The sequence below is a fragment of the Macaca mulatta genome, chromosome X (genome assembly GCF_049350105.2).
Source record: "Macaca mulatta isolate MMU2019108-1 chromosome X, T2T-MMU8v2.0, whole genome shotgun sequence".
Taxonomy (NCBI): Eukaryota; Metazoa; Chordata; class Mammalia; order Primates; family Cercopithecidae; genus Macaca; species Macaca mulatta.
The window spans coordinates 136,234,377-136,359,207 of record NC_133426.1 but is presented as its reverse complement, the minus strand read 5'-3'; the positions used below and the strand labels follow the sequence as shown (position 1 = coordinate 136,359,207).

The 124,831-nt window shown below is 44.5% G+C and overlaps 3 protein-coding genes and 1 pseudogene across 4 annotated transcripts; 2 read left to right on the top strand and 2 right to left on the bottom strand.

Annotated features, from left to right (window-relative positions):
* Positions 1-27,779: 27,779 nt before the first annotated feature.
* Positions 27,780-53,720, bottom strand: LOC100423195 (sal-like protein 4; annotated as a pseudogene).
* Positions 53,721-53,844: 124 nt separating this feature from the next.
* Positions 53,845-55,952, top strand: LOC144338536 (uncharacterized). The gene is made up of 3 exons (XM_077988420.1): positions 53,845-54,188; positions 54,558-54,625; positions 55,815-55,952. The coding sequence occupies exons 1-3, from the start codon at positions 53,845-53,847 to the stop codon at positions 55,913-55,915; spliced, it is 513 nt and encodes a 170-aa protein (XP_077844546.1). The 3' UTR covers positions 55,916-55,952.
* ZDHHC9 (zinc finger DHHC-type palmitoyltransferase 9) lies at positions 55,868-92,816 on the top strand. The gene is made up of 9 exons (XM_015128169.3): positions 55,868-56,116; positions 69,054-69,214; positions 74,306-74,464; positions 83,081-83,218; positions 84,150-84,198; positions 85,065-85,167; positions 86,558-86,661; positions 87,065-87,161; positions 91,271-92,816. Exons 1-9 carry the CDS (start codon positions 55,950-55,952, stop codon positions 91,385-91,387), a joined length of 1,095 nt encoding a protein of 364 aa, XP_014983655.1. The 5' UTR covers positions 55,868-55,949; the 3' UTR covers positions 91,388-92,816.
* Positions 92,817-102,389: 9,573 nt separating this feature from the next.
* Positions 102,390-118,234, bottom strand: SASH3 (SAM and SH3 domain containing 3). 2 transcript variants are annotated; one of them, XM_077987677.1, is made up of 9 exons: positions 117,769-118,234; positions 117,390-117,682; positions 109,456-109,551; positions 108,949-109,095; positions 106,491-106,632; positions 105,102-105,250; positions 104,744-104,953; positions 104,447-104,597; positions 102,390-103,943 (listed from the first exon to the last, which is right to left on the bottom strand). In XM_077987677.1, exons 2-9 carry the CDS (start codon positions 117,444-117,446, stop codon positions 103,753-103,755), a joined length of 1,143 nt encoding a protein of 380 aa, XP_077843803.1. In that variant the 5' UTR covers positions 117,447-117,682; positions 117,769-118,234; the 3' UTR covers positions 102,390-103,752.
* Positions 118,235-124,831: the final 6,597 nt, after the last annotated feature.

Here is a 124,831-nt window from a genome sequence, read left to right as displayed (position 1 = left end):
GGATCTCAGCTCACGGCAAGCTCCGCCTCCCGGGTTTACGCCATTCTCCCGCCTCAGCCTCCGGAGTAGCTGGGACTACAGGCCCCCGCCACCTCGCCACCTCGCCCGGCTAGTTTTTTTGTATTTTTTAAGTAGAGACGGGGTTTCACGGTGTTAGCCAGGATGGTCTCGATCTCCTGACCTTGTGATCCGCCCGTCTCGGCCTCCCAAAGTGCTGGGATTACACGCTTGAGTCACCGCGCCCGACAAATGATGATGTTTCTGAGAATTCTGCTCTGAGCCCTCTTTGTTTATTACAGATACTCTTCCTAAGTGAAATTGCCTTTAACACCTGTATGAGAACAAAATTTACATCTCTAGCCCTAATCTTTTTCCTGAGCTCCAGACTAGTATATCTGATTGTCTCCTGGCTATTCCTTTTGCCCCAAAAGCACATCAAACATGAAATGACCAATAATTTCTATCTTTTCCACTAGAGTTCCTTTCCTGAATTTCCCATTTGTATGATTGGCTCATCAACTACCCAGTTACTAAAATCAGAAGTCTGAGAGTCATCTTAGATTCCCCTCCCACTTACGCTCCACAGCTGTTTGCCCACATTGGCGGTTTTACTTCCCTGAGTCTCTTTCAAATATCTCCTTACCCTTCTCCATCGTGTTTGCCATTGTATTAGTTCAGACCTTTGCAATTTCAAGCCTGTGGTATTGCAGTAATCTTATAGAAAAGGGAAGCTTTATAGCATTTTTATACTCATGAAATTAAATATGAAGAATGAACGAATAAATTCATTTCATGATGAGGAACCTGAGTTTTGAAGCTGGACTCTCTGGGTTTGAATCTTAGCTCTGTCACTTACTAGTTTTGTATATATTTTTTTAGGGGGGCAGGCAGGGGGGGATGGAGTCTCGCTCTGTCACCCAGGCTGGAGGGCAGTGGCGTGATCTTGGCTCACTGCAACCTTCACCTCCTGGGTTCAAGCAATTCTCCTGCCTCAGCCTCCTGAGTAGCTGGGAGTACAGGCATTCGCTGCCACACCCGGCTAATTTTTTGTATCTTAGTAGAGACAGGGCTTCACCATGTTGCCCAGGCTGGTCTCGAACTGCTGAGATCAGGCAATCCACTCGCCTTGGCCTCCCAAACTGCTAGGATTATAGGCGTGGGCCACTGTGCCCAGCCTAGTTTTATAATTTTTGAGTAAGTCTCTTAACTCTCTGTGCCTTTGTTTCCTCGTATTTATTTGTTTATTTAGAGATGGAGTCTTGCTTTGTTACCCACGCTGGAGTGCAATGGCCTGATCTTGGCTCACTGCAACCTCTGCCTCCCGGGTTCAAGCAGTTCTCCTGCCTCAGCCTCCTGAGGTGCTGGGATTACAGGCGCACGCCACTACTCCCGGCTAATTTTTTTTTTTTTTTTTTTTTTTTTTGTATTTTTAGTAGAGACAGGGTTTCGCCACATTGGCCAGGCTGATCTCGAACTCCTGGCCTTAATTGATCCACCTGCCTTGGCCTCCCAAAATGCTGGGATTACAGGCATGAGTCACCCCGCCCGGCCTGTTTTCTCATCTTTAAAATGCCCACCGCCGGGCATGGTGGCTTATCCTGTAATCCCAACACTTTGGGAGGCCAAAGTGGGAGGATCATTTGAGCCCAGGAGTTCAAGACTAGCCTGAGCAACAGAGTGAGACTCCATCTCTATTTTTAAAAATAAATAAAAGAAAATATTTGGGAAACGGCAACAAAGAAAAACCCAAAACAATACTAAACATGCAATAAAACAATATACTGTATAATAATTATTTACATAGCATTCAAATTGTATTGGGTATTATAAGTAATCTAGAGATGATTTAAAGTATATAATGGCCAGGCTTGGTGGGTCACGCCTGTAATCCCAGCACTTTGGGAGGCCGAGGCAGGTGGATCACCTGAGGTCAGGAGTTCAAGACCAGCCTGGCCAACAGGGCGAAACCCCATCTCTACTAAAAATACAAAAATTAGCCAGGCGTGGTGGTGGGCACCTATAATACTAGCTACTCGGGAGGCTGAGGCAGAGAGAATTGCTTAAAACCCAGGAGGTGGAGGTTGCAGTATGCTGAGATTGTGCCACTGAACTCCAGCCTGGGCGACAGAGAGAGACTCCATCTCAAAAAATAAAATAAAGTAAAGTAAAATAAAATAAAATAAAATAAAATAAAATAAAATAAAATAAAATAAAATAAAAAAGTGTGTAAGAGTATGTGCATAGGTTATAGGCAAATACTATGCCATTTTATGTCAGACTTGAGCATCTTTGGATGTTGATATCCATGAAGGTCCTGGAACTAGTCCTTCCCAGATACTGAGCGACAACGTATTGGTCACATATTAAATGCTCAATAAATGTCATAATATTAATAACAATAATGATTTTACTGACCTTTTAGTCTTTAGTCTCACTTCAGCCAATCATTTAAATTAGACCACAGCACGCCCCTACTTAAAAGATGCAAATAGACCCTTATCCGCAAGATTAAAAAAAACTTTCTAGTCCCTGTCAGCCTCTCCATCCTCTTGAAACACTTGCCACTTCCCTCAGGGTACTCCAAATTATATTTTTATGGACAGATGATGTTTTCTTAATCTTATATAAAGTATGAATAAAAGCATTTTAGAAAACATTGACATTTTTATTGGTCTATACTTAATCTAAGTAAAGACAGTGTGTTTGCTATGCAAATGCAGCTTTGAGATAGATCCCCTAAGAATTCCCCCTTCATAGTTTTAATCAGATTGCTGCCCCTTTTTCCTCTCATGTAGAATTATGGAACAGCCAATGCAATATTTTAGCTGAGATCTAAAGGATAAGAAGGAGCCAGTTTTGCGAAGAACTAGGGAAGAGTGTTCAAAGCAAAGAAAATAATGTGGGCTGGCTGGGCGCGGTTGCTCATGCCTATAATCTCAGCACTTTGGGAGGCCGAGGAGGGTGGATCACTTGAGGTCAGGAGTTTAAAATCACCCTGGCCAACATGGCAAAACCCCGTATCTACTAAAAATACCAAAATTAGCAGGGCATGGTGGTGTGCCTGTAATCCCAGCTACTAGGGAGGCTGAGGCAGGAGAATTGCTTGAACCTGGGAGGCGGAGGTTGCAGTGAGCCGAGATTGTGCCACTGCTCTCCAGCCTGGGTGACAGAGGGAGAATCTGTCTCACAAAAAAAAAAAAAGAAAAAAAAAAAAGGAAAGAAAAAGAAAATAAAAAATAATGTGGGTCCAACACAGTGGCTCATGCTTATAATACCAGCACTTTGGGAGGCTGAGGCGGGAGAACTACTTGAGTCTAGGAGTTCAAGACCAGTCTGGGCAACACAGGGAGACCCTTCTCACTACAAAAATATTAGCTGGGTGTGGTGGCGCACTTCTGTAGTCCCAGTTACTCAGAGGCTGAGGTAAGATCACTTGAGGCCAGGTGCGGTGGCTCACGCCTGCAATCCCAGCATTTTGGGAGGCCGAGGCAGGCAGATCACCTGAGGTCGGGAGTTTGAGACCAGCCTGGCCAACATGGCCAAACCCCATCTCTACTAACAATACAGAAATTAGCTGGGCATGGTGGCGGGCGCCTGTAATCCGAGCTACTTGGGAGGTTGAGGCAGGAGAATCACTTGAACCCCGGAGGCGGAGGTTGCAGTGAGCCGAGATTGCGCCACTGCACTCCAGCCTGGGTGACAGAGTGGGACTCTGTCTCAAAAAAAAAAAAGATCACTTGAGCCTCCTGGGAGGTTGAGGTTGCAGTAAACCATGATCATGCCACTGCAGACTCACCCCGGGACAGAGTAAGACCCTGTCTCAAACAAAACAAAACAAAACAAAACAAAACAAAACAAAACAAAAAGAATGTGTACACAGACCCTCAGGGTTGGGAAGAACTTGGTATACTTTAGCAACTGAAAGGCTAGTGCGGCTGGATCATGATGAATAAGAAGGTAAATGACGGAGAAGGATGGGGAGATGGCAGGGTTCAGAGCATGTAGGGCCTTGTAGGCCATGGTATAGTTTGAATTTTGTCTAAGTAAAATAGGCTACCAATAAAGGGTTATGTCGGTGGGGCGACAATCTCAGTTTTAAGAAAATCACTTTGGTTGTTGTGTGGAGAGTGGATTGGAGGGGGGCAACAGTAGAAGCAAAGAAACCAGTCAGGAAGCTATTGTGTAGCACAGCAGAAGATGTTGATAGTTTAGAATAAGGTGGTGTTATTGATGGGCCCACCAGAGGAATATGGGAGGTAAGAGAAAGAGAAAGATTATGCCTGAGTTACTGCCTTGAACAAGTGAGTGAGTGGTAGACTATTTACTGAGATGGAGAAGACTAGTTAGTGACGGAAGGAACAGATTTGGGGAGTGAGATCAAATGTTCACTGTTATACTTTTGAGGTTTTTGTTTGTTTGTGAGATGGAATCTCGCTCTGTTGCCCAGGCTGGAGAGCAGTGGCACAATCTCGGCTCATCGAAACCTCTGCCTCCCAGGTTCAAGCGATTCTCCTGCCTCATCCTCCCAAGTAGCTAGGACTACAGGCACCTACCACCACACCCGGCTAATTTTTTTTTTAATTTTACTTTTAGTAGAGACAGGGTTTCGCCATGTTGGCCTGGCTGGTCTCGAACTCCTGACCTCAGGTGATCCACCCGCCTCAGCCTCCCACAGTGCTGGGATTACAGACGTGAGTCACTGCCCCCGGCATACTTTTGAGGTTTTTTGTCAAGTTATAAAGTTGGGTATAGGAATTGTGAAAGATAATTAGTTAACAGCATTTGATCTTGATTATAGCTATCAGTGATTATCAGTAAATAAAAATGTATATCCCCCATCACAAGTATATTTATATTTCACCCAACTTATATTTCACAAAAAGGACCCAGGCTTAGCCAAAACTTGCAACATGAAAACAGTTACGATTTTACCGTAAGTTTATAACTTTGTATGCTATGCAACATCTAACCTAGTCCTTGAACATAGTAGGGACTTAAGTGCTTTTAATAAATTAATAAGTTAATAAAGTCATAATAGTTCCATGCTATGGTTATCATAAGATACATAATAATAATTTGCTCACAATTATAGAATTTAGAGTGTTTAACATCCATTATGTTATTTTTTGGTTAAACTTTTAATTTTGAGATATTTGTAGATTCACATACAACTGTAAGTGGTTGGGTGCGGTGGTTCACGCCTGTAATCCCAGCACTTTGGGAGACTGAGGCGGACGAATCACTTGAGGTCAGGAGTTCAAAAGCAGCCTGGCCAACAAGGTGAAACCCTGTCTCTACTAAAAATACAAAAAATTAGCTGGGCCTGGCGGTGCACATCTGTATCCCAGCTATTTGGGATGCTGAGAAGGGAGAATTGCTTGAACCTAGGAGGTGGAGATTGCAGTGAGCTGAGATCCCACCACTGCACTCCAGCCTGGGTGACAGAGTAAAACTCTGTCTCAAAAAAAAAAAAAAAAAAAAGGAGAAAACCCCCCCACCTCTAATACAATATTATAACCAGGGTATTGATATTGATATAGCCAAGGTACAGAAAAACTCCATCACCAGGAGCATCAGTCATGTTGCCCTTTTGTAGCACAACCACTTCTCTCCCACCCCTGCCTCCTCTTTCACTCCTGGCAATCACTCATCTGTTCCCCATTTCTATAAATTTTCATTTCAAGAATGTTATATAAATAGAATCATACAGGATGCCACTTCTCGGGATTGGGTTTTTTCACTGGAGATTTGTTCAGGTTATTGTCTGTATCAATAGTATACATATTTTTTATTTTTATTTTTGAATAGAGACAGGGTTTCACCATGTTGCCCAGGCTGGTCTCAAACTTCTGTACTCAAGCAATTCACCCACCTCAGCCTCCTAAAGTGCTAGGATTACAGGCATGAGCCACCACACCCAGCCAATCAATGGTTTATTCTTTTATTTTATTTCATTTTGAGACAGGGTCTTGCTCTGTTGCCCAGGCTGAAGTGCAAGTGGCAAGATCACAGCTCACTGTAGCCTTGACCTCCCAGGCTCAAGTGATCCTCCCACCTCAACCTCGCAAGTAGCTGGAACCACAGGCGAGTGCCACCACGCCTAGCTAATTTTTTTAAAAAAATTTGTAGACACAGGAGTCTCAGTTTGTTGCCCAGCCTGATCTCAAACTCCTGGGCTCAAGCGATCCTCCCGCTTTGGCCTCCCAAAGTGTTGGGATTTAGTCAACCACTGCATCCAGTCTTTTTTTTTTTTTTTACTTTTTAAGTGTACAATTCTATGGCTTTTTGTATATTTAGAGTTGTGCAACCACGACCACAGTAAATTTTAAGAACATTTTTCATCATCCCAACAGGAACCCTTGTATCCCCTAGCCATCACCCCCCATCATTTCCCCTCCCAGTTCTAAGCAATTGTTTAATTTATTTTCTGTCTCTATAGATTTTATTCTGGAGACTTCATATGAATGGAATCATAAAATAGTGGTATTTTGTGACTGGCTTCTTTGTGTTAGCATAATTTTTCAAGGTTCATCCATGTTATAGTATATATCAGTACTTCATTTCTTTTTTTTTTTTTTTTTTTTGAGACAGAGTCTCGCTCTGTCGTCCAGGCTGGAGTGCAGTGGCATGATCTCGGCTCACTGCAAGCTCTGCCTCCCAGGTTCATGCCATCCTCCTGCCTCAGCCTCCCGAGTAGCTGGGACTACAGGTGCCCGCCGCCACACCCGGCTAATTTTTTTGTATTTTTGGTACAGACGAGGTTTCACCGTGTTAGCCAGGATGATCTCGATCTCCTGACCTTGTGATCCACCCGCCTCGGCCTCCCAAAGTGCTGGGATCACAACCCGGCCAGTACTTCATTTCTTATTGTGGAATAGTTTCTCAATATATGGATAGACTCAAATTTATTTATCCACTCATTGGTTCATGGACATTTGGGTTGTTTCTACTTTTTGGCTGGTTTTGTGTGGACATATGTTTTCATGTGATTTAATTCTTTTCTTTTTCTTTTTCTTTTTTTTTTTTTTTTGAGACGGAGTTTCTCTCTTGTTGCCCAGGTTGGAGTGCAACTGCGTGATCTTGGCTCACTGCAACCTCTGCCTCCTGGGTTCAAGCGATTCTCCTGCCTCAGCCTCACAAGTAGCTGGGATTACAGGCATGCATCACCATACCCGGCTAATTTTGTACTTTTAGTAGAAACGGGGTTTCACCATGTTGGTCAGGCTGGTCTTGAACTCCTGACCTCAAGTGATTCACCTGCCTCGGCCTCCCAAAGTGCTGGGATTACAGGCGTGGGCCACCACGCCCGGCCGGCTTTTGTTTCTCCTTACACCTCTATCTATCACCCAAAACCTTAAGAAGATGTAAATCAAGGAGCATAGAGTCAGTGGAGTACTAGAGCTGGCTCATACCAGCTCCCAAAAGCTGATTGTCAGAATTTCAGGAACTTCATGAGCTGGTTGACTTCACATTGGTGATTTGAAATTGGCCACGGTGGGAATATTTACATAATGGAAACCAGCATGCTACAAGCCAGCATTACCTCCCGCTATCTCAGTCTGTTAAACATTTGTCAGTATATTACTGCTTAGAATAAATGATTCTGAAAGTTGAGCTGCAAAATGGTGTTTGTCTATGTAATTTGTACAAATTTGGATAAACAGATATATCCTATGCTCAATGAGAGCTATGCAAATTAATAATAGTTAACATGCAACAGTATTTAGAAATACAGGAAGAATCCAGTAAGCATAGTCAAGTTTTAAAAAAAATAAGAAGAGGGCTGGGTGTGGTGGCTCATGCCTGTAATCCCAGTGCTTTGGGAGGCCGAGGCGGGTAGATTGCTTGAGCCCAGGAGTTCGAGATTAGCTGAGGCAACATGGCAAATCCCTGTCTCTACAAAAAATACAAAATTTAGCCAGGCATGGTGGCATGTGCCTGTAGTCTCAGCTACTTGGGAGGCTGAGGTGGGAGGATCACTTGAACCCAGGAGGCAGAAGTTGCAGTGAGACAAGATTGTGCCACTGCACTCCAGCCTGGGCAACAGAATGAGACCTCGTCTAAAAATAAATAAAAAAATAAAAAAATTTAAAAGAGAAATATAGGAAGTCAATGTGTTAATAAAAACTTCTATTGCTTATTTATTTTTAATAATTAAAAAAAATTTTACTTCTTCTTGCTCTGTCACCCAGGCTGGAGTATGGTGGCACAGTCATAGCTCACCACAGCCTCAAACTCCCAGGCTCAAGTGATCCTCCCACCTCAGCCTCCTGAGTACCTGGGACCACAGGCGCATGCCACCACACTCGGCTAATTTTTAAATTTTTTGTAGAGACGGGGGTCTCCCTATGTTGCCCAGACTGGCTTCAAACTCATGGGCTCAAGCAATTCACCCTCCTTGGCCTCCCAAAGTGCTGAGATTACAGGCATGAGTCACCATGCCCAGCCTAAAATTTTTATTTTATATTGAGCCAGGGTTTTGCTATGTTGCCCAGGCTGGACTCAAACTCCCAGGATCCTCCTGTCTCATCCTCCAGAGTGGCTGGGATACCAGGTGCATGCTCAGCTTATCAAAAACTTCTGAGGGCCAGGTGTGGTGGCTCACGGCCGTGATCCTAGCACTTTGGGAGGCTGAGGTGAGAGGTTTGCTTGAGCTCAGGAGTTCAAGATCAGCCTGTGCAACGTAGTGAGACCCCTGTCTCTATTCTGAAAACAAACAAAACAAAACAAAAAAAACCCAACTTCTAAGGAGGGCTTTTGGGAATGAGCTAGTAACTGTGGACACCCAGTCCCTCTCTGTACTAGGTTTAGAGTTGCTGACTTCTACCTGATTAAATTGTTAAGATGTCAGAGATAGGGCATTTGATTATAAGCATACATCACCAAAAGCATTAACCTGAGATAAGTTTTATATGTATATATAAAGATGGGGTCTCACTCTGTCATCCAGGCAAGAGTACAGTGGTGCATTCATGGCTCACTGCATCCTTGACCTCTCAGGCTCAGGTGATCCTCTCATTACAGTCTCCTGAATAGCTGGGACTACAGGCACATACCACCATGCGTGGCTGATTTTATTTTTATGTTTTGTAGAGATAGATATCTAGCTGTGTTGCTCAGGCTGTTCCCAAACTCCAGGGCTCCAGTAATCCTCCTGCCTCGGCCTCCCAACTGAAAATGCTACTGCTCACAATAATTATCAACAATATGGTACCGTGTATAATGAGGAAATATTTGATTAACATTAATTCTTAGGCACAAAATATTTTGGCACACAGTCATTTCTAATCTAAGAACTCATACACATTTTATTCAGGTTTGCTATTTCAGTTCCTAAACTTAAAGAGAAAAGTATCTTCATATTCCCAGATTATAAAAGCAGTAGTAGGGTGGGCAAGGTTGCTCATGCCTGTAATTCTAATGCTTTGGGAGGCTGAGTAGAGGATCCCTTGAGGCTGGAGTTCAAGACCCGCCTGGGCAACACAGCAAGACCCTGTCTCTACAAAAAATTTAAAAATTATCTGGTCATCGTGGTGTGCGCCTGTAGTCCTAGCTACTTGGGAGGCTGAGGCAGGAGGATTGCTTGAGCCCAGGCGTTTTAGGCTACAGTGAGCTACAATGACATTACTGCACTCCAGCTTGGGTGACAGAGCCAGACCTTGTCTCTGGAAAAAAAAAAAAAAAAAAAAAAGAAAGAAAGAAGAGAAATAAAAGCAACAGGAAATTTTAAAGTATCTTCCTCCACCCATTCTTTATACTGTAATGCTGTGTGTGCTACAACTACATATTTGGACCCCATGAGATAATGTTACAATTTTGGCTTTAAAACATTATAGCTGGGTGCGGTGGCTCATGCCTGTAATCTCAGCACTTTGGGAGACCAAGGCAGGAGGATTGCTTGAGCCCAGGAGTTTGAGACCAGCGTGGGCAACAGAGTGAGACACCATCTCTACAATAATAATAATAATAATAATAATAATAATAATAATAAAAAACAATTAACCAAGCATGGTGGGTTTTGTCTGTGGTCCCAGCTACTACTTGGGAAGCTGAGGTGGGGGAATCATTTGAGCCTGGGAGGTTGAGGCTACAGTGAGCTGGTATTGCGCCGCTATACTCCAACCTGGGTGACAGAGCATGACCCCATCTCTGTAAACCAAAAATAAATTTAAGGTATTTTTAGTAAATTAAGCGGAAAATAGTGTTTTATATTAGATAAGATTATTATAAAAATAACCCAGTTATTATTATAAAAAATAACCCAGTTATTTTTCATTTCTGTTGTTCTTAGGATTCCTTCCTGAAGATTTGACTTTCCTTAGCATCATTTATTTTCAACCCTAAGAAACTTCTTTAGGCACTCTGTTAGTGATGAATTCTTTTGGTTTTTCTTTATCTGAAAATGTCTCTTTTTTTTTTCACCTTCATTCTTTTTTAAAAAACAGCTTGAGGCTGGGCGTGGTGGCTCATGCCTCTAATCCCAACACTTTGGGAGGCCGAGGTGGCAGATTGCTTGAAATCAGGAGTTTAAGATCAGCCTGAGCAACATGGAGAAACCCTATCTCTGCAAAAAATACAGAAATTAGCCAGGCATGGTGGTGTGTGCCTGTAATCTCAGCTACTAGGGAGGCCAAAGTGGGAGAATTGCTTGAGCCTGGGAGGCAAAGGTTGCAGCGAGCTGAGATCATGCCACTGCACTCCAGCCTAGGCAGCAGAGCAAGACTCTGTTTCAGAACAAAACAAAACAAAACAAAAAAACCCACTCCAAACAACAACAACAACAAAAACAAAAACTGGGGCACAGTGGCTCATGCCTGTGATCCCAGCACTTTGAGACATTGAGGCGAGTGGATCACCTGAGGTCAAGAGTTCGAGATCTGCCTGGCTAACATGGTGAAACCCCGTCTCTACTAAAAATACAAAAATTAGCCGGTCATGGTGACTCATGCCTGTAGTCCCAGCTACTCAGTAGGCTGAGGCATGAGAATCGCCTGAACCCAGGAGGCAGAGGTTGCGGTGAGCCGAGATCACACCACTGCACTCCAGCCTGGGCAACAGAGTGAGACTTGGTCACACACAAACAAACAAAAAACCACAGCTTGTGATATGATTTACATATCATATGATTTACTCAGTTTAAGTGTACAATTCAATGGTTTTTAGTATAATCACAGATAAGTGTGATCATCACCATAGTCAGTTTTAGAGCATTTTTATCACCTCTAAATGAAACTTTGTATTTAAGCTATTCCTCCATTTCCCCATTCCTTTATTCCCACATTCAACACAATCATAAGCAACCACTTATCTACTTTGTCTCTATAGATTTCCCTCTTTTGGACATCTCATGTGAATGGAATTATATAATATGTGGTATTTTGTGACTGGCTTCTTTCACTTAGCATAAGGTGTTCAAGGTTTATCCACATGGTAGCATGTGTTGGTACTTCATTCCTTTTTATAGCTGAATAATATTCCATTGTTTGGATATACTACAATTGGTTTCTCCATTTATCCACTGATGGAATTTTTGGGCTGTTTCCACCTTTTGGATATTACGAATAATGCTGCTGTAAGCATTCAAGTACAAGCATCTAAGTCTCTGTTTTCAATTCTTTTGAGTATTGCTGGGTCATATGGCAATTCTATGTTTGATCATTTGAGAAACTGCCAGACTGTTTTCTAAAATGGCTGTACTATTTTATATTTTCACCAGCAGTGTGTGAGAGTAATGAGTACCTTCATTCTTGAAGGATATTATCTCTAGATATAGAATTCTGGGCCAGGTGTGGTTGCTCACGCCTATAATCCCAGGACTTGGAGAGGCTGAGATGGGTGGATCACTTGAGGCTAGGAGTTCAAGACCAGCCTGGCCAACATGATGACACCATGTCTGTACTAAAAATACAAAAGTTAGCCGAGCGTGGTGGCAGGCACCTGTAATCCCTGCTATTCGGGAGGCTGAGGCACGAGAATCACTTGAACCTGGGAAGTGGAGGTTGCAGTGAGCCAAGATCACACCACCGCACTCCAGCCTGGGCAAGAGAGTGAGATTTTGTCTCAAAAAAAAAAAAAAAAAATTCTAGCCTGATTGTTGTCCTTTCTTTCTTTCAGCATTTTAAAGATGCTGTTCCACTGTCTTTTGAACTCTATAATTTCTTTTTAAAAAATTGTGGTAAAATGTACAAAACAAAATTTACCATTTTACCATTTTTGTTTTTTCCTTTTATTCTAATGCATCTTCTCAGAGTTAATTAATTAATTTTTTTTGAGATAGAGTCTTGCTCTCACCCAGGCTAGAGTGCAGTGGCATGATCTCGGCTCACTGCAACCTCTGCCTTCCTGGTTCAAGTGATTCTCCTGCCTCAGCCTCCTGAGTAGCTGGGATTACAGGTGTGTGCCACCATGCCTGGCTAATTTTTGTATTTTTAGTAGAGACGGGGTTTCACTATGTTGGTCAGGCTGGTCTCGAACTCCTGACCTTGTGATCCACCCACCTTGGCCTCCCAAAGTGCTGGGATTACAGGAGTGAGCCACCGCACCCGGTCAAGAATTAATTATTTTTAAGTGCAAAGTTCTGTGGCATTAAGAACATTCAGGTCTGGGCATGGTGGCTCACACCTGTAATTCTAGCACTTTGGGAGACCAAGGTGGGAGGATCACTTGAGGTCAGTAGTTTGAGACCAACCTGGGCAGCATAGCGAGACACCATCTCTATTTAAAAGAAAAAAAAAAAAAAGGAACATTCATATTAGTGTGAAACCCTCCCCACCATTCATCTTCAATTTTTTTTTCATCATACCTAACTGAATGACCTCTATTGTTTCTTATGAGGACTTAACAGTTTTTCAAATTACCATTCCCTGGTATGTAGTATATCATTTTTCTCACGGTATTTTAAATATTTTCTGTTAATTGTTGGTATTCAGCAGTTTGACTATAATGCACCTAGGCATTGTTTTTATCCTTCTTGAGTTCAGTTACCTCTTTTTGTTTTGTTTTTGTTTTGAGACGAAGTCAGACACTGTTGCCTGGGCTGGAGTGCAATGGCACGATCTCGGCTCACTGCAACCTCCACCTCCCGGGTTCACGCGGTTCTCTTTCCTCAGCCTCCCGAGTAGCTGGGATTATAGGCATACACCACCACACCTGGTTACTTTTTTGTATTTTTAGTAGAGTCAAGGTTTCGCCATGCTGGCCAGGCTGGTCTTAAACTCCTGGCCTCGTGATCCGCCCACCTTGGCCTCCCAAAGTGCTGGGATTATAGGCGTGAGCCACCACATCCAGCTGAGTTCAATTACTTCTTAACCCTAAACATAAATGTCTTTCACCAAATTTGGGAAATCATTTGCCATTATTTCTTCAAATTATATTTGCTCCATCCTTCCCCATTGAATTGCCTTGGCATCTTTGTTGAATATAAATTCACCACAAACATGTGGGTCTATTTACGGTGTCTCTATTCACTTTCATTGATCTATTTGTCTATTATTACACAATAACTATGCCAGCTTTTTTTTTTTTTTTTTTTTTTTTAATTGAGATGAGGCAGGCCTTGCTATGTTGCCCAGGCTGGACTCGAACTCCTGGCCTCAAGCGATCCTCTCACCTCTGCCTCTCAAGTAGTTGGGATTATAGGTGTGTGCCACCATGCCTGGTGATATTTTTCTATTCCACATAAATTGTAGAAACCAGGTTGTCAATTTTTATAAAAACAACCTACTGGGATTTTGATTAAAATTAATTGAATCTATAGATAAATTTGAGGAGGATTGACATCTTTTTTAAAATTAGTATTAATAAGACAGAGTCTTGCTCTGTCACAGGCGGGAGTTCAGTGGCCCGATCTCGGCTCACTGCAACCTCTGCCTCCTGGGTTGAAGCGATTCTCGTGCCTCACCCTCCTAAGTGGCTGGGATTACAGGCGTGCACCACTGCACCTGGCTAAGTTTTGTATTTTTAGTAGAGACGGGGCTTCACCATATTGGCCAGGCTAGTCTTGTACTCCTGGCCTCAAGTGATCTGCCCGCCTCGGCCTCCCAAAGTACTGGGATTATAGGCATGAGCCACTGCACCCAGCCTTAACTGACATCTTAATATTGAGTCTTCCGATCTATGAACATGGTATAGTTCTCTACTTACTTAAATCTTCTTTAATTTCTCTCTATATGTTTTGTATATTGCATTGTAGAAATTATACACATCTTTCTTTAATTTGTCCCTAAGAATTTCATATTTTTGATGCTATTATAAATGGTATTTTGTAAAATTTCATTTCCAAATTTTTTTTTTTGGCTAGCATATAGAAATACAATTAGTTTTTGTATATTGACTTTGTATCCTGTGATATCACTATATTCACTAGTTAGTTCTGGCATTTGGTTTTTGTAGGATCCTGAGGATTTTCCATGTATGGAAATCGATATCATCTATGAATAAAGACAGTTTTATTTCTGTTTTTGTTTGTTTGTTTGTTTTTGTTTTTTTTGAGACGGAGTCTCGCTATTTCGCACAGGCTGGAGTGCAATGGCCGGATCTCAGCTCACTGCAAGCTCCGCCTCCTGGGTTTACGCCATTCTCCTGCCTCAGCCTCCCGAGTAGCTGGGACTACAGGCGCCCGCCACCACGCCCGGCTAGTTTTTTGTATTTTTTTAGTAGAGATGGGGTTTCACTGTGTTAACCAGGATGGTCTTGATCTCCTGACCTCGTGATCCGCCCATCTCGGCCTCCCAAAGTGCTGGGATTACAGGCTTGAGCCACCGCGCCCGGCCGACAGTTTTATTTCTTCCTTTCCGATCTGGATGGCTTTGATTTCTTTTTATTGCCTTATTGCACTGGTTAGGACGTCCAAGACAATGTTGAATTGAAATGGTAAAAGCAGCCGGGTGCGGTGGCTCACGCCTGTAATCCCAGCACTTTGGGAGGCCGAGGCGGGCGGATCACAAGGTCAGGAGGTCGAGACCACGGTGAAACCCCGTCTCTACTAAAAATACAAAAAATTAGCCGGGCGCGGTTGTGGGCGCCTGTAGTCCCAGCTACTCGGGAGGCTAAGGCAGGAGAATGGCGTGAACCCGGGAGGCGGAGCTTGCAGTGAGCCGAGATCGCGCCACTGCACTCCAGCCTGGGCGACAGAGCGAGACTCCGTCTCAAAAAAAAAAAAAAAAAAAAAAAAAAAAATGAAATGGTAAAAGCAGACATCCTTTCCTTGTTCCCATTCTTTGGGGGGGAAGCCTCAATTGTTTACCACTGAATATCATGTTAGCTATAAGATTTTCATAGATTCTTTTTTATCAGATTGAGGAAATTCTTTTAAAATTCTAGTTTGTTAAAAAGTTTAAAAATATCATAAACTGGTGTGGATTTTTTCAAGTGCTTTTTCTGCATTTATTAAAATGAATATATACTTTTTAAAACTTTATTCTGTTAAAGTGGTCAATTACATTGATTGATTTCTTTAAATGTTAAACTAACTTTGCATTCTGGGATAAACCTTACTTGGTCATGATATCGTTTTTATATATTTCTGGATCTAATTTCCTAATATTATAATAATGTATTGACACATTATTATTAACCAAACTCAGTCAGATTTTCCTAGTTTTTACCTAATCTCCTTTTCTTTCTATTCCAGAATTCTATCCAGGATATCACGCTACATTTAGTCTCCTTAGGCTCGTTTTGGTTGTGATATTTTCTCAGATGTTCCTTGTTTTCAATAACATTGACAGTTTTGAAGAGTTCTGGTCAGGTATTTTGTAGGATGCCCCTTCATTGGGATTTGCCTGTTTTCTCATGCGTAGACTTGATTGTGGGTTATGGGAGGAAGTGCCATTTCATCGCATCATGTCAAAGGCACATACTGTAAAAAAAAAAAAAAAAAAAGAAAAAAAGAAAAAAAAAAAGGCTCATATTGTCGACATGACATCTCACCGTTGATGGGGTCTGTATTAGTCTGTTTTCACACTGCTATAAAGAACTTCCCTGTGACTGGGTAATTTATAAAGGAAAGAGGTTTAATTGACTCACAGTTCTGCATGACTGGGGAGGACTCAGGAAACTTAGAATCCCGGTGGAAGGTGAAGGTGAAGCAAGAACCTTCTTCACAAGGCAGCAGGAGAGAGAAGTGCATGTGAATGAGGAACTGTCAGACACTTAAACCATCAGATCTTGTGAAAACCCACCTACTATCAAGAGAACAGCATGAGGGAAACTGTCCCCATGATCCGATCACCTCCCTCTCTCAACACATGGGGGTTACAGGTCTCTCCCTTGACATGTGGGGATTACAATTTGAGATGAGATTTGGGTGGGGACACAGAGCCAAACCATAGCAGAGTCCTTCATCACCTGGCTGAGGCAGCATTCGTTAGGTTTTTCCCTGTAAAGTTATTCCTTTCCCCCTTGTTTTCCTTACTGTACTCTTCGAGTGTGTACAGCCTACACTCAAGGAGTGGAGAGTTATGGACTCCTTCCTCTAGGGCTGAATGCCTACATAAATTATTTGGAATCTTTCTGCGTGTGAAATTTATTTATTCTTCCATATCTATTAATTTATTTAGTAATTTATTTATACCAATATGCACTCATGGGCATTTATTTTATAATTTTTGCTGTAATCCAACAGTACTTAATTTCATTGCTGAAATTATAACAGCTTTGACCATTGAGCACTCTTTCTGTTGGTTCTTGTCTCTCTCTCTCCCTCTTTTCTTTCCCTGACAGAAATGCCATTCAGAATCCTGTGTCTCTTTGGAAGACCCTCATCAATGTGGTTTCGTTTTATTTTGTTTTAGCCTGCGGGACAGAGTGAGACCGTGTCTCAAAAAACAAAACAAAACAAAACAAAAACCACACAAAAAACCGCATTGCTTTTTACATTTCAATTTCTAGTTCACTGTTATTATATAGAAATGAAATTAATGTTTGTATATTGATCTCTTATCCTGTCATGTTTCTGAGGTCACTTATTAGTTCTAGTAGCTTTTTGTAGTTTCTGTCTAATTTTCTACATAAACAATCATGTCATCTGTAAAAAAAAAAAAAAAAAAAAAAAGAAAAGTTTTACTTTTTCCTTTCCAATCTTCATGGCATTCATTTTTTCCCCTTTATCTGATTGCATTGACTAGGACCTACCATACAATGTTTTAAATAGAGATGTCGGAGTGGACATCCCTGTCTTGCTCCCCATCTTAGGAGAAGCATTCAGTCTTTCACTATTAAGTATGATTTAGCCATAGATTTTTTATTTTGGTAAATGTCCTATATCAGGTTGAGGAAATTTTCTTTCTATTCCTAGTTTGCTGAGAGTTATTAGGAATACATTTGGATTGTCAAATGCTCTTTTTGTATCTGTGGAGCGATCACATGGTTTGTCTTCTTTAGTTTGTTAATATGAGAATTGAATTGATTGGGTTTCTAATGTTGAACCAAGTTTCCATTCCTGGGATAAACCCCACTTGGTCATGATATATCATCCTTTTTATGTATTGTTGAATTTGATTTGCTTAACTTTTGTTTAGAATTTGTTTTTGTTTGGAATTTTTTAACAGTTTTGTTGAAATATAATTCACATATCATACACTTCATTCATTTAAGGTGTACAATGTTTTAAAATATAGTCACATGGTTGTGCAACCATCACCAAAATCAATTTTAGAACATTTTTTTCCCACTAAAAGCAGCTCTGTACCAATTAGCTGTCTTTCCTCATCTCCCCACCTCCAGCCATAAACAACCACTAATTTATTTTTCCTCTTTACAGATTTGCCTGTTATTATAGATATTTCATATGAATGGAATCATAGTAAGTGGTATATTTGTTTTTTCTTTTTTCTTTTTTTTTTTTTTTGAGATGGAGTCTTGCTCTGTTACCCAGGCTGGAGTGCAGTGGCATGATCTCGGCTCACTGCAGCCTCTGCCTCCTGGGCTCAAGGAATTTGCCTCCCTCAGCCTCCCGAGTACCTGGGATTACAGGTGCATGCCACTATGCCCAGCTAATTTTTGTATTTTTAGTAGAGATGGGTTTTCACCATGTTGACCAGGCTGGTCTTGAACTTCTGGCCTCAAGTGATCCACCTGCCTAGGCCTCCCAAAGTGCTAGGATTACAGGTGTGGGTCACTGTGCCTAGCCTCAAAATTCTTTTTAATTTTCCATTTGATATCTTCCTTGACCCAAGGGTTGTTTAGCATACGTTATTTAATTTACAAATATTTCAAGATTTACCACAAGTCTTTCTGTTATTGACTTTTAATTTAATTCAGTTGTGGTTAGAGAAAATGCTTTTTATGACTGGAATCCTTTACAATCTATTGAGACTTGTTTTATGGCTCAAAGTATGGTGTATATTGGTAAATGGTCTGTGTGCTTTTGAAAAATATGTATATTCTGCTGTGGTTGGTTGGAGTGTTCTATAAATGTCAATTAGGTGAAGTTGGTCAATGTGTCGAGTTGGTATGACCCTCAGTCATATAGTCACAAGAAAGTAAAATCTGCCAACCATGAGCCTGAAATGAGCCTGGAAATTATTCTTTCCTAGTTGAATTTCCCCAGGAGAACAAAGCTATCAGCTAATACCTTGATTACAGCCTCTTTAGATTCTGAGCAGAGGACTTAGCTAAGCTGTTCCCAAAATTTTGATCCATGTAAACTGAGAGATAATAAATATATGTTGTTTTAAGTTGCTAAGCTTGTGACAATTTGTTATGCAGCAATAGAAAACGAACACAGATGCATAAACATTTAAGATTGTTAAGTCCTTTTGATGAATCGATCATGTTATCATTATAAAATAACCATTTTTATTTCTAGTAATATTCTTTCCTCTGAAGTCCACTTTGATATTAATATAGCTCCTAGAACTTTCTTTCGATTGGCGTTAACATGACATGTCTTTTTTTCATCCTTTTTACTTTTTACCCTATTAGTGGCTTCATGTTAAAATGTGTTTCTTTTTTTTTTTTTTGACAGGGTTTCACTTTGTCACCAAGGATAAGTGCAGTGGCATGATCATAGCTCACTGTAACCTTGAACTCCAGGGATCAAGCCATCCTCCTGCCTCTGCCTCCTCCAAGTAGCTGGGACTATAGGCGCACCCCACCATACCCAGCTAATTTTTCTTTTTTTTTTTTTTGTAGATACAGGGTTTCGCCATGTTGGCCAGGCTGGTCTTGAACTCCTGAGCTCAAGCCGTCTGCTCTCCTGAGCTCAAGCCGTCTGCTCACCTTGGCTTCCCAAATTACTGGGATTACAGGTGTGAAACATTGCACCTGACTGTGTGTTTCCATTTTTTTTTTTTTTTTTTTGAGACGGAGTCTTGCTGTGTCACCCAGGCTGGAGTGCAATGGCCAGATCTCGGCTCACTGCAAGCTCCGCCTCCCGGGTTCACGCCATTCTCCTGCCTCAGCCTCCCGAGTAGCTGGGACTACAGGCACCGGCCACCTCGCCCGGCTAGTTTTTTTTTTGTATTTTTTATTAGAGACGGGGTTTCACCGTGTTAGCCAGGATGGTCTCGATCTCCTGACCTCGTGATCCGCCCGTCTCGGCCTCCCAAAGTGCTGGGATTACAGGCTTGAGCCACCGCGCCCGGCCTTTTTTTTTTTTTTTTTTTTTTTTTTTTTGAGACAGAGTCTCGCTCTGTCGCCCAGGCTGGAGTGCAGTGGCCAGATCTCAGCTCACTGCAAGCTCCGCCTCCCAGGTTTATGCCATTCTCCTGCCTCAGCCTCCCGAGTAGCTGGGACTACAGGTGCCTGCCACCTCACCCGGCTAGTTTTTTGTATTTTTTAGTAGAGACGGGGTTTCACTGTGTTAGCCAGGATGGTCTCGATCTCCTGACCTCGTGATCCGCCCGTCTCGGCCTCCCAAAGTGCTGGGATTACAGGCTTGAGCCACCGCACCTCGCCTGTGTGTTTCTTATAGATAGTATATAGTTGGTTTTTACTTTCTTTATCCAATCTGATAATCTTTGATTTGATTGGAGTATTTAGGCCATTTTAATTTAATGTGATTATTTATATGATTAAGTTTATTTGTTTATTTATTTATTTATTTTGAGGCAGAGTCTTGCTCTATTGCTCAGGCTGGAGTGCTCAGGCTGGAGTGCAGTGTTGCAATCATAGCTCACTGCAGCCTCAAACTCCTGGGTCCCAGCGAGCCTCGCCTCAGCTTCCCAAGTAGCTTGGACTACAGGTGAGTGCCACCATGCCCAGCTAATTTTTAAATTTTTTTGTAGGGATGGAGTCTGGCTATGTTGCCTAGGCTGGTCTTGAACTCCTGGGCTCAAACAATCCTCTGCTTCGGCCTGCCAAAGTTCTGGGATTATAGGTGTGAGCCACCTTGCCCAGCCTATGATTAAGTTTAAATCTATTATTTTTGTAATTGTTTTATATTTTCCCCACTTGTTCCTTTTATTTTCTCTTTTCCTGCCTTTTTTTTTTTTTTGGATTGTGTATTTGTGTATTTTTTATTATTCTATTTTATCTCCTTTTTTTTTTTTTTTTTTTTTTTTTGAAACAGAGTCTTGCTCTGTTACCCAGGTGGAGTGCAGTGGCACTATCTCGGCTCACTGCAACCTGTTCCCCTCTGGGTTCAAGTGATTCTCGTGCCTCAGCCTCCTGAGTAGCTGGGTCTACAGGCATGCGCTACCATGCCGGAGTAATTTTTGTATTTTTAGTAGACATGGGGTTTTGACATGTTGGCCAGGCTGGTCTCAAACTCCTGACCTCAAATGATCCTCCCACCTGGGCCTTGGAAAGTGCTGGGATTACAGGCATGAGCCACCGTGCCCGGCCTATCTCCATTTTTGATGGAGATAAAATAGATTTTGCGTGCCTGTGAGACTGAGGCAGGAGGATAGCTTGACCCCAGGAGTTTGAGGCTATAATACACTATGATTGTGCCTGTGAACTGTACTCCAGCCTGGGCAACACAGTGAGACCCTGTCTCTAAAAAAATTTTTTTTTTTTTTTGGTGGAGGTAAAATAGAATCAGAAAAAATACAAAAGGATTCCACTTACATGCAGTAATTAGAGTGGCCTAATTTATAGAGACAGAAAGTAGATTGGGGGTTGCCAGGAGCTGGGAGCAGAGGGAATGGAGAGTTACTGTTTGATGGGTACAGAGTTTCAGTTTGGAAAGATGAAAAACTCTGGAGATGGATGGTGGTGATGCTTGCACAACAATGTAAATGTTCTTAATGTCCCTGAACTATACACTTATAAATAGTTAAAATGTTAGATTTTATGTTGCATATATTTCACCACAATTTTTTAAAATCCTCAACAAAATCAGAATAGAAGGTAAATTTCTCAAACTGATAAAGGTCACGAGAAAAGTCTACAGCTCACATCGTAACATCATCATAACATTGCTGGTGAAAGTGAACACTTTCTTCCTAAGACTGGAAACAAGTCAAGGATGTCTACTCTTGCCACTTGTGTTAAACACTGTCCTGGAAATTTGAAGCCAGTGCAATCAGGAAAGAAAGAAATAAAAGCCGTTCAAGTTGGAAAGAAAGAAGTAAAACCAGCATTCTTTTCAGATGACGATCTTTAATGTAAAAAGTCAGATGGAATCTACAAAAAGGCATCTAGGCTAATAAGTGAGTTTATCAAGCATATGAGATGAAAGTTAAATATAATAAATCATGTATATACTAGCAGTGAAAATGAAATTAGGGAAACAGTTCTATTTACAGCAACATCAGAAGGAATAAAATACTTAGAAATAAATTTAGCAAAAAATGTAGACATACACAAAAACTATAAAACATTGTTCAGGGAAATAAGAGATCTACGTAAATGGAGAGAAATTCCATCTTCATGAATTGTAAGACCCAATATTGCCAAGATGACAGTTTTCACCAAATTGATCTATAAATTAAACGACATCCCAGCCTGGCATGGTGGTGCATGCCTGTAGTCTCAACTACTCCAGAGGCTGAGGTGGGGGGATCGCTTGAACCCAGGAGTTTGAGGCTGCAGTGAGCCATGATAATGCCACTGCACTCTAGCCTAGATAACAGAGTGAGACTCCATCTCTAAAACCGAAAATAAAAAAATAGAAATTAAGCAAAAATCACTATAAAGATTCTAGCAAGCATTCTTTTTTTTTTTTTTTTTTTTTTTTTTTTTTTTTTTTTTTTTGCAGAAATTGGCAAACTGCTCCTAAAATATGTACAGGATATGGACATACAAAGGACTCAGAATAACCAATTTTGAAAATGAGCCAATGGGAGAATTTTCATTTCCATCTTTCAAACTTACTGTATATATAAGTCATAGTAATCAAGACAGTGAGATACTGACATGAGGATAGAAATATAATGGAGAGTCCATAAATTAATCCTTAATTATGGTCAGTTGATGGCTGATGAAGGTGCCAAGATAATTCAATGTGCAAATGACAGTCTTTTCAACAAATGGTGCTAGGATAACTGTTCCCACCAGTGATAAGTAAGTGATAAGTATGTAAGGTGACAGATATGTTAGTTACCTTGATTTAATCATTTCACAATGTATACATCTATCAAAGCATCATGTTGTATACACCATGAATATGTACCATTTTTATTTGTCAATTATATTATAATCAATTTTAAATAAATTAAAATGTTAATCTGCGTTATATCTGAAGGAATTAATTTTCCAGATATAATTTAAGTCATGAGTCAGTTAACCTTAGTATATGGAGATTATAGGACTGACCTAGTCAGGTGAACCCTTTAAATGCAGAGAATTTTCTCTGGCTAATACCAGAAGAGGTCATCAGAGATTCAAAGCACAAAAAGGATTTGATGCTCTATTGTTTAGTTGATGGTAGTGGGGACCACTGTATCAAGGAAATGGAGAGTTCCGTTTTACAGCTTCATGGAACTGCATTTCTGTCAATAACTTGAATGAACTTGGAAGCAGATTCTGTTTTATGTTTGCAGGTAGATTCTTCCCTAGAACTTCCAGATAAGAGCCCAGCATGGCCAACATCTTGATTTTGGCTTTTTGAAACCTTAAGTAGAGAACCTGCCTGGTCTTATGACCTAGAGAACTGTGAGATAATAAATGGGTATTGTTTTAAGCTACTGAATTTGTGATAATTTGTTACACAACAATAGAAAACTAATACATTGGTATAGCCGGCTCACTCATGGTTATTGCATGGTATATTATTTTCCATCCTTTCAACCTATTTATAGTATATATTGAATCTAAAGTTTCTGCTCTAGACAGCATATAGTTAGATCCTGTTTTTAAATCCAGTCTGATAATCCCTTACTTTTTTTTTTGAGACAGACTGGAGTGCAGTGGTATGAACATGGCTCACTGCAGCCTCGACCTCTCAAGCTCAAGCAATCCTCCTGCCTCAGCCACACAAGTAGCTGGAACTAAAAGCATGTGCCACCAAGCATGGTTAATTTTTTTTTTTTTTTTTTTTTTTTTGTAGAGACAGGGTTTTGCTATGTTGCGCAGCCTGGTCTCGAACTCCTGAGCTCAAGCGATCTGCCTCAGTTTCCCAAAGTGCTGGGATTACAGGCATAAGCCACCATGCCACCACACCCAGTCTATCCCTTACTTTTGAGCGCAGTACTTATTTCATTTACATTTACTATAATACTGATTGTAATATAAATGGTATAATTATTATTTTGGAGAGAAAAACATGCAAAATTGTCTTCCCAACAGACAAGACAGCATCAGCAGGTACAACTACAGGGGATTCTCCATAGATCGTACATTCACAAAGCATCATTAGTTCAACAGTGGAAAAACCACTACTGTGTTCTCTGTAACATGTCCACTTAACAGCATAAAGAAGTATTATTATTGTGTTCACTTACAATTCCAGAAGGAAAGGCACAACTGGACAAAAAACATTTTGTATCCTAAAGTCAGGTGCAGTAACTAAGATACAAAACTTTGGGTAACAGTTTTGATGCACATTTCAATAAGGGCTTTCTACTTAGAGGGGAATGATTTCTCCACTCACAAGTTAGGTTTAATTGTTAGAGCAACACTTCATTGTTTGCTCAGTATTATTACATATACAAAAGGTGATTTAAAAAAAGGAATCACGAAAACATCTTACATGTCCAGCTGTTCCCACCAATACATCAACTCTTATGAAGCAGGAGAATAGGGTCTGGAGGCAGGGAACCCAAGGCCGGTTCATGCTGACTTCCTAGAACTAAATTGAAAGGGAAGCCCCAACTTTCCACACCTAAATAACAAAAGGACCGGAGACTATTCCCTTTGCAAACCTCCACCTTTTCTGCCCAGCAGATGGGAATTTGAAAGTACCTCTGATTGGTTGCAAAAACCAATCACAGGTTTACATAAGAGTGTAATTTTGTAACTTCAAAATTGGTTGCGGACAGCAACAAATCAGAGTGATTGCGGGCCACCACTTCATTTACATGAGGTGAACACCAAGTGGCCAATGGGAAACCTCTAGGGTGTATTTGGACCCAAGAAGATTCTGTATCTGGGCCCTTGAGCCGCTGCTCATGCCTGCTCCCACACTGTGGAGTATACTTTCATTTTTAATAAATCTGCTTTCGTTGCTTCATTCTTTCCTTGCTTTTTCTGTTTTGTCCAATACAACAAGAACCTGGACACCCTCCACTAATAACACTTAGGTTTAAGGCAGAGGCCAGGCATGGTGGCTTACACCTGTAAACCCAGCATTTTGGGAGGACAAGGCCAGTGGATCACCTGAGGTCAGGAGTTCGAAACCAGCCTGGCCAACATAGTGAAACCCCATCTCTACCAAAAATACAAAAAATTAGCCAGGCGTGGTGGCACATGCCTGTAGTCCCAGCTACTTGGGAGGCTGAGGCAGGAGAATCCCTTGAACCTGGGAGGCGGAGGTTGCAGTGAGCTGAGATCGCACCACTATACTCCAGCCTGGGTAACAGAGTGAGACTCTGTCTCAAAAACAAACAAACAAACAGGGCCTGGGAATACTTCAGTGGTCATAAAATAGGAAAAGAGAGACTATGGCTACAAAAAAAGTGAAGTATTTAAATTAAAGCTTTCATACCCAGGATTTGCCTGTTCCAACTTTGTAGCCTTCATGCAATACTCAGAGCAAAAAATCTGCATAATTACTTGGCATAAGTTGCACCAACTATATTTTTTCAAAATTAGTATGTGACCCTCTGAAAGGAAACACTCCTTCCCATGAATTTCTCCTCTGGAATGAAAATCCAGATCTTCAACAGAGTAGGCACTGGTGAACTAAATTAAGTCACCTGAGATTCCTTGCTCTGTGGCCCACCTCTTCTGGTGTTCAGGAAGGCAAAGGGAAGTGTGTGGAATACATTCAAACTCTTGTGGCTGCAACTGAACTGTATTTAAATATCAAACATTGACTCCCTAACAACTAAAATAAGTCCATTTGAGGACATCCTATTTAAAGTTCTAAAGTTAAAGGAGGCCAAACACAGTGGCTCATGCCTGTAATCCAGCACTTTGGGAGGCTGAGGTGGGCAGATCACTTGAGCCCAGGAGTTTGAGACCAGCCTGGCCAACATGGCGAAACTGAAACCCCGTCTCTACTAAAAATACAAAAATTAGCTGGGTGTGGTGGCGGGTACCTGTAATCCCAGCTACTTGGGAGGCTGAGGCAGGAGAATCCCTTGAACCCCAGAGGTGGAGGTCGCAGCAAACTGAGATTGCACCATTGCACTCCAGCTTCCTGGGTGACAGCGAGACTCCATCTAGAAAACAAAAAAGTTGGAGGAATTTGTAATTCTACAATCTTTTTTTTTTTTTTTTGCTTTATTTTTGAAAGTACTTTAAAAAAACAAAACAAAACAAAAGATGGGTACAGGGTTGGGAGACATACAAAACAGGTCCCTAAATAGATTATGACCTTGTCCATTTACTTGCAGACAGTTACCATGGAAGTATACAGTACTCCTCCCCACCCCATTAAGCTAAGTAGTTGTCTTTCCCACTGTGGTTCAATAAGTTCAAACTGTTCCACCCTGAAATAGGCGACAGTCTTGGGAAATAGTTACTGTAAGTTGTACAGAATTTCTTTGTATATAGTTTGTTGGAAGTAACAAAGCTACTTTCAAGACTTGCTTCTTTCCAAAATTAGAAAATAATTATAGTCTGTATTTGCTTTGGTATAGATATTTTCTTTTTTTGATTTTAAATTTTTTGTTTTTATGTTTTGCAAAGCAGCATAACAATTGTGATTGTAGAACTGCCTGACGTTGCCGTCTGTAAACATCATGTGCATTTCAGTAAGAATAAGGAAAACGGGAGGAGGAGATGTTTTTTTTTTTAAAAAAAAAAACAAAAAACAAGTAATCCCATTAAAAAGTGGGCAAAGGACATAAATAGGCATTTCTCAAAAGAAGACAAATAGCCAACTGACATATGAAAAAATGCTCAACATTGCTAATTATCAGAGATGTGTAAATTAAAACCACAATGAGAAACCATCTTACACTAGTCAGGATGGCTACTATTAAAAAGAGAAAAACTAATTGATATTAGTGAGGATGGGGAGAAAAGGGAATGAACTCTTATACACTGTTGGTGGGAATGTAAATTAGTGCAACCTCTATGGAAAACTATGGAGATTTCTCAAATAACTAAAAATTCAACTACTTTCCATCCAGCAATCCCACTATCGGGTATCTACCCAAAGAAAAATAAATCATTATATCAAAAAGACACCTGCAATAGTATGTTTATCACAGCACTATTCACAATAGCAAAGATAAGGAATCAACCTAAGTTTCCATCAACGGAAGATTAGATAAAGAAACTGTGGCATGTCTACATAATGGAATACTATACAGTCATAAAAAGAATGCAATTATGTCTTTTGCAGCAACATGGATGGAACTGGAGGCCATTGACTTTGGTGAAACAAGCCAGGCACAGAAAGACAAATATCACATGTTCTGACTTTTAATGGGAGCTAAATAAAGTGTACACATGGAGGTAGTGTGTGGAATGTTAGATAACAGAGACTTGGAAGGGTAAGGCAAGGGGTGGATAATGAGTGATTGCTTAAGGGGTACAATGTAGGTTATTTGGGTGATCAACACCCTAAAAGCCCTGACTTCACCACTACACAGTCTACGCAAGTAACAAAATTACACTTGTACCCCATAAATTTATACAAATAAAAAATAATACAAGAATAAAAATCACAGTCTAGACTAGGGGTGTCCAAACTTTTGGCTTCCCTGGGCCACCTTGGAAGAAGAATTGTCTTGGGCCACACATAAAATACACGAACACTAACAATAGCCGATAAGCTGAAAAAAAAAAATCACAAAAAATCTCAGAATGTTTTTTTTTTTTTTTTTTTTTTTGAGACGGAGTCTCGCTCTGTCGCCCAGCCTGGAGTGCAGTGGCCGGATCTCGGCTCACTGCAAGCTCCGCCTCCTGGGTTTACGCCATTCTCCTGCCTCAGCCTCCCGAGTAGCTGGGACTACAGACGCTCGCCACCTCGCCCGGCTATTTTTTTGTATTTTTTTACTAGAGACGGGGTTTCACCGGGTTAGCCAGGATGGTCTCGATCTCCTGACCTCGTGATCCGCCCGTCTCGGCCTCCCAAAGTGCTGGGATTACAGGCTTGAGCCACCGCGCCCGGCCAAAAATCTCAGAATGTTTTAAGAAACTTAACGAATTTGTAATTTGTGTTGGGCCACATTCAAAGCCGCCCTGGGCTGCATGTGGCCTGCATGCTGAGGGTTGAACAAGCTTGGTCTAGACATTTCACTCTGTCTACATTTCTTCTTCCAGGCAAGTTCCCCTTTAGCTTAGCTGACCACAATCTTGTTTTCTTCCAGGAAGTGAGGGAACCAGTGTGTGGGAACAGTCTCAGTAGCACCTGGTTTTTCCACATTGGCATTGATACCTGACTGGGAGCCATCCATCTTGGACTCAGTAGTGTTATTCACAGCAGAGTTGGCCCCCACAGAAACTGAGAGTGTGGGAACACCACCACTCTGGGTCATAGAGATCTTGCTGGTCTTCATGACAAGATTACTGTTAAGCATGTTGGTGTATTGGTTCCACCACCTTCACTGAAGGGGCCAGGATTTCCTGGAAACATTTCTGAGATTCTTTCCATTCATACCTAATGGAGCCACAGTGTTCTCAATGGCTAGCTTCCTTCTCTGGCATGCTGAGTTATTGTTTGCTCCATGAGTCATACAGTGGACCTTCAAGTTGCCTTTGGCGGTAAAAGCTTGCCCATGTATGCTGCGCACAAAAGGCTATTCTCTAGTGTGAGTCCACTTGTGAATCTCAAGAGCACTAGTGGACGAGAAGTTCTTCTCACACTGTGTGCAGCTGGGTTGCTTGGCCTGGTCAGTGTGGCTGGGCCACTAACACCAGGGACATGATTGAGGATCCAACAAATGTGCCAGTGAAAGCGGAGAGTTCCCTGAGCCCCCTCACAGGTCGTGTGACAGGGGTGTGGCTTGTCTGTTTGGTCGACACTGCTGCTCAAACCTCTTACAGGAGGGGGAGTAAACAGACAGACAGGTGCAGGAGCCCAAGTGGGCGTGTGTTATAGTGCGCCCTTTTAGCCTTGCCATCTGCAGATAGCTTAAGTGTTAATCAGCTCAGTGGACCCTCTACCTTTCTGCAAAGGCAGAGGGCCAGTGTGACAGCTTTCTGTGTCCTGAGTTGTTGTCCAGAATCCTGGAAGAATCAGGTCACACATGGACTTGAAGGATGGATAATGCAGAGTTTTATTAGGTGGTGGTGGTGGCTCTCAGTGGGATAGATGAGGAGCTGGACAGGGGATGGAGTGGGAAGATGATCTTCCCCTGGAGTTTGGCCATCCAGTGGCTGATTCTCCAACCATTCCCAGCCAAACTCCTCCTGATGTTTCTTCTCTTCTCTCCTGTGCCGTGCCATTCTGCCATTTGTCTCCTCATCTCCTCATCTCCTGCTTCTGGAGCCTCGGGTTTGGGGTTTATATGGGTGCAGGATAGGGGGTGTGATGGGCCAAAAGGCAACATTTTTGACATGAAAACATGAACGCCTGTTCTTACTTAGGGCTGTGGGTATCCAGGCTTGAGGGTGGGACCTTTGCTGGGGAACTGCCCTCTTCTACCCAGTGTTTCCCTGTCTCCTAGCTGTATCACCAGGAACTTCAACTTTTCATTTTTATTTTTTAGAGACAGGGTCTCTCCTTTTTGCACAGACTGGAGTGCAGTGGCACAATCATAGCTTACCACAACCTTGAACTCCTGGGCTCCAGTGATCCTCCTGCCCCAGTCTCATTAGTAGCTGAGATTACAAGCACTGGTCACCAAGCCTGTCAAAACTTGAACTTTGACATAGGTTGACTGGACTTAGAAAAACGTTGATGGGAGGTGGCCCATCTCAGTGTGGCTGTTCTTGGGGTGCTCAGCTTTGCCCCCAGCATCTGGAGACTTTGACATAATGCTTTCTGCTTGGCTACTGGCCAGGGAGTGTGCTTGGAAGGATGTGGTTTCCACAGCATCTGGAGTTTGGCTAATAGTTCTGGTGTCCCATCAGTGAGAATGAGTCATTAAACTGTTGCTCTCCACTAAATTGTTTTTTCAGCTCCTCTGCCACTGCAGGCCAGAAAGAACAGGACCCACTTTCCTGGTGACTGCTAGGGAAGCCTTCATGGCAAACCCTAAGGTAGGTGATATTAAGTGGATGCTAAGAAGAGGTATGAGGACCTTTGAGTAGCTACTGGGGGCATCCTGGATGCTGACTTTGTCCACAGTGGTGTCTTCTTTCAACATCATCATGGCAGATGGCACTTGTATTACCATTCTCACTGACCATCATTGGCTCAGGACCCCTAAAATCACCAGGATTCTCTGGCGGGGGCATGCTGGGAATCTGAGTGCCCATGTTCATCCAAATATGTTGTTGCAACATGACCATGTTGGTAAATTTCTTTTGACTAATGGGGTTATGTACTTATGGATAAGTTGGTTCAGTGAACCCTGAGAAGTGTCTTTATGTTGCCTCTGGTAGAAAAAGGTTGGCCACAAATTTCACATTGGATGGGTCTCTCCCCAGTGTGGGTGTGGTAATGTATTTTTTTTCCAAGTGAGAGGAAATTTATTAAAGTAAAGGAATAAAAGAATGGCTATTTCATAGGCAGAGCAGCCTTGAAGGCTGCAGGTTGGCTATTTTTGTGGTTATTTCTTGACTACATTCTAAACAAGTGGCGGTTGATTCATGAGTTTTCCGGGAAAGGGTTGGGCAACTCCCAGAACTGAGGGTCCCTCCCCGTTTTAGACCATACATGGTAACTTCCTGACGTTGCCTTGGCATTTGTAAACTGTCATGGTGCTGGTGGGAGTGTCTTTTAGCATGCTAATGTATTATAATTGGCATATAATGAGCAGTGAGGAGGACCAGAGGTTACTTTCCTCACCATCTTGGTTTGGGTGGGATTTGGCCTGCTGCTTTACCACATGTTGTTTTTAACAGCAAGGTCTTTGTGACCTGTATCTTGTGCTGACCTCTTATCTTATCCTGTGACTTAGGATGCTTAACCTCCTGGGAATGCGGCCCAGTAGGTCTCAGCCTCATTTTACGCAGCCCCTATTCAGGATGGAGGCACTCTGGTTTGAACACCTCTGACATATTTCTCCCCTGCCTTTTACAAAGGAATCCTTAATCTATTATTATTATTATTATTACTATTATTATTTGAGATGGAGTCTTGCTCTGTCACCCAGGCTGGAGTGCAGTGGCGCGATCTCGGCCCTCTGCAACCTTTGCCTCCCGGGTTCAAGCGATTTTCCTGCCTCAGCCTCCCAAGTAGCTGGGACTACAGGTGCATGCCACCATGCCTGGCTAATTTTTGTATTTTTAGTAGAGACGGGGTTTCGCCATGTTGGCCAGGCTGGTCTTGAACTCCTGACCTCAGGTGATTCGCCAGCCTCGGCCTCCCAAAGTGCTGGGATTACAGGTGTGAGCCTCCGTGCCTGGCCGGGAACCCTTAATCTTAAGGGTTATCGAGAGACGAAGATCCATCTTCTGTAACTTCTTCAGGCTGAATTGGGCAATGATATTCCTGCCTACCTATTAGGGTCTCTTGTATTCAGGGTAGAGAGGAGCTCAGTCAGAAAGTGTAAGTATGGTGACGTCCATCCATAACTCTTGAGTTCTGACAAAAGGTGATATCTGTAATAAGTATTCAATTTAAGAAAATGTTGAGTAAGCTTATCCTGCGTTCCTACACAAAGAGTACAACAATAATATGGATATGGTGTTGCTAGCTGAATCTAATAGGTGCCCAGAATTAGAATACTGACCCAGATTTTTACATTACCTATCCCTCTTGTTTCTTCTGAGCAGCAGCCAGAGATCACTGGTTGGTTCACAGGAATAAGCACGGTTAGTCTAAATTGTGGGAAAAACTTAAAAACAACGAATGAGACTATAATTTAATAACAGGTGTATCATCGTTCTTGAAACAATTTTTCTCTCTCCAGTCTCCCATTTTTACTAAAGACAAATCATGGTAAGACTAATTTGCTTTATTATACTTGGCCTGATTATTTGTATAAAGTGCAGCAATAATAATAATAATTGTTAGTTTTTTTTTTTTTCCCGAGATGGAGTCTCACTGTGTCACCCAGGCTGGAGTGCAGTGGCATGATCTTGGCTCACTGCAACCTTCGCCTCCTGGGTTCAAGCGATTCTTGGGCCTCAGCCTTCCAAGTAGCTGGGATTACAGGCACACACTGCCACGCCCAGCTAATTTTTGTATTTTTTAGTAGAGACGGGGTCTCACCATATTGGCCTGGCTGGTCTTGAACTCCTGACCTCAAGCGATCCACCTGCCTTGGCTTCAAGAACAATTATTTTTAACTAAGCTTTTAAAACTGTCTTTGACAGAACTCTGTTCCATAAGGAATCTTAGATAAGCCTCTTTTTTTTTTTATATGGAGTCTTGCTCTGTTGCCCAGGCTGGAGTGCAGTGGTGCAATCTCAGCTCACTGCAACCTCCGCCCCCGGGTTCAAGTGATTCTCCCGCCTCAGCCTCCCGAGTAGCTGGGACTACTGGCACGTGCCACCACACCCGGCTAATTTTTGTGTTTTTTTTTTTAGTAGAGACGGGGTTTTACCATGTTAGCCAGGATGGTCTCAATCTCCTGACCTCGTGATCTGCCCGCCTTGGCCTCCCAAAGTGCTGGGATTACAGGCATGAACCACAGTTTCGGCCAGGTAAGACTTTTTTTTAAAGCCGAACCCATCCATGGGTTTGTACCATCAAATACCTATGAGTTGGGTAAATTTCCTCTTCTCTTGAGGTCCCAAGATAACTTGGGGCTCCTGGACCTGTTAGAAAGCAACATTCTTTACTTACCTATCAGAAGCCCTGTACAGGGACTGTGTAGACAAGGTATGGAGGCCAGTTTTCCCAAGGGAGGTAATGCATTGTGAAGGACCTTTGGCAGCTTAAGACTCGGTGGCAAATGAGACATTCACTGGGGTCAGAAGTGGCCTTGTTGCTGTTCTCTACCAGCTGCTGCAATTTCATGGTCTCTGACCCGGGCTTGGTGGTCCCACTCCCTTGAAAGCCGCCAACCCTTGGGGAATTATGGTTTGGCCCCACCCCAGGGAGTGTGGGTCCACTCTCACTTTCTGGAGAAGGCCCAGCAATGAGCCACCCATGTGGTCATTGGGGTTAGCGCCCGAAGAAAGATTTTGAGATAGTTCTATGGAGGGGGTCCTTGTTACAAGGACAAATTTGCTGTCTAAAGAGAGACTGGATTCATCTATGGGGACAGGTACAGAGAGTGCATGGGGTGACATTGCCTACTACCATTTAGTTCTGGAACTTGGCAAACAGCTGGGGATTTGCCTTCACCTGGGGATATTGATGAAAGTGTACCTTCAGGTTACCCTTGGTGGTGAAGCCGTGACCACACACAGAGAACATGAAGGGTCTCTCTCCAGTATGCATGTGGGAATGGATCTGCAAGGAGATACCAGTCTCCCAAACCTTGCTACAGTTCTTACAGTTGTGCTTGTAGAGGATGGCCTCGTCTTTGGGTTCGACATACATCTCAGATGTTTGGTGGCTTATCTTTCTCTTTCTTGGATGGGTATAATGCCACAGTAGAGAAAGGACTCTGGAAGAGCACAGAACCCAAGCCCGAGGTAGCAAAGCACTTGGGAGCTGAGACACAATGTTCAGGATCACACGTGTCCTATCCAGCTTCAGGGTGAAGGGTGTCAGCCATGGGGTCACAGAGCTGGCAGCAGAAGGGAAATTGGTGAGATAGCTTGGCTTGTTTAAGGTGTCCAGGGACAGACCTTGGCTTCCAGCTTTCTGGCTGAGCAAAGCCACAGCTGCAGAAACTTGCTTGGACATGTGGCTGTCTAAGGTCTTCAGGGTATTAGCTTGAGTGGAGGATGTGGGAGGCCCATGAGTTCACTTGAATGCAGATCTGCTCAGTGAGCTGGATCTGCTGTCGTTGAAAAGATGCTGTTGGCGCTGGGCAGAGGGGCCAGCAGCACATATGAGCTCAACTGATTTACCACTCCCTTGTCTCCTTGTAATGCCTGAAGAGTCACATTAATATTGGCCACTTTGCCTTTGGGTAAATAGCTTATGTTCTGGGGTGCGGATGGTAGGGCAGTCTCTGTCTTTAAGTGCAAGACAGACTCTGCACCCAGCTTCTCCTTTATGTCCCCTTAGCTGCCACCATTTTCCTTGGGACTGTCGCTGCTTGAACTGGGTGACTGGTGGCTTGGTACAGCTGTACAAAAGTCCTCTGAAGGCACTGGCTCCATGCTGTCATTCATGGGGAGGACAGGTGGATTTTTAGTGCGATTTTTCTTATGTTCCAAGAATTCAGAGATGCTAACGAATTCTGCACAGCATTTCTTAGAGATGTGAGTTTCCTACCCATGAAGCTGCTTTACCATCACTTTGTCCTCATCCACTTCATCACCATTCCCTGGGTGGTTCATTGGAGCACCTGGCTTGTTAAGATGATGGCTTGGAAAAGGGTGAAAATAGAGATGTGGAGAAACGGATATAGGTTGGGTGGTAGGGGTAAGGAGAGTTAGAGAGAAATATAGAACACTAATATATCTTCATCTTGCAAAGTAAGTTGTTAAGGAGATACTATCTATGGTTGATTAAACAGAAAATATAAGTGGATGTATGTTATTTAAAGTGAAAAAGATTCCTATTAGAGGAAATAAAAATAATGCTACAACTTTATTGGAAGGAGTGGATGGAAGGTAGGAATGGTGGAATTGAGCTTAATCCTCATCTCTGGCTGGGCATGGGGGCTCACACCTGTAATCCCAGCAATTTGGGAGGCTGAGGTGGGCAGATCCCTCGAGCCCAGGAGTTTGAGATCAGTCTGGGCAACTGATGAAACCCCATCTCTACAACAAAAACAAAATATATACAAAAAATCAGTCAGATATGATGGTGCACAACTCTGGTCCCAGCTACTCAGGAGATTGAGGCAGGAAGATCACCTGAGCCTGGGGAGGTCAAGGTGGCAGTGAGCTATGCTGGTGCCACTGCACTCCAGCCTGGGCGACAGAGTGAGACTGTTTCAAAAATAATTCCTTGTCTCTCATAGCATTAATAGATAATGTCAAAAAAGAAATATAAGCCAGGTGCAGTGGCTTATGTCTGTAATTCTAGCACTTTGGGGGGCCAACGTGGGAGGATCGCTTGAGCCCAGTTTGAGACCACCCTGGGCAACATTGGGAGATCCTGTCTCTATGAAAATTAAAAAAGTTAGTTGGGTATGGTGGCGGTGGGGTGCCCATGTGGTCCTAGCTACTAGGGAAACTGAGGTGGGAGGATGGCTTGAGTCCAGGAGGTTGAGGCTGCAGTGAACTGTGATCACTGGCATGGGTAACAGAAATATACAGGCAGGGACAAAATATATATATATCTATATTTTTTTTGAGATGGAGTCTCGCTCTGTCACCCAGGCTGGAATGTGATGGCGAGATCTCGGCTCACTGCGACCTCTGCCTCCCAGGTTCAAGTGATTCTCCTGCCTCAGCCTCCCGAGTAGCTGGGATTACAGGTGCATGCCGCCACACCAGCTAATTTTTTTGTATCTTTAGTAGAGACGGGGTTTCACTATGTTGGCCGGGCTGGTCTCAAACTCCTGACCTTGTGATCCACCTGCCTTGGCCTTCCAAAGTTCTGGGATTACAGGCGTGAGACACCACACCCAGCCAAGGCAGGGACAAATTTGAGGAATTTTTTAGAAGGTAAAATTTGCAGGACTTGGCTGGGCGCGATGGCTCACACCTGTAATCCCAGCAGTTTGGGAGGCCAAGGTGGGCGGGTCACCTGAGGTCAGGAGTTCAAGACCAGCCTGGCCAACATGGAGAAACCCCATCTCTACAAAAATACAAAAATTAGCCAGGGATGATGACGGGTGCCTGTACTTCCAGCTACTCAGGAGGCTGAGGCAGGAGAGTCTCTTGAACCCAGGAGATGGAGGTTGCAGTGAGCCAAGATTGCACCATTGCACTCCAGCCTGGGTTACAGAGTGAGACACCGTAAAAAAAATAAATAAAAAATAAAAAAAATAAAATAAAATTGTAGGACTTAGTGATTAACCTAATACAGTGAATAAGGGAGAGGGAGGAGGCAAAGGTGATTTGAAGAGTTCTATCTTGAGTGATTGGGCGGATGTGATATCACAACTGGAGTAAAGAATATGGGGTACTATCTAGTTCCAGAGGGGAGATGATGTGGTGGTTAATTTTATGTGTCAACTTGAGTGGAACAAAGGGTGCCCAGATATTTGGCTAAATATTATTCTGTGGGTGTCTGTGAGGGTGGTTGTAGATGAGATTAACACTTACATTGGTAGACTGAGTAAAACTGATTGCTTTCCTCAGTGTGGGTGAGTCTCTTCCAATCTGTTGGAGGCCTTTATGGAACAAAAGACAGGGTAGGGGAGAATTCATTTTCTCTGCCTGATTGTTTCTGAGCTGGGACACTGGTCTTCTCTTGCAGCTGAACTGGAACTTACACCTTGCTTCTCCTTGTTCTCAGGAGACTTGGACTGGAACTATACCACCAGCTCTCTTGGATCTCTGGCTTGCAGATGGCACATCATGGGACTTCTCAGTCTCCACCACTGCATGAGCCAATTCCTTATAATAAATCTCTGTCTCTCTCATTTTATATATATATATATATATCTTGGAGAACCCTCAATAACCTTGACTAATACACAAGATAAATTCAGTTTTAATTGTATGTGAGGCATTGTAGTGGAGATACATACTAGATACCCACACACAAGTGGGCAGAGGTCTGGGATCAAAATATCTATTTGGAAATCTTCAGCATATGGGTGATAGTTGAAATCATAAATGTGGTTGAACTCTTCTGGGACTCTCATATATTGTAATAGGATGAAACGTGGAAAGAATAGATACAGATACATGTAGGCTGGTTAATCTGATGGTTGGAATGTGGACTTCATATTCGAGGTACTTGGTGTGTGTGTGTGTGTGTGTGTGTGTGTGTGTGTGTATTTGGTTATAACGAAGTCAATTGTTCAGTAATGTGCATATAATAAATTCTGTAGTGTGTGTTGTTCAGTCACTCAACTAATTTTTAAAACTCTTCTGCTAAAGCTCTGAGTTGAAAGAACTCATGGTGGTGTTGTTATACATAAGTATCTTTACTTGATAGACCTCATTGATTACAGTCAGGATTCTGGTAGATAAATTGGGCAGATGAGATGAACTCCTAACGCTTCTCTGGTGCTGTCTGAATAAGGCCTGTGTTTGTCTGGCTGTGCCATACATTTTATTTTCTCTTTCATTCATTTGTAAGCCTCAGCAACAACCCCCTTCTCCAACACCTTGATGTAAATTGCCTTCATACTCTAATAGAACTTGAGAATGCTGATAAGCCCAAACTATGATATCCTGATGTTTCCATAGTAACTAATGCACACCAAGGGGGAAAAGATGGAGAATAAATGAGAATAGCATTTTAACAAAATAAGTGAGGGGCAAAGAGGCTTTAGACATGTTATTACCTCTTGTTTAGGAATATGGAAATATTCGTCTCCTTAATAATGGGGTTATAAAAGTTGCTACAATGAGACTTGTCAGTAGCCATTTATATTTCATTTTTCTCTATAATCGTCGTCATCAAAAGCAGTTAAATGCTTCTCTGCCCAACAATACTGTAGAGAGTGAGTTAAATGGACATAGTTACCATTTTCCTGTGAACCTGCAATCAGAATAGGACAGGGTAGGCCAGTGTCTGTATTCTAGTCTCCCAGGCAGAGTTTTGACCTAGTGGATATTAGGAGGAATGGCGATTCAAAGAAGACAAATCAATGTTGTGGCATTTGTTTGCTTTGATACAAGACTTTACTAGCATCTCAGCACTTCCTTGGTTAAAGGGTGCGAGAATAGGATGCTGCTGTTTCTTCTTTCCTATTTCGTAAGAAGGAGGCTTTCTGTAGGCCAGGAAGAGGGCACTCTCAAATAATCAAATTGGTTGGCACCTTGATCTGGGACTTCCAGTCTCCAGAACTCTGAGAAAATATATTTGCGTTGTTTAAGCCAGTGAGTCTGTGGTATTTGGTTATGGCAGCCTGAGCAGCCTATACAACAGTCAGTGTACATGCACAACCAATTAAGCTATTGTTAGATAGGAATAGATTTAGTAAGGGTGAAGAGATGACTTTTTATTTTATGTATTTATTTGAGACAGAGTCTCTCTGTCATCTAGGATGGAGTGCAGTGGTGTGATCATGGCTCACATCAGCCTTGACCTTCCAAGCTCAAGTGATCCTCCCACCTCAGTCTCCCAAGTAGCTAGGACCACAGGCATGTGCCACCATGTCTGGTTAATTTTTGTATTCTTTGTGGAGATGGGGTTTCACCATGTTGCCCAGGCTGGTCTTGAACTCCCTCTTGCCTCGACCTCCTAACGTGTTGGGATTATAGGTGTGAGCCACCATGCCCAGCCTGATATTTTTATTTTAGAATTAGAGAGATTAGGCCAGGCACGGCGTCTCACGCCTTTGGGAGGCCAAGGTGGGTGGATCACTTGAGGTCAGGAGTTCGAGACGAGCCTGACCAACATGATGAAACCCTGTCTCTACTAAAAATACAGAAATTAGCCGGGTGTGGTGGTGCGTGCCTGTAATCCCAGCTACTAAGGAGGCTAAGGCTTGAACCTGGAAGGTGGAGGTTGCAGTGAGCTGAGATCACGCTATTGCATTCCAGCCTGGATGACAGAGCAAGACTCTGTCTCAAAAAAAAAAAAAAAAAAAAAATAGAGAGAGATTAAATTGCCACAGATAAGTGTAATAACTGATGGGATATCTATCTAACCCAGAACAGAAACACAGAGAGTAGAGGGACAGAAAGTATACGGAATAGCTCCAGGTAAGGTAGATAGCATGACTGGGATTCTGCTTAGCCTGATACCTTCCCCATTTAGAAGAGAAAGGTTAAAAAGCACATTCTTCTTCTCCATCTTCTTCTTCTTCTTTTTTTTTTTTTCATACTCACATCACCTTTTGAAATTAGTCTTCAGTTTAGCTTTTGTGCAAATGAATTCAGAGATTAGAAGCAAGATGTGTTGGGAGGTGCCAGTAGAGTGAGGCTCATCAGTGGGAATGAAAACTAATTTCCTGGACTTGCCTGGGGAAGGTATATTAGAATGGGGGCCATTTGTTCTCAATGTTCAACTCCCACTTATGAGTGAGAACATGCGGTGTTTGGTTTTCTGTTCCTGTGTTAGTTTGCTGAGGATGATGGTTTCCATCTTCATCCATATCTCTGCCAAGGACATGATCTCATTCCTTTTTATGGCTGCATAGTATTCCATGGTGTATACGTACCACATTTTCTTTATCCTGTCTATCATTGATGGGCATTTGGGTTGGTTCCACAAACCTGCATGTTCTGCACATGTGTCCCATTTTTTTTTTTTAGAAGAAATAAAGTAAAAAGAAAAGACAAAAAAAAAAAAAAAAAAAAGAATGGGGACCATTTGTCTTGGATGGCCAGAGGTTTGGTAGACATCCTCAAGTTTAGACAGGCCTTAGAAGTCAGATGAAAAAGGAGTGTATCTTCAAGTTAGACTCTCAGTTTGGACAAGGGAAATTTCAGTGTGTGTGTATATGTGTGTGTGTGTGTGTGTGTGTGTGTGTGTGTTTAAAATTTGTGACATTTGGTCTTATAGTCACTGGGAAAAGGCAGAAATTTTGAGGAAAAGGAGTTCTCAATAAAGCATTCTTTTACCCCAAGGTATTTGGTCTCTGTCCTTATTATACCCAAATTAAAACAAGACAGGGAACTATGTATTCCTTGATAAAATGGTCTTCTTCACTTGTAATCTGTATTAGAGTACTTAAAACTCCTGATCAATCAATTATATATCGTACATTGAAATGTAATTAAAATTTTGTCACTGCAACTTTTTCAGACCTCCAATTATTCTTATTTATTTTTTGAGACAGAATCTCCCTCTGTTTCCTGGGTGCGAGTACAGTGGTGTGATTATAGCTGACAACAGCCTTGACCTCCTGGGCTCAAGCGATCCTCCCAGGCTCAAGCAATCCTCCCAGTTCAGCCTCCCAAGTAGCTGAGACTACAGGTGTGCACCACTTTGGCCAGCTAATTTTTTGACTTTTTTGTAGAGATGGGGATCTTGCCACGTTGCCCAGACTGACATTGAACTCCTTGGCTCAAGTGATCCACCTGCCTTGGCCTTCCAAAGTGCTGGAATTACAGGTGTGAACCACCACACCTGACCTAATTTCTTTTTAGTCTTTTCACAGTGTGGTATTCAGAGTCTAATAGATTGCTGAAATACATATTTAATACCTCAGTTTTAAATATAAGAAATATGATAATATTACATCCAATTGTAGCTGTGTAGAGGTTTGACTTAAGATCCAAATAGTATAGCTTGGCCGGGCACAGTGGCTCACGCCTGTAATCCCAGCACTTTGGGAGGCCGAGATGGGCGGATCACCTGGGTCAGGAGTTCAAGACCAGTCTGGCCAACATGGAGAAATTCCGTCTCTACTAAAAATATAAAAATGAGCCGGGTGTGTTGGGACATGCCTGTAATCCCAGCTACTTGGGAGGCTGAGGCAGGAGAATTGCTGGAATCCAGCAGGCGGAGGTTGCAGTGAGCTGAGATCGTGCCGCTGCACCCCAGCCTGGGCAACAAGAGCAAGACTCTGTCTCAAAAAATAAAAGTATAGCTTTGTACAATATACTGATATAAAATTAATATTTTCGTATAGCTAATATATGCACATGGAGCAAAGTTCCAAAGTTACCAAAGGGCATACACTGAATATTAGGTCTCTCTTTCTCCCTTATTTCCAAGTTCTCCAGTTCCTTCCCCTGAAGGTAACCACTATTACAAGTTTCTTATGTTTCCTTTTACAGATATTCCACAGTGCATTGATTCTGGAACAGGACATTTCCCCCTCCTTAGCAAGCTCTCAGTACCTGGCAGCAAAAAAGTGTTGCTCTTCAAGGTGAAAAACTAATGTTCCAAGTAGTAGCATGGAACAGTGACCACCCTTGTTCCTTCTCAAACTCCTCCTTAGAAATCATATTCCCAGACCAGATCAGCAGACATTTGTCTAAACCACTTCTAGCTGGGCATAACATGAACACAGACACCTTTATCATGAGTGTACAAGAACCCGAACACCTAACACATCCAGACGTTTAATATTTATTTATTGCATATGTGTATAAAAAGTAGGTGCTTTTGGTAGGTTGTTGAGCAAGGAGGGGGTTGCGGTTTTATGCAAGATGGAATCAGGGAGAAATTGTTGACTCTTTTCCAAGAAGTTGGAGAGAATTTCATCAAAGAGGTGCTGTGTAAATGACAGAAAGGAGATGTAGAGAAGGCATTACAGTATGAGTTGTGGTCTGGGAGAAATGTTGGAATTGGGGTTTGGGATAAAAGAAAGACGGTAGTGTTGAGTGTTGACTCGTGAAGAGCAAGGGGAGGCATTAGATTGGCAGGAAGAGGCAGTGAAGGGAGAGTGAGGTAATATGGGATTTGCATTTGTAGATAATGAAGGCTTGTACAGGACCTGTGGACAGAAGTCAGTAAAGAACTCTGTATTTACTATGCTTCCTATATTCCTAGCACTGCAGTCGGAACTATCACTTGGTCTAGAATTTTTCTCTAACCGAGGCGCTAAAGAATGGATTGTGGGTCTGGGTGCTGTGGCTCACGCCTGTAATCCCAGCACTTTGGGAGGTCGAGGTGGGTGGATCACTTGAGGCCAGGAGTTCCAGACGAGCCTGGCCAACATGGTGAAACCCCATCTCTACTAAAAATACAAAAATTAGCCAGGCATGGTGGTGCATACCTGTAATTCCAGCTACTCGGGAGGCTGAGGCAGGAGAATCGCTTGAACACAGGAGGCGGAGGTTGCAGTGAGCCGAGATCGTGCCATTGCACTCCAGCCTGGGCGACAGAGTAAGACTCTGTCTCAAAAAAAAAAAAAAAAAAAAAAAAGAGAGAGAGAGAAAGAAAAAAAAAAGAATGTATTGTGGGATAGTATAGTGGGTTTCCTATATCATGTTCTTCTCATAGGTTGACTCTGTTTACTAAACAGTCATACCACTCCCTAATAACTTGTTTTGCATCTATGATCCGCACATTTATGTAAAGCAGGGTTCCTTAGCCTCGCCCCTATTGACATTCTGGTTTGAATAATTCTTTGTTGTGGCAAGCTGTCCTGTGCATTATAAGATGCTTAACAGCATCCTTGATGCCAGTAACACTCTCCCAAAAATGTCTCTAGACATTGGCAAATATCCCTTGGGAAGGGAGCAAAATCACCCTCATGGAGAACCACTAGTATAAAGCCCCACAAACTTATGTTTTTTGTTCTGTAAATTCCCCCCACCTTTTTATTTATTTATTTATTTTTTCTTTTTGAGATGGAGTTTTGCTCTTGTTGCCCAGGCTGGAGTGCAATGGCACGATCTTGGCTCATTGTAACCTCTGCCTCCCAGGTTCAAGCGATTCTCCTGCCTCAGCCTCCTGAGTAGCTGGGATTACAGGCATGCGCCACCATGTCCAGCTATTTTTGTATTTTTAGTAGAGACGGGGTTTCTCCATGTTGGTCAGGCTGGTCTCAAACTCCCAACCTCAGGTGATCCGCCTGCCTCAGCCTCCCAAAAAACCCCTTTTAAAAAATTAACATCTAAGCTGGATGTGGTGGTGCCCATCTGTAGTCCCAGGTACTCCAGAGGCTGAGGTGGGAGGATCTCTTCAGCCCAGGAATTAAAGGCTATAGTGCACCATGATTGAGCCTGTGAATAGTCACTGCACTCCAGCCTGGGGAACACAGTAAGACCTTGTCTCAAAAAATCAACATTTAAAAATCTTTATCAAAATAATGCATTGGGCTGGGTAAGGTGGCTCCCACCTATAATCCCAGCACTTTGGGAGGCTGAGAAGGGTGGATTGCTTAAGCCCAGGAGTTCAAGACCAGCTTGGGCAACATAGCAAGACCCCCATCTCTACAAAAAAATTTTCAAAAATTAGCTGGGCATGGTGGTGTGCACCTATAGTCCTAGTTACTCAGGAGGCTGAGGTGGGACAATGATTTGAGCCTGGGAGGTTGAGGTTGCAGTGAGCCAAGATTGTACCACTGCACTCCAGCCTGGGTGACACAGCATGACCCATCTTGAAAATAATAATAATAATGATAATAATAATAATGCATTTATGTAAATAAAAATCACTCATAATAGAAAGCAACTATCTCCTGCCTTGCCCCTGCCTACCTGTAGTCCCATTCCCTAAGAACTGCCACTTAACTGTTTCTGGTTTGGGTTTTTCTAATGATTTCTGCCATATATATTCACCTGTTTATCCATTTACTTAAACAATATATTAGTTGAGCACTGTGCCTGTTTGCTCGGGCTGCCATCGCAAAATACCACTAGGTGACTTAAACAACAGAAATTAATTTTCTCACAGTTCTGGAGGCTGCAGGTTCAAGATCAAGGTGCTGGCAGGGCTGGTTTCCTGTGAAGGCCATCAGGGAAGGATCTGTTCCAGGCCTCTCTCCTTGGCTTTCAGATGGTTGCTGCCTTGCTGCCTCCAAACCTGGTTGTCCCTCTGTATATGTGTGTCCCTGGTGTCTCTTCCTCTTCTAAGGACACTAGTCATATTGGATCAGGGCCATACCCCAATGGCCTCAGTTTAATTTAATCACTTTAGTGAAGACCTTACCTCCAAACATAGTTTCATATTGAGGTACTGGGATTTCTGTATATGAATTTTGGGGGACACTATTCAACCCGAAGCAAGTACCTACTGTGTGCCAGTCAACGTTCTAAACACTGGGCATGGAATAGCCAACAAAACAGATGAAAATCTCTGCTCTTGGTTGGGCATGGTGGCTCACATCTGTAATCCCAGCACTTTAGGAGGCCGAGGCAGGTGGATCACTGGAGGTAGGGAGTTTGAGACCAGCCTGGCCAACATGGTGAAACCTCGTTTCTACTAAAAGTACAAAAAATAGCCTGGCATTGTGGTGGGTGCCTGTAATCCCAGCTACTTGGGAGGCTGAGGCAGGAGAATTGCTTGAACCCGGGAGGTGGAGGTTGCAGTGAGCCAAGATTGCAGCACTGCACTCCAGCCTGGGTGACAGAGTGAGACTCTGTCTGAAAAACAAAAACAAATAGAGTAGCCAGGGAAAACCTCTCTGAGAAGTGAACATTTGAGTAAGGACCTGAAGAAGGTGATAGAGAAAGCCATACAAATGTCTAGGGAAGGATAATTCTAGGCAGAAAGAACGGCTGGTGCCAAGGTCCTGAGGTGGGAACATGTCCAGTTTGCTCAAGGAACAGCAAGGAGGCTCCTGGGGCTGGTGAGGAATGAGCAAGGGGGAGTAGCAGGAGCTGCAGGGGTTGGGGGATGGTGAGGCAGATGATGGCATAAGGCCTAGTAAACCATTGTCATGGCTTTGGCCTTTGTTCTGAGTGAGATAGCAAGCCATTGGACAAGTCATGGGTGGAAGTAGGTTTCAAAAGAATCTCTCTAGCTGCTCTGTGAATAACAGACTAAAAGGCGGTTGGGGGGAAGCAGGGAGACCAGTAAGGGGAATGTTGCAATAATCCATTTTTTTCTGAATCCTTCCTTGGTTTACCAGCTCTAGACATCTTCTATTGACCTCCTGCTCTGATAGGTGGGGATTTAGCTCACTTCTGCTGCAGCGCTGCCTTTTTCTTCCTCCTAATGTATCACTAGTTTTAATTTCTCTGTTTGGGTTCCTTCCCCAGAGGCAATCATTCTAATGGTATCTTTTTGTTTGTATGCCTTTTTGGTTATCTTTGTGCCTTTTTTTTTTTTTTTTTTTTGAGACAAGGTCTCACTCTGTTGCCCAGGCTGGAGTGCAGTGATGTGATCACAGCTCACTGCAGCCTCGACTTCCTGGGCTTAAGTGATCCTCCCACCTCAGCCTTCTGAGTAGCTGGGATGACAGACTTGCACCACCAGGCCCAGCTAATTTTTTAATTTTTTTGTAGAGACAAGTGTCGCCATGTTGCCCAAATTAGTCTTGAACTCCTGGACTCCAGCAATCCACCACCTCAGGCTCCCAAAGCCCTGTGATTACAGGCATGAGCCACTGTGCCTGACCTCTTTGTGCCTTTATACAAGGTATGTAAACCTCTATTTCTTGTTCACCTATAGATAATATCTCTAATTGTACACTTTTTAAAAATTAGAGTATTAATGCCACTATACATCCTTCCACCTCCCCTAATTCTGTCTACTTTCCAACTTCTGTAAGCTATCGCTTGTACATTAAGTTTGTTAACATTTCCTTTATACTTTGTAATCATAGTTAAATTTCCTGTGATTTGTCTCTAGGTTAGATTCCAAAAGTTGAAAACCAATAAAGATAGTGTTTACATTATTATAAGTATATAAATATTTTTCAGTGTAAAGCCAAGGGATGTGCCTTGATTGCATTTTCTTCTTTATAGTTCCAATGTCACAGTTTCCATCAATTACTCTTTATCATTCCATGTTCTAGCTGCCTTTATTATTAGAAAATGGCATTCTTGCTTGCCTTTTTTTTGTAGTTAAGCTAGATATATGCCTTCTTTACCATACCTCTGCTATCTTCCAGCTTCTTCCTTATTTTGTCTATTACTCAGAATAAAGTCTATTCTTCTTAAAGCCCACTTCCTGTGTTAATTCTTTTGTTGTTGTTGTTGTTTATGGAGACAGAATCTTGCTCTGTTGCCCAGGCTGGAGTGCAGTGGTGTGATCTGGGCCCATTGCAACCTCTGCCTCCTGGGTTCAAGTGATTCTCCTGCCTCAGCCTCCTGAGTAGCTGGGATTACAGGCATGCACCACCATGCCTGGCTAATTTTTGTATTTTTAGTAGAGACAGGGTTTCACCATGTTGGCCAGGGTGGTCTCGAACTCCTGTCCCCACTTGATCTGCTCACCTCGGCCTCCCAAAGTACTGGGATTACAGGTGCAAGCCACTGTACCTGGCCTGAAAGTTATATTTTATTAATGTAAATGTTAGGCTTAATATATAGGGGACACTTGCTTGTCAGCACACAGTTAATTATTGAGAATATATATATATATATTTTTTTTTTAACAAGAGTGTTCTTTATTTGTACAAAGCATTACAATCTTCTCAGCATTCTTCACTCACAAACTTTTCACTATATTTATTTAACAAGTTAACAGTGTCAAACTACATGTTACTACCTGTCAAACCCCAAGTGCTCAACTTAGAGACAAACGAAAAGTGCTTGGAGCACTGAATGGAAACAGAAAAAGGCTAAGAAAGGCCAACAGAGATATTTTAGAAGCAGTTAAAGAGGATGGTTTGGGGCCGGGCGCGGTGGCTCACGCCTGTAATCCCAGCACTTTGGGAGGCCGAGGCGGGCGGATCACAAGGTCAGGAGATGGAGACCATCCTGGCTAACACGGTGAAACTCCGTCTCTACTAAAAATACAAAAAAAAAAAAAAAAAAAAAATTAGCCAGGTGCGGAGGCGGGCGCCTGTGGTCCCAGCTACTCAGGAGGCTGAGGCAGGAGAATGGCGTGGGCCCGGGAGGCGGAGCTTACAGTGAGCCGAGGTCGCGCCACTGCACTCCAGCCTGGGCGACAGAGCGAGACTCCGTCTCAAAAAAAAAAAAAAAAAAAAAAAAAAAAAAGAGGATGGTTTGGGGAGAGTTAGATTCCTGAGCAACATCAGATTTCCCTTAAGGTTCAGAGGGGCGTCACAAAATAATTTTTAGAAGACATGAGACAAAATTAGCTGGGCTTGGGGGCACGCATCTGTAGTCCCAGATACTCAGGAGGCTCAGGCAGGAGGATCACTGGACCCCAGGTGTTCAAGGATGCAGTGAGCTATGATCATGCCACTGCACTCCACCCTGGGCCAGAGTGAGACAGAGATCCCATCTCTTAAAAAAAAAAATATGTATATATATATTTATATATATGTATAGATGTGTGTGTGTGTATATGTATAGATATAGATAAACAAACAAAGCTGGGCATGGTGGCTCATGCCTGTAATCCCAGCACTTTGGTAGGCCAAGGCGGGAGGATCATGAGGTCAAGAGATCGAGACCATACTGGCCAACATGGTGAAACCTTGTCTCTATTAAAATACAAAAAATTAGCCAGACGTGGTGGCGTGCACCTGTAGTCCCAGCTACTTGAGATGCTGAGGTAGGGGAATCACTTGAACCCAGGAGGTGGAGGTTGCAGTGAGCCAAGATCATGCCACTGCACTCCAGCCTGGCTACAGAGCAAGGCTCCATCTCAAAAACAAACAAACAAACAAACAACAACAACAACAAACACAATGAGATTAGACCTAAGGAATCAAGAGATCAGAGGAACTCACACTTTGGAGTACTAAGCAGGTAATCAAAGCTCCTAGACTGACAGAAGTGAGAAAAGGAAGGAGAGGAGAAAATGGGATGGGGAGCAGAGGAGAGGCAGAAAAGAGAAAGGAAGTAAGAGGTGCAGAGGGAGGAAGCTGTGTTTAGAGGAAATAAAATTTGGAACTCATCATGAATTGAAGAATGAAAAGCCATAGTCACAAGTCTGGGAGATGGACTTCAAGAAGAGGAAGCCTGGGGTTTTACACTCTCCAGGAGGTGATGACAAATCCTAAAGCTGTACAGTAGCAGAGAGTAAGGTACATGTGACATTATGCCATCTGCTTTTGTAAAAGTAAGACACTGGCACCCTTGCTTGATGAATAACATTCTAAACTGCTGATTTAAGAACATTTGTGACCAGATTACCCCCACCCCAGCAGGTCGAACACCTACAGGCAATATAGAAAGGTTTTGAGCCCAGTGGGTCTATGGAAAACAAAACCCAGTTAATGCTTCTGTCAAGTGAAGAGACAGATTTTGTTATTCTCCCACAGCATTTTAGTAGTATCCTAAAGCTTACTCGTTCTGACCAATCTTAGTAAGCTACTATTGTCAAAGACTGTGCAATCAAACATAGGCTGACCATAAGCAAAGCCCCAATTTTTCCTGAGCCTTGGCTGCCTCTGTGATCTGGAACACAGCAGGCAGCATGGAAGTTATTATTACTTATTTGGGGGAATAGGAAAGACTGCGGATCAAAACCCACCTAACCATACATATAAGTAACCAAAAGTGATCAAACTGACTAATTTAGCCGGTCAGAATCCCTCTTGCCAAAAAGTCATAACCTTCAGATTGGTGAAGCAAAACAGGATTCTGCTACTCAGGTGCTTTGAGTTTAGGAAGTGCTGGTTTTGATGTCAGTTTTTATTCTGATCTTTTCAGGCACTTCTGCCTGAGACTACTCTGCCCAGCATTAAAAAGTTTCACAGAAACATGTAGCACATCTCATCCCAAGTGGTATCTTCCAAGGTGCCACAGTCTCCCACCCTATTCGGTTGTCTACTTCTTCCTCTTCATTCTGTTCTTCTTCCAGCCTTTCTTCATGTTCATCATTGTTCTCATCCCTGCTCTTATCTTGCTCCTCCGAGTCTTTTTTTTTTTGTCTTTGTCCTTCTTCTTTTGCTCTGAGGCCTCCTTCTTGCCTTTCTGTTCCTGCCTATATGCTTCCAGAGCTTCTTTTTTTTAAAAAAAATTATTTATTTATTTATTTTTTTGAGATGGAGTCTCACTCTGTCGCCAGGCTGGAGTGCAGTGGTGCGATCTCGGCTCACTGCAACCTCTGCCTCCCGGGTTCAAGTGATTCCCCTGCCTCAGCCTCCTGAGTAGCTGGTGCTACAGGTGCACACCACCACACCCGGCTGATTTTTGTATTTTTAGTAGAGACGGGGTTTCGCCATGTTGGCCAGGCTGGTCTCAAACTCCTGGCCCCAAGCAATCCACCTGCCTCAGCCTCCCAAAGTGCTGGGATTACAGGTGTGAGCCACCGTGCCCGGCCTCAAGAAAATATTTTAATGTAAAATTTCCATTGAAATATACCCACATATAGGAAGGCAGTGGTCTGCTCTTTTCTGTATGAATGTCATATACCATTATTTTTAAGAGTGGCATGGTACTGCACTATGTGGATTTCCAATAGTTAACGGCCTTTTTTGTTTGCTAATTTTTGCAATTACACATACACAATTATGCATATTCACAAACGATTGCAATGTGTGTAGTGAACATCTTTGAACATATATGTTTGAACATTTGTGCAAGTATTTCTAGATAGAAGTAGGATTATTGGGTCAGTGGTTGTGTAATGCAAAATGTTAAAAGATAAGGCCAAATAGCCCTGCTGAAAGATTTTTACCAATTTACTCCTGTACCAATAGTATTTGAGAAGCTACAACGCTTTGAGGCAAGATCTCCTTAAGAGGTTGGAGACTGTGCTATGCATAGTTGAGAATCTGACTTTGCACTGTTTTGTATTTACCTTTAACGACTTCATAGGCACAAGTCTTTTTGCCCCTAGAATATTTTAAGTTCCTTGGAGGCTGGGATCACGTCATATACTTCCTTGGTATTTCCCATATTGCCTAGTACAGGCTCAGAAAACTGTGGCTGCTTAATACATACTTCATGATTGACTGATAAACTGGTTCTATTTTTGGACTGCACAGTGATTGAGGTCAGCTCTTGGAATGAGAGAGCTGGGTGGAGTCAGAGACTAGGGTTGTGCCAGGTCAGTATCAGATGCTCTCACTTGCACATCAAGTTTAGACCGTAATCTGAGAATCTAAATGTATAAAGCACCTACTACAATCTCTGGCTCAGATGAGGTCCCCAATAAATGGTTTCTATTGCTGTTATGATTCTTTTTAATGAGAGGATTGTCTTAGGGCTGGTGTTGAGGGTTCAAGCATAGGACCTAAAGCCATCCCAGGCAGAGTCAGAAATCCACAGTCTAGAGATGAAGTCAAATTGGGAACCAGTGGGAGCAGCCATGCATCTGAGGCAGAAACAGAGACCTGGGTTTGGGCAGTTCAGGTGTATTGTGATAAACACTTTCCTGGCCATCCCAGGCTGTTTGTGTGTGTGTGTGTGTGTGTGTGTGTGTGTGTGTGTGTGTGTGGTGTGGGCGGTGGGGGGGGAGGGGGCTTTCTGCATGCTTGGCTTTCATACTAAAGTATCTTTTTTGTTTGTTTGTTTGTTTTTGAGATGGAGTCTTGCTCTGTCGCCCAGGCTGGAGTGCAGTGGCACAATCTCAGCCCACTGCAACATTTGTCTCCCGTGTTGAAGCGATTCTTGTGCCTCAGCCTCCCAAGTAGCTGGGATTATAGGCACCTGCCACCAAGCCCAGCCAATTTTTGTGTTTTTATTACAGCCAGGGTCTTGCCATGTTGGTCAGGTTGGTCTTGAACTGCTGACCTCAGGTGATCCACCCACCTCAGCCTCCCAAAGTTCTGGGATTACGGGCATGAGCCACTGTGCCTGGCCATGCAAGGACATCTTTAAGGTGCTGCTCAGTTCCCAAGAGAAGCCAACAATCTCAGCACAGGGCTGTGAACATAGGAGGTGCTCAGTGAAAGCAATCCCATTTACCTTTTGCCTGTTGAAACAGATAACGTGGCAGGAATGTCGATGATTTACTTGAGAAGATGAGGCTAAGGATCAGCCATTCTACTGGAACGAGATTACTATCCAGGCTTTCCCCAGTCCCGGGTGGAGTAGGGGACAGGGAAACCCAGTCAGATAAGGATTCAATTCAGTGATGAATTTAGAGGCTATGAAAACATAGTGGCACATGGATGACAAGGACTCTATACAGTGAAGAGTGGGTCTCATTTTTTCTACCTCTCTACCCCAGTCAGCAGGGTGGCTAAGGGAGGGAGGTGGGAGGGGGCAGTAATGGAGATGGCATTATAACATACAGCATTGACTGTGTCTCTCTTCCATGCCAGACAGTTAGCACACAATTCCCTTTATAACTCCATGAAATAGGTATTAGCTTTATTTTACAGATGAAGAAATAGTCTCAGAAAGGATAAATTACTTGCCACAGGTTATACGAGCTATTACGTAGCAGAGCCAGGATTTGAACCTAGCTCTGTCTGGCCATAAGGCTTATGTGCTTTCTGAGCTACCTACCATCCTGGCTCTTCTATGTCAGTGATAGCAGCCCAGGCCTCAGAGAAACAGATGTTGCTTAAGAATACTAGCTCATCATGCGTGGGTAGGGCATTCCATGGTTCATTCTTTTGCTCATCAATTCATTCTACACACACATATATTTATAGCCAGAAAGCAGAAAGAGATGTGCAAGTCAGAGAGGTGGGGTGGAAAGGGCCGTGTGTGGGGGGAGGAGGGCAAGGTGACATGACAAGTTTGAGGCTACAGAAAATAGAGAATAAAGGAGCTATCATGAATTCAAAAGCAGGATGGGGGCTGACGCTTTATGTCTGCTCCTGGGTGTAGTACTGAATGGGTCTCCGGATGGTTACAGAAGAGAGTCTTTGAAGCAACACTACCAGGAAAACTTCAACCCAGTAGTGGCACTCAGGATCAAACAGCACATTACACCTACACCTACACACACCTACACACACACACACGCACACACAAAGCATAAATATGGAGACAGGTATTTTTAAACAAATACTCCAGAACATATATGATAACACAAGGAGCTGTCTTATAAATTGGAAGGCTATACCTTGATTTTTTGTGTTGCTTCTAGTGCTCATCACATGACTATAACCCCTTTCCTTCCTTCCTTCCTTCCTTCCTTCCTTCCTTCCTTCCTTCCTTCCTTCCTTCCTTCCTTCCTTCTTTCCTTCCTTCCTTCCTTCCTTCCTTCCTTCCTTCCTTCTCTCTTTCTCTCTTTGACGGAATCTCGCTCTGTCTTCCAGGCTAGAGTGCAGTGGAGCGATCTAGGCTCATTGCGACCTCTGCCTCCCAGGTTCAAGTGATTCTCATGCCTCAGCCTCCTGAGTAGCTGGGATTATCAGTGCCTGCCACCATGCCCGGCTAGAGATGGGGTTTCACCATGTTGGCCAGGCTGGTCTCGAACTCCTCTCCTCAAGTGATCTGCCCACCTTGGCCTCCCATAGTGCTGGGATTACAGATGTGAGCCACTGTGCCGGGCCTATAACCTCTTTTCAAAAGAGCCAACACTGACTTGGATGTAAAAAGTGGGAAGTCTGTTGAAAAGAGAAGAGGAAAGAATAGGAAAAAGCAGTCTCATTTTATAGTCACAATTTAGTTGTGTGTGTATTAAGACTTTAAGGATTATATAAAATGATGTAATTACATAGAAGGAAGTACTATGGGATATTTGTCCACATAAATTTTCCTTATTTTTCTTTGAGTGGTGAGCATAAATAATAATAGATTGTAATAAAACAAACCTGACTCACATAGCCACTTAATCTCAGAGGGAATGTGACCCAGAGCAGGGAGGGGCAGAGCTCAGGAATGTGTCGCCATGACACATCGATTCCAGGACTCCTCAGGCTTCACCTGCACCTGAGCTATGGACAAAATATGTTTGAGTGCTACAGAGGCTTATTTTTCACTGCTCCATAGTCAGAAGGATGGCAGCTGGGGTGACCATACTATTCCTAAGGGCATCTGATATATACAGGCTTGGAAATCCAGAGAGCTGATGAGGTTTAGGGAAGTTCTTCTCCCTCCCATACCAAGTGTGTGCAATACCAGCACCCTCCAGAATTCAAAGCAGGAGAATTGGAGGCAATAATACTGATCGTACCCTTCATGAGGAATAAACTGATGATTGTAATCAGCATGAGTGCTAAGGAACAATGGAAGCTTTATAAAGACAAACTTTCCTTTGAAAATTAATTACCACACATCTCAGAATTACCTAGTGTTTTTTAAATCCTTTGAAAGTTTTGAAGGGTGCCATGAAAGTGTCAAATGTAATTATTATGTAGCTTTTTGTTTCATATCGTGTGTGACACAAATACTGTAAACGAAAAATAGTTCTTGACTATGTATGTGGTCCTTCAACTAACATACAACTGCCTTAAGAAGAGCTTTGACGGTCTCTTCTGTACTAATTCCAAATACCAAATTTCTAAAACTTTGAAATTTTTCTCATGCTTAGGAAAACCTAGGCTGGTAATGTTGGCATTCTCCTCCAATCTTCAACCTTTTCTCCTATTTCCTCTTACACTTGGAAAGGAGATGCCACCTTCAACCTTTTCTCATATTTCCTCTTATATTTGGAAGGCAAGAGCCATACTAATGAAAACAGACCTAGTGTCTTTTAAAGTCACCCTATAATACAATACTGTGGTTCTCAATTGTTTAATTGTTTCCCCACCTCAATCTCAAACCTTTTTTTCTTTTTTTTGAGACAGGGGTCTTGCTCTGTCTCCCAGGCTAGAGTGCAGTGGCATGATCTTGGCTCACTGCAACCTTCACCTCCTGGGTTCAAGCAATCCTTCTGCCTCAGCCTCCCTAGTAGCTGGGACTACAGGCAAGTCCCACTGCTCCCGGCTAACTTTTGTATTTCTAGTAGAGACGGGGTTTTGCCATGTTGGCCAGGCTGATCTTGAACTCCTGACCTCAGGTGATCCACCGGCCTCGGCCTCCCAAAGTGCTGGGATTACAGGCGTGAGCCACCGCGCCCAGCCCAATCTCAAACTTTTGATGCATGCAACTCACTCAGCTCAGTAGCAGTGGCTCATGGTGGCAGTAATGCAGAGCTGGGTGGCAGAAGGAAAGAATCAATCTGGTTGGTGGGTGGGAATTCTGCATTAGATTCTCCCCTTAGTTATCATAAACTCTCCAAACAGAATAAAAATTTACAAACTTTTTGGCAATCTTTACTTCATTACCTACCTGGAAGAATTTATGTCCTCTCAGTGGAGTTTCTTTAACTCCATTAATGTCAATTAGTTGTTTTAGGTCTGCAAAATGATAATATGTTCTTGGGACATTTATCCTTTACAACATGCTTTTTTATGCTTGTTTGTGTGTTTTGATTTGAAAGCCTTAGAGATGCAGGCTAGGGTGACTGGGACAGATATGGGGTCCCTGGCTACTGAATGAGACTTGGGAGGCAGAGGACTTGTTTTTATGCCAATAAAGAGTAAAATCTCAAGTTGTGGTTGATTTTAATGCAAGTAGGGCTGGAGAGGCCCACGACAGACCTAGTTTGGGGTGAGCACCCGGATCTGTGAGCTAGCGTTGCTTCAGCATCTCACTCTGTGTGTGTGTGTGTGTGTGTGTGTGTGTGTGTGTGTGCAGGCTGGTTCCACCCTTCACTCTCCCATCGGCACTACCCTTCACCTCCGTCTCTGCGTAACTATATTAATAGAAGGCAACACTTCACCTACTGGCGCTCAGACCCCAAAGAGAGGCTGGCAGTGGCTGGGCAGGTGGGCATGCAGCAGGGAGATGGGTGGAGGAGTGGGCGGAGGCATCGTCGAGTGGCGTTCGACATATCCAATGGCAGTTCGGGATAGGGGCGGCCGGGGCGGAGGCGCCGAGGCCGATCGGCCAATAGAGGGCGAGCAACTACTGGAGCGACCTGGTGACGTGAGGAGCGTTCCATTTGGCCAGCGGTGGGCGGTTGCCACAGCTGGTTTAGGGCCCCGACCACTGGGGCCCCTTGTCAGGAGGAGACAGCCTCCCGGCCCAGGGAGGAGAAGTCGCTGCCACCTTTGGCGGCCGACGCGATCCCCTGGGACGGTCCGCTTCCTGCCGTCAGCTGCCGGCCGAGTTGGGTCTCCGTGGTTCAGGTAACGAGGGGTGGGGGCGGGGGTCTCCGGGGCTGGTCTGCAGGGTGGGCTGCCTCCCCTTCCGCTGCGCCGGGACGCGGGGACGTAGGCACCGCCCTTCTCAACTCGGCAGCCGCCGAGCCCCTGGCCCGGGGTGACTACACGTGGCGGGGCGTGTGTGAGTGTGTACGAGCGTGTGGCTGCGTGTGCGTGTGGATGTGGCGCGCGTCCCAACCTGCCTGGGGCGGTGGTCCGCGGCGTGGCAGAGGCAGGGCGGGCCTCGCGAGGCCGCGCGCGCGGCCCGGCCCCGATCTCCGCTCTCTGGCCTCCGGCCCCCCGCTGGGGAGCCGGTCGCTGCTTCCCGACGGATTTTGATCTTTGTTCTTCCAGGCCGGCTCCCCGTTCGTGGTCTCCCTTCTCCCGCTGGGCCGGTTTATCGGGAGGAGATTATCTTCCAGGTTAGTTTTACACAAAGGACGGGTTCTCTGCACCTCTGGGCCCCCTTCCCCTTCCCCGAGCCTTCTACCTTCTCATTTCCCTGCTCCGCTCCTAGGCTGTTTTTGGACGTTTGCCCTCTCCAGCCCGGGAATGATCTCGAGTTGGCTGTTTCTCCCTCTGTCCGTCGGGCTGCAGGCTTCCGCCTCAGTCCTGCCAGCGTGGGGCATGTGGTGTCGGTAAATAGAGGCCACAGCACCACACCTGAGCGGAGGAGAAGGGTGGCAGAGGCTGAGAAAGGCTGGGCCTGGGAATTCAGGATGCTGAGTAGAGATGGTACTTAGGACATGTCCCAGAAAGCGCCCTTGTGACTTTTCTTAGCTGCTGCCATTCCCCACCCCCCAACCAGCCATCAGCAGTCACCAACCATTCCAGAATCTCTCCTGCTTAAGTCAGCCTTTCACCTACAGGTCTCTGATGTGGTTTCATTATGATTCCCACAAATGTTAGGCTAGACCAGCCAGATTGTTTCATTTCCCGGACTCAGGAAGTTGCAGAGGGTTTGATGAGGGGAAATCTGTTTTGTGTAAATACAATGCACGTATGTGCACAGAGCGTCCAGAACCTCCCGGCCCTGCCAGAGGGTGACTTGTTCCCTGCTGTGATTCATACTCGAGTGGCTAATTGAAGAAAGAAGGTGAAGTGGAGGAAGGGAGGGAGGCTTTATAAGGACAGAAACTCTACTATTATTTTTAGAGTCCTTTTAATGATGTTGAAAGAACATTGTGGCATAGTGGAACATGCCCTTGACTTGAAGTTAGCAGTATCAGCATTGCTGCTGTGTGGCCCTGGATAAGTTATTTCCTCTCTCTGGTCCTCATTTTACTCATTTACAAAACAAAGTATTAATAATTGGCACGATCACCTATAAAATCCTCTCTAGTTCCAAGGTTCTGTGATGATCAGATCACCAGCATTAGATTGGAAGCATAGAGGCTTATTTAAGAGGAAATACTAGCCCTTTTCCTTATTTGAGAACCTTTAATCATATCTTCTTGTAGAGAACAAACACGAATTGGAAATAAACTTTTCCCCACTTCCCCGTCCCCACCCCTTCAGTCAGTTTTCAACTTTCTGTCTCTGGGAAAGGAGGGTTGAACTGTATTTTTTTTATTCTTGCCTCATTTTTTTTCTTTTTCTGCTTTTTCTTAGGGCTGGCAATTGGACTTTTGATGATGTTTGACCCAGCGGCAGGAATAGCAGGCAACGCGATTTCAAAGCTGGGCTCAGCCTCTGTGTCTTCTCTTGTGTAATCGCAAAACCCATTTTGGAGCAGGAATTCCAATCATGTCTGTGATGGTGGTGAGAAAGAAGGTGACACGGAAATGGGAGAAACTCCCAGGCAGGAACACCTTTTGCTGTGATGGCCGGGTCATGATGGCCCGGCAAAAGGGCATTTTCTACCTGACCCTTTTCCTCATCCTGGGGACATGTACACTCTTCTTCGCCTTTGAGTGAGTTTTGGTTGAGTAGAGTTGCCTGATTATGGTTACTTTGGGTCTAGGGGGAGAACCCGCTTTCTGGGGAGTTTGGGGCTGGTCCTTGGATGACTTTAACATCCTCTTGAGCAATGTCTGTAGATGATGCCAGCTGAATTCATTGCTTCATGGTCATCACAGAGTATGTGCTTCCCCAAAAGACCAATACCTTTGATACCAATTTTGTAGTACTGGTTTGGGGCTATCCTTGATAGACTTGGGAAATAAGGAAGTTTGTCTTAATTACTCACCTCTCCCTTTTAGTGGTCTCCTTAGAAGCTGAATGACAGATGGCCTCCCCTGCACACAAACCTAAGGGCACCCCTCATTGTTACATCACTCAGCAATCCTCACCTATTTTGTTATTCTGGGCCCTGTTTCCGTAAGGCTCAGCTCTCAGCTAGCTGTTACGGTGAAAAGCCAACTGAATTGGGAACCTACGGATTAGTTCCAGCCTCAGCTGGACCACATACTAGTTGTGTGCGTGGCACATACGTGCTTATTAGAAGTGAGTTGCTCTTTCTTTCCCTCAAAATCACTGAATGTAAACAACTCTATATTCTGTGTATGCCTGGTACCAGCCTTGGAGTGATTTTTTTCTGTGGTGTAATACCTTGTACTCGAGCCACTGTTTGAAGTCTGTGTAGGTCTCGTCTCTAGGGGAGGTGGCCGGTTGGATTCTAGGGCACTGTGGCGTGTCTCCTGGGTGTGCTGAGAATGCTCTACACTCTAGGGATGGGAGCAGTGCTAATTGTTTTGGGATTACTGTGAGGAGGCCTTTGAGAGCCAAGAGGTGTGTGTGTGGACTGTAAGCCACACCTGACGTGAGCCTGCTATGGTGTATGTACATGGGTGACCTGGAAATGGAGGCCTCATGCTGGGGTGTGGCCATGGGAGATAGGAGGGGGCACCTTGGCCAGCCTAGTGGGGAAGTAAAGTGAGCTCTGGTCCCTTGGGGCTCATTTTTTTGTCCTTCTGTGAGGGCTTCAGGCTTTCCCAATGCACCCAGAGTGATTTTCGGGCTGCTTTGCCAGACTTTTGGATGGTTGCAGCTGGCTTGAGTAACAGCAGGGGGAGGAGGGGGACCCAGTATATAACGGGGCTGGGAAAGTAAGGTCAGAGGAACTCTTTGTTAAAGGTCTTTTTGCTGCTGCTGCCGCTACTGCTGACTTTGTGAAGTGTTTAGCGAAGTCAGGCAGGTTGCTGAAGACTTCTTACTTGCTTTCCAGTTTGAGTTTCCTGACTGAGGGTGTGTGCGTGCATGTGTGCATGCACGTGCTTGTGTGTGGTACCAGTGAGCATGTGTAGTCAGGCAGGCATAAGTTCCTAGTATTAAAAATCGTTTTTCCTTCTCCTCACCCTTCTCTCCAAGTTTTCCTTGCCTCATTCCTGCCCTGCTTCTTCTTGGAAGTGAATAGCTGACCTCTGTTCTTTATCATTCTTCCTCCCTTTTTCTCTTTTTGTCCCCACCCCCACCCCCATGGTTAAATTTTTATTATTGCAACCATTCCAAACAGAGATGAGCCTTGTTCCCAGGCTTTGAGTTAGTTGGTAGTTCTGGGCCCAGGAAACCTCTGGTTTGACTGGCCAGGGGTACTTGAAATTTGGAGCTATTGCCATTTGTCCCCTTTTGTATCTGGGAGCCAGCAGAAGAATCTTATTGGAATCTGTTCCACTGAGGCCCCTGCAGGCCTCTGAAGAAAACCGCTGGTGGGATGAAGCTTCTAATTAGCCACGTTGCTGTTTGACAGAGGCAGGTTGAGTTTTCCACCATGATGACTTCCCCCTCCCCCCAGGTTGTTTCTTGCATTTTGAAGGGTGAGGTTATTTGTAAAACTTCCTTGAGTACCAGCTGTGTGTGTGAAAGACTAAATATTTTTGAAGATAGGGCTGGAGGAGGGAGTAGTGGGAAGAAGAGGGGAGAAGGAAGTAAATGTGTTAGCAGAGGAGTAGAGTGGGGAGGTGGAAATGTGACCAAAGAGGAGAGGACCCTGGTGATGAATACTTTGTACTGAGAATGGCGGAATTTGTGTTTGTGAATGTGCGTGCTTGTGTATGTGTGTGTGTCTGTCATATATAAACACATAGACACTTTAGGTGGTGGCTGCGTTGTGCCTAGCCAGTGACAGGTGTACAAGGTACACCAGCATGCCTCTGAGGAATGAAGTCTCCTTCTGGTTGGCCTTTTTCTTTGGCGTCTATAAATTCCTGTCCACCACATAGTGGGGGCACGGTTTGGGGAGCAGAATGTGTGCTGCTTTGTTAGTATTAGAACTTAGCGCAGTGGCTCATGCCTGTAATCCCAGCACTTGGGGAGGCCGAGGCAGGCAGATCACTTGAGGTCAGGAGTTTGAGACCAGCCTGGCCAAATGGTGAAACCCCCATCTCTACTAAAAATACAAAAATTAGCCCCGTGTGGATGTTGTGCGCCTGTAGTCCCAGCTACTCAGAAGGCTGAGGCAGGAGGATCCCTTGAACCTGGGAGGTGGAGGCTGCAGTGAGCGGAGATCTTAGCCTGGGTGACAGAGTGAGACTCTGTCTCAAAAAAAAAAAAAAAAAAAGAAAAAAGAACTTAGTGAGACCTCAGGTAATCAGTTGATCTAGCCCCCTGCCTTCAGGCAGGTGAGGGTATCTGAATAGACAAATGGTAATCTATTTTCATCCTTACATTGTCTAGGAGTAGAGACTCCACATCCTCTGGCTGCTGCATTTTTGCCTTGTGGGAAGATAGTCCAACTCTTGAGGCACATCTGGAGCTGCATTTTAGTAGCAGGGTCCTGCTTGCAGCAGGTGCTTAGGAACAAGTGTGAGTTGATTTATAGCTGCCTGCAGCACAGCTCTGGGCCAGCCAGATGGCTTGAGGAGTCTGGTCAGGCATGTGGGTGCCCCTTAATGAAGAACGCACAGTGTTAGCAGTGCTGGCAGATGTCCTTTTATTTTTGGATTATGCCTTTACATATCTTCTAGAAGACTTTTCAAATGAGTGACCTGTAATTTTCAGTGGACAGATAGTAGATTGAATACATAAAACAAAAAAAGGTTGTTCCACCCTGGGGCCAGTTAGCTCTGTATTGTTAGAGTGTTTCTTTTTTCTTTCTTTCTTTCTTTTTTTTTTTTTTTAACTTATTTTTTGAGACAGAGTCTCGCTCCATCACCCAGGCTGGAGTGCAGTGGCATGATCTCAGCTCATTGCAACCTCTGCCTCCCAGGTGCAAGCAGTTCTCCTGCCTCAGCCTCCCGGGTAGCTGGGATTACAGACACCTGCCAAATACAAATAATTTTTGTATTTTCAGTAGAGACAGGGTTTCACCATGTTGGCCAGGCTTGTCTTGAAATCCTGATCTCAAGTGATCCACCTGCCTCAGCCTCCCCAAGTGCTGGGATTACAGGCATGAGCCACTGTGCCTGGCCTGTTAGAAGTGTTTCTGAAGAAGCTGGGGAGCCTCTCTCAGGGCCGCTGTCACAGAGTAGAAATTTGGCCAAATATTCACTAAGCCTCTTGCAACTCCAAGAACCTGAAATTCTGTATAACTCTGTGTTTGTCTGGAAGACTCAAATACACATGAAAGGAGATTATAGATTACCAGTAGGTTACTATATTTAAATATAATTGTATTCATGGCAAACGTATTTAAACTTAAAAGCAGAGTGAAAATGGTATAATGCTTAAAGAAAAAAGATTTTCTAATTAATTCTTAGGGTGAGGTATTTAAGAAATGTGAGTGTGTATTGCCAATTTCAGCTTTGAGCATATGAACAATTTTCACTTCTTTCTGCTCAAGCTCTATCCAGCTTGTGCGATGAACACATAGCTACCAGCTTGGCCTGAAGTGTCAGGACACTGTAACAGAATGACACTGACAACCTAGGAGCCATCCAGCTACTGAAAGGCTATTGAGGTATTCAGGCAAATTCAACTTCCTGATAAAATGTGATCCCGGAGAAAGGAACAAGTGCACTGACTCCTGGAATTGGCTTCCAGCTTTCTCTTTTAGCTTTCTGAGCAGGCCACTAGTGGGGCCAAAGTCCTCAGACTTCCCTTGTGGCAAGAATGACTGTGTGACTCTTGACCCCTGAAGCAGAAGCAGTTTACTGCTATAATCAGTGCTTATGGTCTCACTCTGTCCTCTGTATATGAAGGAAATCTTATCAAGGCACTGTCAGACCAGGTTCTGTCAGATTGGTCCCCATTAGAGCTTTTGATGTATATATTGGCAGAAGAGTCATTGAATTGGATGAACTGAAAACAGCTTTGCAACACTGTTTAGTAATCAATAGTAATCAATACAAAAAATACTTGTCTAGCGTATCCAAATTCTACCCCTCCCTCAAATTCTTTCTTGAGTCTTCATGAAAACTTTCCAGTAATTTCTGCATTCATTGGGCTAATTGTGCACACCACTCATTCAACAGATAATCACATGACATTTCTTATAGTTTGGAGCTCTATGGTGATTACACTTCTCACTGTTGTTGTCCCCTACAGCTAGTCTCTTTCAAGGACAGAGACTATGTTCAATGGCTGTGTAGCCCCCACAGTGCTCTCTACCATGCCTTACATAGAGTAGATGGCCAATAAGTGTTGCTGAATTAAAACATTCTGGATGTACTTAAAATTTAACAATCTTGACCCGCAGAATCATAGGATGGTAGAGCTGGAAAGGACTTTTGAGACTATCTCCGTTCTTGTGTGGGTGAGGAAACCAGGCCCACAGAAGTGAGGTTCCTTCATCAAGATGAGTTGGCCAGCCAATGTCTCTATACTGTCTCAGGGCTTTTTCTTCTAATTTCGACCTTTCATTGTTATCCTTTGGCTATGGAATCCTGAAGACATTCAAACCCACATGCTTTAGTAAAGTGTACATAGTACCAAATACTAGACCAGCATATTCAGGATTCTTGCGAGCTAGTGTGTGTGTTACCCAATGGCATCTAGGCTCTTGGGGTCTCCCAAGCTTATGCTCCTAGAAAGTGAAGGCATCTTTGCAGAGAATTGATGGTGTTGCAGCATGGCATTTCTGGTAGCCTTGCAGGAACAGGGAAGCCTATCAGGAGCTTTGTGAGTTAATGAGGGATCATCACTGCTGTGGCCACTCCTGGTCCCTGCTGCCGAGATGAGGATGACTTGGAGAAGAATCGAGCAATTTGTGCTCCATACATTGTTACTTAGTGAGTTATCCTGATGAAAGGGGCAGCGTGGGCCGGGTGCAGTGGCTCATGCCTGTAATCCCAGCACTTTGGGATGCTGAGGCAGGTGGATCACTTGAGGTCAGGAGTTCAAGACCAGCTGGGCCAACTCCTGGTGAAACCCTGTCTCTACTAAAAATACAAAAAATTAGCTGGGCGTGGTGGTGCACACCTGTATTCCCAGCTGCTTGGGAGGCTGAAGCAGGAGAATCACTTGAACCTGGGAGGTGGAGGTTGCAGTGAGCCAAGATTGCACTATTGCACTCCAGCTTGGGCAACAAAACAAGAGTAAAACTCCATCTAAAAAAAAAAAAAAAAAGAAAAAGAAAGGGGAGGCGTGTCTGGAAGACAGGTGAAATAGAAAAAGCAGACCTGATAATATGAACTTACTAGGTTTGAGGAGACACAAGACTATGTAGACCAAAGCCAAACTTTGACATGCCAGAATGTTAGTGCCCACAGTGACAAGGTCCAGGTTCCTGAAGAGCATCCTTATGTGAGATTGGGAAGAGGAAAAAGTGACTATATTGTGCTCACCAAGAGTACATTCTCTGGAGAATGACTCTATGGAGGTCAGTCTTGGCTTTATCTAGCTTTGGATTCTGTCTGTGACTTGGCTAACCAAATGAGTTTTAGAAAGGCATAGTTGCCTCTTTGATATCAATCTGTTACAGCACTTAGCTAAACTTAACTTCCTGATAAAGTATGTTCCTTGAGAAAGAGTTTTTCCCAAGAGTTCCTTGGGTTGTGTCTCCTGAACAGTTTGCTTTCTTTTTTCTTTTTTTCTTTTTCCTTTGAGACGGAGTTTCACTCTTGTTGCCCATGCTGGAGTGCAATGGCGTGATCTCAGTTCACTGAAACCTCCACCTCCTGGGTTCAAGCGATTCTCCTGCCTCAGTCTCCCGAGTAGCTGGGATTACAGGCATGCGCCACCACGCCCTGCTAATTTTGTACTTTTTAGTAGAGACAGGGTTTCTCCATGTTGGCCAGGCTGGTCTCGAACTCCCGACCTCAGGTGATCCACCCGCCTCGGCCTCCCAAAGTGCTGGGATTACAGGCATGAGCCACCGCACCTGGTGGCAGTTTGCTTTCTTTTAATAATTCATTTTTTTCTTTCTTTCTTTTTTTTTTTTTTTTTTGAGATAGGGTCTCCCTCTCTTGCCCAGGCTGGAGTGCAGTGGTTTGATCTTGGCTCACTGCATCCTCTGCGTTCTGGGCTCAAACAGTCCTCCCACCTCAGCCTCCCAAGTATCTGGGACTACAGGCATGAGCCACTATACCTGACTAATTTTTGTATTTTTTGTAGAGACAGGATCTCGCCATCTTGCCCAGGCTGGTCTTGAACTCCTGAGCTCAAGTGCTCCAACAGGCTTAGCCTCCCAAAGTGCTGAGATTAAAGATGTGAGCCACCACACCGGGCTCCTTTAATAATTCTTTATGGTTCTGTCATTCAGAATTTCTCTACATTTTCAGCCTCTATTACCTTTTGTGGTAATGAGTTTCACACTGTCAGTCCCCACTGAATGCCTCTCCCATCTTTTGAGGATGAGTCTTAATTAAATATAGTGATCCTCTGTTTTGGGAAAAGCAAGCCCAGAGAACAGGGATGTTTCCCAACATGTTGACATCAGTTCAGATGTTATTGAGGGAAAGAAGAGACTCCTAAATCTTTCTCCTCAGAGATGCTGGAGCTGGTATTGTGCTAAGAACAAAGGAGGTACCTTAGGCTATTTGCAGTAGCAAGAAGCTAGCTAATTCAGGGTAATTAATTAGTGGGATGTTTCTGGAATGGAGTGGGGAAGACAGGGGCCTTATGATGATGATTAGATAAGGCCAGTTAATGGAGAGCCTTGGAATACTGACCTGTGGAGTTTGGGACATAATGTAATAGGCAGCAATGAATGGTTCTAAGTTCTCGAGCAGGGGTATATTGTAATTGAAATTTGAACTTTGCTATTATAATTGAAATTTGAAAACCACTGAGCAGGTTTGCCTGGATAGAGATTTTGATGAGAGGATGGCTTCTCACTTCAGAATTGAAAATGTCCCTGTTTGTTTAATTTTCTTTATTGCTACTGGAGCAAAAGAGGGTTGTACATTTTTCTCTGACCTTCACATAGAAGTAAATCTGGAGGCTGATTGTAAATTATGTTTTTAGTGTTAAGGGAAACTTCCCCTCTCAGCAGACTCTGAGGGTCATCAGAAAAATCTGGGAACAGTCTTATGGGTGGTTCTACATGTTTATTGTGTTCTAGAGGTAGTGTCTTAGTTTGTTCTGGTTGCTGTAAGAAAATACCATCGACTGGGTGGCTTATAAACAACAGAAATTTGTGTCTCACAGTTCTGGAGGCTGGCAAGTACAAGATCAAGATGCCTACAGGTTTGGTGACTGATGAAGGCCTGCTTTCTGGTTCATAGATGGCTGTCTTCTCTCTGTGTGTTCACATGGCCAAAGGGGCAAGGGAGCTTGCCAGGATTTCTTTTATAAGGATGCTAATCCCATTCATGAGGGTGGAGCCTTAGGTGACTTAATCACCCCCCAAAGGCCCCACCTCCATAATCCATCACATTGGATGTTAAGATTTCAACATATGAATTTTGCAGGGATATAGACATTCAGTCAGTAGCAGGTAGGTAGTAAGAGGACAGATGGCCGTCTATATCAGGGAGGTATTATAGCAAAGGCTTATTTCTCTCATGTGTGACCAAAGAGTATCGTGGGGCTCTGATCCTTGGGCCTTCCTCCTTAAAGCCATATTTACCAGCTGCTACTGGAGCAGTTTCAAGCAGCCAGCAGCTCCCCCACAGAGCTCTTCCCTGACCACTTACAGCCCATAGAGGCTGAGTCACCGTTCTAACACTTGATTATCAGTCATCTTATTCTTTAGCTGTTTCATATGTCAGTTATGTTTTCCTCAACAAAATTAACTCCTATTTCCCTTGTTCTTCAGTTGTTAAACCAACAAATACTTGTTGGCTGACTGATTACATTGATAAAAGAACAAACAAACCAAAAAACATAGCAAGAAAGCTATTAGGGAGACTTAGAAGCAGTGTATTGTACAGAACACCAATCCAAGCTGCCAATCTGTAAGGCATAGCTCTCTGTCTAGATTCTTACCCATTCCACTCATGAATCTCTTCTGAGTGTTTTCATGTGAATTGAAGTCTGTGTCATTACCATCATCCCTCCAGTGAACTAGCATGCTAGGGATGGGGGATGGGACATGACACATGAGCCCAGCCTGGCACTGATGGTTACTGCTGGTCAGTACCACCGTGCCGCCTGAGGGGACATGTGGGATTCCAGTTGTCTAGTCCAGCTATGGTAGCCTGAGGACAGTCAAGAAGTCAGTAGAGGATGGCTTAAAATGATGATGTCTCTTCAGGTGGCAGAAATGAAGACTTAGTTGGGACATGGTTGCATTTATAAAATTCATAAGGGAGAAAAGGAACTCTAATCCCCAGGAAGGAGAAAGGCCTCTTGGTACTTTGAATACAGGAGAGTTCTGTTTTAAGAAGTATATGGATATTATTATTCCGAGGAGTGGTATAGGGAGTTTCAAAAACAGTTTATATTTGTGGATGACAGATCTGATCTAGTCTTTTTTTTTTTTTTTTTTTTGAGATGGAGTCTTGCTCTGTCACCAGGCTGGAGTGCAGTGGTGCAGTCTCAGCTCACTGCAACCTCTGCCTCATGGGTTCAAGCGATTCTCCTGGCTCAGCTTCCCGAGTAAGCTGGGATTACAGACGCATGCCACCATGCCCGGCTTATTTATTTATTTATTTATTTATTTAGTTTTTTTTTTTTTTTTTTTTTTTTGAGACGGAGTCTCACTCTGTAGCCCAGGCTGGAGTGCAGTGGCCGGATCTCAGCTCACTGCAAGCTCCGCCTCCCGGGTTCACGCCATTCTCCGGCCTCAGCCTCCCAAGTAGCTGGGACTACAGGCGCCCGCCACCTCGCCCGGCTAGTTTTTTGTATTTCTTAGTAGTATTTATTTATTTATTTAGTTTTGAGACGGAGTCTTGCACTGTCGCCCAGGCTGGAGTGCAGTGGCACAATCTCCACTCACTGCAAGCTCCACCTCCTGGGTTCACGCTGTTCTCCTGCCTCAGCCTCCCAAGTAGCTGGGACTACAGGTGCCCAACACCACGCCCAGCTAATTTTTTGTATTTTTAGTAGAGACGGGGTTTCACCGTGTTAGCCAGGATGGTCTTGATCTCCTAACCTTGTGATCTGCCTACCTTGGACTCCCAAAGTGCTGGGATTATAGGTGTGAGCCAACGTGCCTGGCCTTATTTTTGTATTTTTAGTGGAGATGGGGTTTTGCCGTGTTGGCCAGGATGGTCTTGAACTCCTGACCTCAGATGATCCACCTACCTTGGCCTCCCAAAGTGCTGGGATTACAGGTGTGAGCCACCGTGCTTGACTGATCTAGTCTTTATCTTAGACAAGTTAGTGATGTTTGAGGATACTCCTGACTTTGGAGGTCTGTATTGGGAATTACCACCAAACTTTCACATAGCTTATTTTTGTCAGAGACAGACTTCCAGCTTATAGCAATTATGGGATTAGCCTAGGGTGATATTTTTGAAGTATTTTTAAATTGACAAAAGTTGAATATATATATATATATATATAAAGATATATATATACACACACACACAAATATACATATATAAAGATATATATATACACACACACAAGGATATATATATATATATATCTGGTATACAATATGATGTTTCGATACATGTATACATTTGGAATAGTTAAATCAAGCTAATTAACATATGTATTACCTTACATACTTATTTTTTTAATGTTGGGAATGCTTAAAATCTACTCTCCTAGCAATTTTCTGGTATACAATATAGCGTTATTAACCATAGTCCTCATGCTGGGCAATAGATCTCAACTTATTCTTCCTTACTGAAATTTTATGTCCTTTGACAAACATCTTCCCAATCCTCCCTTCCCAAATACCCCCACCAGGGGTATTGGTGGGTTTTTTATCATAACTTTTGAAGACAAACACTATGGGTTGCAGTTCACAATAGTCGTAGTGGCTGGCGCTCGAAGTTTCCCCTTACTCAGAGTAGAAAGGCCTGCTGGTCCCACATCTGGCTTCACAGCCACACCCACTCACTAGAGATGACTGGCTGCCAATAGCCTCATCTCTGGAGGAGAACAATACAATAGGCCTGTTGTGTACTTGTTGACATACAGAGTGGATTGTTTTAGCAGGTGCAGAAGATGCTCTGTGTGGAGATTACAGAGACCTTTATCCTTGATGGCGTAGCGTAGTTCAAGTCTAAGTTGTCCTTTGTCTGGCCTACAAGCAGGTGTTGGAACTGGACTTAGTTAAGCTTGGGTCCTTCTGTGCAGCGGGGCAGCATTAATTTAGAATTTTTTGCTGCTGTTCTACTCACTCTGTATGTTTTCTCTTTAATAAAAAAATTAAACTCTCTTTGGTGGCCAATCAGATAGATCTGATTTTTTAAGGCTTTTGATTGGAGATGATACATCCAGGGCAGTTTGAGTCCTGGAGACATTACTTCTTTGTTTTCAAGAATGATCTTAGTGATGGGCAGTGGCCAGGAAGATTCCTATTTGCTGTTAGTGTGGTGATTTCACTTTGCTTGTTCATGAAATGAAGCCTCATTCTTCTCCTGCATCCTTTGGGTTCCTGATAAGTGGAGGTGATTTTCGCTTCTGAATTCCCTTTTTGGTTAATCTGTACCAGTGAAAAGGAGTAGTGGAAAATAAGGTAATCCACAAGCTAGTGATATGTAAGAACCTTAATTACCCTGAACTCAGCTGCCAGATCCTTCAATTCTCCAATTTTCCCCCCAACCCTTGGCTTTTAGGAGAAGGAAGTAAATCATTAAAGAGCAACCTAAGATGAAGGATTTTGTTAAAAATAAGCAAGCAAGCAAACAAAAAAGTCACTAAAATCATCCTCCAGGTTCAGTACATACGTTCACCTTCATCGAAAACTGCTTAGCCTAATATAAAACTTGGCTTGTGTCCCCCCATGCAGTTGTGTGTGTGGCAGGGAGCTAGGGGAGGACCTCATGGGGGTTGTTCCGAAGCTGCAGAGAATATATAACCGGGGTTAAACGTTTGCTTTGAATGGCCAGCAGCTTGCTTACTTCTCATGCTGATGAGGTAAGCGTTTTTCTTAGCTTACTTTCTCTGCTCTCCCTCTGCTCCTTGCTCCTCCACTTATAGTCTGCCTCCAAGTGAAAACTCTGTTTTCAAGGAGAAATGTGCCTCAGGAGGAGGAGGATAAAAATAGGTCAGCGATAACTCTCCTCACATATTCCTATTTATTTTGTTTGAAATTCAGTTCAGATCAACAAGTATTTATTGATAGCTTCTTTGTTCCCTTACTTATATTAGAGCTCTGGGAGATACGGAATCATGGTGATAATGTTAATAGCTAACATTTTACTTAGTGTTTAGTATTTACTGTGTGTCAAGTGCAGTTCTAAGCACTTTATACTAGTGCATTTGATCCACACAGTGACCTCATCAAGCACTGTTATTATCCTCATTTTATGGATAAGGAGACTGAAGTTAACTAAGTCACCCAGCTAGGAGCTGGTAGAGCCATAATTCAAACCCGAGCATTCCCAGTCCAATAAAACTAGGTCCTTGCTCTTAGGAAGTCCGGTTGAGGGAGATGCCATCAACATACTGAGAAATAGCTAGGAAATAATGCAAGGCTCTGGAAGTGAGGACCACAGGGAGTAGAGAAGAGAGAGATTATTGCAGCTTAGCATAAGCCTTTTGGAGGAAGTAAGAATTCTCTAAGTCCCAGATTCTTCATGTATCAGATGGGTATAGTAGAATCTATTTCATAGATTTAGTGTGAGAACTGGATGGGATAATGTAGATGAAGAGCTTAGTACAGTGCCTGGCTTATGGAGAGCCGTCAATAAATTATAGTTGCAATGATGACAATGATGATATTGATGTCTCTGGCACCTGAAAGATGAGTAGAGTTGGGATATTCAGAGAGAAGGAGAAATAGCTTGCCAGGTGCATTATGAGGAAAGGGGGGAGTGAACATGATGTTGGGGAGGGGTACTAAGGAGAAACGATTTTCTTATTTTCTTGCTGATGGTCATTAGTCACTTATTAGCTGAGCTAATTGAGGAGACCAGAGGAATGGATGTTGCAGAGTCAGTCAACAGCCCTGAAGGTTTTCATTGGTCTTGAAGCATGCGGAGATACTCTCTGACACTGTGAACCTGCTTTCTGGTTGGTTCTCATCTTTTCTCCCTCCTCATCAAGCTCAGCCTGAATGCCAGATCAGTGGATATGAAAAGCCCTGGACATTCCCAGAGTGAGATCAACCTGTGTTGCTTAGAAATCCAGGCTCAGTTGCTTCCCTATTCTTAGCAGGTGTGAACTTTCCTGAGGTAGAGGAAATGTAGCTCCCGGTGGGCTGATAGGATAGACTGGACTTGGGGGTAAGAGAGTGTCCTCAGGACTGTCTTCTGCATGTTATAGGTGGCAGCAGTCAATTATTTGTTGAGCTCTTACTATGGGTAGAGCCATATGTCAGGAGTTTTGGGTAAATCAAGAGAAAAAACATGGTCCCTGCCCTTGAGGTACTGCTGATTCTGTTGTGGGGGCCAGATTGACATACTGGTAACAATTGGAGATCAATATAGGGTAGGTATCATTAAATGTTGAATTACCTGCTTTCTTCAGGTGCCGCTACCTGGCTGTTCAGCTGTCTCCGGCCATCCCTGTGTTTGCTGCCATGCTCTTCCTTTTCTCCATGGCTACACTATTGAGGACCAGCTTCAGTGACCCTGGAGTGATTCCTCGGGCGCTACCAGATGAAGCAGCTTTCATAGAAATGGAGATAGGTGAGTCTCCCAACCAGCTGGCAAGCTGCTGTGTAGTGGGTGGCCCTAATCAGTAAAAGAATGGAATCATAATAGTAGTTGCAGATAATAATCACTTCTAGCCTTTTCTCTCTGAGATCCTGAATCTGAGATCATGACTACTCTGTGAATTTAGTAAGGCAGGTGTAGCAACAGTCTAAAGTAATAGACTTTGTCCTTCACTGCATTGGGTCACATTTGCGGAAGGATTTGTTACCAAGGTCCTGCTGTATTGTTCCCAAGAGGATGGTTTTATTACTTATCTGGGGGAGGTGGTCACCAACACATTTTTTCTGAAGCAATGAAAGCACAGATTTATTATCATTTTATTTATTTATTTATTTATTTATTTAGAGACAGAGTCTGGCTTTGTTACCAGGCTGAAGTGCAGTGGCATGATCTTGGCTCACTGCAAGCTCTGACTCCAAGGTTCAAGTGATTCTCCTGCCTCAGCCTCCCGAGTAGCTGGGATTACAGGCACGTGCCACCACACCCAGCTAATTTTTGTATTTTTAGTAGAGATGGGGTTTCACCACATTGACCAGGATGGTCTCGATCTCCTGACCTTGTGATCTGCCCGCCTTGGTCTCCCAAAGTGCTGGGATTACAGGTGTGAGCCACTACACCCGGTTAGCACAAATTTATTGAAACAAAAGTACACTCCACAGAGTGAGAGGGGGCTTGAGCAAGTGGCTCAAGAGGCACTTTTGGTGTTTTGATGAAAGCTGTAAACCTTCTCCCCATAAAAATGCTCTTATATGCATGTACATGTACATAGTTTTGGATGTAATTTCAGGGATTCATAGATCTTCTGAAGCACATACATTTATCCCCACCCCCAACCAAGAATTCCTGCTTTAGGCCGGGCGCTGTGGCTCACGCCTATAATCCCAGCACTTGGGGAGGCTGAGGTGGGTGGATCACTTGAGGTCAGGAGTTCAAGACCAGCCTGGCCAACATGGTGAAACCCTGTCTCTACTAAAAATACAAAAATTAGCCGGGCATGGTGGTGTGTGCCTGTAATCCCAGCTACTCAGGAGGCTGAGGCATGAGAATCATTTGAATCTGGGAGGTGGAGGTTGCAGTGAGTCTAGATTGTGCCACTGCACTCCAGCCTGGGCAACAGAGCGAGACTCCGTCTCAAAAAACAAACAAAAAACCCTGCTTTAGGGGAACATGCAATGTGAAAGGGGGCAGCTGTGGCGCCAGGAACCACTGAGAATTCTAGGAGGGGTAAAAGAAGCAATTGCAGGGTCAATAGAGTGCAGACCGCAGCTCAGGATAAGGATCTTTGGTACAGAGATGAAGTGCTACATTATCTAGGAGCCAGGGTGGCTTCATGAATTGAAGCAGAACTATCCCAGGGCCAGAGGAGGAGATATCCTGGGATCTCACAGTGAGAAGAAGACTATGATGCAAGTACTAGGAGGGAGTGGAAGCCCACCAGTGCCTACCTAAATGGTTCTCAGGTTTGGTACCCAGGTAGCTTGAGTTGGCATCCAAGCTAGACAGAGTAAGAAAAAGGGACCCAGGACTTGTAAGACTAAGAAGCTGTGCCAGTAGAGCACCAATCTGTGTTCTTTGAGGGTGCTTTGAAGGCTTCCATGTATTTCTTTTTTCTTTTTCTCTCTCCTTCCTTCCTTCCTTCCTTCCTTCCTTCCTTCCTTCCTTCCTTCCTTCCTTCCTTCCTTTTTTTCCTTCCTTCTTTTTTTTTCACAGTTTCACTCTGTCCACCACGCTGGCGTGCAGTGGCGTGATCTCAGCTCACTGCGACCTCCACCTCTCAGGTTCAAGTGATTCTCGTGCCTCAGTCTCCAGAGTAGCTGAGATTACGGGCGCCCACCACCACTCCCAGCTAATTTTTGTATTTTTAGTAGAGACAGTGTTTCACCATATTGGCCAAGCTAGTCTCGAACTCCCGACCTCAAGTTATCCTCTGGCCTTGGCCTCCCAAAGTTCTGGGATTATAGGTGTGAGCCACCGTGCCCGGCCCATGTATTTCTTTTGTTTATTTTAGCTGTGTTTTCCCTTAGGCTTCTTAACGGATTTCATTTTGAAAAATTCCAGCCTGTTTTAGTTGAGCTAAGGAGAAATGGGTTTGTGCACATGTGAGCTATAACTATTTGGGGGTGGGGTGAGGGTGGGGATAATGGGAAGAGAGCAGAGGTGATGTGTGTTGGCACAGCTGGAGTTCTGGGGAGACCCGAGAGAACTAGGAGTAATTAGGAGCAAGATGGTGAGGAAGAGTTGTGAGTGCTGTTTTTTCTCCATCTGGGTTATTCTTTTCCAGTTCCCTTCCCATTCACATATGGAGAAACTGAGGGTCAAGGCAGTACCTTGACTTGTCTCTTGCCTCTCACAGCAGATTGTTAACAAAGTTATCTCTTTTCTGCCCGATCACTGGGCCTGGGGCTCAGACTCAAGCTGTCACATCGCGGCCTCTGCATTTAGCATGTTTCTCTCGGTAGAAGAGTACGTTTTTCAGTTCATATGTGTGTTTATGTTAGGAAGTTTTTGTCATTTTGTATTTAGTCCTGTACTGGGTATGCTGTGGGTGGGGGATGGGGAGAGAGGAAGTCATGTGATGCCCTTGCCTGATACGGCCTCCCGGGGAAGGTGAACTATGAACCCTGTCTCCCAGGTGCCCTCATGGAAAGCATATGCATAGAATATTAAGGTGGCATGCTGGTACTTATCCTCTAATGAATAGCTGTCCTCATCCTTTTAAGACTTGTGACACACTGTTATTGTTTGATTTCACAGCATCTACCCCACTCCACAAAAAAAGGAAAAATGTTCCATATGGCAGATATTTTTAAAATCAAAGTGAATTGAAAAATATTCTGTTTTTAGAATTATACTGCATGGCGAGGGTGCAGTGAGACAGGCACTCTCATATGCTGTGGATGGGCAGGCATGCAAATTCATACGGTCTGTCTGGGAAGCAGTTTGGTAATAAGTAATATGTACTTTAAAGGGTCATACCCTTTGACCCAGTAGTTCTACTTCTCTGAGGGTTTAACTAAAGGAGATAAAGATTTTTACAAATTACTGTAGAAGGATTCTTAGTGCATCGTTTTTTCTTTTCTTTTAAATATGAGTAGCTATTTTAATGCCGGCAACTTCATGTATTACTGCTTAGACTTCAACATTCTTTTCTTTATTCTTTCTGTTTTAGAAATTAATTTTAACACATGAATATGTTCTTGGAAGGGAGGAGGGGACTAGGATTGAGGTGGTGATCGAAGGGGATTTAAGCTTTTATCTGTAATATTTTAAATTTTTACATGTAACGTCAGCTAAATAGTAAAAATCCCAACAATATGGAATATTTAAATAAATCACAGGACACATATATGATGGAATATTACCAGTAGTTATGTTTTAGAAAAAAATTAACAGTGAGAAAATGTTCACAGCATATAATATTAAGTAAATACTTCACGGTACAAAACTGCATTTATAATATTATCTCAATTTTTTAAAAAAATTATGAATGCTTACCTGTTAATAGAAGATTAGAAGGAAATACACCAAAAAATATAAATATCTCTGAGCTGAGAGACTGTCAGTGACATTTATGTTTTCTTATTTATACTTTATGTTTTTTCCAAAAAAAAAAAATTTTGAGATGGAGTCTCGCTCGCTCTGTCACCCAGGCTGCCTCCCAGGTTCAGGCAATTCTCCTGCCTCAGCCTCCAGAGTAGCTGGGATTACAGACGTGTGCCACCATGCCTGGCTAATTTTTGTATTTTTAGTAGACACGGGGTTTTGCCATGTTGGCCAGGCTGGTGTCGAACTCCTGATCTCAGGTGATCCGCCTGCCTCAGCCTCCCAAAGTGCTGGGATTACAGGCGTGAGCCACCGCGCCTGGCCCTGTTCTATTTTTTTCTAAATGTTTACAATAAGCAAGTGTTACTTTTATTTCAATAACTGTTTTTGTATTACGAGTCGTTTCTTTTCACATGCATATATTTTATGTTTGCAAGATAGTATTGTTTTCTGCATATTGCTTTTTAACATTTATTTTCATTTTGCCATATATTGTATTTTCCTGTTTTTGCCATTCTTTCATCTATATCATTTTTAATGGCTGCATAATATTCCATTCTATACACATAACATAATTTACTTAACCAACCTCCTATTGTGACATTGAAGTTATTTTTAGTTTTTCACTATTAAAAGGAACTCTGTGACAGATATTCTTATACAAACATCTTTCGTATATCTCATTATAATTTTGATAAGTTTCTAGAAGTAGACTCGGTCAGTACATGAATACACATGTTTAAAACTTTGGTAGCTGGCTGGGCATGGTGGCTCACGCCTGTAATCCCAGCACTTTGGGAGGCTGAGGCAGGTGGATCACTTGAGGTCTGGAGTTTGAGACCAGCTTGACCAACGTGATACAACCCCATCTCTACTAAAAATACAAAAATCAGCCAGGCATGGTGGTGGGCCCCTGTGATCCCAGCTACTCAGGAGGCTGAGGCAGGAGAATCACTTGAACCCAAGAGGCGGAGGTTGCAGTGAGCCAAGACTGAGACCACACCACTGCACTCCAGCCTGGGCGACAGAGCGAGACTCCATCTTAAAAGAAAAAAAAAGTTTAGTAGCAGCTGCCATATTGCTCACTGATAAGATATGAGAATGACCTTTCCCCACCCTTGTTAACATGGGGTATTTTTGTTCTTTGTATTGCTTTTTAATATGATAGGTAGAAATGGTATCTTTGTGCTTTAATTTTTATTTCTCTGATTATTAGTGAAATTGGATGTTTTCATTTAATGTATTTTTAGCAATTTTTTTTTATGAATGTTTTTGTTTGTAATCAGAAAAAAAGTCTCGAAGAAACACTTTTTCATATGTATACCACAGAACTGCATACACTTAGTGGAGTTTTATGGGCATATTCTGTGATGTTGAGTGTCTAGTCTATAAATGATTGCCTAGAGAAGACAGTAGGCTTAGGGAACCTTTGAATGCCCCCATTGGGTTTGGAGAGGTGGTGAGACTTTTGGGCTGAAATAATGGCTAGCTGTGATATTAGCTGTCTTTATTGATTTACAGAAGCTACCAATGGTGCGGTGCCCCAGGGCCAGCGACCACCCCCTCGTATCAAGAATTTCCAGATAAACAACCAGATTGTGAAACTGAAATACTGTTATACATGCAAGATCTTCCGGCCTCCCCGGGCCTCCCATTGCAGCATCTGTGACAACTGTGTGGGTGAGTAAAACTACGGGGACATTGCCTAGGGAAAAGGCTGAGTTGAACAAGAAAGTCAGGGTGGTCACCAATTCTTGGGAGAAATCAGTGGGGGAGGGAAGATAGATTTAGATGGAAAATGAGCTAGATTTAGATAGGAAATTTAGATAGGCAACAAGCTCCTGAAAAACTGCAAATCAGCTGTACTTATGTAGATCGAATCACAATTTAAATATACTCTAGCCTAAACTTTACAAAAACCTCTTTAGTAAATGAGAAAAATAAACTTTACCTATTTTTGAAATTTAGATTTTCCTGTACTGGATTTTCACGTGGGACCCACCTTATATAGTGGGAGGAGACTCCTAGTCCACTGGAGGGCAGTATTGAGGAAGGAAGGCCTAAGACACAACCCAAGAAGAGGAAAGTTGCTAGTAGCATTTATTGAGTTTCTACTACATGTTGGGCACTGTGCTAGGTGATTTACCTTTCTCTCATTTAAGACTTGTAACAGCCCCATGAGATTGGTATTATCCCCATTTTACGGATGAGGAAATAGGTGAAGCACCAGTATGTAAGTTCATATAATTAGCATAAGATGAAGCTAGAGCAGGTCTGATTCCAGACTGCTTATTTCTTCTCTCTGCTGCTGCTGCAAGAGGGTCGGGTATAAGTGTGCATAATACAGTGGTCTGTGCTTCCATCCACATATATGTGGCTTCGTTGTAATCACTGCCTACTGTGTGCTAAACCCTGGCCAAGATGAGAAACGGGCCATAAAGATTCCTGTTAATAGACCTATATGTGAAATTGCTTATATCATCAGGCATACTTCTAACGTTCTTTTTAGAATGACTTTTTCTTGAGTTCCCATGATTGGATAATGTTTTTTCTGTATACCATGTGGCATTCTGAGGGCGTTGCTTTCCTCTTACTAGTCATTTCTTTAGGCAAAGGTTGGGAGATATATCTTGCTTTATGTGGTAAAAAGCTATATGGTGCTCTCTTTGGCAGCATGTATACTAAAAAACTACTATATGTAGATAAGATTTTTATAAATCAAAACCCATTTTATTATTATTATTTTTAAAATTTTACTTTAAGTTCCAGGATACATGTGCAGAATGTGCAGGTTTGTTACATAGGTATACATGTGCCATGGTGGTTTGCTGCACCTATCAACCTGTCATCTAGGTTTTAAGCCCCAAATGCATTAGGTATTTGTCCTAATGTCCTCCCTCCTCACCCCACCCCACCGACAGGCCCCAGTATGTGTTGTTCCCCTCTCTATGGCCATGTGTTCTCATTGTTCAGCTCCCACTTATGAGTGAGAACATGCAGTGTTTGGTTTTCTGTTCCTGTGTTAGTTTGCTGAGAATGATGGCTTCCAGCTTCATCCATGTCCCTACAAAGGACATGATCTCATTCTTTTTTATGGCTGCATAGTATTCCATGGTGTATATGTGCCCCATTTTCTTTATCCAGTCTATCATTGATGGGCATTTGGGTTGGTTCCAAGTCTTTGCTATTGTAAATAGTGCTGCAATAAACACATGTGTGCATGTGTCTTTATGGTAGAATGATTTATAATGCTTTGGGTATATACCCAGTGATGGGATTGCTGGGTCAAATGGTATTTCTGGTACTAGATCCTCAAGGAATCGCCACACTGTCTTCTACAATGGTTGAACTAATTTACACTCCTACCAACAGTGTAAAAGTGTTCCTATTTCTCCACAGCCTCGTCAGCATCTATTGTTGAAGCCCATTTTATTTTTTTTTATTTTTGAGATGGAGTGTCACTCTGTCGCCCAGGCTGGAGTGCAGTGGTGTGGTCTCCACTCACTGCAACCTCCACCTCCCGGGTTCAAGTGATTCTCCTGCCTCAGCCTCCTAAGTAGCTGGTATTACAAGCGTGCACCACCACGCCTGGCTAATTTTTGTATTTTTAGTAGAGATGGAAGTTCATCATGTTGGTCAGGCTGGTCTCAAACTCCTGACCTTGTGATCTTCCCACCTAGGCCTCCCAAAATGCTGAGATTACAGGCATGAGCCACCGTGCCCGGCCCTCGAAATCCATTTTAAATGAAGCAGGAAACTTGATATTTAAGGAAGGTCTATACCCAGTAATGAGATTGCTGGGTCAAATGGTATTTCTGGTTCTAGATCTTTGAGGAGTTGCCACATCTTCCACAATGGTTGAACTAATTTACATTCCCAACAACAATAGGGTTCCTATTTCTCCGAAACCTTGCCAGCATCTGTTGTTTTTTGACTTTTTAATAATCGCCGTTCTGACTGGCATGAGATGGTATCTCAGTGTGGTTTTGATTCACATTTCTCTAATGATCAGTGATGTTGAGCATTTTTTCATATATTTGTTGGCTGCATGAATGTCTTCTTTTGAGAACAATGAGAACACATGGACACAGGGAGGGGAACAACAAACACCGGGGCCTGCTGGGGGATGGGGAGGGGAGGGAGAGCATTAGGAAAAATAGCTAATGCATGCTGGACTTAGTACCTAGGTGATGGCTTGATATGTGCCGCAAACCACCATGGCACCCATTTACCTATGTAACAAACCCGCACATCCTGCACATGTACCCCAGAACTTAAAATTAATAAAAGAAAGAAGAGCTGATGTGAGGTAGTATTTCCTTTCCTTATTAATATTCTTAACTATAAGGAACTCATACAAATCAATTTTTTTAAAAGCACTAATGTTCCGGGAGAAATATAGACAGTTCATAAAAATATAATTGGCTAGTTATCATGACTAATAGTCAAAGAAATGATTTCAGGATGCTTTTTTTTTGGAGATAGGCTATCATTCTTTTTTCCAGGCTGGAGGGCAGTAGCACAATCACACCTCACTGCAGACTCAACTTCCTGGGCTCAGGTGATCCTCCCACCTCAGCCTCCCAAGTTGCTGAGACTACAGGCATGCACCACCATGCCTGGCTATTTTTTTTTTTTTTTGCATTTTTTGTAGAGATGGGTTTTCCCCATGTTGCCCAGGCTGGTCTCAAACTCCTGAGCTCAAGCAGTCCACCCGCCGCAGTCTCCCAAAGTGTTGTTATTATAGGTGTGAGCCAATACTCCCAGCCCAATATGCTGTTTTTAAATCTAGAAAATTAGCAAGGAAAACCTGATATTTGTTCTTCCACTAGTAAGTGTAAATTGGAACAAACTTTTTGGAAGGCAACCTAATAAGAGTAATCAAAAACCTTAAAAACATCTATACTTTTTGATGCCAGTGGTTCCCTTTCTAGGGAGTCTGTCCCATGAAATCAGAGATGTGGGAAGATATTTAGGGGTAGAAATGTTTAACTCAGGATTATTATGACAATTAAAAGTTGAAAAGAACCTAATTGTGTACCAACAGACGAGTAGCCAAATAAATTATAGAGCTGGACGTGGTGGCTCACTCCTGTAATCCCAGCACTTTTGGAGGCCGAGGTGGGCAAATCACTTGAGGCCAGAAGTTTGAGACCAGCCTGACCAACATGGTGAAACCTTGTCTCTACTAAAACATACAAAAATTAGCTGGACATGTTGACATGTGCCTGTAATCCCAGCTGAGATCCCGGCTGAGGCATGAGAATCAAAAACCCATGAGGTGGAGGCTACAGTGAACCGAGATCGTGGCACTGCACTCCAGCCTGGGTGACAGAGCTAGACTCTGTCCCTAAATAAGTAAATAAATAAATAAATAAATAAATAAATAAGTAAATGGACATTCATACATTAGACTAATGGAAAGAGTTCATACCAGAAAGCTAAATGACACAAAACAGGAGAGAGGCTACATTTATCGTGTGAAGTCAGTTACCTATTTAAAAAAATATATAATGAGGTATAAAGAAATATGCAAGGAAATACAGGAAATATGCCACAATTTTTATAATTTATTATCTATAGGTTGTGGGATTATGAGTGATTTTGTTTCTTTCATTTTTTCATATGCTGTCCTCCACTGCTGTGATTTCTTCATGTTTCTTTTTATTTTTTTTTCAAGTTTTCTATAATGAGCATGTATTACTTGTATTATCAGAAAAGATGTGATTTAAAATACTGTAAAAAATATGTATCTGTATAACCATTCTTCTCTATACCTTTCTTCCCTTTCCTGAAAAGATGTAGCCTCCTCAGCAGGAGATAGACCATTTTTACAGCCTTATTTTTTGACCAGTACACAGCTCACTTTTCTTTCAAATTGATGTATTTTATTCTTTTTTTTTCTTTTCTTTTCTTTTTTTCTTTTTTCTTTTTTTTTTTTGTGATGGAGTCTCGCTCTCTCTCCCAGTCTGGAGTGCAGTGGTGCAATCTCAGCTCACTGCAAGCTCTGTCTCCTGGGTTCACGCCATTCTCCTGCCGCAGCCTCCCAAGTAGCTGGGACTACAGGCGCCCACCACCACGCCTGGCTAATTTTTTGTATTTTTAGTAGAGATGGAGTTTCACTGTGTTAGCCAGGATGGTCTCGATCTCCTGACCTTGTGATCTGCCCTCCTTGGCCTCCCAAAGTGCTGGGATTACAGGTGTGAGCCACCGCACTGGCCCAAATTGGTGTATTTTATTCTTTTGTAACCTTTTATTCATCAAAATAACACATGTTCATTGTGGAAAATATGGGAAGTACAGAAAGTATAAATAAAACTTAATCCTAAATTCACTCTCCATTTTGCTATATTTCCTTCTAGTGTTTCTGCAAAATTGGACTGTAACATGATAGTTTTTAATCCTGCTTTTGTCATTTAACATTCTATCCTATTTTTCTGCATCTTTAATAAATGTTTCTTTAATATATTATTTTAATGACTGCATAATCCATCATATGGTTCTATTCAAGTTTATTTAGGCAGTCTTCTGTCATTAGACATTATTCATTCTTCTACTTTATTCATTGTTATAACACTGCAATCGTAATTATTAAACATAAGGATATGGAACAATTGGAACCTTCATACATTTCTGGTGAGAATGTAAAATCATGCAGCTGCTGTGGAAAAGTTGGTGGTTCCTCAAAAAGTTAAACATAGAATTACCACATGACCCAGCAATTCCACTCCTGGGTGTATACCTATATTAGTCTGCTTGGGTTACCATAACAAAATACGTCAGACTGGCTGGCTCAAACAATGGGAATTATTCTCTCACAATTCTGGAGGCTGGAAGTCGAAGATAGAGGTGCGAGAAGGGATGGTTTCTGGTGAGGCCTCTCCCCCTGGCTTGCAGATGGCTGCCTTCTTGCTGTGTCCTCATGTGACCTTTTCTCTGTGCTCACACACTACTGGTGTCTCATCCTCTCCTTACAAGGACCCCAGTCCCATTGGGTTAGGGCCGCACCTGGATGACCACATTTAACTTTAGTTACCTCCTTGAAGGTTCTGCCTCCAAGTGCAGCCACATTGGGGGTTAGGGCTTCAACATATGGAACTGGGGAATGGGGGAACAGTTCATTCCATAACAATTGCCAAAAGAATTGACAACAAGGACTCAAAACCTACTTGTATGCCAGTGTTCATAGCATCATTATTCACAGTAGCCAAAAGGTGGAACCAACCCAAGTGTCTATCAACAGATGAATGGCTAAACAAAATGTGGTATATACATACAATGAAATATTATCCGGTCATAAAAAGGAATACAGTACTGATACAATGTGGATGAACCTTGAAAACATGCTACGTGGAAAAAAAAACAGACAAAAGGACAAATACTGTATGGTTCCGCTTATATGAGATATCTAGAATAGGCACATTCATAGAGACAGAATGTTAGAGATTGCTAGGGGATAGGGGAAGGGGGAAATGGAGAGTTACTGCTTAATGGGTGCAGAGTTTCTGTTTGGAGTAATGAAAGGGTTTTGGAAATAGATAATAGTGATGGTTCCACAACATTATGAATGTAATTAATACCACTGAATTGTACACTTAAAATGGTTAAAATGGCAAATTGTATGTTATGTATATTTTACCATAATAGATTTTTTTTTTTTTTAAACAAGGTCTCACTCTGTCACCCAGGCTGGAGTGCAGTGGCGTGATTTCAGCTCACTGCAACCTCTGCCTCCCGAGCTCAAGCGATTCCCCCACCTCAGCCTCCTGATTAGCTGGGATTACAGGCGTGCACCACCACGACTTGCGAATTTTTGCATTTTTTGGTAGAGATGGGGTTTCACCATGTTGGCCAGGCTGGTTTCAAACTCTTGACCTCGTGATTCCCCTGCCTGGGCCTCCCAAACAATACAAAATTTGAACTTCAGCTGGGTGCGGTGGCTCACGCCTGTAATCCCAGCACTTTGGGAGGCTGAGGCGGGCAGATCACCTGAGGTCAGGAGTTTGAGATCAGCCTGGCTAACATGGCGAAACCCCGTCTCTACTAAAAATACAAAAATTAGCAGGGCGTGGTGGCGGGCACCTGTAATCCCAGCTACTCGGGAGGCTAATGAGGCTTGAACCTGGGAGGTGGAGGTTGCAGTGAGCCGAGATCACACCATTGCACTCCCAGCCTGGATGACAAGAGTGAAACTCTGTCTCAAAAATAAGTAAATAAGAATAAAAATTTGAACTTAAAATTTCTGTGTGCATTTATATTTACTTAAGAGAAATTACTGAAAATGGATTTATTCTGCCAAAGGGGTACAAGCTTTATGAAGGCTCTTGATAAGTACTGCCAAATTGCTTTCTGGAAAGGTTCTTTCATTTTATGCTCCCACAAGCAGTATGTTAGAGTGTCCATTTTACCTTATTCTCACTAGCACTGAATTTTATTATTTATGTTCTTATTTTGATAGGCATAAAATATGTTACTGTTTTACTAGTATTACACTGAATTATTGGTGAATAGGAAAAATGTTAAATATAGGTTTTATGGTATTTATTAGTTTTTGCCCTATTTCCTTTTTGTTTGTTTTTTGTTTTTGTTTTATGTACAGTTGACCCTTGAACAATGCAGTTTTGAACTGCATGGGCCCACTTAATAATGAGGGTTTTTTTTTTTCAATAAATACAGTATCAGTGGGTTCCTCATCTGCAACCAAACGCGGATCCAAAATACAGTCGTCCCTAAGTATCCTTGGGGTATTGGTTTCAGGGATTGCCCTTGAATACCAAACCCCATGCATTCTCAAGTCCTGCAGTGGCCCTGTGGAACCCATGGATATGAAAAGTCAGCCCCCTGTATCCGTATCTGGGGGTTTCATATTTTGTGAATACTGTATTTTTGATCTGGTTTTAGTTGTGGATGCAGAACCTGTTGATACGGAGGACCAACTGTATTTATTGAAACAAATCCACGTACAAGTGGATGCACACAGTTCAAACCTGAGTTGTTCAAGGTTCAAATGTACAGTATTCACAAGATGCAAAACCTGTGTACACGAGGGGCAACTTTTCTTATCTGTGGGTTCTGCAGGGCTGCTGAGTGACTTGAGTATGGGTGGATTTTGGTATCTGCCTGTAATGCTTACCACAATCAAATGAACATATTCATCACCACACAGTTGCCATTGTGTGTGTATGTGCGTGTGTGGTGTGGACACTTAAGATTACTCTCTTAGCAAATTTCAAGTAACTTTTGACTATTATTTTCTTGACGAAGTATTTGTATTTTCCTATTGATTTCTAAGAACTTTTCACATAGTCAGGTACAACTTTACGTAGATTGCCATTGGTTTTTTTCTCTTTAATTTTCTTTATGGTAATTTTAAGACACACAAAATATTTTTAAATTTTTAATTTTTTGTTGGTATTTAGTAGGTATATATATTTATGGTGTACATGAGAAGTTTTGATACAGGCATGCAATGTGTAATAATCACATAATTGATCGCCAAGGAAATGCAAATCAAAACCACAAAATTTTTTTAAAGTTTATGGAGTCAAATCTATTTTTCCTTGTCATCTGTTTTCTTCCAGTACTTTTATGCTTAGAAAGTCCTTCTGCATATAGCGGACAAATAAACATTTATTCTTTGTAGTTATTTTATGGATTTGCTTTGTTTTTACATTTAGCTCTTTAATTCATCTGAATTTACTATGACAAGTAGTATGAAGACAAAAAAGAAATTGATCCGTATTTTGCACCAAATAGCCAATTGTCACATAATTGTTTATGGAATAATACTTCCTTTCACCTGATTTTGTGATGCTGAGTTTATTAGACAACAAAATCTTATCTGTTCTAAGATCTGTTTCTGGGCTCTTTCCATTCCATTGAACTATGCCATACCATTTTAAATATTGTAGTTTTACATTTTTCCTTGGCTATTTTCACCTATTTATTCTTCTTGAACTTAGCAGGCCCACCGATTAATATTTTATTTGGACAAGCAGTGTCTCTGCTTTTAATGAGCAAAGTGAGGCAGATCACTTAACCTCTCCATGCCTTTGTTTCTTCATCTGTAAAGTGGGGAAAAGAGTATCTCCTTTTGCTCCAGTTCCAGGGAAATTGTGAGGATCAAATGAGATGGTTATGAAAACATTTTGAAAAAGTAAAAAAATAAAACCCTGTATTTTTTACAACTGAAATAGACAATGATCCTGGAGGTCTTTGAATTAGATATTATGCGGATGGCGGGGTTGATTTTTGTTCTGGAGTCTTTTGGCATTGGACTCTCTCTTTCTTCCACAGAGCGCTTCGACCATCACTGCCCCTGGGTGGGTAATTGTGTTGGAAAGAGGAACTACCGCTACTTCTACCTCTTCATCCTTTCTCTCTCCCTCCTCACAATCTATGTCTTCGCCTTCAACATCGTCTATGTGGCCCTCAGTGAGTATGCAGGGCAGTGTCCGTTGTTGGAGTGGGGCGGGGTGGGGGAAGAGTTAAGGGCGGCTTAGAGGGTGGTTGGGTTTCCTGGTGGTACCATTGTGAAAGGTACCTTAGGACAGGTTAGAAATGAGCACTGTTATCTGCTCTTGAGCAGGGTTGCAAACCTTAGTGCACATCAATGAGTATTACTCAGTGTGTTGGCCTTTTCTCTGACCAACTGCTGGGGCCTGGGGCCATAATTACTGGTCTGTATCCAGAGTACTGGGGCATTTCTGAGGTAATCCCAAAGGTTGGGGATGTATTTTGTCTCGGAAAATCCTCTCTTCTTCTGCCTTGTAAAACTTGCCTTGTGCTAAGGGGTAGAAAAGGGTTTTGCCTGAGAAATGTCTTTTGGTAGCTCACAGTCTATTTTGGGAGATAGAAAGCACACCTACATGTGTGCATGTGCACAAACATACACACACCCACACACACACCAGTCTAAGGGCAGATGTGATGTGGAGTTAAGGGAGTGGTCTTAAGACAGCTTCCTGGAAAGAGAAGAGTTCTGAGCTGGATTTTGAGCAAGGGAAGGACACGTATTGGCAAGGAGAGAGGATTTTTCTTGGGTATTTCTGATTTCTTTTATCTGTTAATATCCCCCTCACATGTCCATAGTTGGGGGCTAGGGAAAAGGGAAGGGATCCTGCTGCTTAGCTTCTACCCACCTCTCTAGTCCAGGGCCTGGTCCTGCACTGAAAATGTGAACTCTTTAGTCATGAGACTACCAGCTAGGAGATGAAGCTCTTCACCCTTGCCCGAGTGAGAGCTTAGCTCTTGCCAGTGTGTAACATGGGAAAGGGAGGGAAGGAAGTGAGTAGGCACTAGGATAGTGTGTAGTTTTGACTGAAGTCACTAATTTTTCTCTCTACTCCTCCTCCCAATTTCACAGAATCTTTGAAAATTGGCTTCTTGGAGACGTTGAAAGAAACTCCTGGAACATATCCTCCCCTGGCAGTATGTCCCTCTAAAGCCTTCTTAAGCTACTTTCCAGCATGCTTTCTCCCCACATTTCTCCCACTATCTAGTTTTTCAGACATCAGAGAGTGCCAAGGTCTAAAATAATTAAAAAATATATATAGTCTTAGTGGTAACAACCAGAATGGAAGATGACCGGGACTAAAAGGGAGTTCTTTCCTTCACTCCCTGCTCAGAACGGTGGCTGCATTTCTGCAAAGGGGGTTCAGATGAGATTTCTATAAATCACATCCTCTTTCTTTTCCCTCACTAGTTCTTCATTTATGAATCTTTTTTTTTTTTTTTTTGAGACAGAGTCTTGCACTGTTGCCCCAGCTCGCCTCCTGGGTTCAAGCAATTCTCCTGCCTCAGCCTCCCGAGTAGCTGGGACTACAGGTGCCTGCCACCACGCCCGGCTAATTTTTTGTATTTTTAGTAGAGACGGGGTTTCACCATGTTGGCCAGGCTGTTTTTGAACTCCTGAGCTTGTGATCCGCCCACTTCGGCCTCCCAAAGTGCCAGGATTACATGAATTTTGTTTTTTGACAGAATTTCCATTGGCAGTGATGGACAACATTGTTTAGCTCTGGCCACTCCCACACATCCCCTTCCAAGAGTCAATGATGAATAAATAGACAAACCCTTAAATATCCTAGATATGCTAGAAATTCTTTCATAAGGGATCTATCCAGTAAGTTCAGAATTCATCTGTTGTTATATATATGGAAACATGACTTTTTGTGATATACGTTCCAGGAGGTAAAGATGGTGTGACTGGTGCCCTGAATATGGGTGGAGGCATCAAGTCTCCTGATGTTGAGTTCTTCAATATTCCTTAACCACACCTCACTGTTCTAGAAGTCCTCATTTGCTTCTTTACACTCTGGTCCGTCGTGGGACTGACTGGATTTCACACTTTCCTCGTGGCTCTCAACCAGACAACCAATGAAGACGTGAGTCAACTTACTCTTCTCCTCACCACATATTCTTCTTCCCAAAGCCTATCCTCTTGCTACTTGCTAGAGAACTACTTGCTAGAGTCTCCAGGGCCTGGGAGGTTGAGGCAGGCAGAAACGTGGTGTGCGAGATCGTTAAGTCAGATGTGTGGAAGAGAAAGCAGAGGGCTTTGTTTGGAGTTGAATGCTTGTGGAGCATTAGGAAGAAGAGGTTGAAAAGTTGGGTGGGTATATAGCCTTTAACTGTTCACAGGTCCTTAAAGGCTAGCTGGTGCCTCTCTTTGGCATGGAGAGGGACAGTTGCACTGGATGAATCCTTGCTATATAAAAAGTTACCAATTAGGCTGGACGTGGTGGCTGATGCCTATAATCCAAGCACTTTGGGAGGCTGAGGCGGGCAGATCACCTGAGGTCAGGAGTTCAAGACCAGCCTGGCCAACATGGTAAAACCCTGTCTCTACTAAAAATACAAAAATTAGCCGGGTGTGGTAGTGCGCACCTATAGTCCCAGCTACTCGGGAGGCTGAGGCAGGAGAATCGCTTGAACCCTGGAGGTGGAGGTTGCAGTGAGCAAAGATCATGCCAATGCACTCCAGCCTGGATGACAGAATGAGACTCTGTCTCAAAAAAAAAAAAAAGGTACCAATTAATCTACATTCACTGTAGAAAATCAGAAAATACAGATGAGCAAAAAAGAAAAAGTAAGTTCCTCTTACTTTACTTCTTAGACATCACCTTTGTTAGTAGTATGATTTATATATTCTAGACTTGTCTAGACTTGTTTCCATGTTTATTTGTGTTTATATTATGTACTTTTAAATAAAAATAATATGGGAGTTATACCTGATGTAAATGACGAGTTGATGGGTGCTGACGAGTTGATGGGTGCAGCACAGCAACATGGCACAAGTATACATATGTAACAAACCTGCACGTTATGCACATGTACCCTAGAACTTAAAGTATAATAATAATAATAATAAAAATAAATAAATAAATAAAAATAATAATATATATCATTCAGTTATCTGCTTTTTTCACTCTATTGTGAGCTTTTTTCATGGCTGTGTATTTCTTTTTTATTATGATAAAATATACATAATATAAAGTGTGCCATATTAAATGTCTTTCAACCCTGGCGATCAATGGGGAGACAGATGTTGCAGCCAGATTGCCCTCACATCCTAAATGTACAGTTCAGTGGCATCACATTGTTGTGCAACCATTGCCACCATCCATTTCCAGAACTTTTTTATTATCCCATGCTGCACGTGTTTCTTCAACATTATTATTATTTTTTCTTTTTTGTGTTTTTTAAAAATTTTATTATTATTATTTGTTCTTTTTAACATTATTTTTAATGTCAGCCTTGGCTTTTATCTTGCAGATCAAAGGATCATGGACAGGGAAGAATCGCGTCCAGAATCCCTACAGCCATGGCAATATTGTGAAGAACTGCTGTGAAGTGCTGTGTGGCCCCTTGCCCCCCAGGTACTCAGGGCACTCAAAATTCCTGGGACTTTTGGGATGAGCAGCTCAACCTGGTCCTGTTACCTGGTCTGATGTGTTTTTCTGAATGTGGCCTCTTGGTGTCAAATAGGTCTTCCCAGGGCTTGCCACTTGGTACCATGTCTATATGGTCCATAGACCATGGGCTGGTTGTTTTGGAGGGATGATCTTTCATTCTTATTTCATTTGTTTGTTCCCTGGTTAATGTGACATTTCCTGGTTTGTGAAAGAAAAAGTGAATGGGAGATAAGAGGCGTGTGCTGTGTTCAGGCTAGATCGCCAAAGGACAGGTTTATATTTTCCAGTCTATGCAGCAAAATTCAGTAGGCTGGGTGGGTGGAGGGGTGAATGCCCAGTTCTTTGTTAACTCTCTTATCTCCTTCAGTGTGCTGGATCGAAGGGGTATTTTGCCACTGGAGGAAAGTGGAAGTCGACCTCCCAGTACTCAAGAGACCAGTAGTAGCCTCTTGCCACAAAACCCAGTAAGTGTTCCTGACTTAAGGCTGGGTCAATGATAGAGAGGGCGGAGGCCAATTTACAGCTTGGAAATATAATTAGGCAATATTGTATTCTAATCACCCCAGCTTCCCTGCCTCTACAGCTGCCCTGACATTGCCTTCAGATCTTTGTGCCCTTGATGTAGATTAAGATTTAGTCATTTCTTTGGTGTATATTGAGTGACTCTGTGCCAGCCACTGTACTAGCTGCCAGGGATATACCAATGAATGAGGCAAACGACGTCCCTGCTCTCAAGGAGCTCATTGTCTAGTGGGGGCAAGAAACAAGTAAACAGGCCATTGCTCAACATTGTGAAAAGTGCCTTGATGGGGAAAGCATAAAATGCTATAGGGGCAAAGATAGAGGTCAGGGGATTGTATTAGAGTTAGTGATGTGGTTACCTTGGTAGAAGGGGGCTTCCTAACTGGAATATGCAGATGTTGTGGAAACTCTCTCAGCTGTCCTATTTAAGATATATAAGTGTATCTTTAAAGTATGTAAAGTACTTTCCAAAAAAAAAATTACTTGAGCTTTTTTTTTTTTTTTTTTTTTTGAGATGGAGTTTCACTCTGTTGCCCAGGCTGGAGTGCAGTGGTGTGATCTCGGCTCGGCTCACTGCAACCTCCGCCTCCAGGTTCAAGCAGTTCTCTGCCTCAGCCTCTGAGTAGCTGGGATTACAGGTGCCCGCCACCATGCCTGGCTAATTTTTGTATTTTCAGTAGAGACGGGCTTTCACTATCCTGGCCAGGATGGTCTCCATCTCTTGACCTCGTGATGTTCCCGCCTCAGCCTCCCAAAGTGTTGAGATTACAGGCGTGAGCTACCATGCCCGGCTGAGCTTTCTTTTTTTTAATAAGAGCTTTATTGAGATATGATTCACATACCACAGATCCCCCCCCCTTTTTTTTTTGAGACAGAGTCTCACTCTGTCGCCCAGGCTGGAGTGCAGTGGCGCGATTTCAGCTCACTGCAACCTCCGCCTCCCGGGTTCAAGCAATTCTGCCTCAGCCTCCTGAGTAGCTGGGATTACAGGCATGTGCCACCATGCCCAGCTAATTTTGTATTTTTTAGTAGAGACGGGGTTTCTCCATGTTGGTCAGGCTGGTCTCGAACTTCTGACTCAGGTGATCTGCCACCTCGGCCTCCCAAAGTACTGGGATTACAGGCATGAGCCACTGTGCCCAGCTAATCCCTATTTAAAATGTATGATTCGGTGATCTAGAATATTCACAGAGTTGTACAATCATTATAACAATCAATTTTAGAGCATTTTCGTTACCCTTCCACCCTAAGAAATCCTGTACCCATTGGTAGTTACTCTCCCTTTCCCCTCAACTTCCCCAGCCACACCCCTAGGCAACCACTAATCTACTTCCTTCTAGTATAGATTTCTCTCTTCTGGGTATTTCATGTAAATGAAATCATACAGTATGTGGTCTTTTGTGATTGGCTTCTTTTACTTAGCATGTTTTCGAGGTTTGTCCATGTTGTACTATGTAGCAGTACTTCGTTCCTTTGTATGGCCAGATGATATTCCATTATATGGATATACCACATTTCATTTATCCATTCATCAGTTGATGGACATTTGGATTGTTTCCACCTTTTGATTATTATGAGTGATGCTGCTATGAACATTTGTGTACCAATTTTTGCATGGACATATATTTTCATTTCTCTTGGCTATACACCTGGGAGTAAAATAGCTAGGTCATATGGTAGCTCTATGTTTAACCTTTAAGGTACTGCTGAACTGTTTTCCAAAGTGGCTGCACCATTTTATACCCCTACTAGCAGTGTCTGAGGGTTCCAGTTTCTCTACATCCTTGGCAACACTTACTATCTGACATTTTGATTCTAGCCATCTTAGTGAGTGTGAAGTAGTATCTCATTGTGGTTTTGATTTGCATTTCCCTGATGACTAATGATGTCGAATATCTTTTCATGTGCTTATTGGCCATTTTTATATGCTCATTGGAGAAGTGGCTGTTCAGAGCTTTTGTCTGTTTTTTAATTGGATTGTTTGTCTTTTTCGTTGAATTGTAACAGTTCTTTATGTAATCTGTGTGCAAGTCCCTTACCAGATATACAACTTGCAAATATTTTCTCCTATTCTGTGGGTTATCTTTTCATTTTCTTGATAGTGTCCTTTGGAGCACAAAATTTTTAAATTTTGATGTAGTCCAGTTTGTCTATTTTTTTCTTTTGTTGTTTGTACTTTTTGGTGTCATATCTAAGAAACTGTTATGTAATCCAAAGTCATGAAGATTTATGCCCCTGTTTTCTTGTTAGAGTTGTACAGTTTTAGCTCTCACTTTTAGGTTTTTGATCCATTTTGAGTTAATTTTTGCATATGGTGTGAGGTAGAGGGTCCACATTCTTTCTTTTGCTTGTAGCTATCCAATTGTCTCTGCACCATTTGTTGAAAAGACTGTTCTTTTCCCATAGACTTGTCTTGGCACCCTTGTTGAAAATCTAGAAATGTGAGAGTTCGTTTCTGGACTTTCAGTTCTATTGTATTGCTCAATATGTCTGTTCTTATGCTAGTACCACGCTGTCTTGGTTACTTTAGCATTGTAGTAAGTTTTGAAATCAGGAAATGTTAGTCCTCCAACTTTATACTTCTTTTTCATGATTGTTTTGGCTCTTCTGGGTGCCTTAAATTTCCATATGAATCTTAGAATCAACTTGTTATTTATGAAAAGAAGCCAGCTGGAATTTTGATGGGGATTTCATTGAATCTATAGATCAATTTGGGGAAATATTGCCATCCTAACAAGATTAAATATTCTGAGCCATTTGCATGGACTGTATTTTCATATATTTAGTTTTGATTTGATTTCTTTCAACAACATTTTGTAGTTTTCAGAGTATAAGTTTTATACTTTTGTTACATTTATTCATAAGTATTTGATTATTTTTCATGTTATTGTAAGTGAAATTGTTTTACTAATTTCATTTTTGGATTTTTCACTTGGAGTGTATAGAAATACAATTGATTTTTATATATGGATCTTATATCCTAAAACCTTGCCAGACTTGTTCACTAGTTATTTTTTGTTTGTTTGTTTTTGTTTTTATTTTATGAGATGGAGTTTCACTCTGTTGCCCAGGCTGGAGTGCGGTGGCGCCATCTTGGCACACTGCAACCTCCACCTCCTCGCTTCTAGTGATTCTCCTGCCTCAGCCTCCCAAGTAGCTGGGATTACAGGTGCCCACCACCACGCTGGCTAATTTTTGTATTTTTAGTAGAGACCGGGTTTCGCCATGTTGGCCAGGCTGGTCTCAAACTCCTGACCTCAAGTGATCTGCCCGCCTTGTCCTCCCAAAGTGCTGGGATTACAGGTGTGAGCCACCGTGCTCGGCCCTTGTTTATTAGTTCTAATAGATTTTTAGTAGTTTGAACTTTGTTTTAAAATAGAATCATACTTTTAAGTGAATGCTTTTTATAAGATACATAATTGTTCTCTACTTTGCCTTTCCTAAATTTTGAATTTCCTTTTAAACTACAGCAACCCATGTTTATATTATTGTTGTCAGTTTTAATATTATTTTTTAAATGAGTCTGGACTCAAATTGTAACAATCTAGGTTAGTTATTCTTGGTTCAAAGTGGGGAAATGTGGTATTTTAGAATCACTTGGGGACATTTTCAAACCACATATGACCAGCTGAAAATTTGGACACTTGGCCTTCTTTGGTTCAGAATCACTATTCGAGTGACCTGTGTTTGGGCAGAAACACGATTGAGGACCATTGGGTCAGGCCTTGTTAGATAAGTATGTTATGACACTTATTCTGAAGTGGGGAGGACCTGTGTAATTATTTGTGATCCCTATTATTATGACTATTAATAATAATAGAAAAATCTGTTCCCAACAGACAGTTAAGGATCGAACTCAAATAAACTTCAGTTGTGTTCTGCTGAGAAGATGATAGCCTGGTGTTGGTTCTGAGTTTGGTGTCAGTGGCTGCATATCTGTAGCATCAGTACGGTCAGGGGGCTGAGAGGAAGAGCTCAGTGTCTAAGGCTTATCTGCATTTGGATTTTGAGGGACAGCTTTGTGTTGAATCTGATATCTTTTCCTTCTCAGGCCCCCACAGAACACCTGAACTCAAATGAGATGCCGGAGGACAGCAGCACTCCTGAAGAGATGCCACCTCCAGAGCCCCCAGAGCCACCACAGGAAGCAGCTGAAGCTGAGAAGTAGCCTATCTATGGAAGAGACTTTTGTTTGTGTTTAATTAGGGCTATGAGAGATTTCAGGTGAGAAGATAAACCTGAGACAGAGAGCAAGTAAGCTGTCCCTTTTAACTGTTTTTCTTTGGTCTTTAGTCACCCAGTTGCACACTGGCATTTTACTGCTGCAAGCTTTTTTAAATTTCTGAACTCAAGGCAGTGGCAGAAGATGTCAGTCACCTCTGATAACTGGACAAATGGGTCTCCTGGGCCCTGGCACTGGTTCTCCATGGCCTCATCCACAGGGTCCCCTTGGACCCCCTCTCTTCCCTCCAGATCCCAGCCCTCCTGCTTGGGGTCACTGGTCTCATTCTGGGGCTAAAAGTTTTTGAGACTGGCTCAAATCCTCCCAAGCTGCTGCATGTCCCGAGTCCAGAGGCAGTCACAGAGACCTCTGGCCAGGGGATCCTAACTGGGTTCTTGGGGTCTTCAGGATTGAAGAGGAGGGAGAGTGGGGTCAGAGGATTCTCCTGGCCACCAAGTGCCAGCATTGCCCATGAATCCTTTTAGGAATGGGACAGGTACCTTCCACTTGTTGTATTTATTAGTGTAGCTTCTCCTTTGTCTCCCATCCACTCTGACACCTAAGCCCCACTCTTTTCCCATTAGATATATGTAAGCAGTTGTAGTAGAGATAGCAATTGACATTTCTCGTAGACTACCCAGAAACTTTTTTAATACCTGTGCCATTCTCAGTAAGAATTTATGAGATGCCAACGGCATAGCCCTTCACACTCTCTGTCTCATCTCTCCTCCTTTCTCATTAGCCCCTTTTAATTTGTTTTTCCTTTTGACTCCTGCTCCCATTAGGAGCAGGAATGGCAGTAATAAAAGTCTGCACTTTGGTCATTTGTTTTCCTCAGAGGAAGCCCGAGTGCTCACTTAAACACTACCCCCTCAGACTCCCTGTGTGAGGCCTGCAGAGGCCTTGAATGCACAAATGGGAAACCAAGGCACAGAGAGGCTCTCCTCTCCTCTCCTCTCCCCTGATGTACCCTCAAAAAAAAATGCTAACCAGTTCTTCCATTAAGCCTCGGCTGAGTGAGGGAAAGCCCAGCACTGCTGCCCTCTTGGGTAACCCACTCTAAGGCCTCGGCCCACCTCTGGCTATGGTAACCACACTGGGGGCTTCCTCCAAGCCCCACTCTTCCAGCACTTCCACCGTCAGAGTCCCAGAGCCACTTCACCCTGGGGGTGGGCTGTGGCCCCCAGTCAGCTCTGCTCAGGACCTGCTCTATTTCAGGGAAGAAGATTTATGTATTATATGTGGCTATATTTCCTAGAGCACCTGTGTTTTCCTCTTTCTAAGCCAGGGTCCTGTCTGGATGACTTACGCGGGGGGGAGTGTAAACCAGAACTTTTCATCTATTCGAAGGCGATTAAACTGTGTCTAATGCAAACTTCCTGCCTCCTCCTTCCCCCTTCCATTTCAAGAATATGTTTGTGTGTAGGGTGGGGGTGGGGGTTGGAAGGGGTTGCTTGTTACTCCCCAAACTTCCATTAACCAGGGCACCCTTGGGTTGGAGAGCTAGTTCCCAAACTCTCCATTGATCTATACTACATTCTGGGCTGAAGTTTATCTTATTCTGGACTATGAAGAAAGGACTTTCAAGGAAGTATAGTGTGAACAGGATCGGGAAGGTAGAGGGATTATATTTACTTAAGAGAACAAGCTCTATATTCGGATATTGTTTTGAAGCAGATGGATGCCGTTAATTGCTAATGAGCCTTGGTTATTAATGCAGGCTCATCAGGGCCTCCCCTTGGAAATATTTGATCAGTGGTCTTTTACAAGTGATGGTATATGTTTATTTCTAGGTGGTGTATAATCAAGACTCCTTATCAATTCCCATCTCATACTTCCCAGTTAATTGGAATTAATGAAATTTGGCTGCTCCCAGACTTTTTTCCATGTCTTCCTGTTTTCCTTGTAGCAGGATTTAAGTTGAGCATTCGAGAGAGAGAGAGGGAGAGAGAGAGAGAGAGAGATTGGAAGAGAGATGAGGAGAGACTGACTCAGATCCCTTTCCTGTCTTCTTCTTCTTCTGGTTCTCTCTGTTTTTTTTTTTTTTTCTTGAAGTTATAAAGCCAAACCTGGAGAGTTTGTAAGTTGTTAGGTTTTCCCAGGTAACCTGGCACTCATATGAACCCCATTTTAATAAGTACTCAGCCCATCTCCTCTCCCGGGCTCAGATGGATCTCTCTCCTCCCTCACCTTACCTCAAGTGTTCTCCTGAGGACCCTTAGGTCAGACAGAGAAGCTTTCTCTTTCTGATGGGGAGGGTCAAAATGGAAATCTCTTATCTCTAGTGTGAAATGATTTTTTTTAAGTTTCTGCTTTTTCATACTCCCTGCCCTCTTTCTTTTCCTTAATAAATCTTCTGTGTTTAAGATGTTGGCCTGAAGATCTGTCCCATTCATACCATGCACCAGCCGGGACTGTCCCTATCTGATCAGAGGGGAGATTAAAGAATCAATCTTCCCAGGGGAAAAGGGCCTTAAATTGTTTGGTCTTTTCAATGGCTGACACTGTCTCCAACTCTCCCCTTCCTCCTTTTTCCTCCAGCTTCCTATGCACCCTACTTTCCCAGGCCAGGATGGTTGGCACTGATCCCAAACCTCTGGGGGCAGGTGGAAATTGGCCGTGTTGAGCCATTTCTTCATGTCCATTCAGCTCTGAGGCCTTCCTGGCCCTAGCTGAGATCATCATCTCCTCCTTTGCTTTTTTCCCCAGGAGTGAGGTTGGGTTAGAGGTGGATTCTGATTCCATAGCAGCTAAATTCCATTCTCCCTGTCCTGACCATCCTGCCTTTACCCGTAAAGCACCCGTTCCTACTGACCAAATCTCTTTACCTTGTTGGAGAAAAAAAGTATTTTGTTTTTAAATCTATTTTCTAACTTAAATACAATTTAATATGTAAATCTCTGCACTTTTGTGTGAGCCTACAAATGTGTATGTGTTGGGGGTTTTTCACTCTCTGGTATTTCTTAATAAAGAAATCTTTCTTTTGGGGGGAAGCCAATTAATGAAGGAGCCTTGAGTGGTTTTAGAAATACAGGGCTGTCTGTTTCTTTGTGCTTCTGCCTCATTTCTTTACTTGTGCCTAGTGTGAGTGATTGGCCTCCCTCCCCCACCTTTTGACCCCCTTCCTCTGAGAGGGCCCCCAACTTAGTGGGGCAGAGAGAAGGACCTGTCCTGTGTCTGGTACCCCTCTGGGACCACTTGGATTGGCTCTAGTAGTAACCTAGCAACCCAGCCCCCTTCCCTCTCCCCATGGCCTGGCCCTGTTAGTCCTTTTCTTCCAGCTCAGTTCATTTTATACTCCTGAGCTGGGACCAGGCCAGGGAAAATCACCAAGGGAGCACAGTAAATGGTTTTAAAAAAATGATAATTTGTTCTCGTGCCTTGGTGCTACTAAAGAAGAGTCATGTTCCCAGTAATTCAAAAAGCATTTGTGTCAGTTTGGAGAATACATTCTAGGAATCTCTTGCTGTTCTTGGTGGTAGGCTTTAGAAACAATGTCAAAGGCTACAACTCTGAATATCATTTGTTTTAAAGGATGCAAGCCCAGCTCACAAAAAAAGAGAATCATTATAAACTTTATGTTTGAGATTAATATGAAAGGGCAATGGGAACTGCAAATCTACATCAGTAAAACTTTCAATGTTCTATATGTTAATGTAGGTGGAAAAGACTGGTATAATTGGCTAGACCTAATTATTTTACAAATGAATGCAAAATGTTTTTACAGTTTTAATATATACACTGAATTTCCAGGAGTGCAACAACTGTGTACATTGGGGGAAGAGGATATTCTATTTTGTTCAAAACTTTACTAAGTAAGAGTTGCTCACAACTTTTGAAAATCATGTCACTGATGACAGTGCCATTCATGGGTATTTAAGTTGCCAATATAACATACCTGTATGAGTCTTCATTTATAGAGATTGCTTTCACACTGATATTACATATTGGTAGAAGCACCTCATACTCTATTATATGCTTTAGTATAGTCTTGCCTTAGGTATCTGTATATTGAAATACATATCCTATTACAAATTACTTTCTATTTCTTCTTTTTAGTCTAATTAGTATATTATGTTACTATTCTTGAAATTATATGCATAAGCAGGTCATATTAACTATGAAGTTCATTTCAGGGTGGCAAAAGATGCATGCAAAATATGACATATACCAAGGGAGTGCTAGGGCTGCTAGTTTTGAGAACCGCTGGACTACATTATCTCAAGGGTTCCTTTCTAACCCTTAATATTTGGAAAGCTTGGAGAGAAAATAAACATCCTCCTCCCCTCACACCCTTAATGTGCTTTTTAAAAATTTAAAGCTCGTTTTTGAAAATTGGAGAAGTACAGAATAGTAAGATTTGAAAAAATCACCCATAACCTAATCACCAAGATGTCATAATCACCAGTAATGTTTTAGTGGATTTCTTGGTAGTCTTTTTTTCTGTGCACATGCTTTTTTAAACATAACTGGAATTCAACTGTAAATGTAGTTTCGTAAACCTGCTTTTTTAACTTAGTATTTTCCATATCATTAGAAAATATTGAAAACACTTTTTTTTTTTTTTTTTTTTTTTTGAGACAGGGTTTCACTCTGTCATCCATGCTGAAGTGCAGTGGTGCAAATTTCAGCTCACTGCAACATCCGCCTCCCAGGCTCACACAATCCTCCTGCCTCAGCCTCCCAGGTAGCTGGGACTACAGGCACGTGCCACCAAAGCTGGCTAATTTTTTTTGTAGAGACGGGGTTTCACCATTTTGCCAGGCTGGTTTCAAACTCCTGACTTCAAGCAATCCGCTTGCCTTGGTATCCCAAAGTGTTGGGATTACAGGCGTGAGCCACTACTCCCAGCTGAAAATACTTCTTTTTTTTGTTGTTGTTTGAAAATACTTCTTAATGACTTTATAACACGTACATGTCAGGCATTTAAGAGTTTCTAATTTTTCATTATTACAAATAATGCTGTGATGAACTTCCTTAAATATGGGTGTGTCTGTGATTATTTCTTTAGGACAGATTCCTAGAAGTGGGATTATTGAGTCAAAGGGAATGCTCTTTTAAAGGCTCTTGATAAATATGGCCAAATTGCTTTACTGAAAGACTGTCCCTGTTTGTTTTGCCAGCAGTGTATCAGAGAAGACTCTAATCAACCCATGTCATTTAAACCTTTCGAAGTTTTATTTTAGCTTTTTTGAGACAGAGTCTTCTTTGTCACCCAGGCTGGAGTGCAGCAGCACGATCTTGGCTCACTGCATTCTCCACCTCCGGGGTTCAAGTGATTCTCCTGCCTTAGCCTCCTGATTAGCTGGGACTACAGGTGTGCACCACCACACCTGGCTAATTTTTATATTTTTAGTGGAGATGGGGTTTTGCCATGTCAGCCAGGCTGGTCTCCAACTCCTGACCTCAAGTGATCTGCCCACCTCGGCCTCCCAAAGTGCTGGGATTACAGATGTGAGCCACCGTGCCTGGCCTGAACCTATGGTAATTTGATAGTTGTAAACTTATATCTCAGTGTTATTTAGTTTATATTTACTTGATTAATAGTGAAGTTAAACACTTTCTGCACCTCTCCTCTGCCTTATGTTTATTACCATTTGTATTTCTTCTGTAAATTGTCCTAATCTTTTGTCTATTTTTCCTCAGGCTTTAAGGGGTTTTCTGATTGATTGATTAATAAATTAGAACTTAGAGCTCACACTTCACCATGGGCCAGGAAATGAAGGGGCCTTTGATTTAGAAGTGGCTTTACAACTCTGGAACCCAGAGTAGAATTACCTCCCTGACATTTCAAGTCCTTAACTTTCTTCATGCTCCCTTGTTTGCCTTATCACTGCCTTTTCTGCCAGCCCTTGCCCTTCTTCAGTTGTTTAGCTGTTCCAACTTGTTAAAAGGGTTGGGGTTTTCTGCCCAAATAGGAGACATGATGATTATTTGTCATAAAACACGGATGCTGTTGAACAACATAGCTTAAAGGGACATATTGATCATGTAGTCTATGCTTCTCTCTCTCTCTCTCTTTTTCCCTCAAATTAAATACTGTAACTTACCCAGGGTCACATAGAGAGTTACTGTTAGAGCCAAGACCAGAACCCAGATGTACTGGCTCCCAGTCTAGAGAGCTTTCTGGCATAACTGATTGGTCCTCTGTCAAGCAGGTGTAGACAGATAAGAGAGTTGGAATAACTGCATATGACACTTGAATGAAATGAAGCTTTCATTTATTTAACATTCAATAAATACTTGTTGAAGATTGACTGCATGCTAGGGTTAACTTTAGGAGAAATTGTAGTACCAACCCTCGTAAGTTGAGAAACAGCAATGATTTTTAGGATTATTTGCCATTTGGGATATTACTGATAAGCTCTCCATTTTAGGCATATAGAGGACTGACTATATATAGTCGGGCTGATATGAGGCTGGTTGTTGGATTTTTGTTTTAAACTCAATGCTCTCAAGTCTCTCTCCAGACCCCCGCATTTAGGTTGAACTGATGGTGTGGTTTCTTTAGCACAGAAAGTCAGGAAATTGCCTTGCTAAGTTCCCACAGTCAAGTTGGCTGTCCCTTTGTGAGGGCCATTGCTCTGGGCTCTTTCTGACGCTATCCCTGGTAGGTCCCAGAGGCAATGGTATACAAATGCTATATTGGTCACTGTGAAGTTATAGGAAAAGGTGAAGCCTACATATCAAGTGCTATAGAATTCCATTTATTTAGGTCCTTCCTGGAGGAGGAGTCTTGGCTGAGTCTAGAGGGGAGGCAGTTCCTTCCCACTTGATTGTGTTGTTGGCTGAATAATCTGTAATATGGCCAATGTTGTGTGAGAAGCTATGGTAGCCTCTATTGTGAAGGAGAGGTGGGAGAGCCACTTCTTTTCCCCAGTGGGAAACCTCATACCTCATCCTGAATTTCCTGACTTGGGAGGGGGGAAGGGCCTTGTTGGGCCTTGTTGAGACGATGTGCTTATTTTTCCCGTAAGAAACCTCGTTTAGCCTTTGTTTTAATGCCCTAGGTCTCTCATGGCCCAACCGTGGGCGGGGAGCTCTGTGAGTAGGAAATGAGAAACTGACTCATGGGGGCTGGGGCCTCAGTGCCATGTATCAGATCACAGTGCCATAGGGTTTGGGGTTTAGGAGAGGGAATTTGCGGAGGCCTTTGGGGGGCTGATCAGAACCTGCTGGGGTAGTCTAAGGTGAGGTTGTGAGATACAGAGGAAGCAAGTGAGAGAGGACATTCTTCATTTGGGCTGTGCCGGTGTCTCCAGCTGCTTCTCCTGACAGGAAGGAGACGCAGAAGGTAGCTCTAACTCTGAACTGGTGAGGAGCTGGCTAGACTCAACTCTTTCTTCTGAAATCTGGTCTTTATTCTCTTCTTTCTAGCAGCCCCTAGAAGTCCAAGAGAGTTGCCTAAAGTAAGTCTAATGCCCAGGGCTGATCAACTTGCTGTGGACTGGGCAGAGCCAGGGCTGCCCCAGGCTCCTCAGGTGGGCTTTCTTTCATCACCAGCCTCTCTGGGCACCAGAGCTGGCACCCTCTACCCCTGAATCCCAACACCTCCTGGGGGCCTGGACATCAGTGGTCTCTGGGATATGACAGGTCTGAACATCAGTCAGTCCTCAGACAAGCATGTAGTGACACGGCCTTTGTGCCCAGTCTTGAGCTCAGTACCCTGGAGGTTACAAAAAAGTCAAATAGCCACCATTTAATGTCACTATGTGCCAGGAACTTTGTACGAGTTATCTGATTGATTTCTCTCATGTCCCCCAAGAGGTAGGTATTATTAGATCATTATTCCTGTTCCACAGAAAAGAAATGTATATGTACGTACTTTACTCAATGTCATATAACTAGTAAGTGATATAGCAAGAGTTTGAAAACACTTTATTTGAACTCCAAAGACTTTTGCTTTTGGTCACTTCACTATACTAACTGGAGGTCAAGGGTCAGATGGGCCTTGAAAGGAGTGAAATGGAGGTAGCAGGATGGAGCAAATCGAGGCAGCCAGACACACTATCACTCCTTGAGCATTTATTTTGTGCTGGACAGTGTGCAAAGGACTTTATCCTAGTACATTAAATCTTCATAACAGCCCCATGGCGCTAGCACTAGTATTCCTACATTATTGTTGTGGAAACGGAGGCTCAAGTAGGTTAAGTGGCTTGTCTAAGGTGACCCAGCTAGGAAGTGACACAGCCAAGACTTGAACTCAGGTAGGCCTGAGCTCCTAAGTGCTAGGCCTCAACTACCCTAGAGAAGCTTCTGCTTGCTCTCCTCAGGCCCTGAAGAGGCCACGGGCAGAAGAAGAGCTTGCCTCATCAACCTCTTAGACAAGCCTGTCCCCACCCTTCCAAGGGGAGTGAGCTAGAGGCTACAGCTCTCTGGGCCGCTGACATCCCAGGCTGGGGTGGGCGTGTAAGGTCTCCAGCTGTGAAGAGTCAGCTCTTTGCACCCTAGACCTTGGTTGCTGGGTTCAGGGCACCACTTGGCACCTTCTAGAAGTGCATGGGGCAGGACAAGAGATGTCAGCAGCCCTGTCTGGAGGAGGAGCTTTGGGCCTTGTGATCCTGCTCAGCACTGCCTTTCTTGCCCCTAGGGCCCTGGCCTGTTCTACATTCCCTTGATGCCCCACCTCACCTGTCCCTTCCAAACTCCTGTGATCCCTGGGGTCCTTGCACAGCTACCTACCTCCAGACTGTAATCATCCTGTACGCCAAACTGGGCCTGATATCTGAGACATACTCCCACTCTTGAGCTGCCTCCCCAGGGTAGGAGAGGATTTCCAAACATCATGTTCCCAGGCATTCCTCTCTTTCTGATCTTTTCCTTTCCCCAGCTTAAAGCAACAGCTATTACACAGGGGTTTTAAAAGGTTTAGGAATCTCCTCTGATAGGTGCACCCTAGTATGCATGGATTTTAAGCACTTTGGCCATTATTCACCTATCATCTTTCCAGAACCGTGTGCCAAAAGGCAGCAGGATAATGGTTTTGCTGCTACTGTCCCATATTGGAGGCCAGAGGCGTGGGCTCTATTTATTTGTTAATTTAGTTTTATTTTTTAAAAAATTGAAATGCAGTTTCCTTTTTTTCATAGATATAAAAATAGTACTTTTGAAATGCAAATAAAACAAGGATGTAGAAAGTGAGCATTTTTCTCCCTCACTCCCCTAGTCCCACCCCATGCGCCTCACAAGATAACCAGTAGTAGTCATTTAGTACAGATCTTCATAATCTTTATTCTATGTATATGTTCTCCTTTTCTAAAATAAAAATGGAATCATCCTATTAATAATGTTTTAGGATTTGCTTTCCCCCTTGCTATAACACAAATTTATTTTACAACTAAACTGTTTATACATTATTTGTGTAATTTTCAAATTTGAAATTAAAGAAGGTTGGGTGTGGTGGCTCAATGCCTGTAATCCCAGCACTTTGGGAGGCTGAGGTAGCAAGATCACTTGAGCCCAGGAGTTTGAGACCAGCCTGGGCAACTGGGCAACATAACCACACTTTCTACAAAAACTAAACAAAAATTAGCTGGGTGTGGTGGCGCATGCCTCTAGTCCCAGCTAACTCAGGACTCTGAGGTGGGAGGATCACTTGAACCCGGGAGTTCGAAGCTGCAGTGAGCCATGATCATGCCACAGCACTCCAGCCTGGGCAACAGAGTGAAACCCTGTCTCTAGGAAAATAAATAAATAGAATCAAAGAATAAAAAAGCACAAAGATTTTTCTCATGTTATTAAATATTTTTCTACAACATCATGTGTCATGGGTGCGTGGTATATGAACAAAATATAAAGCATTTAATTTCCCATTTGCGTCGTTTTCAATTTTTTACTATTACAGACAGCTGTTGTGAATATCTTTGTCCATAGGTATTTGTGCACTTGTGTGGCTGTTTCTGCACTTACGTGGCTGTTTAAATTCTAGAAGGTCAGAGGGTCAGCTTGCCTAAAGTGCCCAGGACTTTTGAATGCTTGTTGGATGAGGCCTTTGGAGAAGCATTGTAGCATAGGAGTTAAGAACATGGGCTCTGCAGTCAGGCAGACTCCTGCTCTGTTACTTTCTAGTCAACTTCTTCAACCTCTCCAACCCTCAGTTTCCTCCTCTGTAAACTGGGCTGATGAGGGTACCCATCTCAGGGGGACACTGTGAGGATTACATGAGATGTTATATGTAAAGTGCTCTGGCACAAGTGGAGGTGCTCCCTAGATGACTGCAATTATTCAGTACCCTTGGGGCTTTGAGGCTGTTAGGGCTCTTGCATCTTTGGTGAGGATCATGCCTGCGGTTTCCTGGCACCCCGAGTCACTAAGGACGGTGGGATGAATGCAGCTGAGAACAAGGCCTGGAAGTCGAGTGGCCTTGTCCTCACTCTGGTGGCAGCTCTCCCTCCAGTAACCCCCTTCCCAATGCCCAAGGCAGTTAATTCTGGCAGAAACAGAAAGGAAGCTAGGGGTCTTCATCTCCATCCCACCTCCCAGGAGATGGTACTGCTTTAGTGGGAACAGGGTGGGGGCCAGGAAAAGGTGGCTTCAGAGGAAAGGCTATGCTGACCCCAAATCTCCCCCTCTTAGACTCTGGACAGCTCCTTAGTGCAGGCCCTTCTTCACAGGGGTGAAGGTCTTGAAGGGTCCTGTGAAAATGAACAATTATTGGATGAGAGAAATAGTTATTCCCCCTGCACCTCTTGGACCCCAGCAAAGCCTGTGGCCATGGGAACCTGAGCCTTGTTCTGAGGAGAGCTGGTTAGAGGGAAGGGCAGAGCCAGCTAGGGCTTCAGACTAGAGCTTTAGGTCAGCAGAGTCAAGGACACTGAACATTTAAGGGAAGAGAAAGATGGACCTGAAGAGACAGTTAGGGACACTTTGTTGAGTCCAGCCTTGAAGGAGAACGGTCTGGCCCTCCCCACAACCCTCTCTCCATAGAAAAGATAACTGGAGACAGTAATTTAGTTCTACCCATGTTTATTGCTAACAGCTGGTCTCCTTCCACCCTCTCATATTTACACCCAACCCCTTCCCCAAAGCTAGCTTTTACCAAAGTTCCTGGTAGGAGGTCAAGAAGTGTGTCCACTTAGCCGGCAGTCCTAGATGTAGTGGACGCTGTTTGTCCCCAGGCCAGTTGGGCACCAGGGAAGGGCTACTTTGGGGATTCAGGGCACAGACTTGGTACCAGGGTCAAGGGAGGCCCCCATTCACAGATACTCTCCTTTCCTTCTGGGGCTCAGTGTACACCAAAACCTTCAGAAAGCAAAGTTGGAGTGGTGGACCCCCAATGTCAAGTTTAGTGCTCTCTTTGCTTGTGAGAACCCACACAAGTGGCCAACTCTGGACCCAGATCTGCAACTGGCTTCTGAGAGGCAATTCTGTCCTTGGAAGCCAGGTTTGACCATCTGCAATCAGCCCTGTGAGAAGTCTCGTTTGAGGGGGCCAGGAATGGAAGGGGAGGGTGCATATCGTGTGAGGTATGGGCATTGTGTTAAGCTGGGGGAAGTTGCAGCTTGTCCTGAGTTACATGGGGAGGAATAAAGTGGGTGGGTAGGAGGAGCCATTTCATCTGAAAGCTTGAGGCCCCTCTGGTCCCCTTGATAAACCCCACTGGTGTCCCAGGCCACAGGTAACAGGAGAATAGACATTTAATGTCACAGAATGTCAGAGCAGGCAAGGCCTTCGGTGATCATCCATTCTAACCCCAACCAGTCCTAAGCCTAGAAAGAGGAAGCCACTTGGTTCAAGTCTCATAGGATTTAGTGGCCAAATCTCTAAGAAAGCTAAGGAGAAGGAAAGTGGGAATGGTACTTGTGGATTTCTTCAGGCCTTATTTAGGGGAACTGGATTTACCCATGGTCACTTTGGGTTCTTCTAAATGGCCAGCTTCCCTAGGGTTTTTAGACTGACCTGAAACATTGACTTGGCCCCCTTTTCAGGAGCAGTGCGACAGGGGTAGGTGGTGTGGGGGTGAGGAGGATTTGGAGGCCTTGGTGGTGAGGGACATGGGCAGGGTCTCCCAGTGCCCCACTTGCTGTGGCCATGGCTATGGCGGGGGAGCAGTTGGTGCCAAGAGGGACTGCGCTGTCAGTCGCTGGTGGAGGGTGGGGCTCAGGCAGGTGGGATGTGCCCTTGGGCGACTCCCCAACCACTCCAGCTGAGCCTGGAACCTGTAGAACCCTGGCCTGGCCTCTGCCTAAGTGTCCCTGGGGAAGCAGGGCCAGGCTCAGTGCCAGTCCTCAGGGCCTGGGCCACCACGGGCTGAGCCCACTCCTGCAGCCTTTGCAGCTGGGGCCCAGCCTTGGGTTATTGCCACCGCCACCTCAAGGTGCCCCGGCCAGGGAGAGGCCCTGCAGCTGCTCCTCAGTGCCTGCCAGCTCTGCCTCATCGCGCCCGCTCTCCGAGCCCTCAAAGCAGCCTGAGTCGCGCGGGATGTCCACCTTGGGTTCCGACACTGTGTGTGCCACTGGCTCCTGGCTGCTCTCGGCACCTTCTTCTGCCTCCTCGCTGCCAGCTGCCAGGGATGAGAGAGGGAGACAGAATATGGGGGTGGGGGAAGGGACCTTGGGAAATGCACCATAGGCGGTCTCTCCCTCTGGGCACCTGCCACCACCCTGCCCCTCTCCTCACTGCTTCCAGCTTAGAAGCCGGTAGTTGTTGTTTCCAGGCCAGCTCCGCAGTCCAGGAGCTCACACTTCTTTAGCACTAAGCTGGAGCCAGGCAGTGGGCTTGAATCCTGGCTCTGTTATTACTCGGCTTTGAGGCCTCAAGTAAGGCTTTGCGTTTTTTGGCCTTAAGGGTCCCCTTTGATCCAAAGTGGGTTGGGCCCAATCATCCCTACAACTCCTTTGTCCCATACACTTTCCCTGAAATCCTAATTCAAAGTGGAAAGTACCTTTCCACTGCAGAGCGGTCCTAGGGCAGAGCGTGGACAGAGGGCAGGGCCAGGGCAAGCCTCCCATCCCTGGAATGCTGGCGGGCACACACCCTCGCCAGGCTGTTCCTAAAGCCACTCACTGTCATAGTCCAGCAGCAGCTCGGCGGCCGTGAGCAGCTTGGCCCGGTGCTGCGGGTCCATGATGTTCAGCTCATTGAGGTGTGTTTCTCGCAGCTCTTTGAAGTCCTCTAGTGTCTGGTAGCCATTGAGCAGGAGGGTGGACGTGTGCTCCTGTGGGCAGAGGCAGGCCACCGGCACAGCTGCTTACCAGCCACCCCTGCCTAGATCCTCCCCAAATAACTGTCATTTCCTGGTCCCCATCCCTGGGTCAATTGTGTCTCCCTGATACTAGATACTAGTGAGGTCCAAGCTCAAACCTCCAGGCCGATGCGCTCCAGCAGCTCATGCAGGGTCTTAGGCTTGGGCCTCTTGCCCTTGCTCTGTCGGCGGCTGGGTCGGGCATGCCCCACGGCCTCCTCGGGCAGCACATCCACATAGATGAATTTGAAAGAGCCCACCTTGCCATTGAGTAGGCCCAGCCACGTGCCCACAGGTGGCTTTTCAATGATCTGGATCACATCTCCTTTCTGTTGGGGGAGAGGAGAGGAGAAGGGAGCAAGGGAGAGAGGAGATGGGGTCTTGGCCTCCACTGACACTCTCATAGTCTGGTTCAGTCCAGCTTCCTTTTTGGGTGCAGCCTGCCAGGCTCCAGAGAAGCCCGGATGCTGACCTTACCTGCAGTTTCAGCGAGTCGTGGTCATAGGGGCTGGGAGTGAAGTCGGTGTGGACTCGTGCTCGGCCACAGAAGGGCCCTGTGTACTGGGGGGCAGGTGGTTCCTCCCCGAAGCTGCCAGAACCTGGGCTGGGGCTGCAGAGCTCACTGCCTGCAGGAGATGGGGCAGGGAGGAGGCTCACCTTTGTCCTAGGACAGCTGAGACAGTGCCTAGCAGGTGCCTTCCAGGGGGTCTGCCTGGAAATCCCAAAGGTATACACTGGGAAGGCAGCTGGGCTCTGGCAAGCTTTACACTGCAGAAGGGATTCTGAGCCACCCCCTTGGCTACCCACCAGGAGCGTGGCTTCACCTCTGGGCCCTTGGACATGAAAAGAATTGGCAACAGGAGGAGAAATGGCTCACTGACCACAGAATGGGCAAATTAGGAGAGCCTCTAGAGACCAACTGGGCCAACACCCCAGTGAACAGGAAATCTGAGGTCACACAGACCAAGTGAACTGCTCAAGGCTTCTCATTTTGTAATTGGCAGCACTGAGTCCATTAGACTCCATGTTCCCTGCCTCCCACTCCAATGCTCCCTGCACCTAGGAAGCTACCCCCTGCATTCATATTTGACTTTCCTTGCTTAATAACTCAATGTTTAGTTACAATGTCACATAGAAACTCAGTTGGGCTCCTTCTCCCTGGGAAGGACAGAATAGTGGGCATTTTGAATGATTTTCAGTGGGGGGCAGGGAAGTGTCTGTGGAGCCAGAGAAAGCAGGAAACTTGGAGTGGACCTGAGGGGCAAGAAAGGCAGTGCTGAATGGGGCTACAGAACCCAAAGCCCCTGCCTGGAGGAGTTCCCTGCTGGCACCTCTTGTCCTGCCCCATGGACTTCTAGAAGATGCCAGGTGATGCCCTGAGCCCAGCAACTATGGTCTAGGGTCAAGAGGCTGACTCTTCACAGCTGGAGACCTCATACGCCCACCCTGGCCTGGGGCATCAGAGGCCCAGAGAGCTGTAGCCTCTAGCTCCCCTTGGAAGGGTGGGGACAGGCTGGTCCAAGAGGGTGACTGAGAGTCTTTCTCTGCCCGTGGGCCTCTCCAGGGCCTGGGGATAGCAAGTGGAAGTTCCTCTATGGTACATCTGAATTCAAGACTGGGTCACCTTGGGCAAGTCACTTAACCTCCCCAAGACTCCGTTTCCACATCAATAAAGCAAAGATAACAGTACTGGCCCCATGAGGTTGTTGAGAAGATTTAATATGAAGAGGGCTGAGAATGTTCCCAGCAGGCAAAGAGTAAGCATTCATTTCTGTTAGCCCCTTCCCAGACAGAGTGCCACCAGCACGGCTGTAACCCAGTCCTTTCCTCCAGATTCGGCAGGTGTCCCCCGCGTCCCCTACTCACCTGTTGATGCCTGGCGGCTGAGCACCGGAAGTTCACACTCCTCTTGCTCAGAAAAGGCCAGTGCCATCTTCTCAGGGCCAGGGCTGTCCAGGCTGTAGTCTGGAGATGTCGGGGAGGCAGAGCCCTCCTCCAGAGTGTCTCCCTGCAGGGAGGGTAGGCGGGAAGCTTTAAGGAGCCTTGCTGGGGTGCGCATGAAGCTGAGGAAATGGGCCTGGGCTTGGTGAAGAGCTGGGGGTTGGCTCAAACCCCAGCTCTGCCACTTACAGGCTGAATGGCACTCTCTGAGTTCTAGTCTCCCCTTTTGTAAAAATGAGAGTGATAGTTCTTACCCTGGCTACCTCGCAGAAACAGGTTCGACCAGGGCACCATGTGGATGTGCTTTTGTCAGCCTCAAGTGGCGATGTACGTACAGAAAAGACCACAGCGGCACAACCTGGACTCAGCCATTGCTACCGCACAACTGGGCAGACAATGGCACTGGAGAGGAAAATACTTTTGCCTGTGCTTCTGTGTACCAGGCCTGCCTGCCATTTCATTGAATCCTTACAGTGACACTTGAAGGTAAGTGGTATTGTTGGTCTGAGTTTGCAAATGAGGAGTAAGGCCCAAGGGTTACTTACTCCTCATTTGTAAACTCAGGCCAAGGGAATTCAGGTTCAAGTCCCAAGGGAACCCACAACCAAGTCGGCCAGACTCCAGAGCTCCCCCCACCTCACCACACCTCAGTGAGGTGATAACTGTTTTACAGCTGGCCCCGATAAGTTGCCAATTCCTGTGTTGTAAACACTCCCTGCCACGGCCAATGTCAAGCTACCGTTTTGACATCACTGGATGTGTTGTCTGAAATGAGGGCGAGGCTATTTCCACCATGAAGATGCTATGGATGCAAGTAACCTCAGCAGCACTGATAAGAGTAAAAGGTAGCACAAGAATTAGGAAGTGGTAAGTTTTGAAGACTTACTGTATTACCTTTGTTCTTTTTTACAACACTATTTATTTATTTATTTATTTATTTATTTATTTATTTATTTAGAGACAGAGTCTCGCTGTGTTGCCCAGGCTGGACTCTCACTGGGCTCAAGCAATCATCTTGCCTCGTCCTCCCGAGTAGCTGGGATTATAGGTGTACACCACAATGCCCAGTGTACCTTTTAAAAAAAAATACAATTTACCGAATTGTAAGTTTCTTTAATTTGATTTTTAATAATGGTTGTGTTTAACAACTGGCTTGCAAAATTTTTGACAGTTTGACCAACTGCTCTAAGCCCATTATGAGCCAACTCCAGCACACCACTGCCTCAGTGCCATGGCACCCCAGACCCACTGTGTGATTTAAGCTACTTGGGTCATGCCTGCCCCACAGCTGTCTGTGCCAACTTTCCTCCCTGGGCTGAAGCCAACCTTTGCTGTTTTCTCTCTTTTTTTTGAGATGGAGTTTTGCTATTGTCACCCAGACTGGAGTGCAATGGTGTGATCTTGGCTCACTGAAACCTCTGCCTCCCAGGTTCAAGCAATTCTCCTGCCTTACCCTCCCGAGTATCTGGGATTGCAGGCACCCACCACCACACCTGGCTAATATATATATATATATTTTTGGTATTTTTAGTAGAGACGGGGTTTTGCCATTTTGGCCAGGCTGGTCTCGAACTCCTGACCTTAGGTGATCCACCCGCCTTGGCCTCCCAAAGTGCTGGGATTACAGGTGTGAGCCACCGCGCCCAATCTGTTTTCTCTTATAGGGATTCTATGAGAGAAAATAGGCCTTCCCAACCCCAGGGGCTAGTTCCAAAGCAAAGCTTTGAGGTGGATGGATTGCCTCAGGCCATCTCATCTTTCTTCAAGCTGCCGCTGTCCCAGGCCCGCCTCCTCAAGAAACATCCCAGACTTTTCTTTCTTTCTTTCTTTCTTTTTTTTTTTTTTTTTTTTTTTTTGAGACAGAGTCTTGCTTTTTTGCCCAGGCTGGAGTGCAGTGACCCGATCTCGGCTTACTGTAACCTCTGTCTCCTGGGTTCAAGTGATTCTCCTGCCTCAGTCTCCGAGTAGCTGGAATTACAGACATGTGCCACCATGCCTGGCTAATTTTTGTATTTTTAGTAGAAATGGGGTTTTGCCATGTTGGCCAGGTTGGTCTCGAACTCCTGTCCTCAAGTGATCAGCCCCAGCCTCCCAAAGTGCTGGGATTATAGGCATGAGCCACCACACCCAGCCCTGTTGCCCAGACTTTCATCCCTTCTCAAACTCCACCCCTTCCCCCGCCAGCCTCCTGCACCCTCAAGATGGTGCCTGGCTGCCTGTCTGTGGCTACGAGTGAGTTTCCTCTCCCATGTGACCTTCCTTCTTGCATCAAATAGGGCCTTCGGGCCTGAGTAGTGGCTATTGAGGTGGTCATGCTCACATTCTGCAACAGCGGTCCCCAGGCCCCCATGGACTCCCCATCCCCTGCGTCCCCAGGCCTCACCATCTCTTCTGACAGGGCCTTCACCATCATCTTGCCCATCTTCCTGTTCATGGTTCGGGAAATCACTGCCCTCCACTTCTTCCCCAGCTTTTTGCCACTCTTCCCAGCATCCTCTGGGGTGGGGACACCTGAGTCATCTTCTGGAATCTGTGACAACAAAAGAGGCGATCCAGGGACCCTGGTGGTCCTGCCTGGGTCCGGGACTTGAGGCACAAGAGGCCTTGGGGTCACAGCAGAAGCTGGAGGGGGTGGAACTGAGAGACCTCCATCCCCTCCCCTCTTAGCCCCAGCCATGTCCTTAGCCCTATAAATTTATAAATAGTTTGCTATTTAATTTGTAATTGAAAGGAACGCCGGGGAGTGCTTGGTGTGGGGAGAGGTGGACCCTCTGTGTTAAAGGGGGCTTTGCCCCAACAATTCTATCTCCTCTTCACCTTCCTCCCTCCCACCCCCACTCCCCCACCCACGGCCTGCAGCCAGGTCCCCCAAGGACACCCTGAAACTCACGTTATCATCCAGATTAAACTCCTTCTCGCTCACCACGGGGGAGCTGGGTTTGGATTTGGCAAAATCCTTGAAGCTGCTGGAGCGCTGAAGGGAGAGCTGGAAAAAGCGTGGGTATTGCAATCAGTGGGCTAAATGGCTGCCTGATGGCCCACATACTTGCCTCCCCCCATCACGCAATACCCACAGCCCAGAGCTGGCAGAGCCACATTGCCCCGAGAGCCCCAGGCTAGTGGGTGAAGCACCTTGATGTTCTTGGGGCTACCTGGTTTCATCCCATTCTTCACTCCAGCCCTGGCCACAGACCAGGCTCCTGACCTCAAGAGCTTCCCACCTCAATCGGGCCTCAGACTTAGCCTGAAATTCCACCAATTCCTCAAGTTTGGTCCCCAGAATCCTGGAGTTAAAGACTACATGAGTCAGAGTAAATGTGTATCTACTACTAGAGACATACCTCAGCATTCACAAGCACATCGCCTGGTGTGTAACTGAGCAAATCCCTCCCAAAACCCGTGGCTCTGGCCTCCATGTCCTGGGTGTGTTCTGAGCCAGGTCCCCAGTCACAGTGATAGGAACAAACACACTGGTGTCTCTAGCCTGATGAATTTGTGTCCTAATAAGAGCAAGACAATCCGACTAGAAGCCAGCAAGACCTGGCATGACACTTTCTGGAAAACCACAGTAGAGGCTTACTCACAGGAGGGGCCCACAGATTTAGGATATACGTGATTGGGGCTAATTTGGTAGAAGGCACCATTTTCTCTTTATTCTCAGCTTTTAATCTTAGCCACTAATGTGATGAGCTGGCAACCGTGACGTTTGCCAGTGTTTGGACTTTTAGGTATGGCCTATTATTGTTTGTGGTTTGTGTTGATGAGATGGTTTTCAGGATATGAGTTTTTTTTGTTTTTTTGTTTTTTGGTTTTTTTTTTTTTGACAGAATCTCACTCTGTTGCCCAGGCTGGAATGCAGTGGTGCAATCTTGGCTCACTGCAACCTCTGCCTCCTGGGTTCAAGCAATTCTCCTGCCTCAGCCTCCCAAGTAGCTGGGATTACAGGCATGAGCCACCATGCCCAGCTAATTTATTTTTATTTATTCTTATTTTTAGTAGAGACGGGGTCTCACCATGCATGCACAGGTTGGTCTTGAACTCCTGACCTCAGGTGATCCACCTGCCTTGGCCTCCCAAAGTGCTGGGATTGCAGGTGTGAGCCACCGCGCCCGGCTGAGCTTTCTTAAATATATATGCGAGCACATGCAAGGTAGCAGCCAGAAACCAGGGCAAGGCAGGCAAGGGGGACAGGCCCTCGACACAAGAAGTTAAGGCTGAGCCTATATCAAGATAAACAGTTGAGCCCAGAAGATACACACAGGAACCAGGGTTCACAGATGGCCAGACAGATAGAGTGGGATAGACTGCAGACACCCGAGATAAGGGCTTGAGGAACTGAAGCCCCAAACCCACACAATGTTGAAGGTTTCACATCCTCTTTCCTACTAAAGGGGTTGTATGTGTCCAGTGACAAATTCCCAGGGCAGGGGCACTATCACCTGCCCCCCACCAACACACACACAAATAATTGGCCCCAACTCCTGGGGACTGCAGTGTGGCAGCTTAGCACTCTTGATGGGTCTTGACCAAAGCCAAGTCAGCAATTGGGGGTCAGGGGTCACACATTCCTAAAAGTCACAGCGAGGTAGTTGATGAGAAACTAGGTCAGTGGTCAGGCCAAGCAGACGCTAGCACGACTGGGGCCTGATGGGTGGGGTGCCTGCAGCCTCAGTCAGAAAGCATCTTCTGTGTTGCCCTGGGGAGCTGAAAAGGGGGCCATAGGTGGGTGTGAGGGGGAAGCATGACCACAGGGTGACCACTCTGGTTCACCTGCATCTCCTCCATCTTCCTTTCTTGGTTGTCTCCTTCCACTATTCTTTTCTCTTTTTCTCCCTTTCTTTCCCCTTCTCTCCTCCACCTTCCATTTATTTCCTCCTCTTGTATGGCTAGGATGCAGCTGCCTGGATAACTTCCTCCTCTTAGTATGGAAAAGAGGGAACGGAGAGAGGGTGGGCATCGGGCTGGCCTGAGCCCAAGGAGGGCAGGCTAGGCTGCTATTTATAGGCTGATGGGGCCTATTGTGGCCTTCTCTCCACCAACCCTCAGCCTGATCTGCAGACCAGGAGGCTAAGAGTCGCCCCCGAAACCCTAGGGACTGGTGAGGCTGGAAAGCAAGTAGGAGGGCAGGCATGGGGCCGGAAGTTGGCTTTGTTGGGGAAGAGTAAACTCACCGCCTGCCTGCCCTCTAATTGCAGCTCTTTCCCAAGGCCTTTTCCTGTCATTAATCTGCAGTCTGGGGGCTGGGAGGAGAGGCCTTTGGCTCCCAGGCCCTTGTGCGAGGGTCCCTCTGTCTCAGTTTTAGTCCAAAGCGGGAGGAGATAATCACAAAGGACTATAGAGATGGTGCTGGGTCTTGGGCCTAGTTGAACACTCTCAGCCCAGGGAGATGGAAAGGACGAACACATGTTCTTTGGGTGATAGAGTTTCAGGGCCTGCCAGGGTGGCATTTTGCCAAGCCTACCTCCAACCTCAGGGACAGCCCCAAATATCTTGACCGCCTTTCAGGGAGAGGTGACCCCCACTCAGGGTTGAGTTGAAATTCTTGAGCCTGGCTGGCTTTTCTGCTGGCTTCCCTTTGGGGTGAGGACTTCCTGGGAGTCATGCCTGACGGAGGAGGTGGTACCATACACTGTTGGCCCCCTTTTCACTTCATGGCTCAGGGGAATGTGTGGGCCTCTTGGAAAGAGCTACATTTCAAATGTATATTACATTTGAAATCTACTAAATATATTGTTGAGTATACATGTGTTGTATTGCATATTACATTTGAAATATGCATTGAGTATATATGTATTGTATTGTGTATTACATTTGAAATATATATTTAAATATATATTGAGTATATATATGTGTTGTATTATATATTACATTTGAAACATATATTGTATATATATGTGTTATATTGTATATTACATTTGAAATATATATTGTTGAGTATATATGTATTGTATTGCATATTACATTTGAAATATACATTTAGTATGCTTCAAATATATATTTAGTATATTTCAAACGTAATATACAACACATTTGAAATGTAGGGCCACCAAAGAGTATATATACACCATATGATTCCCCATGTATAATTATAGTTCAAAGCCTGGCAGAACTCACCTATGCTGTTGTAAGTCAGGATAGTGATTACCGTGGGAGAAAGGGGGCATGTAGTGACTGGCAGGGGCATGAGGGAAGCTTTCTCAGAAGTTCAACTCTGGGATGTGTGACCTCCAGCAAGTTATCGAACCTCTCTGAAGTCCACTTCACATCAGGGCAAGTGTTCCCATCTTGGTTCTGCCACTGACTGTGTAAACTGGGTATGTTTCTTAACTTCTCTAGGTTTCTGTTTCCTCATTAGTGGAATGAAGACAAAAGCACTGACCTCATCTGGCTGTTGTGAGGATGAAATAAGCGAGTACGCATACAGTGCTTGGAACATTGTCTGACACAGCAGTCCCTTGTGGAATGTCAGTTTATGCTTACTCTTTCCTACAACCTACCTCCAGCCTCTTACCCTGGGCATTTCCCCACCCGGAATACTCTGCCCTTCTCTCTGTCAGCTGTAGTTTCTCCCCCTTCCAATGTAAGTGGAAAACCCGCAAATGCCCATCATCTGTAGAATGGATAAATTAATTGTGGCAGAGTCACACAAAAGAATAGTGCCCAGGATGGAGATAGAAAGGTTCCCAACAGTATGGATGAGTGTCACAAACATATGGTTGAGTAAAGGGGCCGGCCACCAAAGAGTATATATACATGATATGGTTCCCCCTGTAAGTTCAAAGCCTGGAAGAGCTCACCTGTGCTGTTAGAAGTCAGGATAGCAGTTGCCCTGGGGCAAAGGGGGCGTGTAGTAACTGGCAGGGGCATGAGGGAAGATTCTAGACTTCTGAGAGTGTTGTTTCTTGATCTAACTTCTGTCTACATGGGGATGTTCACATTACAGAAACTCATTCGGTGGAGCAATTATGATTTATCCACTTCTCTGTATGGATATTATACTTCTATAGAAAGATTTTTCAATTCCAGCTTAAAAGGCAACATCCATGCAGAAACTATGCCCTGATCAATCTCTCAGAGGTCCACACCACCCCAGCCAGCAACCTCTTCCCTCACTTCCTGAGCAAACTTGGCTTTCCCCAGTGGTCTCCTGAGCCACTCCCTCTGCTCCTTCAGGGTACCAGGCATATACTGAGCACCCTGTGAGCTCTAGGCCCCGCCTCTGTGTGTGTGAGAATCCAGCAATGAGGGTCTAAACACCTCCCGCATGCCCGGCATCCTGCCAAGCACTTCATGTGTGCCAGCTCACTCCAGCCTCATTGCAGCTCTGCGTCATATTCACACCTCAAAGCAGAGGAGACCAAGATGCGAAATGAAGTGCCCTAGGCAGGGTGGCGCAGCTGGTCTCAGGAAGAGCAAGCATCCAAACCCAAGTCTGTGACTCTGAAAGCCCAAGTATGTTGCTGCGCTCGTGCTACCTCAGAGGTCATGCTATTGCTCTGCCCCACCAGTGTAGAAGTTAGCAGTGGATTGAGAATAGTGGTGATGGCATGCAGGTGGTTTTTGAACAGAGCTCCAAGGAAAGCAGGTGGGAGTGCAGAGGGGGAAGGGCTCAGGCGGGGCTTCGTGGAGGAGGTGCATTTGAGCTGGGCCATGCAGGGAAGGCAGGATTTCTCCAGGTGGAGCTCGGAAGGGTTTGAACAAGAATGAAAGTTTGAGATGTTGAGAGCATGGTGATGGGATGGTGGGTGGTGGAGTAGAAAAGGCTGTGGAAGGCTCTTGCCAGCCAGGCCAGGGGCATGTATCCTGTGGGCAGTGAGGAGCCACTGAAAATACAAAGTGCATGCTGGCGGGGTGGTGGTGGTGGTGGTGGGGGGGTTATACTAGAGGTGTGCTGTAGGAAGGGAGAAAGCAGGGATGTGGTAGAGTAGGATCATCCTTAGGGGAAGCAAGTCCAGGAAAAATCCCTCTCCACTGCCTATACCCCAACACTGGCCTTTGGGTGAAATCAGATCAAAGGGCTCGCAGAGCAAAAACTTGAAGGAAGTGAAAGTCTCCAAAGGGCAGCTAAGAGGTCTGTCTCCCAACCCTGGGGCCTCTCCAATCCTTCATGATCCATGGGAGGCGCCGTGTCCTAGCCCTACCCTTCTAGAGGGCCCGCACCCTCCTCTGCTTTGCTGGCTGGAAGGTCACTCATTCCACAACTATCTGGGTCTGCCCCACGGAGCTCTCCTGCTGATAGGTTGAATCTTTTATGCTCATCAGACTCTTCCAGCGCCTTTGAGATCAACAGGGGGACAAGAGAGTGGAGAAAGAAGGGGTCAAGACTCTGGAGTCAGACAAATCTTGGCTTGGATCCCTGCTCGGCAGCTTCCCAGCTGTGTGACCTTCATCAAGTTGCTTCACCTCTGTGAGCCTCAGGTGTCAAATAGGGATAATGACAATATCTGCCCCTACCTCACCAGGTTGTCGTGGGGAGTGAACAAACTTAGAGATGCACAGCACCATACCCGGCATCCGATGAGCCCTCACTCTGTGGTGGCTCTTGGTACTATTAAGTCTTCTGTTCTCTGCGCCAGCACTGGGGGCATGGCTCATTCTTCTTCGCAGTGTCTCCCTATCCCCACCCATGCCTACAGCAGGCACCCCCTTGTGTGCACGTGCACACATGCGACAGGGTACTCTCACATCTATTCTTTTGGGTGATCTGTACAGCCTCTTGAGGGGGGCAGATTAGGAGTTATCCCCCTTTTCAGAGGCGAGGAAACTGAGGCCCAAAGAAAGTCAATGAGCTGTCCAAGGTCCTGGTAGGATTCCAGCTCAGCTTTCTTGCCCCCGTCTGGCACATTCTCCATTGGCAGCCCCAAGAGGAGAAGCAGGGGCAGGAGAGAGAGGCCTCTCTTGCCTTTGTGCTTTCCTCTCCACCACGTCATCTCAGCCTCTGAGAGGAAGGGACTAGCAGTGATGGAGCCAGTCCACTGCCTCTGGGCCTGGGGAAGATGCTCTGTACCTTCTGGAAGCTTGGGTTTTTGGGTGGCATTTCCACAGTCTGGGGCTAGCAGAGTGTGTGGAGGCAAGCTCACTCCAGCTCTGGAGGCTGGCACCAGCTCTGGCAGAGTTTGAGGTGGGGTTTGCCTGGACTACCCTCCCCAAAAGGACCCCTTAAAGGACATGGGCTTCAGAGAGCCCCATGGGCCTTGCTTCTCCTGGGAGAGACCTGGGGAAATCCCAGGGACCCACCTGCCTGCTGAACACAGAATCTGGGTAATTGAAGCTGGGAAAGAAAAAGGGGACTTCTGGCTTTGTGTGCCCCTAGGTACGTCCTCCTGATGTGGCACGGGGTCCCAGTGTCAAAGTGTAAGCTCTTTCTCACACTTTCCTCCAGCTCACCGCCCCTGTGGTGTGGTTTGAGGCCTAGCAGTGTCTATAGAGCAGTCTCTGTTTCCCACCCCCACCAGTCAGAGAGCAAGGGGAAGTGACCCTGCTCGCCTAGGAGTGGCAACCAATGGCAGGCCTGCTGGGCCTAGTGCTGTGCAGGGTTTGGACGGGGATGACAGAGCCCGTGTGAAGATTCATGAACCTCCCCCCTCCCCTGCCCACCACCACTGCAACCTTAGAGAAGCAGCTGGGGTGGGGAGAATACAGCCGGAAGTGGCAGCCACCCCAGGACCTGAGAGCTGGGGCAGGATGCACACCCCAGTGCCCTGAGTCTCAGTCTTTCAGCTGCCTTGGCTTCCATCTCTGAGCTGCTCCCCTGACAAAGGGGATCCACCATAGGGCACCTGGGCTGAGCTCCAGGGAAAACTGGCGGGGGACAGCCTGGGCCTCTTGGACCTAATTCAGGCCTGCTTTGGGACTGTCCTAGCATCCCACTGGATGTGTAGGATATACTTGCTGACTGTCTGGGAGAATTCTTCAATCGAATTAAAGAATTAGGTCTAGAAATCCTCAAACCCAAACAAAGAAATCTGGAAATCTTCAAATTCAACCATGAAATCCTAGATCTGGCAGAGACTTCAAGGAATCTTCCAGTCCAGTCTCTGTCCCAGGAGGATGAACACCTCAGCTATCCATGACAGCTGTTTTTCCTCCTGGTCTTTAAAATCCCCCCTCCTCGGCCTTCACTCCTACTCACCACCTCAACTTCATTTCTCATTCCCCACCCAGGAAGAACCTGTATGCCCCCTGCATTCCACTGCACTTCCGGATGCCTTTTCCCCCAAGACTGGAATGGCCTTAGGCCCCATCTCCAGGTTGGCTCCATCTCTGGTGGGGCCTGGGAGCTACCACAGAGCTGAGCCAAGTGGGCAGGGTCTGGGCCATGGCCAAAGTGGAGGAGAGGGTAGCGGTCCTGTGAGCATCATGGCTCCAAGCTGGGCGGCCCAGCGGGGCCTTTTGAGTGAGATGGCTCTTGAGAGGCCGTGGCCGGGGCAGAAGTGGTGGCAGGACCAGTGTAGAGGGGAAAGAATTAAGTACAGGCTTAGGGTTCAGCTTGAGCATTGTATTTTGTCATTCTCAAATTCTAGTCTAAGATTCTGGCCCATAATTTTAGATCTTTTTTCCGATCCTTCTAGGGTTGAATTGCATGACTCTAGACTTCTAAGGATCTATTCTGTAACTCTTTTGCTCCAGAATTTTAAACATCTCTTCTGTACTTCTGTTACTCTTGTAACCTTTGGGTCCCTGTCCCGTTGCCCTCTAGGTGAGTGGCCCTCACCTACAGACTCAACATATGGCCTTTGGCTCTTCCCACTTCCAAGAGTCTTGGAGGGGATGGGTCGAGAAAGCAGAGCAAAGGAAGATGTGAGTTCCCAAAATGCTCCTTACCTTTTTCTTCTGAGTGGGCTCCTTCTCACTGGCATTGGAGGGCTTGCGGCGCAGCATGGTCCTCCGCCCTGGGAGACTCCGTCCCTGCTCTCCTAGGTGTCAAGATGCAGAGGCCTCTTGCTCAGCCTTGCCAGTACTGCCTGGGGACACGGCATGAACCGAGCCTTCAGCTGACACTCTGACTGCTGCAGTGGCAGCTTGGGGGTGCGGGCCATGGACACCCGGCGGCAGCAGCATACAGGAAGCCCTGACACGTGACCTACTCTTACAGCAATCGCAGCCCCTGCCGGCCCCTAGGGAGGAAGGAAGTCCAAGCTTCAGTCTCCAGAGATTCTGATGCAGACGGCTCTTGGGTTGAACAGTCAGAGAAAGTCCCTACCTTGTTGTCTCATGTCAATCATCATCAGTCCTTCTGCTCCATCCTCCCAGAGGTGGACAATCAACTCGACATTATATGGCGTACCCAAGCCCTTTATCTCACTGACCAGAATCCAGAAACCAGAAGTTGGATCATCTGCCTGTTGGATCAATGCTCCTGGTCAACTCGAATCTGCAAGGTCGTCACTGCCATCACTACCACTACCATCACCCCTGTGACCATTACCACTGCTACCATCACTCCTATCAATAGCCATCACCATACAGCCATCACCCCTACAGCCATCAGGCCTGCAGCCATCCCCGCTGCCATCAGCACACCTATAGCCATAGTCACTACGGTAATCACCTCTACAGTTGACATCCCTCAGCCATCACCTCTACAGTCATCACCATTGCTGCTATCACCCTTCCAGCCGTCATCCTTACAGCTGACACCCTTCCGGACATTACAACCAACCACACCCATGATCCTCTCACCCCTATAACCATCGTCCCTACAGTCATTGCTCCTACAACAATCATCACATCCGTGCAGTCATCAGCCCTGCAGCCATCACTCCTACAGCCATCAGCACACCTAAAGCCATCATCACTAGAGCAGTCACCCCTCCAGTCAATACCCTCAGCCAGTGTGAGTATATTTATCACCGCCACAGCTGAAAAGCACTTGCAGCCAACTCCACGCCTCTAGCAAGTATCCTATTCAACAGGCATTTATCAAACACCTATGCAGTATATTCACTTTGTGGGCTATCTGTGGCAGATTTTAATAACTTTAATAACTTTCTGCTATTACAGAAGCAATTTGTATTTGTGATACAATTTCACAAACACATAAACAAAAAAAATTTCAAAATTTCCCTTCATTGTCCTCTATACTGTTTTAAGCATCTATCTACTCTCTGTCTATACACATTTTTTTTCTTTTTACAAAAATCATACTGCTCAGAAAACAGATAATTGATTTGGGGAGAAGGGGAGGGGAGAGAAGGGAAGGGAGAGATCACACAGGGTAACAGGAAGCTTTTAGGAGTGATGACTATGTTCACTATCTTGATTGTGGTGGTGATTTCATGGGGGAATACACATGTCAAAACATATCAAATTGTATACTTCAAATGTGTGCAGTTTATTTAGCTCCACTTATACCTCAATAAAGCTGTTTAAATTTTTTTTTTTAATTAAAAGGGTCATAATTCACACTATTGGTGTCTGCTTTTCACACTAAGCACAGTATCTTTTTTTTTTTTTTTTTTTCGAGATGGGGTCTCTCACTCTGTCTCCCAGGCTGGAGTGCAGTGGTGTGATCTCGGCTCACTGTAACCTCTGCCTCCCGAGTTCAAGCGATTCTCCTGCCTCTGCCTCCCAAGTATCTGGGACTATAGGTGCGCACCACCCTGGCTACTTTTTGTATTCTTTGTAGAGACGGGGTTTCACCATGTTGCCCAGGCTGGCCTCAAACTCCTGGTCTCAAGTGACCTCTTTGCCTCATCCTCCCGAAGTGCTGGGATTACAGGCGTGAGCCACTGCGCCCAGCTGAACACAGTATCAAGATTGTCTCATGCTATGAAATATTCTTCAACTACATGATTTATAACGGCTGCGGAACATCCCATTGTGTGGATGTGCCATGCTTATTTCACCAAGCCCCTGCTGATGAACTTGGGTTGGCTTAGATTTTAAAATTATTCATTGAACATACTTATGATAAATATTCACATCCATAGTTTTTTCTTTGGGGGAAATACCCAGAAGAGAAATTGCTGGGGTCAAAGGTATGCACATTTTTAAGGCTTTCGAGTCTGTGGTACTTGTGAAATCCTGGGCTGGTCCACCCCTGCTCCCAAGTTGTTCTTGTGACTTCCTCCTCGATTCTGCTTTATGCCCTCTGACCATCCAACCTTCAGGGTGAGCTCAGGGAAGATAAGATCTTTCTTCCCTAAGCTGTAACCATACATTCTTTGGCCTACTCAGCCTGCCAGGCAGACTCATGAAAAGATTCCACACCCCAGATCTCCTCCCCACTGGCCTGTGTTTTCCACCCTGAAAGTCCCTCCCAGGCGGCCCAGGGGCACCAGCAAGCATGGTAACTGGTTAGGGCTTTTTGGTATATGCAGTAGACTGGCAGCTGTGTAGGGAACCCATCGGGCCTCTGGGGCTCTGCGTGACCAGGGGCAGGAGGGCAGCCCCAGAGGGTTCTGGGATTGGAGACACCACTGTAGTGGCCTGGGGCACCTGGAGCCAGAGCTGTGAGGGAGGAAGCAGGTCGCAGAATCTTCCGGGCCTGCGCAGCGGCTGCGTCCCTGGCCGCCTCGCAGGATGTGCCCGCTTCCTGTTTGCTCAGCGCCAGCAGCGACCGAAGATCACACACTAACCGCAGAACCTTCAAAGGCGGCCAGCAAACCAGGGCACAGGGCTGGGGAGGCTTGGGAAAAGGCAGCGAGGGGGAGGTGAGGGTGCCTCGGAGAGAAATACAGAGAGGTGACCAGCTCCCAGGACAGAAGGGAGCAAGCGTTTTCAACGGCTTCCTTCTTTCTCCTTTTCAGATCTGTCTCCTCTGATCAGCAACACTTCTTCCCCGCCACTTGGGGACCGGAGCCAGTGGAGGTGGAGTGTCCAGGACCCCCTCATTGGGACTTGCCTTCCCCCAGCTTTTCTCTTCCAACAGATTGCCTTGGCTGAATCCCAATAGGCCAGGTCCTTGCTGCCTAATGACCCTTAAACACGTGTTTAATAGATTTTCCCTTCTGGGGAACATATTTGCATTTCACAGGTTATGTTGTTTGAGGTACACAGAGCCCTCAGCTAAGGAAGTGATACGAGTCAGTAGTTCAGGGAACAAGGTCATCTTAAACTTGATAATGGGCCGGCAGGCAGGACCTAGGAACTTGCTGTGGGCACAGCCTTGTGCTAGACCCCAGGAGGAGGTACAAAATAAATAGCCATCAGGGCCCCTTGTACCTGGGAGCTGACATCCTAGGTGGTGTGGCAAGCTTACATTTGCCCAGCACTTGTTCTTTACCAAGTACTACATTAAGCACTTGACAGATGTTTAATCCTACCACAACCCCGGGAGGCAAGTAGTTTAGTATAAAGATGCACCCAGAAGTATAGATTTGGGGCAGAAGAACCTTGATTTAGTGCCAATACTGCAGGATTGCAGGGTGTGTATGTGTGTGTGTGTGTTTTGGGGTTCCACTGATAGTGAAATCAACCTGAACCCTCAGAGGGTGGATGTAGCACTACCAAAGACACAAAGGTCATCGTAGGCCACATTCAGATAAAGCAGCTCCCATACCAGCACACTCCAAGTATTTTTAATTTTAATTTTAATTTTATTTTATTTTGAGAGTCTCACTCTGTCGCCCAGGCTGGAGTGCAGTGACATGATCTCAGCTCACTGCAACCTTCACCTCCCAGGTTCATGCCATTCTCCTGCCTCAGCCTCCCGGGTAGCTGAGACTACAGGCGCATGCCACCATGCCCGGCTAATTTTTTGTATTTTTAGTAGAGACGGGGTTTCACCATGTTAGCCAGGATGGTCTTGATCTCCTGACCTTGTGATCTGCCCACCTTGGCCTCCCAAAGTGCTGGGATTACAGGTGTGAGCCACTACACTCGGCCAAGACATTCTTATTTAGTAGATGATCACGAGTGGGATATTTGGGGCAGGTGGGATCCAGAGCATGCACAAAAGCGTCTCTCACTCTCTGAATGGATATATTTCTGATTTGAGACAGTAAGAGTTTGGATAGTGAGAGATACCTATATCTGGAAAAACCTCCACAAATATTCTTTAAGTTGTAATTAATTAATTTGAGACAGGGTCTCCCTTTGTTGCCCAGGCTGGAATGCAGTGGTGTGGTCACAACTCGCTGCAGCCTCAAACTCCTGGGGCTCATGATCCTCCCACCTTAGCCTTCCGGGTAGTTGGGACTACAGCCACATGCCACCATTCCTGAGTTTTTGTTTCTTTGTTTGTTTGTTTTTTGCCTGTGTTGCCCAGGCTGATCTCGAACTCCTGGCCTCAAGTGATCCTCCTGCCTCTGCCTCCCAAAGTGCTGCAATTACAGGTGTGAACCACTGCACCTGGTCCCCAAAGATTCTTAATTCCACTCCCCCACCATCCCCACATTTAGCTGAAAATTATTATACTTCATGGCAGGCAGTGGGCTTTACAACAACCTGGTAAGTCAGGCACTATTGTTATCCCCATTTTCCAGGGAGGAAGCCGAGGCCCAGAGGAGTTAAGTGAATTGCCCACACAGCTAGTAAGCAGTGGATCCCAGTGTTAAATGCAGGTCTGGTCTTGGCCAGGGCCCACACTACTAACCACTCAGCTGAAGTGCCTCTGATGCAGAGTTCCTGAACGGGGAGGTGAGATAATTATGGAGCCTTCTCTTGGCACCTGATGCTGGTTTGGGTACCACGCTAGGTGCCACAGAGCCACCTTGAAGCAGGCCCAGAGGGGAGTGAACAGGAAGGGGAGGATATCTGGAAGTCGCATCACGTGTGCAAAGCTGCAATAGCTAGGGTTGATTAAGTAGGGGTGAAGTATAGGGAAGTCGTTGTCAACGTGTGAAATACTAAACTCCTGTCACATTTAGCCTAGGTGATTGGGGTGGGGAAGCAAGTGGTATGAATGATGGGGAACAGATAAATGGAAGGTTTTAGTTTATTCCAAGGAAGGAATTTTGACTATTCAGATGGCACTAGTTCAGCTCTAGTAAGTAACGATCTCCCCATCTCTTGAAATATTCAAGCAGGCCGGGCACAGTGGCTCATGCCTGTAATCTCAGCACTTTGGGAAGCCCAGGTGAGTGGATAACCTGAGGTCAGGAGTTTGAGACCCACCTGACTAACATGGTGAAACCCGTCTCTACTAAAAATACAAAAATTAGCCGGGCATGGTGGCACATGCCTGTAATCTCAGCTACTTGGGAGGCTGAGGCAGGAGAATCGCTTGAATCTGAGAGGTGGAGGTTGCTGTGAGCCCAGATCACACCACTGCACTCCAGCCTGGGCAACAAGAGTGAAACTCCATCTCAAACAAACAAAAACAAAAACAAAACAAAACAAAACAAAACAAAAAAAAAAAGAAAGAAAGGAAAAGAAAAAGAAAAAAGAAAGAAAGAAAGAAAAGAAAAAAGAAAAATAAATATCCAAACAGAGGCCACATAGTTTCTTGAAAATACCTGGACATTTCCAAGGTGAAGCCCATTTTAGTAGCCCGGCCCATTAGCAAATTTAATGGTGGTCATTTTAGGCAGGGAGGGCAGAAAGAGCAAAATTGCAGGAGGGAGAAGGCGGGCAGAGGAAAGCAAGGAGACAAGGGCAGGAGACTCTTCCACCCATTCCTCATGCCCACATACAACACACACAGAGTGGGCAGCTGATGGCAGGGGCTGATGGGAGGGGAGGGAAAGACAGTGATCTTTGGAACTCTGAACTCGTGATAAGGTCTTGGTTTTAAAACAAAACCAAAAACACCTGCTGGTAGCTCTGTCAAGTACCATTAGAAGAGGAGGCTGGACTTTGGTGCTCAGATTAAAACACACTCATGACTCACTGGTGTGGGGGGCACTTTCTATGGGGGACAAGTAAGTGCTGGGCTACTCTGCATAAATCTCTGTCCCAAGGTTACACGGACAAATGTCTCTGATCAGTGGGCCCCTGCCCCATGGGGACAATTGTCCAGGGCTCCAGGGAAGAGGAGGAGCAGAACACCTCTCAGAAATGGAGTCAGGTGGTCCTGACTGGATTCAGATTGTTGTACGGTCAGCTATTGGCTGCATAACCTTGGGCAAGTGATGTCACCTGCAATGAGCCTTAGTGAAGACAGTAACAGTGATAATGTATAATATGGGCCTTTCCTGTGGGTGTGACTAGGGTTACTACTCAGGTGACATGCATAGAGGGAGTGCTCTTAGCCCAGTGCCCAGCTAGTAGAAAGTGCTGGGTACCTGGTGAGTGACTCCACATCAGTTCACTTCAGGCTCCACCTGGAGTTTCTCCCCTCGCTAAATACAGGAGGACCTTGGTGACTGTTTGGAGCTGCTGCCTTCTCCCTTGGTGTCCCCTTGGAACCTTCTTCTTCTTCTTTTTTTTTTTTTAGACAGAGTCTCACTCTGTGGCCCCAGGCTGGAGTGTAGTGGTAAGATCTCGGCTCACTGCAACCTCCACCTCCTGGATTCAAGCAATTCTCCTGTCTCAGCCTCCCAAGTAGCTGGGATTACAGGCGCCTGCCACCACGCCCAGCTAGTTTTTGTATTTTTAGTAGAGACAGGGTTTCACCACGTTGCCGACCATGTTGCCAGACCAAGCTGGTCTTGAACCCCTGACCTCAGGTGATCCACCCTCCTCGGCCTCCTAAAGAGCTGGGATTATAGGCGTGAGCCACCGCGCCCGGCCTGGCACCTGCTTCTATGTCTCTTGTGGTCCACATCCGAATCTCTGCCAAATGACCCTGTGGCCCATATCCTATGTCTCCACCTTGTCAAGGGCACATCCCTCAGCCCAAGTTGTTCTAGAACAAAAGAGGTGTGACAAACAAGAGGGCCTGAAGCTGCCTGGAACCCGCTGGGAGAGAAACCAGCTTTTCAGCTTCGTGGCCTTGCCACGGACCACTGGGGCTTTCTCAACCACCCATCCTACCCGACTTAAGCTGCTTGCTCAGTTCCTGTTTCACAAAGAAACAAGGAAGTGAAGAGATGGGCCGGCCTCTGGGCAAAGGCTAGCTGGGTAGGGGTTTGGGGAGCACCTCCCCATCCTGGCTGTGACGAGCCATGAGGGGCAGGAACGGACAAGGAGGAAACGATTGCTACTGAATCTTTCACATTTCTTTTTTTTTTTTTTGGTGCCAAGAGTGCCCAACCACTGATTTGAGGAAGCAGCCAGTGAGTTGGTAAAATTCACTGCTGACGTGGTTTAGCTGGCTGAAGAGTAGCCAGCCCAGCCCCTTCTGAGGGCCCAACTCACACACAGCTGGAACCAGTTGACTGGCAAATGAGCAAAGGTTGACTTAGTTATTTAAAAAAATGAACTGTTAAGTGATTCACACC

Bases quoted from the DNA above. Each gene is read 5' to 3' on its own strand.
- ZDHHC9 (XM_015128169.3), top strand. From the start codon at position 55,950: ATGTCTGTGATGGTGGTGAGAAAGAAGGTGACACGGAAATGGGAGAAA. The intron at 69,215-74,305 runs GTGAGTCTCCCA...ATTGATTTACAG, and splicing joins TTTCATAGAAATGGAGATAG to AAGCTACCAATGGTGCGGTG. The intron at 87,162-91,270 runs GTAAGTGTTCCT...TTTCCTTCTCAG, and splicing joins GCCTCTTGCCACAAAACCCA to GCCCCCACAGAACACCTGAA.
- SASH3 (XM_077987677.1), bottom strand. From the start codon at position 117,446: ATGCTGCGCCGCAAGCCCTCCAATGCCAGTGAGAAGGAGCCCACTCAG. The intron at 104,954-105,101 runs GTAAGGTCAGCA...CTCCCCCAACAG, and splicing joins ACGACTCGCTGAAACTGCAG to AAAGGAGATGTGATCCAGAT. The intron at 103,944-104,446 runs GTGAGTGGCTTT...CATCCCTGGCAG, and splicing joins GCTGCTGCTGGACTATGACA to CTGGCAGCGAGGAGGCAGAA.
- LOC144338536 (XM_077988420.1), top strand. From the start codon at position 53,845: ATGGGTGGAGGAGTGGGCGGAGGCATCGTCGAGTGGCGTTCGACATAT. The intron at 54,189-54,557 runs GTAACGAGGGGT...TTGTTCTTCCAG, and splicing joins GTTGGGTCTCCGTGGTTCAG to GCCGGCTCCCCGTTCGTGGT. The intron at 54,626-55,814 runs GTTAGTTTTACA...GCTTTTTCTTAG, and splicing joins GGGAGGAGATTATCTTCCAG to GGCTGGCAATTGGACTTTTG.